Raw genomic sequence first — 124,591 nt, 5'->3', positions numbered from 1 at the left:
AATCTAACAGTTTATATGAATATACAGTAAATTGAATGAGATATGCATGACGTTTCCCATCCACGTCACATTTGGAAACCTAACAGATATCCAGTTAGACTGCATGGGGGGACTACACTTTTTTGTGCTCAAGGGCTACATTGGATTTTGAAAACAGACAGATGGGCCAGGTCATTTGTAGATGTTGTCAAAAGAAATTGTTAAAAATCATTTACTCTAATAATAAAACAATATTGGGCTCTTTAAAAATATTGTTTTATTTTATTTACAATAAATGTTTTAACCGATTATTTTTTAGACATATGATTAAAAACTAAATAAAAAAATGAATAAACATGGGATTTTTTTAAACAATAAAATTATTCATTCCCATTTCAAATATTATTTCTAATTAGTTAATGATTATTCATGAAGCAATTATTGAAATTTTGACATTTCAAATATATAGCTAACATTAACGTAGTAATGTTAAATAATAAAATAATAAATAAAATAATAAAATAAAAATAAATTAAATAATAAAATACTAAAAGTCAAATACTACTACTACTTATTTTATTGACAATAAATGAATAAACCAATGATTTCCTTTTGTAAATGAATGAAAAATGATGAATACAAAAGTAAAAGGTTTTATTTTACAAATAAAATAATTTATTCTCATTTTAAATGTAGTTATTTAGAACTAAGATGAATTAACTTAACCAATTGTTTATTAAAAACTAACAAATACATGTATTAAATTGAATTTATATTCAATCAATCAACCATTTCTAATAGAAAGTATTACAAAATAGATGAAATGAAAAAAATACATTTAATCCCATTTTTAGGAAAATCGACTTAATTAATGCAAAACATATTTGTGACTCTTGATAAATGCTTGTCGGGTCATGATTTCCTGCGGAACTATATTTCTTACACCATAACGGCCGTTTCACTGCGACAATGGCTTTTCTCATCAGCGGACATTTTGTTGCACAAAATTTGCACCAACATCAGCATAAACCCGCTGTCTTGTAGTTTGGGAAGACCAGCATATTATTTTACATGTATTTAGTTGTGCCTCGATATTAATGGGATAGCGGACAAGCCGTGTTTGCTTCTGGTGGGAGGAAGTAGAACGTCAGGTTTGAACAGACCGCTAGCGAGGTTAGATCCTCAATGTCCGTTACCACGGCAATTGAGTCAGAATTCCTCTTCCCCAGCTCTTTGGAACGGAATGATCAGACTTTCCCTCATCTCAAGGTCAACTTCCTCCAGGTTTTCACAGAACCTGCTTGCTGGAATAAACCCCCAGCTCTGCCTTTCACCTCAGTGCCAGATTGTTACTTGCCTTTTCAGTACACTACAGGCCTTTTTAAACTTGAACCTGTATTTAGAGCAACCTGTTCTTTGATACTGCCTGTTCTCCCGAACTCTGCCTCTGCATGCTGCCCGATCTGATTTGTAAGTCCCTCCTGCCTTTTTTTAACCTTGGCAATTGGATTTGGATTTTTGACTATTTGGGGCGGCCTTGTGCAGAGGCTAAAGGCTTCTTTATACTCGCGGAGACGGTGACGGCGCTGACGTCACTGCGGCTGTCCCACGCGTAGTTTGCCTTTATACTCGAGCGCAACCCACGCGCGCTGTTTTGAAAGTGTGCTGCGGTTCTCCTCCAAGTCGGGGGTACGTATGACTGCATATTTGTAGTTGTGCTCATAAGTTTACATACCCTGGCAGAATTTTTTAAATATTGTCGTTTTAACTACGACTGATGACTGAACAACAACCATCATTAATTTCTTTATGCTTATGTTTTGTTTAATGATGCTTTTCTCAAATTCTTGAGAGTTTAATTTGAATCTTAAATATTTAAAATAAAATGTGTTTTGCCTGGCCCTTCTTGTTTTCTTTCAAGAATTGTACACATCTTACAAATTGTGCCTCGGTAATCAAACATATGAGCACAACTGTGTCATTTCTTATTTACTAAATAAAAGTAGGGCTGAGAATTTCAAAATAAGAGCAAGTAAATAAAAATAAACTATTATGTGGTCAAATAAAGTGTTTAACTTCAGAATAATTATTTGGGAAAAAAAACTAAATACTGATAATCATGTTTTGATCATATGGGTAGAAGCAAAATCATGAATTGTAAAAATGCATTATACATAGGTAGAAGGGTTTTCCAGAATTTTGAGGTCAACTTTGGGGGTGTATATTATACATGGGTGCGCATTAGACACCAGAAATTACGGTAACCGACAATATTCACCTGTTTGCCCTGTCTCCTCCAGGCCTCCTGTGTTCCTCAGCCAGTGACCTAGTGCCTCATCACCTCTTGCCATACCTGGTTGGTTTCCAAGGCAGTTTGAGCCAGTGAGTGTCAATCTCTTTGGACATTCATTACCTGTCGTTACATGTTAACTAATCTGTGATGTCCTTTTAGGAGCTACAGCCTCCATTTGGCTCCCTTTGAAGGATTCTCCCCGAATGCCTTCTGTCAACTAAAAGTTATCCAACTTTTCAGGTTTAGCTTAGTCGTACTTGTGGGTCCATACTGGTATTCTGACATTTTGACTCTGTGATTGCCTTCCATCTGGCTCCCAACTTGTCATGCAGAAAACAAGGTGAAAATGTTTCCCTCATGCTGTATGTTTATGAATTGAACTCTTGCATTTTTGTTTGTTTGTTTGTTTGAAATAGTCACATGAGCAGTTGGAAAAGATGGTTGATATTGTGACCAAATTGCAAAATAATTAACACTGGCTGTGCTTTTGTATTTGTATAATAACCCCTCTCTCTTTGCAACCATTTTGTTAGTGGAAGCAGTGCACCTCAGCTAGCAGTGATGGTTAAATATCACATTTAATTAAATTTGATTAGGTTAATTTCTGTAAAACAGGTCATGAATATTTAGGATGAAATGTTTAAAAAAATGGCGGCACGGTGGCCGACAGGGGCGGCACAGTGGACGACTGGTTAGAGCGTCTGCCTCACAGTTCTGAGGACCGGGGTTCAATCCCCAGCCCCGCCTGTGTGGAGTTTGCATGTTCTCCTCGTGCATGTGTGGGTTTTCTCCAGGCACTCCGGTTTCCTCCCACTTCCCCAAAACATGCATGGTAGGTTAATTGAAGACTCTAAATTGCCCGTAGGTGTGAATGTGAGTGCGAGGGGTTGTTTGTTTCTATGTGCTTTGCGATTGGCTGACGACCAGTTCAGGGTGTACTCTGCCTCCTGCCCTACGATAGCTGGGATAGGCTCCAGCACTCCCGCGCCCCTTGTGAGAAGAAGCGGCTCAGAAAATGGATGGATGCATGTTTAAAAAAAAATCTCATGGCATTTAGGGGTCTGCTTTGTGGTTACATTTAATTGATGTTAGGATTATGAGGGCATTCTTGGACACGTCTCCCCTGTAAGCTGTCCTTGGACCAAAAAATTTTTCAGAACCCTTGCTCTCGTGACTGTGATTCAAAAAAGTGACAAGCGACAAATGTGACTTTTTGTGGTGTTATTGGAGACTTCTGTGTTCTCCGAGACTCTCTCCAGAGCAGGGAATGTTCATGCCTCCGTGTCCACACTGCAAATGAATGGCGCTTGCGTGACGCCATCACTGACTTTTACATATTTAAATGCATTTTCCCTATTTAAAGGCACCCAACTATTTCAACAAAAAATAAATACGGCACCTTTAAGTGTAAAAAACAATACCAATTGACGTAACGTATTGCATTGGCATTTGGTAGCTGTTTTAATCAGGCTTCTAATATAAAGTGCAAGGAGATCTGAATGCAAGTGAATGAGGCCTGTACTCTATAACAAAGGGAGCAAATCTTTAGGTGTGGCCAAATCAACGGTTTGGCAGTCTTAAAAAGAAAGCTTAAGAACATCAAAGGCCTGGAAGACCTCTAAAGACAAAACTGCCTCACCAACAGAAGTCAAAAATACTCTCCAAAAGGTCGCCATGTTATTGTCAATGTCTACAATCAAGAGATGCCATCATGAATGCAAATGTCAAGGGTGTACAACCCACTGGTAGTATTAAGAATAGAAAATAAAATTGTAAATACACTTCAATCTCATTTTGATTGTTACATTTCAAATCCATTGTGGTTGTGTCCATCCATCCATCTATTTTCTACCTCTTATCCGAGTTCGGGTCGCACGGGCAGTAGCTTTAGCAGGGACGCCCAGACTTCCCTCTCCCCAGCCACTTCATGCAGCTCTTCCGGGGGGATCCCGAGGCGTTCCCAGGCCATCCGAAGGATGTAGTCTCTCCAGCGTGTCCTGGGTCGTCCCCGGGGTCTCCTCCCGATGGGACGTGCCCCGAACACCTTACCGGGGAGGAGTCCGGGAGGCATCCGAATCAGATGCCCCAGCCACCTCATCTGGCTCCTCTCGATGTGAAGGAGTAATGGCTCTACTCTGAGATCCTCCCAGATGACCGAGCTTCTCACCCTATCTCTAAGGGAGAGCCCGGACACCCTGCGGAGGATACACATTTCGGCCACTTGTATCCGGGATCTTGTTCTTTCGGTCACGACGCACAGCCCGTGACCATAGGTGCAGGTAGGAACGTAGACCTTCGTAGGCTTCGCCTTTCGGCTTAGCTCCTTCTTTACCACAACGGACCGATACAAAGTCCGCATCACTGCAGACGCTTCACCGATCTGCCTGTCGATCTCCCGTTCCATTCTTCCCTCACTCGTGAACAAGACCCCAAGATACTTGAACTCCTCCACTTGGGGCAGGATCTCATCCCCGACCTGAAGAGGGCACGCCACCCTTTTCCAACTGAGGACCATGGTCTCAGATTTGGAGGTGCTGATTCTCATCCCAGCCGCTTCACACACAGCTGCGAACTGCTCCAGTGAGGTCACGGCTTGATGAAGCCAACAGAACCACATCGTCTGCAAAAAGCAGAGATGCAATACTGAGGCCACCAAAACGGACCCACTCTACGCCTCGGCTGCGCCGAGAAATTCTGTCCATAAAAGTTATGAACAGAATCGGTGACAAAGGGCAGCCTTGGCGGAGTCCAACCCTCACCGGAAACGAGTCCGACTTACTGCCGGATATGCGGACCAAACTCTGACTCCAGTCATACAGGGACCGAACAGCCCGTATCAGGGGTTCGGTACCCCATACTCCCGAAGCACCCCACACAAGACCCCCCGAGGGACACGGTCAAACCCCTTCTCCAAGTCAACACAATACATGTAGACTGGTTGGGCGAAGTCCCATGCACCCTCGAGGACCCTCCCAAGGGTGTAGAGCTGTTCCACGGCCAGGACAAAAACCACACTGCTCCTCCTGAATCTGAGATTTGACTTCCCAACGGACCCTCCTCTCCAGCACCCCTGAATAGACCTTACCAGGGAGGCTGAGGAGTGTGAGCCCCCTGTAGTTGGAACACACCCGCCGGTCCCCCTTCTTAAACCTCCCTTCACCAGCTCAGTCTGCCAATCGAGAGGCACTGTCCCCGATGTCCACGCGATGTTGCAGAGGCGTGTTAACTAGGACAGCCCTACAACATCCAGAGCCTTGAGGAACTCCGGGCGAATCTCATCCACCCCCGGGGCCTTTCCACCGAGGAGCTTTTTAACCACCTCGGTGACCTCAACCCCAGAGATAGGAGAGCCCGCCTCAGAAAACCCAGACTCTGCTCCCTCATGGGAAGGCGTGTCGGTGGAATTGAGGAGGTCTTCGAAGTATTCTCCCCACCGGCTCACAACGTCCAGAGTCGAGGTCAGCAGCGCCCCATCCCCACTATACACAGTGTTGATGGTGCACTGCTTCTCCCTCCTGAGACGCCGGATGGTGGACCAGAATTTCCTTGAAGCCGTCCGGAAGTCTTTCTCCATGGCCTCACCGAACTCCTCCCAAGCCCGAGTTTTTGCTTCAGCGACCACCAAAGCTGCATTCCGCTTGGCCAGCCGGTAGCCATCAGCTGCCTCAGGAGTCCCACAGGCTAAAAAGGCCCAATAGGACTCCTTCTTCAGCTTGACGGCATCCCTCACCGTTGGTGTCCACTAACGGGTTCGGGGATTGCCGCCACGACAGGCACCGACCACCTTACGGCCACAGCTCCGGTCGGCCGCCTCAGCAATGGAGGCGCGGAACATGGTCCACTCGGACTCGATGTCCCCCGCTTCCCCGGAACATGAGCAAAGGGAAACCTGAGTCAATTTTTTATCGTCGTCATAAGGGGTCTTTGAGCCGTGCTTTGTCTGGTCCCTCACCTAGGAGCCTGTTTGCCATGGGTGACCCTGCCAGGGGCATAAAGCCCCAGACAATTTAGCTCCTAGGATCATTGGGACACACAAACCCCTCCACCACGATAAGGTGACGGCTCAAGGAGGGGTTGTGGTTGTGTATGAAGGCAAAATTGTAAAATAAATAAATAAAAAATAAAAATAAAAGACAGTGCTTCCGGGTCTAACTTGTCTCTGTACATATATAGTGTAATGGCGGTAAGTCGTATTAAGTATTCAGTCATAAAGCAAATATGAAGTAAGACACATTTTTTAAATAAATTCCCAATGTACATCATTATAAAGTAACAAGGGTGTGATGTTGTAGCCAGTTGTTGGGACAACAACTGGCTACAACATGATCCACTTCAGTGTATGCACTAAACATATTTGCCTTTGCCAAAGACAGGTCATCTTGCCATTTTATGTGTTTGACAACATCAAGCCAAGGAGGGTCTTATCAAACTGACATTGTGGTTGAGATGTAACAGAGGCTATGCCAAGGAGAAGTCTTGGAGAAGAGTTGTTGCAGGCAGATGACTGTCCAAATGACAGTAAGAAAAGCGTGTGGCTTAACCCCAACATGTAAAAACAGAAATACATATTCAGTGGTTTGTTTGTGCTTTCAGACTTAAAGCTACAACATTTTACTTTGCATTAAAATATGAGCAAATATGTGAAGGTTCTCTTGAATATTCCATTGTCAGGACAAATTAGTATTGTCAGACATGTGCATGGGAGATAACAGCAGTAATATTAGAAACAGGTCCTAGTATGTTCTAGAGCAGTTGTGCACCTCTTTGAACGACAATCACAACAATAATCTGCAAGTGGCGTTGAATGGGCCTTTGCAACACCTATTCATGGAAAACCTTCAAAATGATCGTCAAACTTTCACACCATCCCCCGCCCATATTTAGATGATGTCTCCCATGTGTCTTGTATTCAACTGGTTCTGATTCAGGCTCATTTGGCCGAATTCCGTAGTTGGGGTTCAACAGGATGAACTCGGGAATTCTCCCCAAATGGCTGCTTCAAACCAAAATGGCCGACTTCCTCTTCAATTTCAGGCGTGGGTCCTTGACACGTTTTTGTGAATCCTGTTGAACAAATATTGGGCTTTGCGCACCTCTCGCTCTCCCCCTCTCTCTCTCTTCCCAGTAATCAGCACCACCCCGGCCGCGCACCTGTTGCCAATCAGCACGCTAAACTACCTGGATTTAAACCTGCTAGATTCAGGAAATCGGCACCACAGTGTTAACGCTCACCCGTGGTACATTGGCTCTATCTACGCACGTAAGCTACGCTACTTCTGACAATTGTACTCATCACCGTGTTCCTCCTTGACTGCAGCGCTCCTTCCGTGTTCACCACCTCGCTGTTCTCTTCAGCCACCCCGCCGCTTCCCGCACGTTCCTTGTCCCGACTGTCCACATCACGCCTTGGAGATCCCACCCTGAACTCAAATACAAATAAACCATTCTCCATGACTTCTTCCGCCTCCATCTGCTTCTGGGTCCAGTCAACATCAATACTATTATATCGTGACAATATTTATATATAATTTTTTTTACCTCCTAAGTGACCTTTGGAGAAGTCAGGACCCTAAAATACCTCAAGTTTACAAAAATTTAGTTTTGGGGCATGACCTACATTAACAACCTTAATTCAAATATTTGCTCCATGAAGTTACATTCATTTATTCTTAACAGTCCATTCCCTTCATTTTTTAGTGTTTCTCTTGGCTGCACTGCTTGAGGTACAGTTGATGTATTTATTTTTTTTAGCCTCTATGCGGTGCCATTGCAATCTATCATATCAGCTCATCATAGTTTTCAGAATCAGTACTGCAGGCCAATGTAACAAACTATATGAGTAATGGGACTAGTTCTTGAACCAATCAGATTTCAAATTCACTTCAGGCCCACAATAACGTGAGCATTTTTTCGTCCTCTGATTGGTTGTAAGAACAAGCCTCAACTTGCAAAACGCATCTGCAGTGATCACACATTAATACATTTTATAATCAGCATCTGTCGCATGTGATGGATTTTGTATGAACTGTTTATGTTTTTGTCATCCATCCATTTTCTGAGCCGCTTCTCTTCACGAGGGTCAAGGGCGTGCTGGAGCCTATCCCACCTATCATCGGGCAGGAGGCGGGGGGATTGAACCCCGGTCCTCAGAACTGTGTGGCAGACGCTCTAACCAGTCGTCCACCGTGCCGCTGTTTTTGTAAATTTATGAGATAAATATTGATTCTGAACTGCTCCAGATAATGGACTGTACGTGGCATAGTTGCGTACTGTTATATTGCCTTTTTGCATAATCTTTATGGTTTCTATCATTGTGATGTGAGTGGTGGTATTAAGAGGATTAAGTGAGGAAAATCCAGTCTGAAGGCACAGGTACCAAATGCATGGCCAGTCACTGACCTCTCTGACAGCGTGAGAGCATTATTTTTGCTACAGCTCTCATATTGTATTTGTGGCAGTGTACCCAGCGAGTGTATTTTGAATACTTACGTTCAATTAACCTTTTCTGTTGTTAAGTAAACATTAAAAAATAACAAAAAACCTTTAACCTTTTGTTTTTCAATGCCAAATTCCCAAACCTGTATTTGTGGACACGGATTCCATCCAACATCTTTCCTACAGCACATTAACTCCGCACTGAAAGGCCGAAGCCGAGACTTTAACCGGAACTGTCACGATTCGATTTTAACTGGACCCAGAAGCAAGCGGAGGCTGAGAGGTTTGTGGTGAAAGGATTACTGAGGAGGATATGGAAATGGATCCTTGAGGCGCACTGGCGGGTTGTCAAGACAGGGAATGTGCGGCAGGCGATGGCGTGAGCAGGTGGATGGCTTGGCGGTGTGGTGGAAGAAGTCAATACGGTGGGGAACACGGAAGGAGCACTGAGGACAAGGAAGAACATGGAGGTCAGAAGTTTTGCGAAGACTGGCATAGCTTACATGTTGGTCAGAGACCCAGTGTACCATGGGAGAACGTTAATACTCTGACAGTGGAGTCCTGGATCTGGCAGGCTTAAATGCAGGCACAGTGGAGTGCTGATTGGCAACAGGTGCGCGGCCGAAGTGGTGCTGATTACTGGGAAAAGAGAGAGGGTGAGAAAGAGAGGGCAAGAGGGGCGCAAAGCGCCACCCAAGCTCCAACTACGGAACTCAAGGGACAGACCATGACAGGAACCTCAGAATAGTGCGGAAGACATTCTGGCAACGAGGTGCATAATTGACAGTGTTTGAATAAAGATGGTGTAATTACTCCGAGAAGAAGTAATCGATTCGAATACTCATCCTGTTTGTGTTGCAGTCCATGTCATTATTAACAATTTTTATATTGGATGCCTGTTTTATTTGTTCAAATGACTACATATGCAGTTTTGAAACCAATGCAAATTTACTCAGCACGTTTGTTGTCTAAGCTGTGATAAGTGTAAACACTATACCTGGAATCGGAACACACAAATGATAAAAGATGAGGTGCAAGACAAATTGGCAAGACTTCCATCGAAAACAAACGAATGTAATTCCATCCATCCATTTTCTGAGCTGCTTCTCCCGACTTTGGTCGCGGGCGTGCTGGAGCCTATCCCAGCTGTCATCGGGCAGGAGGCGGGGTACACCCTGAACTGGTTGCCAGCCAATCGCAGGGCACATACAAACAAACAACCATTCGCACTCACAGTCACACCTACGGGCAATTTAGAGTCTCCAATTAATGCATGTTTTTGGGATGTGGGAGGAAACCGGAGTGCGCGGAGAAAACCCACGCAGGTACGGGGAGAACATGCAAAATCCACACAGGCGGGGGCCGGGGATTGAACCCGGGTCCTCAGAACTGTGAGGCTGACGCTCTAACCAGTAGGGCACCGTGCCGCCCGAATGTAATTCATTTTACAATAATCATAGACCACAAAATCAAGTATAAAACGACCCCCACTTGGTTTTCAATTTGTTATTGTTGATAGATAAAAGGTTTCCTTTGCAGACTCACATTCAGCAGGAAATGCAACCAGAGGATGGCTGATTTTTCTTCTTGCAGAGGTTCAAATGTTTTCCATATTGTTGGACTCTAAATGGATGCAGGAAATGCTGTCACTCCAGTCTGCTTTCCAAACTTCCAGAATGAGGTTTTGGCTGCGGCAGATGCCAGTGCAGTAAATTCCAGCGCAACACCGACCCAGCTCAGGTTTCTTCCTGTTGGTAGAGAGACTCCACCCTCGCTTGGTTCTTCAGATGAAATGAGTTGATTTGAATCTGTTTGGGTTGTATTGAGAAGACTCTATGCATGTTGCTTAGGTGACCTGCGGACATCATTTGACGGTTGAAATGTTGACCAGACATGCACACGAAGACTGTTGTGAAAATTAGGACAAACGTGAATCTGAATAGTCTCCAGGTTTTATGCAAACAAAAGGGAAAAGAGTGTACATATGCATTGATTTAGTGTAGCAATTACCTATTTGTATTGCCTTCATCTTGACAACAAGCCAAATGTGTGCAATGTTTTTTTTCATCAGTCTGTTTTATGAATTCTCATTTTTGCTGTCTTCAAATAAAACAAACCGTAAATAATCAGAGAAGGACCAGAGATGAAGCTTTTGGACAAACAATCTTGACAGATAATTATTTCCATGGAAAAAAGGCCAGGCCAATTTAAAATATGACAACCCAAACTGCTTGAGTAATTTATATTGCCTCCTTTATCACTTTGTATGTCTTTCTCTCTATTCTTCCACACTGATGTTATTCCACATTTCAAAGTGATGTACTATTTGAAGATTTCAGCCCAGTTTTTTTCCCCCGCTATAACAGGAGAAAGTTATGGTTTGAAAAGGAGATATAAACACTCTCACCAGCCACAATATTAAGTATGCATGTATAAATAAACATATTGTTTAATTGATACTTTAATAGACCATGGTTAGGTATATCAAGGAAGACATTTTGATACAAATCTTATGTTGGCTCTCATTAGATGTGCTAGTGTACCAAAGTGTACCAAATGTTATGTTCCCACATGTTGAAATATCGATCCATCCATTTTCTGAGCTGCTTCTCCTACTAGGGTCACGGGCGTGCTGGAGCCTATCCCAGCTATCATCGGGTAGGAGGCGGTACACCCTGAACTGGTTTACAGCCAATCGCAGGGCACATACAAACAAACAACCATTCGCACTCACAGTTACACCTACGGGCAATTTAGAGTCTCCAATTAATGCATGTTTTTGGGATGTGGGAGGAAACCGGAGTGCCCGGAGAAAACCCACGCAGCCACGGGGAGAACATGCAAACTCCACACAGGCGGGGCCGGGGATTGAACCCCGGTCCTCAGAACTATGAGGCTGACGCTCTAACCAGTCGTCCACTGTGCCACGTGTTGAAATAGACTAATGGAATCTTTTGTATAAATCTGTCAGCCAAGCAGAGGTAAGAAATGTCTACCTGTCAATGCTAGTGTTGCAGGTACTAGCCTGAGCCCTAAAGGCAACACAATATGATTACTGATGATCTGATGCGGTGGCACAGTGGACGACTGGTTAGAGCGTCTGCCTCACAGTTCTAAAGAGCAGGGTTCAATCCCCGGGCCCGCCTGTGTGGAGTTTGCATGTTCTCCCCGTGTTTGTGTGGGTTTTCTCCGGACACTCCGTATTCCTCCCACATCCCAAAAGCATGCATGGTAGGTTAATTGAAGACTCTAAATTGCCCGTAGGTGTGAATGTGAGCGCGTATGGTTGTTTGTTTATATGTGCCCTGCGATTGGCTGGCCACCAGTTCAGGGTGTACCCCGCCTCCTGTCCGATGATAGCTGGGATAGGCTCCAGCGCGCCTGCGACCCTAGTGAGAAGCGGCTCAGAAAATGGATGGATGGATGATCTGATGACTATTTCAGACAATGCACGCTTTGCAATTCTGCAATAATTTATATTCTACTGTATTTGGGTGTGTTCCCCTGACAGTAGGGGCGTGCGGAGAGGTGCTCGAAGTAAAAAGGGGAACCATGGAACATTTTTTTTCATTGTGGAAACTGTAAATATAACGTGGGCACAAATTGCTAGTTTTTTGCCACGCCATACATAGAAGTAGAGGCCGACTAAAGACAATGGGCAGGGATAAAACCTTGCATTGCAGGCTATTGACAAAATCAGATTAAATGAGACTTGCCTTTAAGGACCCCGGGGATTGAGACGCGTCATTTGCTTGCCCAGATATCAAAATTGATCATAAGAATTTAATCCACAAATTTGTATTTTGTGCACACATTATATCTATTTTGGCCATACAAAAAATTTAAATATCAACAAAAAGATTGTTTCTTCAATTTCTTGTTCATTTTAATGCATGGTACCCCTAAAGCTATATTACCTGAAGAATACAATGAACATGACAAAATACAGCTGATTCCATTGTTACTTTATGTTCTATTTGGCATGTGCTTAATTGTATTCCGAGTGATTTTTATTTATTAGCAAGAAAACCATGGAGCATGGCTTGATATCAGCTCTTAACTGAAACTCTTTTGTGCTGTTTTTGTTGCCATCATTTTATATTTGTTATTTACCTTTAGTTGTACCAGACATTAAAAAGAAACTAAAAGAAATGAGTGTGGTTAATATTTTTTCCATTTATATGCAAAGCAGTCCCTGAACACAAATTGTGAGCAAGCACAAATTGAAGAACATTTCTTCTTCATTAAAATAGCTACAGCAAGTCAGGTATGTAGGCTAGGTAATAATATCAACCTGAGCTTAGGACTTATTTTTTTTCTTTTTTCATCAAAATGCTCTAAATTTATGATCTGAAAGGGCTTGGACCACGTCGTCAGACGCGTGTGAACTTTTCACCGTAATGACCGACTCACTCCACAGTCCACTTGGTCCCTTAACCACACACCAGATCACACCAGAGCAATGAATGCTACTAGTTTCTCCATGCAGGTGGCATCTTGAAGCTTTCATTGCAAACAATGTGTGTGTCTGTGTGTGTGTGTGTGCGTGTGTGTGTGTGTATATAATATATATATATATATATATATATATATATATATATATATATATATATATATATATATATATAATTATCGATATCTACTTGTATTGCTGAACAGAAAAAAAGAAAAATGTGGTTGAATGCTTGACTAATGCTTAAGTCTAACGACCCAGCTCAAATTTAGGTAGAAAAGGGTGAAATCAGTTTGAAAGTCCTCATTCTTCTTCAAAATGGTTCAATGTAAAAGTTATTTTGAGGGTTTCAAGATATTGATAAAATAAACAATTTAGTGAAATACATTTGTTCGGCACTGTAAATGGCTAGGAGCCTCAATATATATATATATTTTTTCCGACACATTTTTTCCATCCATCCATCCATTTTCTGCACCGCTTATGCTCACACGGGTCGCGGGCGTGCTGGAGCCAATCCCAGCTATCTTCGGGCGAGCAGCAAGGTACAACCTGAACTGGTCGCCAGCCAATCGCAAGGCACAGATAAACAAACAACCATTCGCACTCACATTCACACGTACGGGCATTTTAGAGTATTTAATTAACCTACCATTCATGTTTTGGGGAAGTGGGAGGAAACCGGAGTGCCTGGAGAAAACCCACGCAGGCACGAACATGCAAACTCCACACAGGCGAGGCCGGATTTGAACCCGGGTCGTCAGAACTGTGAGGCAGATGTGCTAACCAGTCACACACCGAGCCGCCACACATTATTTTTCATTACCATTATATTACAGAGGTACAGCATGAGCATGGAATGGGAACAATATACAGTATTTGACAAATTGTGGGATTCCTTTTCTATTTAAAATTAGTTGCTTCACAGTGCAATTTCACCTTTGCCCAGGTGTCATTGTACTGACGTCTGAGCAGTGACATATAAAATGACTTAAAAGACTTTTCATACTTATGTTGAATGTAATGGGATGCTTTCATTTAAATTATGCCTTTCCATAATTATAATGGCAAATGTAAACTTTCATTGATTAATATGTTTATATGCTATACACATTATTGCAATGACCGATGTATTGACGTAAGTATGTGTAAATAGTTTCCAGAATGTTTGGGAAGCAATTATTGGCAGATGACAGCTCTTTACTTTCTTATGGTGGACTCCTGCTGCCCTCTATTGACAAAAACCAACAGCTAGCTCGTGTTAAGACAGACGTTACACAAATGAATTGAAGGCTTTATGTTTTGCAGAAACATATCCATCCATCCATCCATGTTCCGGACTGCTTATCCTCACTAGGGTCGTATCTCAGCTGACTCTGGGTAAGAGGCGGTGTACTGGTCGCCAGCCAATCGCAGGGCACATAGAAACAAACAACCATTCGCACTCACATTCACACCTACGGGCAATTTAGAGTCTTCAATTCACCTTCCATGTATGTTTTGGGGATGTGGGAGGAAAGCGGAGTACCCGGAGAATACCCACGCAGGCATGGGGAGAACATACAAACTCCACACAGCCAAGGCCGGATTTGAACCTGGGTCGTCAGAACGGTGAGGCAGATGTGCTCATCAGTCGTCCACCGTGCCGCATAACAGTTAAAAATATCAGTGATCATCATTCCGCAGATGCAGCTTGGTAGAACTACAACTTGAAGTAGTTGGTCTCAGGGCAAACATGGGGAACACGTTTTGGAGATGTGGCACGTTATAAAATAGTCATCCCCCAATTAATTTCTGCATATGACAGATGACCGTTTGCCAGTATTCAGCATGGTGGAAAGCACTGTAGATTCAGGTATTTACCTGTTCAGTCTATCGTCACGGGGGTGCCACCGGAGCCAGCGTAGAGGAGTGGTCACAGTACGGTGAATGAGACGAGATGCAATAGTCGTGCTGAGGCATTGTGTTTTTTTTTTTCTGTTAACAGGTACATGTGTGTAACGTGTATGAATACATCTTGAGAAACTACAGAATTGTAACAGGCAATAGTTTGAGATGTCTTCAGAAAGTATAGCATAGGAAGTACAGATAGCTATCGGCGCTGCGTTAGCAGTGTTAGCTGCACTAGCTGCAACTGTTAGCAACAAGACTCGTGGTGGTTATTGAGATGTGCTATGTTCATAGAACGCATCATGACAGTAATAGTAATGCCATGTTTGCCAGTTAATACGGCTATATTGATGTGAAGTCAAAGTTTAAGGAACAATATGTCACTTCCGAATACGGGATACACTCGTGTGACAATAATAATGTTAAGGAAACTGACTTTATTACGGTCAATGGATGTTACGTATGATAGAATGTGGTCCAAAGGGTATAGTTGATACTGTTTCTTAATTGAAGGCATAGACAATGTTAAGGTAGTCAGGTATTGTGTCTACATTAGAAATAGGCACCGGAGCCACCCTAGAACAGTGGCCACAGTACGGTGAATGGGACGAGATTCAACAGTCGTGCTGACGCATTGTGTTTTTGTTTTCTCCTCTGCCTCACAGAGACCTCACAATATAATCTAGTCAATAATATAATCAATACCGTATACGCCAGTAGAATCATACCTATGATGAAAAAAGGCTATCCTTTGAAATTTATTACAAAGCATTTAGAAGAAGGTTACCAGAATTAAAAATTAATATTTTATTTGAATAATGTTCAATTTTAATAATGTTCAGTTTTCATGTTTTGTGACCTTTTAGACTCCAGATGCATTAAGCCATACATGCTAGTGGATAAATATAAATGTAAATATTTCAGAGGTGGGTATACTGAGGGAAAAACAGTATATTGCCCAGAGAAAACCCACGCAGGCACAGGGAGAACATGCAAACTTCACACAGCTGGGGCCGGGGATTGAACCCCGGTCCTCAGAACTGTGAGGCTGACGCTCTAACCAGTCGCCCACCGTGACGCGCGTGTAGTTATAATGATGTTTAATCATGCGTAAAAAGAAGTTGTCATATCTCAAAATTAAAAGTAATGTATTTTGTTTTCCTCCTCTCAAATTGCAAGCTGCAATTGTGATTTAATTGTTTCTTCATTATGCCCCTAAGTCACTGATGGTGTAGTGGTACACTCGCCTGTCTTTGGTGCGGGCAGCGTGGGTTCAGTTCCCACTCAGTGGCGGTGTGAACGTGAGTGTGAATGGTTGTCCGTGTCTATATGTGCCCTGCGGCTGACTGGCGACCAGTTCAGGGTGTAGTCCGCCTTTCGCCCGAAGTCAGCTGGGATAGGCTCCAGCGCCCTGTGACCCTAACCTGGATAAGTGGTATTGAAAATGAATGGATGCATGGATATTAGGCCCCTTTATAGCCAATGGAAGCTTCAGGTGCTGTAAACATGGATTGCAGTATATCTTTTTTCCCACTAGAGGGTAGTGTAGTGGATCCTTTTCACTGAAAGCGAACGGCTTTCTGTAATTTCAGTGTAATAAACTCACTCGGTGCACATGCATGTGACATGCATGATCACGATAACACACAATAAAATTACTTATAGCTAATAGGGGAGGGAATTGCAGAGTAAAAAATTATATTATGGCAGTACTACTCCTAGTACTACTACTAGGTAGTAGTAGTTTTACATTAAAATTAGTTACATTTTTAGTTGAGTAGTAGCCATAGTAGTAGTAATACAGTTCCAATTCTCATGAAGTGTGAGATCAGTAACAATGTCCATATTTGATCCAGATTCCAGCATTGATGATGTATAGCCAGCAATATTGATGCGATACAACATTATAACCACATTTTGTCTCATCCTTATGTTGCTATTACAGTACATTGCATTATAAATAACAGAAGGGAACTAATGCAATACAGTGCCATTCTTATTAATTACTACAGCCAAACTAGTAAACATTTTGTCAAATGAATGCCTCTCTGACAGTATACATCAAAGTTGAGGATTTTTATTTTTGTTAATGCAGGATTATTGTATTTGATCACATTAGATTGTGCATGTGTATCTAATGTTTTGTCTGGTGACTATATTTAGAGTAGTTAAAATGGCCTGGGAAAGCCTGACAATATTAATCTGCAATAAGTTTGTATTTTACTTGATCTGGTCTGCTGTAAAGATGCTGAAGGTATGAAACATGACCTGTGTTTGTTATGAGCTCTGCCACATTGAATTATCAGCCAGACTCGATCACACACATCTGCACATCATTATTGCACAATGCTGTGATGCTCATCAGATTTGGAAATCCCAAGTGAGTCATCGCCCACCCAGTGGACTTGAGTGCTGCAAAGAACCATGTGCATGTGTCAAATGATATGAAATGATGTCTCACATGAGACACAGACCTCCATGCTGCTTCCCTTTACATCTCCAACTGGATGACTTCAACTCAATATCCTGTCTGCTATCACTGAGATTAGGTAGGTATGCTAACAACAGGAAATTTGCTCTCATGGGGCATTACCAACAGTGATTTTTGATGATTCATGAGTTAAGTCATAGTGGTGGTATCCCAAAGATCAATGCAGGATCAGCTGCGATTCTAGATGAAGTCGCAGTTGGGAAAAGAGGCTATCTCAAGGATTGTTGTTTCATGTGAGTCATCACTCAAGTGAGGGTAAGTGAAACGTGGTGACTTACCTGCACTGTGACTCACAGGTTTGTGTACGGTACACCCATATCAGCAAAGTCATACAGACAGAGCCCAAGGGCAACCAATGTATGACGAGGCTGCTCTGTTATGTTACTACACAACAACAGTGTGACCCGAATCCCTCTGTCAGCTTGGTCCGCCAGCACCTCCTAAACAAAAGTAAAATAGATCAACTCCTGTTGCTGAATGGGAGGTCAGCTCTCTTTTACTGGGAATTTATTAGAATCAGTATTCAATAGTTTAAAAACATAATGGATTATCATTAATAATTGTAATAAAAGGCTAGGTGTGGTTGTACTCATAGCATTTCAGATCTTCATGTTACACAAATTAATATCAATTATATACAATCTATATATAGTGGTATATTACAATCATAACTATAATGATCAAACCATTTTGAACATTTACTACAGTGCAAAAAAATTCTTGTCATGTACAATTAATGTTCCGAGATTGAAGGTGTATATTGTAAAATGAATTTTAACAATACAATAAAGCGTTAACCTTCTTGTTGAAAACGATTCCCATTACGGTAAACCATTTCAGTCAGAATTATGAGCATGTGAGTGGGAAAGATGAAACCAAATTATTAGGGATGTCCCTAGCGAAAATCGGGGTCGATGACATGATTTTTAGCTGATCGAGAGCTAGTGAAAAAGAAAAACATTTTCTGACATTTTAAATGTCACAAAGTGACAAAATAATACAAAGGTACAACGATCTTGCCATATGAAACAGTAATAGCTTCGTTTTATATTAAACAATATAACTTTTCGGGGTATTTTTTAGGTTTTACACGATCATGATTTTTGGGGCCGATCACCGATCAGTGAATTTAAAAAAACGATCACCGCTCCGATCACAAGATGGAGGAATGTTTATTTAAATGACCTGTTCATTTACTGTACAGACTTGTGTACTTAATTGCTCAAAAATTATATTGACAATAAATAATGTATCTTTGTTCCTCTATTTCTGCCAGTGAGAACAAATGAATGGTCTTCTATTAGATGGCAGGAAGTAAATAAAGTAATTAATGTAGCCACTTTTTTGTAGCCACGCGGCGACGTGGAGTTAATGTCTTTTGCGGTTGATCGGCTCAGCGAATTATGACATTAAAGCCGATCAGCCGATCAGCATAAAATGCTAAATATCAGCCGATACCGATCAGCCAATAAAATCGTGCGTGACACTCACACACAAACAGTCTGCCTTCCCTGGCCGTGCTTTAATCTATTTAATGACACCCGAGGTGTAGTTTACTGTCAAGCTAAACGTGCAACAAAAATAATTACACACATTGTATAATGAAATACAAAACACACATGATCGTTTCAGAAATCGCCATTGTAATGCTAACAGTCAATGGAAGCCCACATTGGCGGGCTTGCTAGAATTAGCATTAGTTCACGGGTGGAATTTACCTTCAAATAACTCATATTTAAACCCAAACACCGTAGTAAGATATACAGACAGTTAGTTTTAACAATACTGACAGGGATATATTCTTCCTAATCTGTGTTTTAGCGCTACGTTCTTCTTCTACTCGTTTTTACTGCAAACATGTAGCTTTACATTTGCATTAAAGGTTTACCATAATACAGTATGAATAAAATAAAATGAATAGATTTTAAAAAGCGTCTCAGGGATGTTTTAGTGGTATATTCACTCACCTGACTTCTGTGCTGGGAGCTTGGGTTCAGTTCCCTGTTGGTGACAGTGTGAATGGTTGTCTACCTCTGTATGTGCCTTGTGTTTGAGTGCCAGCCAATCCAAGGGGTAGTCCACTTTTTGCCCGAAATCAGCTGGGAGCTGAAGCCTACCTTCAGCTCCCGAATGACCACAGGAAAATGAGTGAAGGACAATTTTTTTTTTTAAATGTAAAAAGGTATTCTCCGGTTGTGTTAACCAAAAGATTCCTATTAGGCCAAATTCCAGAGTTTTGTTGATTATTTTAAAAAGCAGATGAGATATCTGACTGCATTTTATAACAACTGCAGTATAATCATTTTACTAAATTCAAATGGGTCATGAAGTTTAATCGCTTGCGACTGGAAATGCAGTGTTTCACATTCACCGCAGTTCCCAACAGTGTGTTGCTGAAACAGAATGAGCGCGTGTTGTGTGTAGATCACAATAAAATAAAATACTAAATAAAATATGTGGCTCATCTGAAAGCGATCCAGTGTTCATGTCAGGCATGTGTTAAGTAAATTAATGACACCTGACTTAATGTGCATGGTACATTTACGCAAGCTGCTGCTGGGGACTGTGTTGAGTGACAGGCAATTACACTGAGAGGGAACCATATTTCCGTTCATGTTATTCATAGCACAGTTGTTTCACAAGATTTGTCACCGAGGACCCATGAACTCAGAATCATGTGCTTAATGATTGCGTACAGTATAAAGCAAGGTTCACTCAAACATTTCCCATGGTGTTTGTGCTTTTTTGTGCAAAAGTGAAAGAGTAGTAAATTATAACGATGCAGGTTGTGGAGAAAAAAAGAGGAAAAGTGGAGGTGTGTGCGTGTGATGTCTCAGGTACAACGTGTGCTTTTCTGTAAGGGGCCTTTGAATGACAGATTGTTTTCTGAAAGAGACAACAAAGTGTCTTGTCAGAGCAGAGGAATCACATGAAAACTCTTTTATAGACTTTGTGCTCTGAGTTGCCTACTCATAAAAATACCTGACAAACACTCGCTTGTATCCAAGAGATATTGCTCAAGCACAAACAGGTGTGGCATGTGTTCAAACACCAGCGCTGAACTTGAAATAAAATGAGTATGATATTCCATGGTACAGTATATGGAAATGTATAGGAAATAGTGTATAAAACTTGTGTTTTGTTTTGCTGCTTATCTTTTGAGTCTGTGCAGTGTGTATAATAAAATCTCAAAAATATTGAGGCCTTCTGAAGCAAAATGTGCTGCTCAATTTTAGAAAAATTGGTCTCAGTGGTCCTCCTACAGATAAAGACATAGAATGAGCTGAAACATTCAATCCGGAGGTGCACCCTTCAAACCTCAGACAGCTTGCTCCATTTTGGCTTGAGCCAAAATACCTGTTGACAGGCTCATAGTCGCTTTGAGAATTACAGAAATTGTTTAATTGCAGTGCTTCCTTCAAAAAGTTGGGCAACAAAATACAGTGAATTAAGGTTACCATAATTTTTGTCTCGTAGTGTTTTATAAAAAAAAAAGTAAGTTGTTTTTCTGTTGGACCAAAAAAAGAAGGCAAACATTTGTTTAGGCTTATTTTCCATCTCACCACAGTCCTTTTATGTTTGTGGCATTTTGGCTAGGAGGTATAATACTGGACATCTCACAATTCATTTCGACTATTGAAATTCTCTCTTCACCGATCCTAACAAAACTTTATGAGGCCACTTCCCACTAGCACAATGCAGCCGCTGGGCTTTTGTCTAGATCTAATAGCCACATCACTTCTGTTTGCTGGTCCTTGCACTGCATTGGTTGGCTGTGCCGTTGATACCGGGGCCTTCAGTGGGGATTTACCCGACTTTATATAATAACATGAAAGACATCAATAATTTAAATAAAATACATCATTCTCACCAGAGATGCTTATTATTAAATCTATTAATGTTGTGCATATCACTACAGAAGCGTTTTGCTAGTTGAAGTTAGTTAGTTAGCAGGGCACATATAAACAAACGCACTCACATTCACACCTACGGGCAATTTAGAGTCTTCAGTTAACCTACCATGCATGTTTTGGGGATGTGGGAGGAAACCGGAGTACCCGCAGAAAACCCATGCAGGCACGGGGAGAACATGCAAACTCCACACAGGCAAGGCCGGATTTGAACCCAGATCCCCAGAACTGTGAGTCAGTTGCGCTAACCAGTCGTCCATCATGCTGACCATTTCTGTTATAAAAAATTCAAAACTAAGACTTTATTTATTAGTATTAACTATGACATTTGTACTTTTATATTTTAACTGTGTGAAACAAGTTTTTAAAATTCTCTCAGAAAATTATACTTTGAATAAAATTGACTGCACTTATTAACTACCGAATTTTCACGACCATAAGGCGCACCGTATTAAAAGGCGCAGCCTCAGTTACGGGGTCTATCTCTGTATTTAAGACATACATAAGGCGCGCCGTATTATTGGGCGCAGGCATGGTAAAATATATGCTATTTTAAAACATATGGTAGCATGCATGCACGCTGTTTTTAAAAAGGCAGCAGGAGCAAAACTGAGAAATATATACTTCAAATACTTCAATAAATACTTTATTGAAGTATTTAACAATGTACTCACGTTATTTTTTGGTCAATCCTCATCCACAAATCCATCAAAGTCCTCATCTTCTGTATCCGAAATGAACAGCTGGGCAAGTTCTCCAACAAACACGCTGGGTTCCCTCTCATCATTGTCGGAGTCAGTCTCGTTGCTGCGCAGCTCCTCAGAAATGATGCCGGCTTTTACGAAAGCTCGAACAACAGTGCAAGCAGACATGTTACCTCAAGCATCCACAATCCTTTCACAAACTGTGGCGTAACTCGACCGGCGCTGCCTCCTAGTCTTAGTAAACCTGTGTTCGCCATCTGTCATCCATGGCTCCCACGCCGCTCGGAACTTCACTTTGAACGCCCTGTTTACACCGATGTCCAGTGGTTCACCAAGCCTCCCGGAATGATGGCAAGATCCGAGTTATTACACTCAGTCGAATGATGACTGTAGAGGCGCTTCTCCCGGCTGTTCTTTGCTCATTAATCCATTGCTCGAGTTGGTCATCCAACTCGGGCCACCTCGCCTTGTTTCCGTGTTTTGTTTTTCTTTTTTTTCCGCGGAAACTGAGCTTCGTCTTCTTGACTTGGTGAAGCTCGTTTTCCTGCTTCCTCCACTTGCGAACCATGGATTCGTGGATCTTGAATTCTCTCGCGGCTGCTCGATTCTCATGTTCCTCCGCGTAACTAATGGATTGCAGTTTAAACTGTGCTTCGTAAGCGTGTCTCTTCGTAGGTGCCATTTTCAGCGGTCCTTAGCCAAACCGATGCACATACCGGTACTATATACCTACAGGGAGCGTGTCTTTAGCCTCCTCTGTCACACGCACCCTTCCCCCTTTAAGTCCGCATGCTGTCCTCAGTCACGTCCGCCTTTCCTCTATATAAGCAGCGTGTCGGCAGGAAATGCTCCCAGTCAGTCAGCTCTTTAAAGTCACACAACAACATATACAGGTTTTGGAACTCGGTGCATACATAAGGCGAGCCGCATTATAAGGCACCCCGTCCATTTTGGAGAAAATGTAAGACTTTTAAGTGCGCCTTATGGTTGTGAAAATACGGTAACTTAACTTCTGTCAGCAGTCACATCAATAAACATCATTGTGCCCATTCAATTACCAGGATTACAGGGCTGTGCTATTACATTACCTCCACCATGATTGACACGTGATGTGGTTTGCTTTGGATTGTGATTTGTCTCTTCCCTCGCCCTCCTTTGCTCTTCCAATCAAATACACATTGGTTTCATATATCAGAAGAATGTGATTACTGATGCCAATTAATTGTGAGTTTTTCCTCATTCAAATAATATTGATCCCCGCAATATGGAGCCCCTCTGCATAGAATGACTGCAAGTTCTGAATTGCAAAGAATATTTTTGTGAAACATTGTCAAATAAAGCTGAAAATCTTAACTTCAATCACATATTGATGGTACATAGAAAGTTATAGTGGTATATAAAGGAAAGATCATGTAAACTATCATTTTCAGATGAGATTTAAGATTAAGAAGTAATTAGCTAAATGGGGGCCCTTCTCCAAAGCCTGATCAAAACTCAAGGTGAGACCAATGATTTCTGTTCTTTTTTTACACTTCTGTTCCTCTGGGACATGAGCTGACATCACACACACAACCCTCCAGCCCCCCCCCCCCCCCCCCCCCCCCCCCTCCCCGACTCACACATACACACTAACTCCGGACCAGGCCCCCTGAGGTCACATCCAACACAATGTCATTATGATCCATCGGATTGTATGTGGTCACTGCCCATTCGGTCTTGCTGACAAGCCTTTTGTACAAAGTAATTCTTCTCATAGTACCCCCCCTCCCCCTCCCTCCCCATCCGTAATACCCCTTCCACCCTCCATGACCCACTCCCCTCCTGTCTACTGTGACCCATCTGTAATCCCATCCCCCATCCTGCATCCCCATATCCGCCCTGTCTCGAACTATACTACTACAAAACAAAGCAGCTGTCTTGGTCAGCCATGTCCCGCGGGGGCGTAAACAGTTACCATGAGGGCCGGAGGGTCCTCGCCGTGTAACACATGTCAGCACGCTCCTGCAACCTGCCATCCCATCATGATATGTTTTACAGCTGCAAAGGTGACGCTGGACCCACACAAGGTTCGATGCAAGTAGTGATCAGGCAAAGAGTTATAAAACAACCAAACATTATCACATAGAATGATTTAAAAATATACTGCATACCTAAACATTTCCCCAAGTAGTTAACCAAGAAGCCCATATTTTGAATTTGGGTGTACTGTAAAAGGCTAGCCGGCACGGTGGACGACTGGTTAGCACATCTGCCTCACAGTTCTGGGGACCAGGGTTCAAATCCCGGCCCCACGTGTGTGGAGTTTGCATGTTGTCCCCGTGGCTGGGTGGGTTTTCTCCAGGCACTCCGGTTTCCTCCCACATCCCAAAAACATGCCTGGTTGATTGAAGACTCTAAATTGCCCGTAGGTGTGAATGTGAGTGTGAATGCTTGTTTGTTTCTATGTGCCCTGCGATTGGCTGGAGATCAGTCCAGGGTGTACCCCACTTGTCGCCCAGACCCAGCTGGGATAGGCTCCAGAATGCCTGTGGCCCTAGCGAGGATAAGCGGTACTGAAAATGGATGGATGGATGGATAACAGAATTGGCAGCTCTAAGCTCAAATGAAAATGCATTCTGGGGGATTCAATATTGGGGAGATCAATATTCGTTTAGGGGGGACTACGACAATGAAGCTATGCCAGAAACACATACGGTACTACCAAATATTTTGGGGGGGGGGGCTTGACAAGTTTTTAGGGGGCCTGAAAACTAACGACGCCACTGAAGCTAGCACTACAGTGGTGAACCTTCAGTGCCAGCAAGGCCTTCTCTGCTGGCTTAAACACATTCTGAAGCACTGATTTAATTTTTCAATTGTGATTTAATTGTTTCTTTATTAGGCCCCTAAGTCACTGATGGTGTAGTGGTACACTCGCCTGTCTTTGGTGCGGGCAGCGTGGGTTCAGTTCCCACTCAGTGGCGGTGTGAATGTGAGTGCGAATGGTTGTCCGTGTCTATATGTACCCTGCGATTGGCTGGCGACCGGTTCAGGGTGTACCCCGCCTCTCGCCCGAAGATAGCTGGGATAGGCTCCAGCAGCCCGCGACCCTTGTCAGGATAAGCGGTAAAGAAAACGGATGGATGGTTGAATATGGCTAAATGCAGAACAATAAGCCCTTAGCAGACCTAAAAATACACATACCTTAGCTGAGTAACCAAAGTGGACAAAAGCAAAGAGTTTGTCGGCTGAGCTGAGATCCAGCTGTATTTTTAGCACAAACGACACACTGTGCTCATAGAGGGGGGAGGGGGGGGGGGCGGGGGCTCTGGGGGGGGAAGGTCAATGAGGGTGTACACAAATACCAAAACGTTACCCACAGGTCGATGCAACTATTTTTGTATGACTGTGAACAGTCAATGGGGGGCACTGATTAAAGGGTTGCTCTTCACAGATGCACAATACCCTTTTGACTCCAGAGTACATCAGAGAAAGAGGAAGCGGTTGCACGTTCGAGTTGCCAATCACATTTAACATCAGACAATGTTGCCAGAGCACTTTTCAATTAAATTATCCCTTTTTCGAATCATATTGGCTACATATATGGCATCAATTTCTTATTTAGTTGCTCTTTTTGATGTTGTATTCACTGCATCTCCCCGACACAGTTGTACTGCAAATTTGGCAATAAAAAGCCGGCAAGTGCACTATGCACCTCCCTATGTGCATTCAAGGTTACAGCTAGGAGCCTGTTCTTGAATGCAATAAAAGTCTTTTGAAGCACCACAATAAAGGCAGTTTAACACCCCTAAATCCACTATCTTCTGGTGCCTCGACAGGCTGGACACAGCACGTGTGTGTGGAGTTGTGAGTGACTGCACGTTATGAGCCATGCTGCACATCCAACTTCCATCTTGTTGAATGGGTCTGTTCATACCAGTAACAAGCTGAGACAAGCGGATGGCACAGCCCGTGGACGTTTGCAAAATTCCAAGCTCCTCACAAATTACCCAGTCGAATATTTTTATCCTTCAATATAACTAGTGCTGTGTTGATACTAGTTAACAATTAACAATAAAAAAAAAATACAATGGGATAGTGGAAATAAGCCTGTGCAATGTAAGTGGTATGGTATGCCATGTCAATTCATGAAAAAGGATGTTGCTTTTCCACTATTTTATGTAGAGGCAGATTCTAATTATCCCTCATAATAGAATAGTTGCCCAGTGTGGCATATTTCCAGTTTGAGGACGACAACTTAATTTGGCACAACAGTGTAGGTTTTTAGCAGAGCGCACCAGTAGAAAAGGGGAAAGTGCTAGTGCAATTGTCCAGCTGCTAAGAGGGCTTTTGAAGAGTATGCTGTGCAGTCTGAAGTTTCAATAGCCACGCTCAGCTGCAGCTCCTGCATTTGCATTTCATGCAGACTTCACATCACACCGCGGAACAAGCGCCGCGGATGACTTTGAACTTTATATATATTTTTTAATTAAGTATTACGACACACAAATTCGACAAATACATGTTTAGTTGAGGTTGTTTGGGGAGGCGTACTTCGTTTGGGGCGGGATTCATTGGTTTACGTCTAAAACGGCCGTTGTTTGAAAACCTATCGACGGAACTAGGTTTCTTGGCGGAGGGGTACTAATTCCACAGCGCAGCGCAACAGACTGCCATCACACATTTCATGATCGCTCCAGTCGGGCGGGCAGAGTTCACTGCACTATTAAAACCCGGGGGATACCCCCGTGTGACCTGAATAATATACAAATATCAAGAAAATAACAATTTCGACCGCGCCGTCCTTGTCGCCTTGAAAGACAGCTCGCGTGGGGTTTTATATCCCGTGGCAGCCCAACTTGCGGACACGACTGGAAGAAGTCAAAAGCAAGCTCAAAGATGTCAATTCTGCCTTTTACTCCCCCCATCGTCAAGAGACTTTTGGGCTGGAAGAAGGGAGAGCAGAACGGCCAGGAGGAGAAGTGGTGTGAAAAGGCGGTGAAAAGTCTTGTGAAGAAGCTGAAGAAGACGGGACAGCTGGACGAACTTGAGAAAGCCATCACCACGCAGAATAGCAACACAAAGTGCATCACTATACCAAGGTAAGAAGGGGAGCTAATGGTGGCCGTCTATTGGCACCACCGCTTGCGAACACGGGGCAGGATAATTACGACATTGTGCCACCAAATTGCACAGCTCTTATCATAACATCATTGTGCGCTACGGTATAATAACACCTTAATTTCTGCTTCCTTTGTCGCGCCAATATGACAAATTGTGCAAAAATGTGTATAAACAACACGCCAGTGAAGTGGTTGAGATGCACGCCAACGTATGTGCTGTTAGACAGCTAGCAAAGCACTGCTCATATATTTCATACAATGTGAGCTGCCACGCCAGCAAACATACTCTTCAAGCTCCGGCAGCGTTTATATCACGAGCGGTGTAGCAGAGGCACAAAGGACATTTATGTAGCCAGTGCACTGACACATGCAATGCACAGGCTCAAATGGAGTCCAAGTTATGTAACTTGTCCTTAATCTGCTTCGCTTACTGGCACTATGTGCCGGTGCTGTAACTCATCCTCGTGCTGACCTCCTCTCTCCCTTGTCCTCTCCTGAGGGCATTCAACACAGTATGGAGCTGCAAATCAACGATTTAACCAGTGCATGGAGGGTACTGTTCAGGGAGGGCAGGTGTCGTTAGAGACCTGTCTGACGATTAGTATAACAGGCTGGTCAATGTTTCTCGTAATAAGTACAGGTTTTGTAAGCACATGCTGTTGTATTTTCTCACTTGGGGTTTATGAAGTTAACGACAGTGGCTCTGTGATCAATGTAAGGTAGTGTTTCCCAACCTTTATTGAGCAAAGACACATATTTCACATGAGAGCAATCGCACGGGCCATGGCACACCACAACACACAAATGTCGCAAAAAGTATATAGGCTTACAGTAAACCCGCATTTATCACGGGGGATACGTTCCATACCTACCCGCAATAGGTGAAAGTCCGTGGTATAGTGAGACCAAAAAAAAAAACTGTTTAAATAGCCCTCTGACGCTTTCAACACATTAAAACTTATGAGAATATACTTGAACCTGTTCTTACTCGCTTGTACAGTTCTCTAAATAAGGCGTAAAGCATGCTTGCTTCGAACTATTTGTCACTCCTGGTTCAAGTGTACTGCAAAACTGACTAACAATGTAAATTTAAACCCCAAAATGTTCAACCAAACCACATAATTTCATCTAATGAAAGTCCTCTAGCTTAATGCCAACGTATATTGCCAAGACCATAGATGTTATGGTAATTATAAATCTTCAAACAGCTTCTACTTTAGCACACATTGAGAAGCAACACATACAAACAGAGCATACAAGAATACTCTAAGGCCACATCATAGTTATGACTTCCCTCGCAGGGCTGTTATGACTGGGAATCCGTATAAATGAATTATCGCATTATATAATTTCATACGCGCAACAAATTGATGGATAACTAGTTATGAAATCAGAAGCCTATAAAAACATGTTTTTAACTCTTACATTTCTTTTCAAAAGGGGATTAGCAATAAAAAAATGCTTGCAATAAAAAAATGCTTGCAATATCTCAATGTTATAACTCAGGGGTGTCAAACTCATTTTTGTCGCGGGCCACATTGTAGATACGGTTTTCCTCAGAGGGCCATTATGATTGTAAAACCATATCAATGTTTAATTGCCTCATCATATTATTACACATAGACAACAAATTGATGGATACCTAGTTTTGAAATCTGAAGTCAAGGATAATGGTTTGTTCAACTATTGTTCAAGTAACTGTAAAAGGGGGTTGGATGCAAAACATGCTTACAATAGTTCATTACTATTTATTACATATGAATATTATACAAAAATTTGGAACAGAGTTTAGCAATAATCATGGAAGTTGACACACATGATTTGCTTTCGCGGCCCACATAAAATGATGTGGCGGGCCTGATCTGGCCCCCGGGCCTTGAGTTTGACACAAGTGTTATAACTCCTTACAATCGAAAATAAGGAGCAATGTTCATATTTTGCAAGAAACAAAGCAGAATTTTCTTTCGTGGGCCACATAAAATGATGTGGTGGGCCAGATCTGACTCCTCGGCCACCAGTTTGACAGCCTCCTCTTCTGCATCTCTTTCAGTAGACCTTAGTGCTGCCTAGTTTGTTGTGGCACAACGTGGTACTACACTGAAAGTGTGCAACTTTAAATATGGACTTGCCTGTACAGTATTACCCCCCCCCCCCACCCCCCCCATATAAAAGACGACTTAATGCATAAGCATCCACAATATATTGGGGGCGCAAACGTTGAACAGTGATTAAGGTGATTGTAAGGTGATTAAGCAGTCCATTGCATCTTTAATGCAGCCCTTTACACAGGCATTGCAGGGTAATTTAAATATGAGTTACAGATGTAGTGTCGTTAGGGGTTCAGTGTCTTCCTCACGCGCACATCAGCAATGCACAATGAGCAAACTGTCATCTCTCCAACAACCAGCTACTGTTACAAAGTGAGTCCCATTTGTTCCTTCCTACTTGGCTTGCCATGGCCTAATTTGGATTTACTCGCCACATTTTGAGCGGTTGATTTTCCACTGCAAAATAGTAGTGCCAAGTCACTGGTGATGTAGTTGTTAACTTGCCTGACCTCCCTACTGGCAGGGTGGGTTCAGTTCCCACCCAGTGATTGGTGCGATTGTGAGAGCCAGTGGCTGGCTATCTCTGTACCTGTATGTGCAAGGTGATTGACTGGCGACCAGTCTAGGTCATAGTCTCCATTTTACCTGAAGTCAGCTGGGATAGGCTCCTATGACCCTGAATAGGATAAGCAATATAGAAAATGAATGGAAAGTAGCGCCACACTATATTTTGTGAGAGCATTGTCATCGCGATGTATGCGTGGGCAATAGCCATATCACAGGGTCTGCTGTGATGTTGGTGCACTGTAATATACAGCAGTGATTCCCAACCAGTGTGCCGTGAGCACTCTTCCGGTGTGCCGTGAGAAGTTCTAAAATTTTACTTAATTGCTAAAAAAAAATTCTTTACAAGAAATAATGTATCTCTGTTCATTTATTTATGCCAGTGAGGCATAGTGACAGATAGAACAAATGAATGGTCTTCTATTAGATGGCAGGAAGTAAATAAAGTAATTAATGTAGTCACTTTTTGTGACATTTTTGCTTGTTGGTGTGCCGTGAAATTTTTCAATTGTAAAATATGTGCCTTGGCTCCATAAAGGTTGGAAATCACTGATATACAGTGAATCAAGTGTAATATTAAAAGTGACGAGAAGAGGGACCTGTTTGGACATGCTCAAAAGATTAAAAGATTGTACACTTGCCGTATTTCCTATTTTGCTCATCAGAATGAAACTAACCAGACACGCGGCAGCCGTGCGAGTGTGTGAGGTGCGTTCAGGTACACTACGTAAATGGGTGTGAATGTGTTCAGTTTATAATTGTAAAGATGGATTAGTAGGAACATTATTATTTGTTTCAGAATGGATTAGTTAAAACACTGTACGATCACACTGTGATGATATGGAATTTATTTTGTTTTGTAATATAAGAATATATAAATTATTTGGTGTGCCCTGCGACTGACTGGCGACCAGTTCAGGGTGTAGTCCGGGTCCGCCTTTCGCCCGAAGTCAACTGGGATAGGTTCCAGCTCACCGTGACCCTGAACAGGATAAGCGGTGTTGAGAATGGATGGATGAATAAATTATTTAGTTATTATAGTCATCCAGATCTGTGAGTAATGCAAAGTTAACAATGTCCTTTTAGTATCGTATAGTTGCACTTTAAGGACAAAAGTCCTGTTTTTGTTTTAATTCGTCATTTTAAAAAACACCATTCAAGCAGCATTCAAGTTTTTCTTCATGTTTTTCAGATTGTAGGTTGAAAGCTGCAGTTCGCTACCAGTGTGGACTGAGTGGGTGGCAACAATGGGGAAATTAAATGCTCGTATTTGACGGTAATAGCCCGTCAGCAACATATTTAAAAAAAGAAAAAAACGAAATATGAAATAGTTCGTTTTTGGACTGGTTAACTTAGTTCAAAATTTTGAATTATGAACTGAACGACAACCCCAATTCCAATGAAGTTGGGACGTTGTGTTAAACATAAATAAAAACAATACAATGATTTGCAAATCATCTTCGACCTATATTTAATTGAATACACTGCAAAGACAAGATATTTAATGTTCAAACCGATAAACTTTATTGTTTTTAGCAAATAATCATTAACTTAGAATTTTATGGCTTATAGTTTCAAGTTGCACTTACGGATGTACCGCCGAAGTGTATTGACTGAGATTGGTTTTCTGAAGTGTTCCTGAGCCAGCCCATGTGGTGATATCCTTTACACATTGATGTCAGTTTTTGATGCAGTGCCGCCTGAGGGATCAAAGGTCACGGGCATTCAATGTTGGTTTTAGGCCTTACATGCAGTGATTTCTCCAGATTCTCTGAACCTTTTGATGATATTATGATGATGAAATCCCTAAATTCCTTGCAATTGTACGTTGAAGAACATTGTCCTTAAACTGTAAACTGACTATTTTCTCACGCACCTGTTCACAAAGAGATGAACCTCGCCCATCTTTGGTTGTAAATGACTGAGCAATTCAAGGAAGCTCATTTTATACCCAATCATGGCACCCACCTGTTCCCAATTAGCCTGTTCACCTGTGGGATGTTCCAAACAGGTGTTTGATGAGCATTCCACAACTTTTTTGGAACGTTTTGCAGCCATAAAATTCTATGTTAATGATTATTTGCTAAAAACAATCAAGTTGATCAGTTTGAACATTAAACATCTTGTCTTTGTAGTGTATTCAATTAAATATAGGTCGAACATGATTTGCAAATCATTGTATTCTGTTTTTATTTATGTTTAACACAACGTCCCAACTTCATTGGAATTGGGGTTGTAGTTCATTTTTGGAACGGTGAACTGAACTTTGAAGTAGTTCATGTCGAGAATGAATTTTCCCAGCACTGATCCTGTATTATTTCACATTGGAATATATGTCGCAGGTTTAAAAAAAAAAAATCTCAATGTCATTTTTTTTCTAATACCGTGTAGCCCTAATGGAAAGTATCAGTGCTTCAGCAGTAGCGGGAAACTGCTGTGACGTAAGTAGTGCGTAGCTGCATGAAACAGCTCAGTCCCAATGAGAGGCTAATTGGCGACAGAAAGAGTGGAGAATGAGGGCTTTTTCATACTTTGTTTTAAGTCACTTTTGTAAATGTAGACAAGTTACTCACTGCAGCAGACATAAAAAACAGCAACACTGCAGACAACACTATTACCATGAACACTGAATGAAATTAAAAGACCACTCATCGCCACCTGACTCCAATTAGACCATCCGATCTCATGCAACTGTCATGTCCAGGAAATACTATTTTGGGACCTCCGTTAGGATTGTACCCTCGCCGCAGCTCTTCTTTTCCTACATTAACATTTCAGCATAAAGGCCTTTTCATACTTCACTTACTCATTGTGAAAGGTCTGCGCATCAGAGCGCAAGGACAGTGGCACCCTGGTGCGACCAGTGCAGACCATGCCCATATATGGAAGTGCTGACGTAGCAGCCTACAAGGAGATAGGGAGGATTTCCCCGCTGGTAGACGAGTAGGCCTCACCTCGACAATTATGGATTTGTTATTGTTGCAAAAGAAAGCCCTGGCTTCACTAATTTTGAGGATGAGGAGGAGACAAGCAGCAGCAAACAAAAAAGGGAATGGGTGCATCCCATACTAATTACATCAGAATCAGAATCAGAATCATCTTTATTTGCCAAGAATGTCCAAAACACACAAGGAATTTGTCTCTGGTAGTTGGAGCCGCTCTAGTACAACAGAGAGTCAATTTACAGAACACTTTGAAGACATAAAGACATTGACAAAAAACAATTGTGCAAAAAGATGCTGAGTCCTCTAGCACTTAGAGCAGTTCGAATGACTAATATTGCAATAGTCCGGTGCAATGACCGTTGTGCAAAGGGCGCTGAGACTTCAAGGAGTCTATGAGGTTTAAAGTGACGAGTAGTGCGATCATCTGGGACAATGTTGGTTGTGCAAATGTTACAGATACTCCTCAATCAGTGTGCAAATGGAGCAGATGCTACACTGGCATGATTGGCCAGTATATGCAAATAGTGCAGCATGGCGAGACAACTACAGTGAGTGCACGAGTAATACATAATTGGCCCCACAGAAATGTGACAATGAACTCAAGTCAAAAAATTGCCAGCTTATTGTAATGGAATGATAGGTTAGGTGTTTAAGAAGTTGATCGCAAGAGGGAAGAAGCTGTTGGAATGTCTACTAGTTCTAGTTTGCATTGATCGGTAGCGCCTACCTGAGGGAAGGAGCTGGAAGAGCTGGTGACCGGGGTGCGCAGGGTCCGAGAGGATTTTGCACGCCCTTGTCTTAGTTCTGGCAGCGTGCAAGTCCTCAATGGTGGGTAGGGGGGTACCGACAATCCTTTCAGCAGTTTTGATTGTCCGTTGCAGTCGGAGTTTGTCCTTTTTTGTAGCAGCACCAAACCAGACTGTGATGGAAGAACACAGGACTGATTCGATGACCGCTGTGTAGAACTGTCTCAGCAGCTCCGGTGGCAGGCCGTGCTTTCTCAGAAGCCGCAGGAAGTACATCCTCTGCTGGGCCTTTTTGAGGACGGAGTTGATGTTGGTCGCCCACTTCAGGTCCTGAGAGATTGTAATTCCCAGGAACTTGAAGGTCTCGACGGTTGACACAAGGCAGCTGGAAAAACGTGAGAGGCAGCTATGGCGAAGGATGCCTCCTGAAGTCCACGATCATCTCTACAGTCTTGAGCGTGTTCAGCTCCAGGTTGTGTCGGCCGCACCACAGCTCCAGCCGCTCCGCTTCCTGTCGATATGCAGACTCGTCACCGTCCTTGATGATGCCGATGACAGTGGTGTCATCTGCAAACTTCAGGAGCTTGACAGTCGGGTTCGCTGAGGTGCAGTCGTTCGTGTAGAGAGAGAAGAGCAGCGGAGGGAGGACACAACCTTGGGGCGCCCCAGTGCTGATGGTGCGTGTGGATGAGGTGGCCTCCCCCAGCCTGACCTGCTGCGTCCTGCCCGTCAGAAAGCTGTAAATCCACTGGCAGATGGCAGGTGAGACGCTGAGCTGGAGAAGCTTGGTTGAAAGGAGTTCAGGGATGATGGTGTTGAACGCTGAGCTGAAGTCCACGAACAATATCCTCGCGTAGGTCCCTGCACTGTCGAGGTGTTCTAGGATGAAGTGCAGTCCCATGTTGACTGCATCATCCGCAGACCTGTTCGCTTGGTAGGCAAACTGCAGGGGGTCCAGCAGGGGACCTGTGACACTCTTGAGGTGGTCCAGCACGAGACGTTCAAAGGACTTCATGACCACAGATGTCAAAGCGACAGGCCTATAGTCATTCAGACCAGAGATTGCAGGTTTCTTGGGGACTGGAATGATGGTGGAGCGTTTGAAACAGGATGGAACTTCGCACATTTCCAAAGATCTGTTGAAGATCTGAGTGTAGACTGGAGCGAGCTGATCCGCGCAGACTTTGAGGCAGGATGGGGACACATGGTCCGTGCCTGCCGCTTTGTTAATCTAAATCTCTTGTTAAAGATGTGTCTCACATCCTGTTCATTGATGGTTAACGCAGAAGTCAGAGGTGTGGTTGTGGTCGCGGGTGCGGCCGGGTGGGTGTGTGGTGTGAAACTGTCCTTTTCAAATCTGCAGTAGAAGGTATTTAAGTCGTTGGCTAGTGTGCTATTGTTCTCAGCTTGGGGGGATCGTCGTTTGTAATTAGTCAGCGATTGGAATGCATGCCAGACTGATTTAGAGTCGTTTGCGCTAAACTGTTTTTCCAACTTTGCTGCATAGATCCTCTTTGCAATGTTAATTTCTTTAGTAAGCTGGCTTCTAGCTCGATTAGCTAGCTCGATCATGGCAGGATCTCGGAGAGTGTGTAAGCTTGTTCGTGAGCTCGTGAGTTCGTGAGCTCCATAAAGAGTGCTTTGAGGTGTATTTCAGGTTGTGAGCACAGAGCAGTCTTAAAGCATCCTGGATCATATTGGTATATCATTTGGGGGTGGGTCCGGTTTTCACCCATCACCCTCTCCTTGAGGAAATCTTTCGGAGGACAAAAGTGCCCCTTTGAACTGGAAAAGTGCCCCAAAACGGCTGTGTCACATACACCCCTGCATGCTTCCGTCTTTGTGAACCTCTCTGAAGTAAAACCGATTCGCAGTTTTGCTTTTCAGTGTTTTTTGAGGCGCAAAATGCAAATATTGACTTGCAAACTGTGATGCGAGACCGGTTAATTTGAGCCTTGTAATTCATTTACACATTGACTCACTCAACCTCAGGAGCAACTTGGCGTTCATTATCTTGCTCAAGGTTACTGAACAATGCAGGTATGACGATTCAGTGAACTAAAAGACTATACAACCACTTTTTTCTCTTGTCGAGTACCTGTCACATGACAGTTTATTGGCAGCAACAGTGAATTCCAGAATGTGCACTAAGTTGTTAAAAGTAACACATAGAGGCTGTAATTTAGACTTAATTACATACCGCACAGGGCACACCCAGATTCTTTATTGCCACAAGTGTGCACATCACAACTCATACTGGCCAGGGTCAGCAGCATTCACTCTTAAGCCTACCCGGAAATTTGTACAATGTTTGGCACGATATAGGTTTCATATTTCCCACCACTGATGCGGAGGGGAAGAGGCAGAGCGCATTAAGATGACCCAGGATCAGAATTGGCTATCAGCGTGACCTAATATGTCACATTGAGAGCTGCTGGTTCTATTAATTCTCCTGTGTCCTGGCATGCCTAGAGCAGCTGCCTGCATGTTCAGGCCTGTCCATGTTGAGGTCAGCTCCTTTCTCTCCCTGACACTTGAACTCCATGATGAGGCTTAGCTAATGCACTGGTGTGTCAGGCCGTAGCTGAACCTTATGGTGACCTGAATGCAACTGTTTGATTGGCTGATTTTCAATTTGCAGGGAACGTCTACTTTCAAACACAATCTGTTCCGGGATGCTAGTCGACTTTTAATTTCTTAAAACTTTTTTTTTTTTTTCTAGAGGAAATCATGGAGATTAAATCCATGAAGTCTTGCATGAGGTTGTGCACAATGCCTGTCTGAACGCCACGTTTTCTGTCTTTAGAGACATTTTCTCCATAAAAGTTTTGGTTAAAATCTGAATATATGAAATGAATATATGAAATTCCCATTAAGCTTGAATTTTGGGATGATTGACATTTAGTTTTTTATTCACAAATGATCTCTCCAAGAGAGAGTAAGAGGTATTATTCACATCTCATCAGGTTGTGAAAAAGGTGTACTTTTATTCCAATATGTTATGTAATGTCTCATGATACAAATGTACATATTAAGGTAAAATTTCACCACGCACCCAAGAATCAGAATTGTTACCATACTATATCTGTTGCTACTGCACTAGATGGCAGAAGCACTCCCCCGTGAGTTTGTTGTACCTTAGACATAAGGTAGAAAATGTCAACAAAAAGTGCTAGTTACTCAGCCGCTTCTAAAAAGGAAGTAATCGCTGTTGCCAAAGCTGTAGGAAACCGTGAAGAAGCGCATAATTGAATCAAATGTGAGATTGTGGAGGAAATTGAAGAGGAAAATTCTCAAAGAAAAAGCACATGAGCGTCAGGACGCGGGAAAGTAGTGCAGATTCCAGAGATGGGGAAGGAGCTGCTGGAGATTGTATCAGAACAGAGGCTAATGATGTGACAGTCTAAACATACAAAAGCTCAACGTTGCTTAATGTCGCAGAACTGCGATCAATCGTCACCAAAATATATGTGGACATCTGTATTAATGCCCACTTCAACTTCTGAACATATTAGAATGATTGTCCCAATATTTTGTAATTTTATGGACGCTAAGCATTTTCTCGACGTTAAGCTTATTAGTGAGCGCATATGGAGACGAAAACGCTTAACGTCCATAAAATCCAAAATACTGGGGTGATAGTTATAATATGTTCAGAGGTTGAAGTCAAAATAAGGAGAAATGTCCACATACATTTTGGTGATGATTGGTCACAGTTTTGTGACATCATCGACTTTAAACGTTTTCTCTATAGTGGGTGACTATGGAGAGGAAAGCGCTTTTACTGTGATGGACATCTAAGGACGTCAATTAGGATCCACACGTTAACTGCCGTAGACGTCAACTGCATTTTTCAATGGGGATGGGCGTTTTAGGCTCTCCTGCAGTTAAGGTATGATGATCAACTTTCTAAACAACTGCAATGACAAATAGTTACCTCTGGAGCGCAATGTGATGCTTTAAAAATGACTGCTACTGCTCAACCAACAGCTTGAGGTTTGAAGATTCAAGAGGAGAGGAAATGGTAACATTGGCCTACATGCAGCTTACACTCGAAGATAGCTTCTTCCACAATAGTAAGAAAAAAAATAATGATTTCCATGAATGTCAGAAATGACAATGAAGGAAGGAAGGCTGCTACAGAGCCAGTTGCTTTGTTTGCAAACAATAAACAAAAAAAGTTATCATGATCGAGCCGGGTCCGTGTCGTAAACTGACAGTGTCTCATAGCAATGGGTCTACCTCAGCTCATTGGACGAAGATGGGGTTGGTTGAATTCAGCAAACTCATCCGGAATAATCTAATGAGTGGTTGCGTTCATTGATCTCTTGAAAACAGCCACGCTTTGTCACCCCCGGAGGATCAGAGAAGATAAGGGCTAATAATTTATAGGGTTAACTTGCTAAAGCAATTGCTAATTTAGCATCAAAACAATTCCCTCTTTCGTCAGCAAAATAATATTGGCGTCAAAGTTGCTGTTCTGCTAGATGTAACTCTTTTCACAAAAATGCTGTTTTCTTTATTTTTTTCAGAAACGATATGGGTGAAACGAGCCTTTATGTGACTACTGCTTAGTAAAGAATTGAAAAAGGCAGAAACAAACTTTTGTTTCCTATGAAAGAAGAGAGTTTAATCTTTTCTTTTGGTGGTCACTTGCCTCTTCTGCTCTTCCTTTTCTCTTATTTTCCTCATTCATCAACACCTCAAATTATTCTATCTATCCAGTACACTACTGGCACGTGCCAAAATATTTCCATCTCTATCCTTAATCACCCTAACCTGCTGCACATCCTTCCCATCTGTATTCCATGTCTGGCAGACCTGCATAGATCTTTTTCTCCTTCTTTAGTGTCCAACCTGACATACATTTCATCATATGACTATTCTTTGGCCAGAGGTTTTGCACTTTAATTCAATTTATTTATTTTTAAACTTTGATTCTAGAAGGGAAGTAGGGGTTACATTTGAGTTTTTCATAAGCTTGAGTTTTCTCTGTCATTGGTACATAGTGTTTTCTCAGGAAAAAGTAAAATCGGCAGGAAAAAAATAACAAAAAGTTATGAAAAAACAACAAAATCGGAAAAAATCATAAACCGACTTACATTTTTTATTTATTTATTCTTTTTACGGGCATGTCGCCCAGCCCGAGCTGCTGATGTTTCCAAGGTAGTGAGTGACTCACTTGCTATGATAAGGCCTGAATTTCTCCTATACACAGAAAGCCGATGGTGGGGGAGGAGTATTCAGTTGGTAGCAGGCTTCCATTTCACTATTATGTCCATCCATCCATTTTCTGAGCCGCTTCTTCTCACTCGGGTCGAGGGCTTGCTGGAGCCTATCGCAGCTATCATCGTACACCCTGAACTGGTTGCCAGCCAATCGCAGGGCACACACAAACAAACCATTCACACTCACATTCACACCTACGGGCAATTTAGAGTCTCCAATTCATGCATGTTTTTGGGATGTGGGAGGAAACCGGAGTGCCCGGGGAAAACCCACGCAGGCACAGGGAGAACATGCAAACTCCACACAGGCGGGGCTGGGGATTGAACCCGGGTCCTCAGAACTGTGAGGCTGACGCTCTAACCAGTCGGCCACCGTGCCGTCACTATTATGTCCATCCATCCATCCATCCATTTTCTGAGCCGCTTCTCCTCACTAGGGTCGCGGGCGTGCTGGATCCCATCCCAGCTGCCATCGGGCAGGAGGCGGGGTACACCCTGAACTGGTTGCCAGCCAATCACAGGGCACATAGAAACAAACAACCATTTGCACTCACAGTCATGCCTACGGGCAATTTAGAGTCTCCAATTAATGCATGATTTTGGGATGTGGGAGGAAACCGGAGTGCCCGGAGAAAACCCACGCAGGCACGGGGAGAACATGCAAACTCCACACAGGCGGGGCCGGGGATTGAACCCGGGTCCTCAGAACTGTGAGGCTGACGCTCTAACCAGTCGGCTACCATGCCGTCACTATTATGTGTTGGCGTTAAATTGTAAACACTAACCCTATAATTCCCATTCCTAAATTGGAAGTAACAGTGTTTTACTGTCAATATGGTTTGGCCCATCTCCTCCACTTTACTTGCTCTTGAGGTTGATGTGGTTTGACAAGTTTTCTTTTTTTGAAGCACGATAAACACTAAATGCTTGATGGTAACACCCCTGTCCACCTTCAGGCCTGAATCAGTCAACGAGGAGCACTTGTGGGATTGTAGTAATGACTTACCTCCTTCCTCTTTCTCTGCCTGCTTCTTGTCATTCCCGTTTGTCAAGAGCACTCAATTTGGGATTGTCACAAATTCGTCAAACAAACAATTTTAAACATAAAATGAGTCAACTACGTGGGTACACGTGTGTTGTCATTTGTTGCAAACAAAGTCACCAACTAAACAAATATTAGTATTTTTGCACTAATTTATATCCTCAGATTCACAGATGTAGAGTGTGAATACCCAACATTTGGAGTATGACCAAAATATTTAGGAAAATAATGCCTTAAATACGGCACGGTAGATGATTGGTTGGTTTTCTCCGGGTACTCCAGTTTTCTTCCGCATCCCCAAAACATACATGGTAGGTTGATTGAAGACTCTAAATTGCCTATAGGTGTGGATTTGAGTGTTAATATTAGTTTGTTTTTATTGGCTGGCGACCACCAGTTCAAGGTGTACAGCAGGGATGGATAGGCTCCAGCATTCCCACGACCTTAGTGAGGCTCTGTGGTATGGAAAATGGATGAATGCCTTACATTAACTTTGACATATGAGTCAAGTCATTGACTATCACACATTGTGTTCAACTTTTTGGGTTTCACTGTAGTCATGATATGCTTCCAAAAAGCCTCCCAGTTCATATGCGTGACACAAGTATTTGTAGCGGTCTTTGTATTTGTTCACACATTGTCGTGTGTGGGTACCGTTTGCCTGATGAAAACCCATTAGGTCACATTGGTGTGAGGATATTTGAGACTCAATCCATGCTTTTAAGCTCATTAAAAAATGTATTATATACAGTACATGCAAACGCTGAAGGAAAACTGGGACATCTGAGCTTTCAATAAATTGATGTTCTCAATGGATACAACAGTTATGGCACATACATGTGGAAAGTAGCCTACAGATTGCTTGCCTACACAGCAGATGTACTTTTTTATTTGGCTAAGAAGTTAAGTAACAACTTCTATTGTACAGTCATACGATAAAAATATACACTCAAATAACAATAAGAAGTTGAGCCTTGACGGCCATTGAGGAGGAGAAACCTGCATCAGGGCAACAGGATAACCGAAGTAGCAAATGTAGTGGAAGGATTCATGTGTGGCTTCAATGTTTGCTTCTTTTCACTGAGCCTAGATCGACATGGATATTCCTCTTCTGTGCTATCTCCTGCTTCAGCACTTCATAATGTTATCTCTGTACATAAGGAACATTGTAATCTCTTGTTTAAAAAAAATCCAGTGAATACATGACGGTATTTTTCACCCAGACGCATGCAGCATTGTCAACTATGGAAGAGGGAACAGTTTAAATCTTCACATAAATACCCAATTAAACTGCATTTCCCGAGTCGCCACAGCACATTCCACTGGACTTGTGTGTGTTTAAAAGCATGTACTGAAAATGTTGATTTAAATTAGGGCTGCACGATTATGGCCAAAATGCTTATCACAATTATTTTGATCAAAATTGTAATCACGATTATTAACCATGATTATTCCTCATTTTAGGGAAAACAGCTGTATTTTGATTGCATTAATTTTCAACAAATATTGTGTTAACAGTTTGTTTTCAGTGCAAAATGAAACTTAAAAAATGAAATTGATCCAAGAATTAAAAATTTACCGAGGACAAACTAAATAAATATGCTATTACAGAGTGCAATCATCACGTGCAACTCAGTGGAAGGTAATACAGGTTATACATGAACTAAACTAAACCTTACTAACATTCGTCTTCAAGTAGCAACGTTACAGGATTTCCCAAAAATGTCTTATCTTGCCTATTGAAAATCAGGTCAAAAAACCTACAAATTAGGGTAAAATGGTATAACTTCACTATTTCTCAACATATCTCAACAAAACTTCACACATTTACTGTATGCTGGATTAGATTTTGAACTTATTTCTTACGAAGATGGTCATTTAAAGGACCTAATTAGCATACATTATGCCGGCGGACCGCCCTGGGTCCCTTGGTGTGGGATCTGTCCTGTCCGCCGGGGTGCTCTTGGGTGGACCCCTGGGCCTGATCCCGCTCCTTGATTGATCAGGTGGGGTCCTTAGCCGTCGCGATGCGGCCACAGCAATTACAGGACATTTCTGTCAGTCTTTGTGCATGTAAAACGGTATCAATTCACTTGCATGTATCCGCAGACACACACCCCAAGGACTCTTTCATTGGGTGTGGGGTCACGCACTTACTGCGACAAATAACTCATGAATATGCAAATCGCTTGTGTATTCCCTCACTTATACACTCGTCCTGTAGACTTTTATAATTCACATAATTAATGCCACTACACTTCAGTTGTACAGTCGGGTTCACGACCCTTGTCCTGCATGCTTCTTCTCCTGTCCTTGTCCTGTTCTATCTTGACCTGTCCTTCCCTCACAGGGTGTAGCACTACAGCCCCATGCAACACTCATATTTAATGTTTAATTGTTGTAGATAATGTAATGATTTACTTCTCTCATCCTGTTTAGAATTAGTGCTTTGTCTTTTGTCTTTGTTTTTCTCTCCCTTCTAGAAACTTTGTTCTGTTCGACTGATCAAGTCTGATTCTCAATAAACCTCAATTATAATACCACAGCAGAAGTTTAAAAACTCCACTGTGACAGTAAAACTGTTCCGGCATGAAAGGGATACAGATTTTCCATTCTGCTTGACCTAATAGCCGAACAGAACTCCCCCCCCCCAAAAAAAGACTGTGAAACCATATTAATGTATGTATGTATATATATTAATGTAATGTATAACGGCTTTATTATAATATTACATATATACAAAAAAAATAACTAGTTTTGAAAAATTAAGCCAAGGAAAACAGTTAAAATATATTTCAATTCATTTTAAAAAGCAAAAAATGCTTGCTAGCTCTAAACGTTATTAAAAGTGAAGACAGTTTGCAATTTTGGAACTGATTTAAGCAAGAAACAAGAAGTACACATATATGATCTGCTTTCGCAGGCCACATCAAATTATGTGACAAAACGCATCTTGCCCCGGGCCTTGACTTTGACACGTGAGCTGAGCTATTCACAGAGCCACCAACTTATAAAAATTCACGTCCAGAACAATTTGTCTCAATTTCCATATTTTCAAAATGTTGTCAAGAACATTTATGTGCGACAGTCATAATCATAATTGTTAATAAATTATGGCTTCAATATTTGGCATTTTGTTTTTTATCATCAATCTTGTAATGGTGGATGCAGTCGGAGCCTGAATCAAAGTTCCAGTATGTGAGATTTCGACGTGCCATCATAAAAAATATTTCTATGGATTAATTCACCTTTGCCAATTCTGTTCTCAAACCTGGTAACAACAACAACAACAACAAAAAACACGTCTATTGAAGCTAGGCTTTACACGATCAGGAGTTTTGGGGCCGATCAGCTAGTTTAAAAAAAAAAAAAAAAAAAACGATAACCGATCACCGATCCGATCACAAGATGGAGCAATGTGTATTTAAATGACTTGTTCATTTACTGTATATACTTGTGTACTGTATACTGACTATCTTCAAAAATATTCTCATCAGGTCATGTATTCTAATCAGTCAGGTCAAACCAACATTACAGAAATAATGGGTGCTAACTTACTGGAATTAAATTGGAATTAAATTATTTCACACACACCGAAACCTTAGAGCATGATTTTACATGTTTACGCCCAATCGTTAGTGCTAGCACTAGCTTGTTAGGCAACATAACGTTTTGTTGCCTGCTTGCGAGCCGTATCGTATTAAAAGTAGGTGAATATACCTCAAGCAATCCTTGAACGAACGTCTTCTCCCGAGCACCGCTGACCACCACCAAATGTTTTTCCCCATTTTGTTCTTTTTTGACCAACACAATAGACGTGCGATCGATTGTTGTCGTGGCTATGGTAATGAGTGTATCTGGTCGCATTTGATTTGACAAGATAAAGCCCAGTGTTAGTAAAAGACGGGATGTGGTGGTATCTGAAAACAAGATTTTATTCCAGTAGTCTGTCCAATCGTGAAAGATCAAATTTGTCTTGTTGTCTGATCTATGCATTACATGTTGTCAGTCTCAGACGTGTTGTCTGTCCCACACCACCGTTTTTTTTTTTTTAAAGATAACTTTCTTGGTGTCACGGTTAGGGTTTTCGAAGGCAAGGCATAAACGTGGAGAAGCAAGGCAGGAGTGCAGGAGTCTCCAAAAATATTTAATTCCCAAGAAAGTCAAACAAGGAACATGGATAAAGCAAACTAAACAAAGTTCCACAACAGATAACCAAAGTTACAAAGAAACACTTGAATAAGCCTGAAACAAAACATGACTGGTAACTAAGACGTGGCACAGACAGAGACAATGACACCTGACAATGAACCGACAAGAAATTAAAGAAAACAGGGAACTAAATACAAACAGATTGACGAGGCAACGAGGAACACGTGGACAAGACACCAGTGGCTGGAGGGAGCTGATTGGTTGACACAAGGTAGAGGGTTGATGAGAACAGGTAGACCAAATGACTAAATGAGCACACAAGACATGAAAAACATTGAACACAGGAAAACATGAAACAAAACCAAACACAACCCAAACCAAAACATAGACCATGACGGTCAGATATTTACAGTACTAAGTCAAAAGACACTCAACAAGGCTAAAAATAAACCAGCTTTTGGATTCAAATATACTGTACACGATGGCGAAGCGGAGTAAATGTCTTTTGGAGCCGAGCAATGGCGTCATTGATCGGATTGGCGAATCAGATCGGTGTAAAGTCTAATTGAAGCAGATTAATCAGATCTCAAACGTCAAAATTAAAATCACATTCACCCCTACTGGCAATTTAGAGTCTTCAATTAACCTACCATGCATGTTTTTGGGATGCGGGAGGAAACTGGAGAAAACCCACGCAGGCATGGGAAGAACATGCAAACTCCACACAGGTGAGAACAGATTTGAACCCAGGTCCCCAAAAGGCAAATGTGCTAACCAGTCGGCAACCGTGCTGCCATGTAAGAAGATGTAAGATGTAATTACGTCTTCTCTTGCATGCAATTTATATTACATATTTATATTTCCTATATACACAATTGCTGCTGAAATGATGCAGATTTCCTCATTGTGGGACTAATGAATGTTATCTTATATTACAAACATTTATTAATAATAATAATAACATACTTTTAACCTGCCCACGTACTAATTCATTTCCGGTTCAGACTCGGCGTCCTGTGTGGATGTGTATTATTTTATATTTTTATCGCTAAACATGTATTAATTGGCCTGTTATTCTGTTGGTCAAACTAGGTAACTGCGAAAACGCAGTTCTTGCCAGACCTGTGTGACAATTGTGTTGTTTCACAAAATCACTTATTTCGAAGTTTTGCGACTGCTTGTAACGATAACTTAGCAATTAGCATGGCTTTGACATCGTCTTTGCCTATCCACTCTTCGTCCTCCCTTTGTGACTTATTCGCTACCATGGAGGCGATGATCAGTGACTTACAATGCGTTGACACCGGATGCAAAGAGAGCTTTTGCCTCTGTGGTTTGGCAGCCGGGGGGCGAAATAAAATAGCAATAGCACATTTGGCAGCTCTGTATTCATATTTGCACATATTATATAAACGCAGCCCTATGGGGGGCACAAGCCAGTGCAAACTGTAGGCCGGTCCCAGGCCCGGATAAATGCAGAGGGTTGCGTCAGGAAGGGCATCCGGCTTAAAACTTTGCCAAACAAATATGAGCATTCATCCAAAGAATTCCATAACGGATCGGTCATGGCCCGGGTTAACAACGTCCGCCACCGGCGCCGTCAACCTGCAGGGCGCCGTTGGAAATTTCGCTACTGTGGGTCGAAGAAGAAGAAGAGGTGGAAAGCGGGTTCTTTGGCAGAAAAAAAAGGAAAAGGAAAGCACAGAGCCTAGAACTGAATGTGGGGACTTTGAATGTTGGGACTATGACAGGAAAATCTCGGGAGTTGCTTGACATGATGATTAGGAGAAAGGTTGATACATTGTGTGTCCAGGAGACCAGGTCGAAAGGCAGTAAGGCCAGAAGTTTAGGGGCAGGGTTTAAATTATTTTACCATGGTGTAGATGGGAAGAGAAATGTCGGGGATATTTTAAAGGAAGAGTTGGCTAAGAATGTCTTGGAGGTGAAAAGAGTATCAGATCTAGTGATGAGGCTGAAACTTGAAATTGAGGGTGTTATGTATAATGTGATTAGTGGCTATGCCCCACAGGTAGGATGCGACCTCGAGGTGAAAGAGAAATTCTGGAAGGAGCTAGACGAAGTAGTTCTGAGTATCCCAGACAGAGAGAGAGTCGTGATTGGCGCAGATTGTAATGGACATGTTGGTGAAGGAAATACGGGTGATGAAGAAGTGATGGGTAAGTACGCCATCCAGGAAAGGAACTTGGAGGGACAGATGGTGGTAGACTTTGCAAAAAGGATGCAAATGGCTATAGTGAACACTTTTTTCCAGAAGAGGCAGGAACATAGGGTGACCTACAAGAGCGGCGGTAGAAGCACGCAGGTGGATTACATCTTGTGCAGACGATGTAATCTGAAGGAGGTTACCGACTGTAAGGTTGTGGTAGGGGAGAGTGTGGCTAGACAGCATATGATGAGGGTGTGTAAGATTACTCTGGTGGTGTGGAGGAGGATTAGGAAGACAAAGGCAGAGCAGAGAACCATGTGGTGGAAGCTGAGACAGGACGAGTGTTGTGCAACTTTTCGGGAAGAGGTGAGACAGGGTCTCGGTAGATGGGAGGAGCTTCCAGAAGACTGGACCACTGCAGCCAAGGTGATCAGAGAGGCAGGCAGGAGAGTACTTGGTGTATCTTCTGGCAGGAAAAGAGAGAAGGAGACTTTGTGGTCGAACCTCACAGTACAGGAAATTATACTAGGAAAAAGGTTAGCTAAGAAGAAGTGTGACACAGAGGACTGAGGAGAGGCGAAAGGAATACATTGAGATGCGACACAGGGCAAAGGTATAGGTGGCAAAGGCCAAACAAGAGGCATATTATGACATGTATGGCAGGTTGGACACTAAAGAAGGAGAAAATGATCTATTCAGGCTGGCCAGACAGGGATAGAGATGGGAAGGATGTGCAGCAGGTTAGGGTAATTAAGGCTAGAGATGGAAATATGTTGACTGGTGCCAGCAGTGTGCTAGCTCGATGGAAAGAATACTTAGAGGCGTTGATGAATGAGGAAAATGAGAGAGAAGGGAGAGTAGAAGAGGCAAGTGTGGTCGACCAGGAAGTGGCAATGATTAGTAAGTGTTATGAACGGAACAGAGGATAGGACCCAAAAATGCAAGACTCCAAAACAAATGGACAGTTTCCAAAAAGAGAGGTTTAATAGACGGGCATAGGTCGGTACACGGGCAGGCAATCCAAGAAAGGCAACAGTGTCCAAGAACATGAGGCAAAGAGGCAAGGTTGATAATCGGAACAGGGTCAAAGTCTTACTGTGAGTCTGTGACAAGGAATGCTGGAACGTGATGACAAGGTACAACGAACTGGCGACGAGAGGGAATGAGACCCGAGGTTAAATACAATCGGTAATTAGGTATGAACGAGGCACAGGTGGTGAAGATGCTCACAGGAGCAGGTGTGTGAGAAACGAGGAAGAGGAAGACAAAACCTGGAACACACACAGACACACATATGACAGTACCCCCCCCTTAACGGCCGGCCCCAGACGGCCCTGGGGCCCCTGGATGCGCAACGTGGAAGTCCCGAATGATCAAATCATCCATGATAAACGCAGACGGTACCCATGAACGTTCCTCAGGCCCATAGCCCTCCCAGTCCACCAGATATTGAAACCTCCTCCCCCTCCGACGAGACGACAACAGCCGCTTCACAGCGAAGACAGGGCCCCCATCCACAAACCGGGGGGGAGGAGGGGGCCTGGAAGGCGCGACCAGAGGGGAATCCCGGGCTGGTTTGAGTAGGCTGACATGAAAAGCAGGGTGGACCCGCATCGACCTTGGGAGCCTCAGCTTCACGGTGACAGGGTTGATGATCTTTGTGATGGGGAAGGGCCCAACGAACCTGGGAGCGAGCTTCTTGGACTCCACCCGGAGTGGAATATGTTTGGTCGAGAGCCAAACTCGCTGACCCACTTTGTAGTTCGGGGCCGGTGTCCTCCGACGGTCAGCAGCGGCTTTGTAGGACCGTCCCTGGCGCAGCAGCATCTGTCGGGCTCGCTCCCAGGTCCTCCTGCAGCGTCTCACCAAGGTTAATGCCGCTGGAACTGTGGACTCAGGGGCTATGGCAGGAAACAGAGATGGTTGGTAACCATGCACAACGTGAAAAGGCGATAGACCAGTGGATGCAGAGGGGAGGGAATTGTGGGAGAATTCGACCCAAACCAATTTCTGAGACCAGGATCGCGGATCCTGTGAAGCGAGACATCGGAGCCCAGTCTCCAGGTCCTGGTTCAGCCTCTCGGTTTGGCCGTTGGTTTCAGGATGAAACCCAGATGACAGACTGACGGTAGCACCTATGAGATTGCAAAACTCCTTCCAAAATTGCGAAATGAATTGGGGACCCCTATCAGACACCACATTCTTGGGGAAACCATGGAACTTGAAAACCTGATTAATCATCAGCTCGGCAGTGTCTTTAGCTGAGGGGAGTTTTGGAAGTGCAATGAAGTGTGCCATCTTAGAGAACCTGTCAACAACTGTAAGAATGGTGGTATTGCCTTTAGAGGCCGGTAATCCTGTCACAAAGTCGACGGAAATGTCTGACCAAGGACGTTGTGGTATTGGCAGGGGTCGCAACTCCCCCGAAGGACGTTGATGAGAGGGCTTGTTGGCAGCACATACCTGGCAAGCATTGACATAATAGATAACATCCCTCCTAACATTAGGCCACCAAAAGCGCTGTTCGACCACTGATTGAGTCTTGGCAATGCCTGGGTGACATACAGTGCGGTTCGTGTGAGCCCAGTGGATGACTCTTCCCCTTAAGGTCGGAACCACATAAAGCCTGTTTTCAGGGCAATCGTCAGGGCTAGGAGTGTCTTTCAGAGCCCCTTTAACCGCCGTTTCAATGTCCCAAACAAAAGCGGAAATAAAACATGACTTGGGCAAAATAGTCTTTGGGTCTGACAAAGAATTCTCTTCGGAGAAAATGCGTGAACAAGCATCTGGCTTACCATTTTTAGAACCGGGTCGGTAGGATAGCGTGAAATTAAATCTAGTAAAGAACAGAGCCCATCTAGCCTGCCTCGCATTTAATCTTTTAGCAGTCTTAATGTACTCAAGGTTCTTGTGATCTGTCCATACTAAAAACGGAGTCTGTGCCCCCTCTAGCCAGTGCCTCCACTCCATCAAAGCCACCTTGACTGCCAGCAGTTCACGGTCACCAATGTCATAATTTTTCTCAGCTGGGGTCAGTTTTTTGGAGAGAAAAGCACAAGGATGTAATTTATCATCCTTGAGAGATTTCTGGGAGAGCACTGCTCCTATTCCGGCATCAGACGCATCGACTTCTACCACAAACTGCTGTTGGAGATCTGGCAAAGTAAGGATGGGAGCGGAGGTAAAGCTCGACTTAAGTTTTTGAAACGCTGCCTGACAAAGCGGGTTCCATGCAAAAGGTTTGTGTGGCGAGGTAAGATCATGCAAAGGAGAGGCTATAGAACTGAAATTCCTGATGAATTTTCTGTAGAAGTTTGCGAACCCTAAGAACCTTTGTACATCTTTGCGTGACGTGGGAGTAGGCCAATTAATTACTGCATCGACTTTGCAAGGGTCCATTTTGACTTCACCTTGAGCCAGGACAAAACCCAGAAAAGAAACTGACGCCTTGTGGAACTCACATTTCTCAGCCTTAACATATAGTTGATTCTGTAGTAACTGCTGCAAAACAGAGCGGACATGAATAACGTGAGTCTCCTCATCCGGGGAGAAAATCAAAATGTCATCCAAATAAACAAAAACATAAACATTCAGCATGTCACGCAGGACATCATTGACAAGGTTCTGGAAAACAGCTGGAGCGTTAGTAAGCCCAAAAGGCATTACCAAATATTCATAATGTCCTGTTGGTGTGTTAAATGCTGTTTTCCATTCATCCCCCTCCCTCATTCTGACTAGATGATATGCATTTCTTAAGTCCAGTTTGGTGAAAACCTTGGCTCCCTCCAGGAACTCAAAGGCGGTGGAGATGAGAGGAAGAGGGTACCTGTTTTTTACAGTGATCTCGTTGAGACCCCGGTAATCGATACAGGGCCACAGGGTCTTGTCTTTCTTGTCCACAAAGAAAAATCCTGCTCCCGCAGGGGATGAAGATGGGCGAATGATCCCGGCTGCCAGTGATTCCTCCACGTACTTCTTCATGGCCTTGTGTTCCGGCCCTGAAAGAGAGAACAACCTCCCTCGTGGGGGTGTGGTTCCAGGCAGCAAGTCAATAGCACAGTCATAAGGTCTGTGGGGTGGAAGGGATTTGGCCTTGGACTTGGAAAAAACGTCTTTAATATCCTGGTAACAGGTGGGCACTTGAGATAAATCAGGATCCCCAGATGGGGTCTGTGGATTGTCCTTAGAAACATGACCCTGAACATCACATGGCGGCTTGAAACAGTTCCGGGCGCAATTGCTGCCCCATGACATAACCTGCCCAGAGGACCAGTCAATGTGGGGGTTATGTAATCTCAACCATGGGTTCCCTAAGATAAGGTCATGATTCATGGCGTCAAAAACATGAAAACTAATGCGTTCCGAGTGAGAATCAGGAAATGTCAATGTGAGTGTTTGGGTGCGGTGAGTGATCTTGCCCATAAAACTGCCGTCTGCAGCATAGGTGTTGCGGTGGCGTTTTATTTCAAAGGTTCTAAGGTGCATACGTCTAACGAGGATGGAGTTGAGTAAGTTTGCGTCAGAACCAGAGTCAATTAATACAGGTGTATGAATTTCTTGATCAGGAGAGCATAGTGTCACTTTAGGAAGAACCCGTGTAGGGTCTTCCTTCATCAAATTCAGACTCACCTCTCCCGTGCCCTTGCTACCGGCACCGGCAACTTTGACGTGACAGTTGCTCACGGAATGACCCAACTGACCGCAGTAGAAGCACCGCCCTTTCCTCAGCCGGCGTTGACGTTCCTCAGGGGAGAGACGGAACCTGCCCAGTTGCATGGGTTCCTCCGTGGGGACGTTAGCCAGTGGGTTGAGAACGGAACCAGGGGATCTGCCTTGGTTTGGCAGGTCACCGAGGCTTGTCCTCAAAGTGCGCGGTGACGCAGCCTTCCGCTTGTGATCCAAATTTTTACGGCGAGAGCGATGAGAGTGTCCAAGTCGGTCGGCAGGTCTAGTGGGACTAAATGATCCTTGACGGCGGGGGATAGTCCTTGAAAAAAGGCATCGAGTAGCGCCCGATTATTCCAATGACTCTCAGCTGCTAGAATGTGAAACTCAATCGCGTAATCTGACACCCTGCGCATGCCTTGTTGTAAGGTGACAAGGGAGCGAGCTGCCTCACGATCAGGAGTGGAAAATTGAAAAATTTGCTCCATAGTCTTTACGAAAAAAGCCCATGAATTACACGCGGTGGAATTGCGGCTCCATTCAGCAGTAGCCCACGCCTCCGCACGACCAGTCAGGTGGGAAATGACGAAAGCGATCTTTGCCCGCTCGGTGGGGAAGGCAGCTGCCTGGAGCTCAAAGTGGAGTTCGCACTGCGTGATGAACGGCTTAATGTTCCCAGAATTTCCAGAGAACCTCTCCGGTCGAGAGAGCTGTGGGCAGACAGCAGCGGAGGTGGCAGGTGGCTGCATGTTGACTGTTTCACATGGAAATACCGTGGCGGTATTGGGTGTGGTGCCAACTGGTTCCTTTTCTTGGATAATTTTCATAAGAAGTTCAAACTGTGAGGCCACCTGTCTCATCATATTGTCCTGATGCCTTGACAGTCCCTCTAGATGAAGGTGGAGGGCAGCAAGCTGTTCATCCTGCGGCTCAGAAAATCGATGGATGGATGGATGTTTGCTATCATAATTACCCCCCCCCCCAAAAAAAAAATCACAAAAATCAACATCTCATAATGCATGGAACCATGGGTCAGAAATCATGATACGTAGCGGCCTTGGTGTATCGTTACAGCCCGAAAAGGTTTATATGTTGAGCTCAACCACTTGATTATCTGCACATGGGTTAAGAGGGGCGTGTATCTTTTTCTTTTCTATGAGATACGGTATATTTTCTGAATAGCCTTTTATTATATTAACATGACATGAGTAAAAATATATAGAACTCAAGGGGTAGGACTAGATACTTCTTCCTAATCCCTTTTGAAAATGTAATATGTAATAATGACTATCGATGTTCTTTTCTTTTAAAACATTTTCTTTTACTTAGCATTACAATGTCCTCTGTCACGTTTTTAACGTTAAATAAATAAAAAAAAAACAATAAATCACTCAAGTACTGTCACGATAATAACCCGTTAGGTGTTGAGTGGAAATGAAGTCCCCTTCATTTAATTTCATTTGTTAACGACAGTGAGAAGTCCCCCATAATTTAAATAAATCACAATATGGACAGAGCCCAGTTGTGCACTATATTATATAAAGTGCTTGGATTGCAAAGCATGCAAGCTTCTGTTGCTTTGAGATCAATAATAATAATTTTTAAAAAAATTGTCTCACTCCACCACAATGCTATTCTCAGAACAGGCCACACTGTACTCATTTGGTCCTTGGGGGCTACGAGTGGAATACAAAAACTTCGCCATAATGTCAGTACTCATCCGGAAATACTCAATTTTCCGACATGTTCGACGTCCTTGCACTGATGTCCACAGCCACACTCGATCATTCTCTTTCCTCTGCTACAAAGGGAAGCCCTTCTTTGATTAGCTGAAAAGTTTCAGTTTCATAAATGTCAGCCTTATGTGTGCACCGAGTTCCAAAATCTATAAATGTTGTTGTGTGATGAGCGCTCTGCTTGACTGATTGGGAGCATTTCCTGCCGACACGCTGCTTATATAGAGGAAAATCGGACGTGACTGAGTACAGCATGCGGACGTAAAAGGGAAAGGTTGAGCGTGAAGGAGGACGCTAAAGGCATGCCCCCAATAGGTATATAGTATGTGCATTGTGCAAAACAACATCAGTTTGTCTAAGGACCCCCAAAAATGGCACCTCCTAAGAGACACGCTTACAAAGCACAGTTTAAACTGCAAGCTGTCAGTTACGCGTTAATGATCAAAGAACAGCCGGGAGAAGGGTCTCTACAGTCACCATTTGACTGAGGCAATAACGCTTGCAGAAGAAATGAAAATCAATCAAAGAAAATCAATCAAACATTTTCAAGGAGATCCGTCTGGGTGCTTTCGTTTTATGAAACGGCGCCATCTATCCATCCGGGCAAGGACTATCGTGGCGCGGCAGATTACAAGGAAAAGATGGCCATCTTCCGCTCCTTCTGCAGTAAAAAGATTGCCGACAAACACATCCAGCCCAACCACATCGCCAACATGGATGAGGTGCCGCTTCCTTTCGCTCACTTTTGACATCCCGGTGAACCACACTGTTGAGAAGAAGGGGACCACCACGGTAGCGACACGCACAACGGAGCACGAGAAGTCGGCTTTTACTGTTTTACTTTTACTGTTTTACTTTTACTGTTGTGCTTGGTTGCCATAAACATAAACAAACAGACATAAACAAAAAAAATAACATGAGTAAATTGTTAAATACTTAAATAAAGTACAACCGAACTCAGTTTTGCTCCCGCTGCCTTTTTATTTTTATTTGTTATGGAGGATTTTAGAGGCGTTTGAAGTGCTCATGCCATGTTTTTGAGAAAATTCCACCAAGATGGCGGCCACTTGTCATGTCACTATTTCAAGCACCAACTTTTCATTTTCTCAATAATGAGAATTGTCAAGGACGATGTCGCAAACTGCAAAGAACTCGACAGTTGTAATTTTTACTCCCAGCATTTTTCAGTGTAAGTAATATCACTTTAGAGAAATAACTGCGCAAGCGGATCACATATTTCGTGTCCTGTGTTCTGACCATTTTTCTGATGTTTTTTTTCAGATTAGAGAGATAAATTGTCTTATCTTGCGGGGAAGACACAACTCTACTGCACTCTTTACATATGAATTCTTGTTTAATGTCACTTGCCCAGATTGGAAACATGTCCTGAAAACAAATGTTGATCCCTTTAGAGGCACTAGCTCCCTCACCATGTTGATCCTCATCTCCGGTCTTTGTATATTTTCTTCTCTCATCATGACTCACTCTCGTCACCCCATCGAGTGACTGAGGTTCCCGCAGCACGGTGCGCTCGGCGCCGCTCGCTTATTATTTAGGCAGCTTAATGGTGGTTGGGTGACTACTGTTTGAGAAAGTGCTTCATCAGCAGCAGAACCTGCATTTTAATTGAAAAAAATGCCGACAATCAGGTTAATTTCATTGTGGCAGCCAAAATTGTGATCATGATAAAAAGTCTATTAATTGTGCAGCACTAATTTAAATGGAACATGGTAGCAGGGACGACAGTGCAGGTTGCCGAATGTGAAGCAAAAAGTATGCTCTAGTCTGACAGTTTCGGTAGTAAAAAATATAAATTGCTGATATCTCTGTTTTCTTTTCTTTTTTAAATCTTCAACAGTCACCGTACTTCTTATTTGAATCTATTTAACTGTCTGGGCATTACTTAATATTTGTATAAATCTGTCTCATTAAGCAATTTTAGAAATTCAGTGTGAAATTGTGTTGTAGAAAAAGTGTTGTAGACAATTCCCTGTGTTTTGTCTGGTACTGGGGGAAGGTGGCGGGAAGTGTGTGTCGAGGGGTTACAATCGAGCTCAAAGGCCAGTGTGTTATAGGGTGTGAGTGTGACAAATAAAGGATGACAAATAAATGACTGTGAGAATGGTTGCTGTGGTCCACTTGCAAAATACAAAGAGGGTTGTAGTAATTGTTTTCACACCAGAGCACAACAACCTACTCTATAAACATGTAAAAGTCTCAAAACATGTAACGTCTCAAAGCTGAATCTACCATATTTTGCAAATAGGAGTCAGGGATGTTTATTTACACAACTACTGATGGGGATCTGTCAACAGTCTATAGCCCATTTTCCATTACACTAACTGGCACAGTCACGGTTGTACTCGCTTATAAATGCTTTTCCATTGTCAAAAATGTGACAATGTGATACTATGAGGTAGGGATGGAACGGCTTCTTTTTTTTCCCCCCTCATTTACTCACGAGGCGACAGTGTCATGTCACAGCACAGTTGCAAGTTAGCCAAGATGGCAGCATGGACACGTCATCTGCGTCATGTCCTTCCACCGATGCAGCAACCAATCATATTGCACGCAGCGTGTCACCGGAGCTCTTACGTTGCAGAGTTTATGATGGTACTCCCCCCACTTTCCCTCTCCAACGCAAGATGTCTGGTTCCTCGGCTTTGTCGCTCCATTGCGCGACATCCCGTTCTACTCATACCTGTCGTGACGATGGAGGCTGCGCAAGCAATGCATTTACCCAAGAAGTACCACGGAAGTAATATCACTATAATGTTCGTGACGGACTGAGGTGTTTTGTATAGCACAGAAACTTTGCTTCACCCCAGAATACGCGATGCTAGCATATAGTGTGCTAGCATTTAATAAGTGGGAGGCATAAACACGAACTGCTATAATTCCGACACCGTTTACCTGATTTAGATGTAAATAAACTCAAATTAAATCTGAAGTCTGCAGCAAGCATATCTTGTTGGTTTCATTTGAGAGCCAAAACGATGATTCATGTCCCAATATTTCTGGACCTGACTAGAAGCATATATCAATGCTGCTAGTAACATAAATATTAAATTTAAAGAGTGAATTTATGCAGAAGCCGAGGTCATTCACGTTTAATCAGTTGACCTTTGTTGAGCCAAGGCACCTATTTTACATTTGAAAAATCCTGCAGTTAACCACCAAACAAAAATATCAAAATGTCCTGAATACTGAAATCTTGTCTAGTTTAGTCAAAAATGTACTTTACTCAGTGTGAAAGCTGATATATTTGCAGGAAGCCAACTTATTCTGTTGTATGAATAGCAACAGGTGGATACACAGTTTTATTGTACCTTTTGCCATCCAGTGGAAGAGCGTTTTATTGTTCTCCCTAAATGCCGCTGGCATAGATAGACAAACAAATATATTTCTGATTCATAAAAATAATTAAAATAAAAATACAAAATCTACAAGACAATTTTCTCAAGAGTCAATTTATACCGAACCGAAAACTGTCACCACAAAACCGAGATACGAACAGAATTGTTGATTTTGTGAACCGTTCCACCCCTACTAAGTGGAGTGATTTGTGGTAGCTGGTCAGTTATTTTATCCAGTTGGGCTGTAAGTCGCTCGTTGGTTGAGTAATTCGTCATTGCCACATTCGCAAGATTTAAAAGTTTAACATTTAAGGATTCTTTGACGTTATGTACAGATGAAGCTGATCTCTGAAGCTGAGAGTTGTTCACATGGACACCCTGTTCCGTATATTGCACAGGGGAAGATGCAACCATTCCCCCCCCCCCTCCCCCAATAGCACATCTAAATACTACTAATATAGGCTATTACATGTATGATATCCTTCCATCCATTTTCTATACCGCTTATCTTCACTGTTCCTATACTAAATCACAATACATAAAAAAAAAGAAGTTCATCAAAAATGTATCATATATTTTTCTCCTTTTTAGTAAAAAATTCTATCTTGATATTTATGATGATATTTAAAGCACTAGTTATTTTGATGTGTGGGTTTGTTATTCGGTTAGCTCTGTTGCTACACTAACGTAGCATTGAAACATCAGAATCATCTTTATTTGCCAAGTATGTCCCAAAAAAAAAAACACACAAGGAATTCGTCTCCGGTAGTTGGAGCCACTCTAGTATGACAACAGACAGTCAATTGACAGAGAACACTTTTGTGACATAAAGACATTGACAAAAAGAAAAAAACAGTCACTGAGCAATAAAGGGTTGCTAGTTGTCTGGTAATGCCGGTACATATTTTATTTTTTTTTGACAATTGTGCAAAAGATGCAGAGTCCTCTAGCACTTAGAGCAGTTCGAATGACTAATATTGCAATATTTTTACAGCACAACAGCTTTTATTATTGTGTTAATTAGTCATGCCAGCCATGACTAATTGATAGCCACGCATTAATGTAAAAGTTTGGCTGTTTGATTGGTCATGCCTGGAGAGGGATGGAGGCTTGACGTTGTGTCATTTTTTTTTCCAACCACTTTTTGCCAAAACAAGTTGAAACGACTGCTACAGTTTTTATTGCATGATGGAAACAAAGAACTGCGATTGGCTGGTGACCAGTTCAGGGTGTACCCCGCCTCTCGCCCGAAGATAGCTGGGATAGGCTCCAGCACGCCCGCGACCCTCGTGAGGAGAAGCAGTACAGAAAATGGATGGATGGAAACAAAGAAGTATGTCATGCACGAAGCTCTCGTATTTAGCACACCACCACTGACCGCATAGTTGGTGTGTCGAGTGATTAACAATTATGGCGGAGAGAGTGAAACGGTCAAAAGTGTGGTTGCATTTTCAAAGGTTGATGGTGACAATGCACACTGCTACAAGTAGGGTTGGGCGATATGGCTGAAAATTGTACCACGATATAAGTCGATATCGATATATTTTATTACAATTTTTTTTTTACATGTTCAAATTTAGGACCTGGAGAAAAAAGGCTGAATTTAGATACTTTTTTAAAAAAAATTTCATATTTAACCTTTAAAAGGAGGTCAACAAAACTATTATCCCTGATTTATTTATTTAGTTGTTTATTTTTAAAATCCTTTTGGTATCGCGAGACCGGTACTGGACCAGGTCTATTGACATCAAATTGATTGTGTTTAATAATTTTTTTTTAAATCAGGTAAATTGATAGTTGAATATGGATATTTCAGAAGAGACTTTTGAAATGCAACACAAGATCAGCATAGACCATCTTTTGATGGAGGCCGGGGGTAGTGGTGTCACGATTATCAAAATTCTGACTTATATACGATACCTGCAAATAGTACCTCGATACTGGTACTGAAACGATACCATGGCAAAAATAAAAAATCTTGTATTAATTTTATTACAGTAATTCAAAACATTATGATGAACTTGAAAATTATATAGTAATGGAATGTAATAGTGTAATAGTAATGTCCAGTTCGGGTGTACCCCGCCTCTTGCCCAAAGATAGCTGGGATAGGCTCCAGTACAACCCTAGTGAGGATAAGCGGAAGGGAAGATGAATGAATGAATGAATTGATCATTTTGTTTAGGACGCCACAGTGACGCCTGGTTAGAATGGTTCTGCCTCACAGTTCTGAGGACCCGGGTTCAAATCCGGCCTCGCCTGTGTGGAGTTTGCATGTTCTCCCCGTGCCTCCGTGGGTTGTCTACAGGTACTCCGGTTTCCTCCACCATTCCAAAAACATGCATGGTAGGTTAATTGAAGACTCTAAATTTCCCGTAGGTGTGAATGTGAGTGCAAATGGATGTTTGTTTATATGTGCCCTGCGACTGACTGGCTGGCGACCAGTTCAAGGTGTACACTCTCGCCCGAAGGCAGCTGGGATAGGCTCCAGCACGCCCGTGACCCTAGTGAGCATAAGCGGTATGGAAAATTAATCAATTTTGTTTAAAGTGTAGGGAGTTCCCAAGGTCAGCAGCATTTCTTATAAAGCTAACAGCAAATGTAAATAAATAGTTCCCTAAAGTTTTATAAAGTAAATATAACCGAGTTAGAGTTGTCAGGTCCACCATTGGTGTGAGTCCCCATTACACCTGTTGATCACTGGCTCTTTGAGGTACAGATGTGGCTCATCCTGAAAGAGCTACTGGCCAGCATGTCACCAGTGTGAGCTGAATGTCTCATCAACACAGCTGCGGAAGGATTGTGTTCTCTCTATTGCCTATTGTGGGTGTTTCTGTCATTCTCGTGTGTTCATATGCAGCTGCAAACACTTCTTACTTTTATCACTGACTATTTCCCTATCAATATTATTAGCATCCATGTTTCAAGTGGTTAAACCTCTCCCCAGCACCACAAATAGGGTTGACATAGCAAATTAGCAGTTAGTTGGTTATTAGCCTGCGAGTTACCCTCTTCCCCCATTGTTTACTAGCGTGGGTTAGCTCAAGGCAAGGCACTGGCAGCTTTATTTATACAGTGCATTTAAAACACAAGGTAACTGAATGTGCTTTACATGATTGAAAGTACAACATTTACAAACACACGCAATTAACACAAACAGCCACGTCTGCAGGGGCTGCGAGCGAGCCAGTTACAAGTAGTTGTACATTCTAGAGGACTAAGATTTGAGAGTCTGCTGCCCTAACTTACCTTTGAAACATGTATTTGCTCCCTGGACTGTCTCCACTTGGTGAAACTTGCTCCTCTCTGTCCCGTGTGTGTGAGACTGAGCACATTGTGCACGTATTGCATGGCTTTTACGGTGTGCTGATTTGCTGTTATCCGTGCAGTGGCTGTGCAAGGGTAACCAATCTGCTGTGGGCGGGACAATGCTGGAGAGAGAAGTCACAGACAGATGGCACTTTTCCATTACAAGTTCCAGAAGGGCCTGGCCACTCTCTGGCCTTGCTTGGCCTGGCCTGGCCACCGTTGCTTTTCCTTTACAACAGGCACCAGTCAAAAGTGGGTGGGATTGGGGCGGGATCAAGAAGAAGGTGACATGCTCGTTTCTTGTCGACCCTTCCATTTCGCTGTATTTCGTCTTCTGCCAATATAGACAAAAATGCCCGCACCTCTTCATTCCACCATAGAACAAAGGCTGGTTTAAGTCTGCCGCACACTGCGTGACGTGGTTGAACCCAACTGAACTGGACCATCGTGTAGCGTTGCCGACGCACCCCTGCACATAAGCGATTGCACAAGTGGACGCCCGGCGAGCCTGTATTGGCGATTGATGCTGTGTATTCAGTATCTTGTACTTTATCACATTCCTTAAACCATAAATAGATATATTAATAGTTCAGGAAGAAGGAGGTTGCTAAAGAGAGAAGGTATTGGTGAGAATAAAAGCGAGAGTGTGGATATTTGAAAGGAGGCTCGCTGGCTCCATTCATTTGAACATACCCACCGTGTATGTACCTTCGCGTACATTCTGGTCACAAGCTTTGCTTTTTCATCCACAAGTACATTATACATTATGAATATAGTTAAGTATTGATGTAAAACTCAATATTTTATGTCATATACACTTTTGATATGGCTTGATGCGGAGCGGCAGCGCGGCTCGCTCACTTCACCTCTGAGGGAAAGCTTATCTGCGGCGACGTTAACACGGCGATTCAAATATTTCTTTAGATGCCATGATTGCTAAAGCGACAAGTCACCGCGCTTAAAGAAACGGCCAAACCAATCAGACGACAGTTACATCACGGCCCCCTTCGGCCTGTGTTTTAGAGCCAGGTTGGGGGTTCTGAAAAGTGGTGGCATTCTCATCGCTGAGCCTGGAAAAAGTGTAATGGAGAAGCGACCACACGCGGCGGAGCAACGCTGGTTGGGGGTAGAAACGTTACAATGGAAAAGGGGCGAGAGGCTCGCTGTGGTTGCATCAGAGCAAAAATATCCCAGTATTAAATTATCAGTCGTCCGATAAAAAAAAGGCAGATGCCGATATGCGCCAAAATGCCAAATATCGGCCTCGATAATGGGCCCGGCCAATAAACGGTCTATCACTACATACAGTCATGAAAAAATAAAAATAAAAAAATTACACCACCCTTGTTTCTTTAATTTCTTGTTCATTTTAATATCTGGTAACACTAAAGGCATTTTACGTGAAGAATAATTGTATTATTAAATATAATTTTTATTATTATCAAGAAAACCATGGAAAATGGCTAGAGCTATATATCATGTCTTACAACCCTAATTCCAATGAAGTTGGAATTCACAACTCCACATAGTTAGAAACTATACATAGTTAGTATTTAATGTTCAAGCTGATCAACTTTATTGTTTTTAGCTGGCTTCTCTGGGCCCGGGCTCATCTAAGATGGACTGATGCAAAGTGGAAAAGTGTTCTATGGTCCGACGAGTCCACATTTCAAATTGTTTTTGGAAATTGTGGACATCGTGCTCTCTGGGCCAAAGAGGAAAAGAACCATCCGGACTGTTATAGGCGCAAAGTTCAAAAGCCAGCATCTATGATGGCAACAACAATCAACACAATCAAGTTTATCAGTTTGAACATTAAATATCTTGTCTTTGTAGTGTATTCAATTAAATATAGGTTGAAAATTATTTGCAAATCATTGTATTCTGTTTTTATTTATGTTTAACACAATGTCCTAACTTCATTGGAATTGGGGTTGTAGATTAAACTCTTACAAATTGTCATCATTATATTTGTCCAAACATATTGACTGTACCTTTAGTTAGACCTGGCATTAAAAATTAACAAAAAAATGAAGAAACAAGGGGTCTAATATTTTTTCCAGGACTATATTAATTATGTATTTATATATACTTAACTCATACTTAATACTGTGTATTTCAACCTTTCAAACTTTTTATTCAAGCTTTTGGTTTGGAGTATTCTTGTATTTGACTGCATTTGATTTCTCCCATTGTAAACGATACATTGTCCCCCACCTCAGTTCAGTCGTGCTCTTTTTCATTACGCACGGAGCCACAACACTCAAAAAATGGACCTTCTTGCTCCACTTGGATAATAAGTGGTTTTCCTTTTGCATTCAGGTGGATATTTATTCTTCTCGAATTCCTCGATATCTGAATTGGTCTCCGACGAAGAGTGTAGCCTGTATCTGGGTCGGAGCGCTCCAAGGTGGGCTTCCGTGCGGCACGCACCCGTGCTAAGTTAGTTACAGTTACAGTAAAAGTGTTAAATTGATTCATTTGGTATTTGATAATGTGCAAGAAGGATCTGAAGGACTTTATAGCCTATATAATTTTCTCAAATTCTGACTTTATAATCAAAGACAAACATTAATATTATGAATCTTTGGTGGTAAATATTAGTAGGCTAACTGTAGCTGTCAGATAATTGAAACAGATTTCAAAAGAAGGACAAAGTGGTCTAAATTACATCAGCAGCTGGGAAAGCCCGCGAGCCTGACTCCTTATCGCCAGCAGTGTCTGTACGGTGGATTGAAGCATTTTACGAAGCAGGGAAAAAAACGAAACCATTAACACCGTTCACACACAGCAAAATGAGGGCGCTCACTTTAACTTTTATCAGGAAGGGCTTTTGACGCAGGTGATTTTGATTCGCCAGTGTGGCTCAACGTGGGCAATACTCGCTTCGCCACATCCTGTTTCAATTAGCCATTGGCGAGGTGACAAACAGGCAGTGCGAACTCTGCATTCATATTGCATTACACAAAACACATCAGAGAATTTGTATTTGAAGTCATGGCTAAATAATAATGAATTGTGAACAAAATGCCTTCCTGATCAACATTTGTCATACATGATGAAACTTGTCTGGAATGCTAAGCCAAAACTTCATGCCATTTGCAAAATATATTTTATTTTAACATTTGTGTATGAACTGAAGTTTTAACAACAACAACACAGTTACATAAAAATAATTATGTTAACTGTACATGAAAATCACATTTTAAATAACAAGTAGTATTATTAGGATTTCACTGTCGTGCATACAGCATAAAAATGTTTTTACATTTGAAAGAAATGCTAATTGTTTTTTTTTTTTTTTTTTTTTTTAGCCACTGGCCGCATGCTCTAAACAATTAGGTGTTGGCTCAAAGTTTGTAAAGAAAAGATGTAACTATTTCTATGGATATTTTGAAGGTATTTCAATTCAGCTAGTGTTGAGTACATGGCACAAGACTCGTTGGCCATTCATAATAATGAGACATCACTCCATCTTCTGAAAGGAGAGGGTGCAGATGGAGGATATTGACTAAAGCAGTGAGAAAGACAGCGACTTTCAACCACCATGTCTTATATAGTGAGATTGTGTAAAGAGAGCATTAAAACATCCACTCGTAAAAGTGCAACCACATGAAATTCTTACTCGAACAAAATGAAACAAGGGTCGCATATGCACACATACCTTGCCTGGTTGCAAATAATCTGCGGCATTTTTTTCAACCATCCTTAACGTTTGTTTCTTCGATTGTAAATTTTACTCAATCTAGAAGTGGTAGTATGTGGAGTTGTGAACAAGCATTTAATTCATTAAAATAACACAAAATAGGTTCAGATGGCTTGATTTCCATCAACTGAACATATGTGGATTCAGGTCTCTTGATAACAGGATCAACATTTAACTAGAGATTAATTAATGTTAAGTGAATTGAAAATACTTATTTGCCTCTACTTTTAAACCCATTGACAGGAAGACAAGGAAAATATATTTTTATGGAAAAAAAATAAAAATAACCACTGTATTGTCTTATTTCATATCATATTGGCTTGTGTGATTTTATCAACCTTTGAAACATGCATCATTGTGGTCAAAACTCTAGACACCAATTCACGCTTTCTTTTCCATCACTTACATTGGTTTACGTCAAGTTGCACACCTGAGTCATGCGAGACAGTATTGTGTGAAGGGGTCTGAGTGTAGAATTCAATGGGAATTAGTAGGCGGTTGCACGGACAACTCTCATGCTGGTATTAAATTTATGAGAATTTCTACACATAATTGTTTGATATAATTGATCTTTCTAATCCGTCTGTCATTGTGAGTGTGTTAGTATAGGGCAATGCTTTTTGAGGCTGCTTGGTTCAAGAGAAAGCTCGGCCTTGACTTTGCCCTGGCCGTCTATCTGCGGGGGTGTGCGCGTGCATGTGCTTGCATGTGCTTGCACATGCACAAGCTGCATACACACAGACACGCTCACCAGACAACAAACCTGCCTTTGTGCTCACTGGGTACTGGTTAAAACTGGCCACGTGCAGGAAAACAACCTGACATAAAGGAGCATGGTTTAAGAAGAGAATATGACTGCTTGAGCAAGACACTGATACGCCGAAATGCTCCCCAGGCGCTTCAGTTGCCCCCTGCTTCTGTGGTGGTGTGTTTCAGAGAAGTGTGAGGAAGAGTTGGAAGGAAAAAAATTTATATTTATGTAAATACATGGTTTATCATAGAGTGATTATTGTATCTTCACGGTGTAGGCTTTTTGTGTATTAATAGAGGGTAGGTTTTTTTTTTTTTCCGTAAGGTTTTGTCCGTGGCGAGAATGGCGCCGCCTGAGACGCCACCGTCTCTGAGGCACGGCGTGCGGATTGTGCCACAGCCTAGCTTCACGGTGGAGCAAGTGCTGCTGGCTGTTGGCGAACAGGTGGGATATATGCATATCTCACATGCATCCCGCATGAATAAAGCGGTGGTGTTTTTTAAGCAACAAAAATATGTAGCGGAACTTATAGAGAATGGATTAATTCTAAATGACGAGTTTATCCCAGTTTCCCCGCTGGCCGTACCGTCAACACGGATCACTGTTTCGGGCGTCCCTCCGTTTATTTCGAACGAGGCGCTGGAACGGGAGCTGAAGCGTTTTGGTAACTTTGCTAGCGGATTTCGTAATGTTGGGTTAGGATGCAAGAATGAAAAACAGAAGCATGTTCAGTCTTTTAGACGACAGGTTTTCATGTTTTTAGACTCTCAGACGCAGACGTTGGATGTTTCTTTCCGTGTTCGTCATGAGGAAGGAACGTATATGGTGTATGCAAGCTCGGGAAGCATCAAATGTTTTGAGTGTGGAGATGTTGGTCATAAACGGGTGGCGTGTCCGCATAACAATGCTACAGTGAGACCTGGTGCTGTTGATAGCCCCGAGGATCACGCCCAGGCAGGTCCGGTTGTGGACGGGGTCGTTGACATTGAGGAGCGGACGGCTGAGCCTGACTCCGTTGGAGTGGGCCCTATGAGTGTGAATGCTGTCTCGACGGAGGAGGTACCCCTTGCTGAAAGCCGTGGATCGGTGGCGGCGAAGGTAGAGGGACAACGTGCTATTATTGAGAATGATGAAAGTAAGAATGACATGCAAATTATAGAACATAATAGTATTGTTGATCGGATGAAAATGGCATAGGCTAGTGATGTGAGACAGCAGCTGAAGGCTGATATAGTAGACCAGGTTCAGCATGGTGATGGTAGCCAGGCTATGAGGCTGGAGACTGATGGTGACTCTGATGGTGCTTCAATTGCTGACAGTGTTTCCCAGAGTAAGGATTTATACCCTTTGAAAGAATTAGATGAGTTTTTGGAGGATACATTCGGTAAAACGGTTGATGTACAAGAATATTTTCCAGATGTTAGAAAGTTTGTGAAGACTGTGAGTACCCTACAGAAGGTGGTAGGAACAGACTTGCTTGATGACAAGAAGAGATATCGCCTGAGGAAGCATGTGACTGCTGCTAGGAACATTTTAAGTGGTAAAAGACAGAAGAAATTTTAAGTTGATTATTAAATTAGAAATGGAACTACAACACTGGGTGTTTTCTCTGCTGTTGTCTTTTGGCTGGTTGTTTTTCTCTCTCTTTTATTAATATGAATTCTTTATGGGTTGCATCCTTAAATATTAACGGGGGTAGAAATGCACAGAAGAGGGCGCTGGTGTTAGAAATCCTAAAACAAAAAAGAATAGATATCGCTATGTTGCAAGAAACACACAGTGATAATTTAAATGAAACGGACTGGGGGCTATTTTGGGGCGGTCAGTACGTTCTCAGTCATGGCTCTAATCTTAGTGCGGGGGTCGGTATATTATTTAGTCCCACTCTTAGTGTTAATGTTTTAGCGATCACAGAAATAGTTGCAGGGAAGATTGTAATGGTTAAAGCAGAAATCCAAAACATTATGTTTAAATTTGTGAATGTATATGCACCAAATTGTGGGCGGGCCCGTTTGAGTTTATTCAAAGTACTAAAGGAAAATTTGGACAACTGTGATAAAGTAGAATGTGTTTTAGTTGGGGGGGGACTGGAACTGTTGCGCCGATCCCGCTTTAGATAGAATAGAACAGGAGCCCCATACCCAGTCATCCTGTTTCTTGTCAAAGATGACTAAGGCGTTGGATTTAGATGATGTGTGGAGGACAAAGCATCCGACCGACAGACAATATACCCGAATGAAAGTTTTTGATGGCGTGGTTACTGCAGCCAGATTAGACAGATTTTTATATGTCTGTGGCTTTTAACACCAGGGCAATTAATTGTCAAATTTCCCCAGTTGGGTTTACAGATCATCATTTGGTATTATTGGAACTAATTTTGTCCCACATGGACAAGCCGAAATCATTCTGGCATTTTAATGTCAAATTCTTACATGATTTTGTTTTTTGTGAAAATTTTAAATTGTTTTGGAGTAATTGGAGAGCCAAGAAAGAGTTTTTTCCCTCCTTAATTCAGTGGTGGGAGGTAGGAAAAGGTCAAGTGTGTTTTGCCAACAGTACGCATCCTTCTCTAGTATTAATACTAGGAAGGCTATAGAGAAACTAGAAGAGGACATTGAGGTTTTGGAGAGTGTGGCTGGTGAAAATACCGAGCAGTTAAATAAAAAAAGACAGCAGTTGACTTGTTTTCTTCAAGAGAAGGCTAAAGGAGCTCTGGTCCGGTCACGTTTTACCACACTGAGGGACATCTATGCACCCACCTCCTTCTTTTTTAACCTGGCGAGATCTTTTGGACAGAGGAAACAAATGGTGTGCCTACAGCGGCCTGATGGGACGCTGACTTCAGATTCTGCAGAAATGAGAAGGCTAGCGGTGTCTTTCTACTCCAACCTGTTTGAGGCAGAAAGGTGCGATGGAAAGGCTACAGAGACACTACTTCAGGGTGTCCCTCAGCTGGGATCTGATGTACAAGATGTCCTTGGTTCTGACATTATTCTGAAGGAATTGACGACTGCGTTGACCCAGTTGACCTCTGGTAAGGCCCCAGGTTTGGATGGAATACCAGCAGATTTCTATAAAAACTTTTGAAATATAATTGGGATTGACTTGTTGGAGGTTTTCAAGGACACCTTTGAGAGAGGGACTCTTCCAGCTTCCTGTCGGTGTGCGGTGATTTATCGTCTGCCAAAAAAGGGGGATTTAACTTTGCTCAAGAATTGGAGACCTGTTGCCTTACTATGTATGGACTATAAAATTGTATCCAAAGTTTTGCCAAATAGACTAAAAGTTTATATGGACATTGTAATTTGTGAAGACCAGTCATACTGCATCCCTGGCAGATCTTTGTTGGACAATTTATTTTTAATGAGAGATATTTTTGATGTGTGCAAGGCATACGGTGTTGATGTAGGCATTATTTCTATTGATCAGGAAAAAGCATTTGATCGGGTGGATCTTTCTTTCTTATTTTCCACATTGTGCGCATTTGGAGTTGGGGAGCATTTTGTATCATCATCAATTAAGGTTGGGGGAGGACTGAGCAGACCAGTCGTGGTCGGGAGAGGGATTAGACAAGGCTGTCCTATTTCGGGACTATTGTATAGTTTTGCTATCGAGCCTCTCCTATTGAGACTTAGGAAAACCTTGAAAGGTCTATGTCTGCCAGAGATGACTTATAGCCTTCCCATAGTCGTGTCAGCCTATGCTGATGACATTACTGTAATGGTCCAGGGACATGGGGACATAGAGGCACTGAGAGAAAGTCTAACGCTGTATGAAAAGGCTTCCTCAGATAAGGTAAATTGGGAAAAGAGTGAGGCATGCTGGGTTGATAATCCAACACAGGCGACTGCGTATGGTGGCCTTATGGTGGCCCTGGTGGCCTTACATGGCGAAATAGTGGGTTGAGAATTCTGGGGATTTATTTGGGTGACGACAAGATGGTTGCTAAAAATTGGGAGGGAGTGCTGGGATAAGTGCAAGCTAAATTGTCTAGATGGACATGGTTGCTACCTCAGCTGTCCAACAGGGGAAGAACTCTGATTGTAAGCAATCTCGTCGCCTCTCTTTTGTGGCACAGACTTCAGGTGTTAGCACCCCCACCAGGACTGATTAAACAGGTACAGAAGATGCTGGTGGACTTTTTCTGGTCTGGTCATCACTGGATGAGAGCGTCAATCCTGTATCTCCCTGTGACGGAAGGGGGGCAGGGCCTTATAGACATTGCCTCCAGGATGGGTGGTTTTCGTTTACAGACGGCACAGACGCTGTTGTACAAAGACTCAATCTGCTGGTCAGCCGTCGCTCGTCTGCTGCTCCGGAAGGCCGGACGACTAGGTTATGACAAACATCTGTTTCTGCTGTCCTCTAGCTCCACCTTTTTACAGCTCTGTCCTTGATGCTTGGCAGACTTTGGACTTTACTCGAGCCTCTGCAGAGCCTGGATTGTGGTTGTTTGAAGAGCCACTATTCAATGACAGTTTTCTACCTTTGAGTGCCTTTTTGTCTGACACAATGAGAAGCGCTTTCAGGGAGGCAGGGATTGTGAAGATGGGACACCTAATGAGGACATCCCCAGAGACACTGGCTGAGAAGACTGGTGTCCACTCCAACCGTGTTCTACAGGGTCTGGTGAAGGAGGTGTGGCAGTCGCTGTCAGAAAAACACCAGGACTTTATACGGAACAGTGATTTAGCTCACCAGTGGAGTGAGGGGGCTGAGTACGTTTTTCCTCCTCTTGGCGTGATTCCTGCTGGTGGGGAATGGAGGGAGCAATGTGGAATCGTACTGTCCCTAAAAACTCCAAAACTTGGGAACTTCAGCTCTTGCAGTGGAAAGCGGCTGTATGAGAGCTGTGTAAAGGTGCTGAACAATGGATCGCTCACTGGAGTCAGAGAGTCGAGGTGGACAGAGGTGTTTGGTTCGGAATTTTCCCCAAAAGGAAGCTGGTGGGTCCTGTATAAACCTCCTGTTGAAAAACGGATGGGTGACATCCAATGGAGGATTATACATGGAATAATAGCTACGAACAGATACAGAGCTCACTTTGACCCTAGCACTGGGGAAGGTTGTCCATTTTGTTTACACCCAGAGACATTGGACCACTTAGTGCTTCTATGTCCCCGGTTGGCTGTTTTCTTTAAAATGTTAAAGGAGTGGGTAGAGGGGTTGGGAGAGGTTTTCTCTTTCCATCTTTTTATTTTTGGACCAACTTATTCCAGAAAAAGAAAGAAAACTGTGGTGTTAATGAATTTTATGTTTGCAAGTGCTAAATTGGCTATATGGAAAAGTAGGAAAAACAAGATTGTTGGAGCTAGTTGGACTGATCCGCTTTACTGTTTGAGAGGGTTGGTGGCAGCCCGTTTAAGGGTGGAGCACACCTTTTATACGGTTACCAATAATCTGGAGGATTTTGTGGATCGGTGGGCTATTGGGAATGTTTTGTGTTCAGTAGATGAATATGGATCACTGGTGTTGAATTTTTAATTTTAATTTTATTTATTTTGTGTAAATTTTCATTTGTTTTGTTTAAATTATGTTTCTGGTGATATCCTTTTCATGTTTTTAAAGTAAATACATATTGGGATCTTTTTTTTGTCAAAAGGTGTGCTAAATAAAGTTTCTTGAAAAAGTCAGAAAGTCTTCTTCTTCAAAGATAGGACTACATAAGTACTAGTTAACCAGTGTTAAGATAACCAGCATCCCACATTCTTTGACAATGAGTCATGTACATTGTATGGTTGATAATTGGAGGTCACTTTACATTGCCATCTGAAATCCAATGGGAGCTTGACTTTTGCCTTGTAAAAAAATAAATATAAAACACATTCATGTGTTGATGTGTCCCTTGAAAGGACAATGCCTAGTAATTGATGTCAGAAACCTGGAGTCGATCGGGTTCGCTGTTATTTCAGTTTGAGCATGTCCTCCATGCTCCTTGTCCGTTTTTTCATTCTGCATTTGTGTGTTTGACTGTTGGTCTCGTTCAATAAACGTCTGAAAGTGCAGACAACTTGCTCTCCCTTTAATTGTTTTCCTTTATCGGAGACTAGAAACTCAAAGATAATCAGTTTGCTTTCATGGAGAGCTACAGAAATCTGAAAAATATTTTCTTTGAGATTCGACCAATTTTACCTTAAACAATGCCTCTAAACGATTAATCGATTATCACAATAGTCGATTAATTTATAATTCATTAGTTGTCGATTAATCGATTAATTGTTCCAGCTAGTTAAGCACTTCATTTGAACACATCATACTTTCTTTTTATTTACTTGCTCTTATTTTGAAATTCACAGCCCTACTTTTATTTATCCATCCATCCATTTTCTGAGCCGCTTATCCTCACAAGGGTCACGGGAGTGCTGGAGCCCATCCCAGCTATCATCGGGCAGGAGGCAATTTCACATTCACACCTAGGGGCAATTTAGAGTCTTCAATTAACCTACCATGCATGTTTTTGGGATGTGGGAGGAAACTGAAGTGCCCGGAGAAAACCCACGCAGGCACGGGGAGAACATGCAATCTCCACACAGGCGGTGCCGGGTTATTGAACCCCGGTCCTCAGAACTGTGAGGCAGACGCTCTAACCAGTCGCCCACCGTACCGCCTACTTTTATATAGTAAATGAGAAAACACAGTTCTCATATGATTGATTACCCAGGCAGAATTTGTAAGATGTGTACAATTCTTTTAAGAAAACATGAAGGATCAGGCGAAAGACATTTAATTTTATTTTAATGGGATTCAAATTACACTGTCAAGCATTTTAGAAAAGCATTATCATTAAACAAAACATGACCATAAATAAATTAATGATGGTTGTTGTTCAGTCATCAGTCGTGTTTAAAAAAACAAAAGAATATTTCACAAATTCTGCCTGGGTATGTAAATTTATGAGCACAATTGTGACAACTGTCATATTGGAATGAAAGTGTAGTCTACACCTTTTTCATAACCTCAAGGTGGCATACTAGAATGAAAGTGTACAACTTTTTCATAACCTCTAGGGGGTGGTGGCATAGTGGAATGAAAGTGTACAGCTTTTTCATAACCTCTAGATGGCGGCATACATTTATAAAATGGGGGATTTGGGGGGTAGAAAATGCGCATTATACACGAGAAATTACAGTATATGACTGTTTCAAAGATAGGACTACATAAGGACTAGTTAACCGGTGTTAAGATAAGGCATTAAATACAAATTGTACTCTGCTTTAAATTATCAAAGCAATGGACACAACAAGTGTATTTCCAGAGTAACTCTAGAGGAATGGGCACTTTTGGAGCACCCGAAGTACAAGTGGGGGTTCAGTGCCTTGCTCAAAGGCACCCATGTTATCATGAATGTAAATTCATGCACTAGTTCACACGCCCACCCATTTGAATTCTTAGACACTCAGGTTTACTCGCCTCATCAGTTATCAAGCCAAGTATGTTTTTTTTTAAATATACTCTATATCTCAGTAGATATAAGATGCTGCAACATTTGCAGCAGGAGCATTTGAAATATTTGTCTTAGAAGTTAAATTATGATTAGTGGTGCTCTGATCGATCGGCCACCTATCATAATTGGAGGATTTCCGTGGAAAATGTGATCGGTGCTCGTCTATCAATGACTTTCATTGCCGATCACAAAAACCGATCACCCACGGCTTCTACTTTGCAGCCTGCAGAGAATGTTTGCAGTGTAACGCAAGGCTGGACAAGGAATCCAAATTTGAGCGTGCTTCAATTTTATTGACACCCAGTTGGAGTATAAATAATTAATATAATTAAGATATAGATATATAAATTAATATACAAATAATTACCCTCATTTTAGATTAGAATACAAGACACATCGTTTTAGAAATTGCCAGCTTATGCTAACAGTCAATGAAAACCCCTAGCTAATGTTAGCATTTATCTTCAAATATTAAATATTCACACACAAATAACAATACTCATTGGCGAATATTCTTCCTACGCTGTGGAAAAACTTTATTTTCTGGTTGTTCTTTTTAAATTATATTTGCAACTTAGTTTTCATAGTTAAATAACTACAAAGTTTCAAAATAAATGAATAATCATCTTTATTAATTGTGAGTTCAATGTCAATCAAATTAATCGGGATTCTTATTTTTTCCCATAATCACCCAGTCCGAGTGTAGCGTCCCCCTTCACACTGCGCAGACGCGCAGCACCTCCAAAGCAAACCCAAACATGTTGGCTCATATAGCCAATACCATACATTTTCCATGCCGCTAATCCTCGCAAGGCAGGGCACATATAAACAAACAACCATTCGCACTCACATTCACACCTATGGGCAATTTAGACTCTTTCGTTAAACTACCATGCATGTTTGTGGGATGTGGGAGGAAACCGGAGTACCCGGAGAAAACCCATGTAGCCATGGGGAGAACATGCAAACTCCACACAGGGGAGGCCAGATTTGAACCCAGGTCCTCAGAACTGTGAGGCGGATGTGCTAACCAGTTGTTCACCGTGCCGCCATAGCCAATACCACTCACCATAAATAAATAATTTTTTTTACAGCTGATCCTAATGAACAGTATTGGCAGCGATCGGCTGATCTCACTCGTCGATGATCGGTCTCACAATCAGCAGCATAAAACCTTGATCAGAGCACCCCTAATTATGACACTTAAGAAAGAATCATTCTGTTTGCTTTATATGATTTTTTTTCAGCCAGCTCCAAATCTCTGAAATCATTGACTCTACTACCAAAAAAGTTGAGGAACTCCCATTGGTGTTTACATTTACAACTCAAGTTACTGGTCCTAATGAAGTCAAATTGATTATTGTTACTTAATCCCACTCTGAAAATGTTATCATACATTCTTATTAGCTACAGAGTAAACTCCAGTTGTCTCAGATTTCCTGGTCTCGAATGGAAATGTCACTCAAGTGGATGACATACATATGTTGGATGATATATTCCTTTATAAATTGCTTGCTGTTTAAGAACATTAATTAAATTTCATTTGCCTTGGCCTGCAGACCTTGCTTGCTAATATTTCTCCCATTTGATCTACTATAATGCTTGGCATTTAAGCTAAATTATTGATCGCCTCTGGAACATTTTAATCATCATTCATTTTTATTTCAAAAGTCACAGGCTGCTGTGGTCATCAACTAGCATCAACAAAGGCAAGGAGTACAGCCTGCATGCTCTCTATCTTGGAGGATTTAACAGCTAACTCATTTATAGCCTGATTTGTGGACCTTGTTTTTGTGAATGAAAAACAAATGTTGGTGTTTTAACAAAGACATGTCTACTGAGTGTCTTATTCTTACCCTCGATGTACTGTATGACCATATGGTAAAGGCAGGATACAAATTATCTAAGGTTATTTATTAAATTTTTTAAATTTCATTACTTAATACATAATTTATAGTAATGTTTTGTTAACATGTTGTTTTTGGATTTAAATTTTATTTATTTTAAAATGCCAGGGGTATCATTTTCTTGAATTCCAGGAGGAAAAAAAATACCTTCCAGTTTACACATCTTGGCTTTCAAGTACATTCCTCCAGTGGTGCAAGTAAACCATAGGAACTTTTTCCACACACACCTCCCACCCTTTCTGGAAAACCTATTAGATGTTTCTTTTCCTTACAAAAGAAGGGGGTGCTCAGGGAAAGGAACCAATAATTGGGTGGGAGAGAAAAGCGAAAGCCAGCTTGCCTGTGTCCCACAGGTGATATCATTGGGTTGGACAATGCTGGGACCAAGGAAGGATGGCCAAATGTGACATCTGAAACCAGTAGACATACTGTACACAATCAGGGCAGCCTGGGGAAAATTGAGTGAATGAGTACAATTCCTTATGACAATGAAGTATTTTCCACCACATGATAAAATTCACTTTTGAATGACACTTGCAGACACAAAACATGGAACTGGCAATTGCAGTTGTTTTAAATAGCAGTGATCTCAATGATCTTAAGAAATCGAAACTTTGCAGTGTTTTTCATCAGGGAAAAATGGAATGCATTCAATGCACGCTATCATATGAACGCAATAATAATTTGTATGGGCTGTTGTGTAAAAATGTTGCAGTGACATTTCTTTATAGGTATTTAATCCGTTTTATACCTGGAGACTAATTCCTTGTGTGTTTTTGACATATTTGGCAAATAAAGATGATTCTGATATATCCCTCCATCCATTCTCAACACTGCTTACCCTGTTCAGGCTCACGGGGCGCTGGAGCTTATCCCAGTAGACTTCGGGCGAAAGGCGGACTACACCCGGAATTGGTCACAAGTCAGTCGCAGGCCACATATAGACACGGACAGCCATTCGCACTCACATTCACACCATCACTGAGTGGGAACTGAACCCACACTGCCCGCACCAAAGTCAGGCGAATGTGCCACTACACCATCATCTCTTTCTCTCTCTCTCTCGCTCTCTCTCTCTCACTCTCTCTCTCTCTCTCTCTCTCTCTCTCTCTCTCTCTCTCTCTCTCTCTCTCTCTCTCTCTCTCTCTCTCTCTCTCTCTAAACACACGCACACCCACCCACCCACACACACAGACACACACACACACACAGTGGAACCTTGATAAAACTGACCGTGATATAACAGATATAGAATAAAACAGACCGTCGAGACTGAACAATGTATCCAAAAATAGTTTCCGTTTGTCACGTAAAATGCTGTTGACGAAGTCTGTTAGTTCCAGAATTGGCTGCTGTTCTTTACTGGTGCTGTGGCGCAATGAATGGGACTGCCGTATTTCTGGGTCACAGATAAACAACATGACGAGATCCAAAAAAACGGTCGAAATTCACCAATCATTTCTCCTTCAACGAATCAAACAAGAAACCATCTAATTCTACACAAATTCGCTTTTCATCATTGCTAGTAACTTGACCGTTTGAGATCGAAGCTCGTAACATTTTGACATCATTCTCTTGAAAACACTTACCAGGTTCTACCGGCCCCTCCATATTCCCATCAAGCTCAAATGCTGGTCGTATGTAAGCCAAAAATGGTTCTGCGTGATCGATGTCGCAAAATAGTCAACAGTTTTTGTTATTTTGTCCAAGTCGCTCGTCGTTGAGTGGCTGCTTGCTCGTAACGTGTTTTGACTAACAAAGTTACGAGCACGATGCCTACTTCTAATAAGTGCCTCGAAGAAATCTCGCCGTGGAATGTCATTAACTTCTGTTGAGTGGTAGGCGCACCCTTTTAGCAAATATTGGCGAAGTGGTTGCATGATTTTGCCAATATTTTTCACACTGTGCCTATTTGCGTTGATGACCGCTAAAATGTCACACTTCGGCGCTGGTCAAAAACCACAAAAATGCTTTTCCATCCATCCATCCATCCATTTTCTGAGCCGCTTATCCTCACTAGGGTCGCGGGCGTGCTGGATCCTATCCCAGCTGTCATCGGGCAGGAGGCGGGGTACACCCTGAACTGGTTGCCAGCCAATCGCAGGGCACACACAAACAGACAACCATTCACACTCACAGTCACACCTACGGGCAATTTAGAGTCCAAAAATGCTTTTGACATGGTTTATTGCAAAATAATTGGAGGTGGAAAATTCTTGATACAATATTATTTTATATCTACACGTTGATACCTGATTACTGACGATACTGTTGTGTGTTAATATTTGATGCCTTTTAATGTATTTTACCGTTAATAATTACTCATAACATTTCACCACATCTGTGAAATGACCCATATGCCTTTCCCCTAAATTGATCAGATAATTTCCTTAAAATGACACTTTCTTTTTTCTTTTCTTCTTCTTCATTCACAATTTTTGTATGTTGTTTTGTTTAACTCCTCAACTAGGGCTTTCAAGAAATGCATTGGCAGCAGGCATCAGAACCCCTGTAACTGATATTTCCAAAGACTGGAGAAGTACAATGGCCATTTCAGCTCGATGACCCCCTTCCCTTCCTGTCCCCAACACAACCTCCGCTCAATGCAAGTATGGAGGTAGCATGAGACAGACGGAGGAGAGGCCAAAACGTGGTGGGGGTCAGGGGGCCCAGACGCTGAGCTGCCCTGAGCTGTCGAGACAGCCTGCCAGGCCCTTTGTCCAGCAGCACCCTCCTTTCTTTAGCCATCGTGCCTTGGACCCCCCCCCCCCCTTCATGTTTTATACATTCAGTTATCGCAAGGACATACAGTATGCTATTTCATTTTGGGGGTAATTGTATGTTCATATTTTTACTTAAAAGTAAATGCTATAACATCCATCACTTCAATAAACAAGCAGCAACTTCTGTCACTCTTTAGTGCGTATAGGTTCTGAGTTAGATCTGCTTGACATTTTAACAAGGTCCTCATCAAAACTTTGAGGGGTAGGTGTGCATGTGTGTGTGTGTGTGTGTGTGGAGAGAGAGAGAGCGTATTAAGCGTTGTTTGGGGACACCTAAACCTGTACACGTTTGTGTCGCTCGAAGTAAGTAAGCTTTCCTCACCATGTTTGTTTTGCCCCCATTGTTTGGGGACACCTAAACCTGTACACGCCCGTGTCTCTTGGAGTAAATAATCTTTACTCACCGCATTTGATTTGCCTACTCCATCTAAAGTCTGTCAGGTTCAATCTGCTCTGTCTGAGCTCTATGGCTTTGAGACGTCACACTGGGTTGCACACACAAGCATTCACTGACAAACTAACCTTCTCATATTTATTAGCTGAGATGATCTATGAATGCCCTAATAACATTAATTCCCTTTATATTATTTTTGCTCATCGACTGCGGCACGGTGGCCAACTGGTTAAAGCGTCAGCCTCACAGTTCTGAGGACCAGGGTTCAATCCCCGGCCCCGCCTGTGTGGAGTTTGCATGTTCTCCCCGCGGCTGCGTGGGTTTTCTCCGGGCACTCCGGTTTCCTCCCACCTCCCAAAAACATGCATTGGAGACTCTAAATTGCCCGTAGGCATGACTGTGAGTGTGAATGGTTGTTTGTTTCTATGTGCCCTGCGATTGGCTGGCAACCAGTTCAGGGTGTACCCCGCCTCCTGCCCGATGACAGCTGGGATAGGCTCCAGCACGCCCGCGACCCTAGTGAGGAGAAGCAGCTCAGAAAATGGATGGATGGATGCTCTGCGACTGTCATATATTTGTCTGTGAAGGTACAGATCACAATCTCAACTATTCACACAAAAGGCACATGCTGATTGAGATAAAATCAGTAAGTCAATTTCAGCTTCAGGTCACAAATCATTGTCTTGTTGTCTGAAAAAGAAAACACTGCATGCTTCCCTGTTAGCAAACTACACCCATCTCAAATCTCCCCTTCATAGCCAAGATTGTTACAAAAGTGGTTTTGAATCAACTCAGCAATTTATTTAACTTAAATGGACATTTTGACAAATTTCAGTCAGGTTTCCGACCTCATCACAGTACAGAACCAGCTCTTATTATTATTATTTACACTGAGTCTGGAAAGGTGTCTGTTTTTCGTCTTCTTGGATCTCAGTGCGGTGTTTGATACCGTAGATCAGAGCATACTGTTGAACAGGTTGGAAACCTGGGTTGGACTAAATTGAACGCTCCTACCTAGAGGAAAAGAGTTATTTTGTAACTTTTAGTTTTCAATCTCATCTAATTGCAATGATATCTGGGAGGTGTTGTGTCACTGTGTAAAAAAATCAATAACTGGATGAATTAAAACTTCCTTCACTTAACCCACAACAAAACCGAGCTAATTGTTTTTGGCAGTAAAGAGGATTGCTGTTAGGTTATACATGGAGTCCCTCTCTTTAGTAACCAAAGACCAAGTCCGAAACCTTGGTGTGCTGATAGATTCCGATCATATCAAATCAATCACTCCAACAGTGAGTTGCTGAAAGAACGTATCCAGACTGAAGGGTTGCATGTTCCAAGCAGACCAGGAGAAGCTCATGCATGCTTCTATCTCAAGTAGCAGGTTTTCCCACATATACATTTATTTGTGGCGGGCCATCACAAATACATTTTGACCGCCGCAAATAGATTTTGGCTTTTGCTGCATGGAAATCGTGGCGCGATGTGCTCCTTTTGTAACTGTTCTGACTGCAACTATTTTGTCATAACGGGAGACTTTAACCTCCATGTTGACAATAACATGGAAAAAATATCTAAAGAACTATCTGCTATACTGGACACATTTGACCTCTCGCAACATGTTAAGAGTCCAACCCACACTCAAGGTCACATCTTCAACCTGGTCATCTCTAAGGATGTTGAAATTCTATCAGTTGACATTAAGGATACGGCTATTTCTAACCATTTTTGTGTGTTCTTTGAATTACAGATTCTCCCAAAAGTTCAAACAACCTCTATGTCTATTAAGAAAAAGTACATAAATGAGAGTCCCGCCACTAAGTTTATGGAGACCATAACTGTGCCACAAACTGTGAATGCTGAGACAGTTGTTGAACGTTTGGATACTTTCACCTAGAAAATCTCAAATGTCATGAATGCTGTTGCTCCTATTAAAAATAAGACAATCTTGAGGTAACCAAGAACACCGTGGAGAAGCACAATGATGGTTAAATATCTTGAAATCAAAGTGTAGGAAAGCATAACGTCAGTGGAGAAAACCTAAACTCCAAATTGACTGTGACCTATGCAGACATCCATCCATCCATTTTCTGAACCGCTTCTCCTCACTAGGGTCGCGGGCGTGCTGGAGCCTATCCCAGCTATCATCGGGCAGGAGGCGGGGTACACCCTTAACTGGTTGCCAGCCAATCGCAGGGCACATACAAACAAACAACCATTCGCACTCACAGTCACACCTACGGGCAATTTAGAGTATCCAATTAATGCATGTTTTTGGGATGTGGGAGGAAACCGGAGTGCCCGGAGAAAACCCACCCATTGAACCCAGGTCCTCAGAACTGTGAGGCTGACGCTCTAACCAGTCGGGATGACTGGTTGCAATTGAAGGAAAGATGAATGCAGCCTAGTACAGGGATATCCTGGATGAAAACCTTTTCCAGAGTGCTCAGAACCTCAGACTGGGCCGAAGGTTCACCTTCAAAGAAGGCAATAACCCAAAGCACACAGCTAAAATACCGAAGGAGTGGCTTCAGAACAACTCCGTGACTGTTCTTGAATGGCGCAGCCAGAGCCCTGACTTAAACCCAATTGAGCATCTCTGGAAAGACCTGAAAATGGCTGCCCACCAACGTTAACCATCCAACCTGACACGATTGGAGGAATGGCAGACGATCCCCAAATCCAGGTGTGAAAAACTTGCTGCATCATTCCCAAAAAGTGTGCTTCTACTAAATACTGAGCAAAGGGTCTGAGTACTTATGGCTGTGATATTTCAGTTTTTATTTTTTAATAAATTTGCACAGATTTCAACAATTCTGTTTTTTTCCCTGTCAATATGGAGTGCTGTGTGTACATTAATGTAAAAAAATGAACTTAAATTATTGTAGCAAATGGCTGCAATATAAAAAAGAGTGAAAAATTTAAGGGGGTCTGAATACTTTTCGTAACCACTGTAGTTCTCTGCTCTGCCTTTGTCTTCTTAATCTTCCTCCCCATTAGCAGAGTGATTTTACATACCACCATCCTATGCTGTCTAGCCACACTCTCCCCTACCACAACCTTGCAGTCCGTAACCTCCTTCAGATGACATACTCTGCACAAGATGTAATCCACCTGCGTGCTTCTACCGCCGCTCTTGTAGGTCACCCTATGTTCCTGCTTCTTTTGGGAAAAAAGTGTTCACTTCAGCCATTTCCATCCTTTTGGCAAAGTCCACCACCATCTGTCCCTCCAAGTTTCTTTCCTGTATGCCGTACATACCCATCACTTCTTCGTCACCCCTAGTTCCTTCACCAACATGTCCATTACAATCTGCACCAATCACGACACTCTCTCTGTCAGGGATGCTCAGAACTACTTCCTCTAGCTGCATCCAGAATTTCTCTTTCACCTCTAGGTCATATACTACCTGTGGGGCATAGCCGCTAATCACATTATACATAACACCCTCAATTCAAGTTTCAGCCTCATCACTCGGTCTGATAGTCTTTTCACCTCCAAGACATTCTTAGCTAACTCTTCCTTTAAAATGACCCCCACTCCATTTCTCTTCCCATTGCACCATGATAAAATTATTTAAACCCTGCCACTAAACTTCGAGCCTTACTGTCGTTCCACCTGGTCTCCTGGACACATAATATATCAACCTTTCTCCTAATCATCATGTCAACCAACGCCCGAGATTTTCCTGTCATAGTCCCAACATTCAAAGTCCCCACATTAAATTCTAGGCTCTGTGCTTTCCTCTTCTATTTCTGCCGAAGAACCCGCTTTCTACCTCTTCTTCGTCTTCAACCCACAGTAGCTCAATTTCCACCACCGCCCTGCAGGTTAACGGTGCCAGGGTTTATAGTTGTTCACCAATCTGTACCCTTTTAAAGCAGTTCAAACCAAATAATTTGTCTCAGTTTTGTTAAGGTTGGAGGTGGCAGATTTACTATTGCTTTTGCAAAGACCCTTATGAGCTGTTTTAAGTACAATTTTCTAGCCTTAAATTGTCAGTGTTGCTTAATGAAGTATTGTAACTCTTATACAATACCTTTGGTGACCACGTCCTTCATGGTAATGAGGTAAAGGGGGCATTCACAAAGAAAATAAGTCAAACTAGGACAGCACAGCAGCCACTAATGCCACAGCACTTTGTGCATGTCTGTGTGAGCCCACGCAGAGTCCAGTCCCAGCAGACACCCACGCAGCAGCAGGGACATAAGACACATACCAAAGAGATGACATCATTTCACACATCTACACTCAACCAAGCAGGTCTTATTTTTCACGTCCAAAAAGACTAAGGGAACACCCTACAGCAGAACCTGAACAATATCTCTCCTTGAATGCCATTTTTGCAGTAGTTATACTTTCAGAGGTATTTTCATAACCACAAGTTGAATTTTTATTATTGCAAAGATGAATGGTCTTAAGTAAATGTTTTTCTTCCATTCACTTTTCCTCTTTGCTAATGTATTTTACATGTTTCCCTCATGTCAATAGGGTGTTTGGACAGTTTATCAAGAGAATCTTTAGCTGCTTTTGCGTCACTAAAACTTTCACAATCAATAACTTTTTTATGTCAAAAGGTTGTCTTATAGCTCCTAACATGCTTTTTTTCAGTGTATTACATCCATCCATCCATCCATTTTCAAGACCGCTTACCCTGGTTAGGGTCGCAGGGCGCTGGAGCCTATCCCAGCTGATTTCGGGCGAAAGGCAGACTACACCCTAAACTGGTCGCCAGTCAGTCGCAGGGAAAGTGTATTACACTCAGAACCTGGTTGATCCTCTTGCCTTTGTCACTATTTGATCTTTAGTTGCATAATGTAGCTCCAGGCCTAAATGGTATACTGCCACATACTTAATGTAACATTTACGATGTGGTAAGGTATTAGGACTATTGCCATGATGCCATCATACATAGACACACTGTAGTGGAAATGCAAGCCTCATACAGTTTTATCGATTATTTGTTTGGATAGGTCACATGCCTACATGTTAAGTGCATGTCAGTCCAACTCTTTCCTAAACATATTGTAAGAACATCCTACCACGTAGAACATGGGGCTTCTCTTTCACAGACTGTTTTTTTGTCAATGTCTTTATGTCTCCAAAGTGTTCTCTGTCAATTGACTCTCTGTTGTCGTACTAGAGCGGCTCCAACTTCCGGAGACAAATTCCTTGTGTGTTTTTGGACATACATGGCAAATAAAAATTATTCTGATTCTGACTAGCTACATTTATCACTGTATCGCTTTTTATTGTCCTACTGTGGTGTCTGGACAGGCACCAAGCATTTGATCTTAATTTCAGCACATAAGCTTGTAAAAGGAAATGGCAGGAAATCCTGTCACATGTGGTTTCATCATTGATGACAATTGATATCACACATATACTTTGGTGATGTGTTTTTTTTCACTTCCTTCACTACTTTCCATAACTTGAACAGTTCAAGTTATACAGTTAAGAACGTTATGCTGTATGTTCCCCATGCACACATACGTACATACAGTACTGTGTAAAGGTTTTATTACACCGCTAGGTTTGATCTTTGAATTACCTGTTTCAGATTTCCAGGAAACTGTCAAGGTGTAGTTTGTCAGACTAGCAAGAAGCCATTAAAGCGTTGTTGGATGTCTCTACATTATAGATATGTGTACTCATAGCTTTGGTGGCCTCAGACATTTACACTGTAATGCACATATTGAGCTTATATGCATCATCTTGAAGATGAGCCAACTCCCATCATGCCCATTCACTAATGGAAAGTGAATGAGATGGTCACTAAAAGCTTTTACTATCGAAATCTCTAAGCTTTGCTTAGTTAGTAGACAATGGTTGACCCAGATGACAATTTGCTGAGCTTTTAGCTGTTGAATATAATATTTATCGACATATGAAGCTTCTGACTTAATATTTGTATGACAGCGAATAAGCAACAGATAGATGTACTCATACATTTTTTTAATAAGATGATGTGTGGATCATTGTGGTCACAGATTAGCAGATCCAACCCCATTATGTCAGTCTCCGGCACAAAAGTACCACTCGTTGCAGCCTCGATCAGAGTACACGTGTTACACAACATAATAAAAGTCCTATTTCACACGTATTATTATTGTTGCTGAATCATTCAGCACTCTTATGAGGAAATGTTCTCTCTTCCCTCCCTTCTGCAGGTCTCTTGATGGCCGCTTGCAGGTATCTCACAGAAAAGGTCTGCCCCATGTCATCTACTGTCGTTTGTGGCGTTGGCCCGACCTGCAGTCCCACCATGAACTGCGGGCAGTGGAGTTGTGCGAATATGCATTTCACACAAAGAAGGATGAGGTGTGTGTCAACCCCTACCACTACCAGAGAGTAGAGACTCCAGGTAAGGTGTTCATCCCTATGTCGGACACTTTTATTTTGTGTTTCTTATTTCTCATGCGTCTGTGTGTATATATATTTATGTGTCCTTCATGCAGTCCTCCCTCCTGTGCTGGTGCCCAGACACACAGAGATTCCGAGTGAATTTCCACCTCTGGATGACTACAGCCATTCAATCCCTGAAAACACCAACTTCCCTGCTGGCATTGAGCCCCAGAGCAACTATATACCAGGTAGTGGCAACATACTAAAGTTTTGACCTCTCCTTCCATCTCCACCTACAAAAGCACATACTGTAACCCAATGGGAGTGTTTTATACTTTATTGTTAAGACTAATCATTCATCTCCCTGTGATAGTAGTAGTGATTCCTGCATTCAGGAAAAATAAATCTCCTTTGCGCATGGGACGGTTTCCCATTTGAAGCAAAACAAACAAAGATACTGTATGTAAAGAAAATCAAAAAGACAGCCTTCTTAAGGGGTTGTTAATCACAACCCAAATGTGCTGCTCGTTCTTGGCTGATGAGATATGACATTTCTCAGCACAAACACTAATCGCTCAAAAATATCCTCGGTCTTTATCTGCAAAAAATTCAAGGCAAGAAAATTATGCACTGTGCATAATGTCATGTTGTGTTAAATGTTCAAATGAGATTGCTCTCGTCTTCCCCTAAAACCATGACTTTCAGTAAGCATCCCTCATTTTAGAAAGCAAACAAATATTCTAGTCTGTGATGAAATACTCGTCACCATTGTATCTGGGAATTACTATAAGATGCTGTGATGATTAACCAGTTTTTATAGTCCTTACTTCCCTTCTGTATCTGCCATTTACCCCTGTAACAGTATTTTATTGCTGTATAAATATTTCAAGATGTAGATTCATTGTCTAAGTCAGTGTTTCCTAACCTTCATTGAGCTGAGGTAGATATTTTACATTCATAACCAAAAAAAATCACATCACACCACCAAACAAAAATGTCACAAAAAGTATATATACTGAACAAACAATAATCTTGTTTCAGTGTACTCACAAATGGACTTACCGTAATTTCTCGTGTATAATGCAATGCGCATTATACATGATACCCCCCCCCCCCACAAATAAATTGTCAAAAGTCAATAGTGCGCATTATATATAGGTATCGGGGCAAATGGAAAAAACCTTCACATTTTATAAATGTATGCCGCCATCTAGTGGTTATAAAAAAAGCTGTACACTTCCATTTCAAAATGCCACCGCCCCCTAGAGGTTATGAGAAAGGTGTACACTTTCATTCTAGTAGGCCACCGCCACCTAGTGGTTATAAAAGAGGTGTAGCCTACACTTTCATTCCAGTATGACAGGGGTACATATGAGTGCATATATTTATAGTTGTGCTTATAAGTTTACATACCCTGGCAGAATTTGTGAAATTTTAAATTTTTTAAATTTTAATATGACTGATGACTGAACAACAACCATCATTAATTTATTTATGGTTATGTTTTGTTTAATGATAATGCTTTTCTGAAATGCTTGACCATTTAATTTGAATCCCATTAAAATAAAATTAAATGTGTTTCGCCTGGTCCTTCATGTTTTCTTAAATTATTGTACCCATCTTACAAATTCTGCCTGCGTAAGCAAATATATGAGCACAACTGTATGTTTTCTAATTTACTAAATAAATGTAGGGATGTGAATTTCAAAATAAGAGTAAGTAAATTTAAAAAAGCATTACAAATAAAGTGCTTAACTTCAGAATAATTATTTGAAAAAATAAATAAATACAGCTCATACTTCATGTTTTGATCATATTGGTAGAAGCAAAATCATACATTGTAAAAATGCATTATACATAGGTAGAAGGGTCTTCCAGAATTTTGAGGTCAACTTTGGGGGTGCGTATTATACATGGGTGCGCATCGTACACGAGAAATTATGGTACTCAGTGGGAAATCTGAGTCTATTTAAAGCTATTATTCTGTTGTATGGACGGAAGCAGGTAAATACACGTTAATTGTGCCTTCTTTCATCTAGTGGAAGAGCATTCAATTCTTCTGTCTGTCACATTAAGTCGCTGGCATAGATACATGAACATGAGATTCGTTGTTTGCATGTTCAGAAACCCCACCGCCAGGCTATCTCAGTGAGGATGGCGAGACGAGTGATCACCAGATGACCCACAGCATGGACACAGGCTCACCAAACCTGTCGCCCAATCCTGTCTCCCCCACACACAATAACTTGGGTAAGGACTGTGTGTGTGTTTATTTTATGTTTGTTTTCTTTTCAGTCTGTCCGCCTTCACAGACAAATGTTGTGATAGAACGTCTCCCCAGTGGACAAGCTGTGTTTGAGTTGATTCCTTTTTGTAACAGGAAACCAGGTGATGAAAGAGGCTTTTGTTATCCTTGCACCCTGTGAGCTGTGAAACAGCCAAGATAACATTCAGGCCGCACAGACATCAGTGACAATATCCCATGTTTACCGTATCAGGATGGAAAACACTAGGGGTCTTGGCAGCAAACCTTTGGTGAAATGGCATCAGACCCAAAGCAGCTTGTTTCCATACATGAAAGCCGAGGACAAAATGTTGTCAATGACCAGAACCACAGGAATCTTTTTGAAAAGTGTCATGTAAATTGAACATTCCTGGGTCCAGTGTCCCACCGGTGAAACTTGAATTTGCAATATTTTTCTGGTAAAAGCTTCTGGGACACAGCAGATGATATTGAAATTGGGTGACGCAAGCTCAGTATAATATTTTCCACACTTACGTTTTGTCCCTTCATGTTCATGTGGTTCTCATTATTATTGTGCTTTGTTGTGGCTGCTCAGTCGCTGTCTGGAACTGATTTATTCTGCAACATTGTGACCTTAAGCCTATTCTACAGTGTACGATTTTGGGCGTCTCACACGAAAGCTTCACAGTCATGGAAACAATCGTGTCACATGTTGATTCAGACGAGACCCAAGAGCAGGCGGAGGCAGAGAGGTTGTGATGAAAAGTTTATTGAAAAGGGGGAATGGAGATGGTCCTTGAGATATGCTGGTGGGTTGTTGAGGCAGGGAACTCTGGCAAGAGTTTCCGGGATCTGGCAGGCTTTTATGCAGGTGAAGATGAGGGCTGATTGATGACAGGTGCGCGGTCGAGGTGGAGCTGATAAGAGAGAGAGAGAGGGCGAGGGGAATGCAACGCGCCACCCAAGCTCCAAAAACAGACTGCAAGGCACAGCTCATGACAGTAGCCCCATCTCAACGGACGCCCCCTGGCATCCTACCAGGTTTCCCCGGGTTAGCTGCATAAAAGTCTCTCTCCAATATAAGATTAAGGGAAATCCATGAGCGTTCCTCCGGACCATACCCCTCCCAGTCCACCAGAAACTGGTAACCGTTCGCCCTAGGCCTCACGTCGAGGATGCGCGAAACCGTGAAGGCCGGGCGGTTGTCGATAACGAGGGGTGGGGGCGGAGGGGGCATGGCCGGACGGCTAAGAGTGCAGGTGGAGACAGGCTTGAGTAGTGACACATGGAATGTAGGATTAATTTTTAGAGACTGCGCAAGTTTCAGTTGGACAAACGTGGGATTGATCATTTCTGTTATAGGGAAAGGACCAATGAAGTGCGGAGTGAGTTTGCGGCATTCCGTCTGGAGTGGAAGGTCATGGGAAGGAAGCCAAACGGACTGACCCACCTTGTACTCAGGCGTAGGAGAGTGATGAAGGTCCGCGAGCCGTTTGTCTATCTCTGCGGACCGGGTCAAGGCCGCCTGGACGTCTTTCCACATGGCCTGGACCCTTTTGAGGTGATCCTTGACCGCGGGAACCGCCACCGCCTGCTCCTGTTCCCTAAATAAAGGAGGTTGGAAACTGTAGCAAGCCATGAACGGGGACATATAAGTAGCGGAGCTGGTGAGGGAGTTGTGGGCGTATTCAATCCACGAGAGGAATGAGCTCCAGGAGGAGGGGTTGCATGCGGCAACACAGCGGAGGGCCGATTCCAGGGACTGAAATCCGAGACAGGGCGTCAGGTTTGCTGTTGCGGGATCCAGGACGGAAGGAGAGACTGAAATTAAATCTGCTCAAGAAGAGGGCCCAGCAGAACGGAGGTAAGTCCATATAATAAACGGCAATTCAGTCCACTCCAGCCAGTGCCTCCACTCTTCCAACGCCCATATGATGGCCAACAGCTCTCGGTTGTCAACATCATAGTTGCGTTCGGCGGGAGATAGACAACGCGAAAAGAAAGCACAGGGATGAAGTTTTTGGGAAGAAGGATCCCGCTGAGAGAGAACGGCTCCTGCCCCAGTGTCCGAGGCGTCAACCTCCACCACGAACTGGAGGCAGGGGTCGGGGTGTCGGAGGATGGGAGTAGTGGTTAAAAGGGTTTTGAGTTGGTCGAAGGATTGGGATGCTGCCGGGGTCCATTGAAATGGAGAGTTGTTGGATGTGAGGCTAATGAGAGGGATTGCGAATTTACTGTAATTGCGGATGAAGCGACAGTAGAAGTTGGCGAATCCAAGGAAACGTCGTTCCTTGCGGTTGGTGGGAGTGGGCCAGTTAACAACTGCTTGGATCTTGGCAGGGTTGTGTTGTGTTGTCCTTTGGAGATGATGTAGACTAGGAAGTGTACGGAAGAGAGGTGGAATTCGCATTTCTCAGGTTTGACATACAGACGGTTTTCAAGGCGGCGCTGGAGGACTTGGCGTACATGACTGCGATGTTCTTCAGGGGAGCGGGAGAAAATTAGAATGCCGTCCAAGTAAACGAAAACAAACCGGTTCAACATATCGCAGAGGACGTCTTTGATGAAGGATTGGAAGACAGCAGGGGCGTGGCGTTGGTTAATCCGAACGGCATGACCTGGTATTTGAAGTGTCCGAGAGGCTTTTCGTAGGTCCAATTTGGTGAATACAAGGGAAGAGAGTGGTGTCTTTCTTCTCAACAAAAAAGAAACCGGCCCTACTAGAGACATGGAAGGACGAATGTGTCCGGAAGCCAGAGAGTCATGGATATCATCCTCCATTGCCTTTTTCTCAGGTCGGGAAAGGTTGACGAGAGGGCTGGAGGGAAGTGTGGCCCCTGGCAGCAGAGTAATTGCGCAGTCATATGGGGAGGGGGGGTTAGAGAAATGGCCAGGTCTTTACTGAAAACAGGGGAGAGATCATGATATTCTTCGGGCACTCAGAAGTTGACAGGTGGTTGAGGTTTGCTGGAGGGTGGCATGGCGGAAAGCAGACAGTGTGAATGGCAGTGAGGACTCCACCCGGACTTTAACCCCTCTGTCACATGCTCTTTCCCGTAACCAGTTGTCAAGGCGGATGGATAATGAGATGAGATGTTCGAGCGAGGAAGGCTCGTCCCGGGCATGGAGCTCATCCTGCAGCCCCTCGGGAAAATCCCCCTAAGGGTGGCGTCATCCCACCCATTCACCTGCAAGGATTCTAAATTCTACAGAATATGCAGCAACTGAACTAGCGCCCTGAGTGAGTGTAAGGAGGCGGCGGGTGGCTTCTCTGACCTGAACGGGGTGATCAAAAATGTTCCTTAATTCGGCGGAAAAATAATGAAATAATGCGAGTACCGGGGAAGAGTTGTGCCAAAGAGCGGTATCCCATTTAGCTGCTTTACCGCAGAGAAGATTGGTGACAAAAGCAGTTTTGGATTGTTCGGTGGGATAGCTTAGTGGTTGTAGATTGAAGACCAGAGATGATAAATTGGCCACATGCACCTAAGTCCGCAGAGTAGGGCAGACAAATCTACTCACAGGGCTCTATTTTCATAGACGGCGCAGCTGCGCTTTAGCATAAAAACTAGCACATCTTGATTTTTGTGCACGCATAAGACTGCACATGTTTGCCAATTTGGCAGAACCGCCAGTGCCAAGTTGGGTGTGTCGGCGCAGCAAGGATGTGCAAGCATTTTATTTGTTGAACGATAAGTCGATATCGTAACTATGGTGACAGGCCTAAATGCCAACTGTGTATGTAAACTGACTGGCTCACCTCAGCTCTGTTTGTTAGACCGACATCCCAACTTGGCCCCTTTTCCCAGCCATGGTCTTGGCCACTTTCCTCTTCCTCCTTTTCTTTATTTTGTTTTCAATGCGCATAAACAGAACTAGGCCTGCACGGTGGAGAGTTGTTCCAAGGCTGCCATTTGGGGTTCGAATCTGGGCTCCGGCCAACCTGCGTGGCACTGGCATGTTCTCCCCTGTGCTTGTGTGTGTTTTCTCCGAGATAATCCGGCTTCCTCCCACTTTCTAAAAACATGCTTTTCGGACAATTGAAGGCTGTAAATTGTCCAAAGGTTTGAATGTGAAATGTTGTTTGTCTTTAAGTGCCCTGCGATTCACAACGACCAGTCCAGAGAGTAACTTGCATCTTTCCCAAAGTCAGCAGGGTTAGGCTCCAGGTTGCCCACAACCCTCATGAAAACAAGCGCTATAGAACAGTGGTCCCCAACCACCGGGATGCAGAACGGTATTGGGTCGTAGGCCATTTGCAATCTGGCCGCCCAGATAGTCAGGGGGAAAATGACTCTATCTGCTGTTCGTGCCTTGGCATCATAGGGGCACTGTGGTGCGATGCATGCATGGAGCTACATGTTTTCAGTAAAAAAAAAAAAGAATAGAAGAACGTCGTGATCAGAATCAGAATCAGAATCAGAATCAGAATCAGTTGATCGGTAGCGCCTACCTGAGGGAAGGAGCTGGAAGAGCTGGTGACCGGGGTGCAGACGGTCCGAGAGGATTTTGCACGCCCTTGTCTTAGTTCTGGCAGCGTGCAAGTCCTCAATGGTGGGTAGGGGGTTACCGACAATCCTTTCAGCAGTTTTGATTGTCCGTTGCAGTCGGAGTTTGTCCTTTTTTGTAGCAGCACCAAACCAGACTGTGATGGAAGAACACAGGACCGATTCGATGACCGCTGTGTAGAACTGTCTCAGCAGCTCCGGTGGCAGGCCGTGCTTTCTCAGAAGCCGCAGGAAGTACATCCTCTGCTGGGCCTTTTTGAGGACGGAGTTGATGTTGTTCGCCCACTTCAGGTCCTGAGAGATTGTAATTCCCAGGAACTTGAAGGTCTCGACGGTTGACACAAGGCAGCTGGACAACGTGAGGGGCAGCTGTGGCGAAGGATGCCTCCTGAAGTCCACGATCATCTCTACCGTCTTGAGCGTGTTCAGCTCCAGGTTGTGTCGCCCGCACCACAGCTCCAGCCGCTCCGCTTCCTGTCGATATGCAGACTCGTCACCGTCCTTGATGAGGCCGATGACAGTGGTGTCATCTGCAAACTTCAGGAGCTTGACAGTCGGGTTCGCTGAGGTGCAGTCGTTCGTGTAGAGAGAGAAGAGCAGCGGAGAGAGGACACAACCTTGGGGCGCCCCAGTGCTGATGCTGCGTGTGGATGAGGTTGCCTCCCCCAGCCTGACCTGCTGTGTCCTGCCCGTCAGAAAGCTGTAAATCCACTGGCAGATGGCAGGTGAGACGCTGAGCTGGAGAAGCTTGGTTGAAAGGAGTTCAGGGATGATGGTGTTGAACGCTGAGCTGAAGTCCACGAACAGGATCCTCGCGTAGGTCCCTGCACTGTCGAGGTGTTCTAGGATGAAGTGCAGTCCCATGTTGACTGCATCATCCGCAGACCTGTTCGCTTGGTAGGCAAACTGCAGGGGGTCCAGCAGGGGACCTGTGACACTCTTGAGGTGGTCCAGCACGAGACGTTCAAAGGACTTCATGACCACAGATGTCAAAGCGACAGGCCTGTAGTCATTCAGACTAGAGATTGCAGGTTTCTTGGGGACTGGAATGATGGTGGAGCGTTTGAAGCAGGATGGAACTTCGCACATTTCCAAAGATCTGTTAAAGATCTGAGTGAAGACTGGAGCGAGCTGGTCCGCGCAGACTTTGAGGCAGGATGGGGACACATTGTCCGGTCCTGTTGCTTTGTTAATCTTCTGTTGTTTGAAGATGCGTCTCACATCCTGTTCATGGATGGTTAACGCAGAAGTCAGAGGTGTGGTTGTGGTCGCGGGTGCGGCCGGGTGGGTGTGTGGAGTGAAACTGTCCTTTTCAAATCTGCAATAGAAGGTATTAAAGTCGTTGGCTAGTGTGCTATTGTTCTCAGCTTGGGGGGATCGTCGCTTGTAATTAGTCAGCGATTGGAATGCACGCCAGACTGATTTCGAGTCGTTCGCGCTAAACTGTTTTTCCAACTTTGCTGCATAGATCCTCTTTGCAATGTTAATTTCTTTAGTAAGCTGGTTTCTAGCTCGATTATACAGGGCCCTGTCCCCGCTCTGATATGCATCTTCCTTAGCTTGGCGAAGCTGCTTAAGTTTAGCAGTGAACCACGGCTTGTTGTTGTTGAATGTCCGAAATGATTTTGTTGGTACACAAACCTCTTCACAGAAACTGATATAGGATGTGACAGTGTCCGTATATTCATCCAGGCTGCCAGCTGAATTTTCAAAGACACTCCAGTCTGTGCAGTCTAAACAGCTTTGAAGTTCCATCTTTGCTTCATTGGTCCACTTTTTGACTGTTTTCACTGTAGGCTTCGCACATCTAAGTTCTTGCTTGTACGTCGGTATTAAGTGAATTAAGCAGTGATCAGACGAGCCCAGGGCTGCACGAGGTATAGCACGGTATGCGTTTTTTACCGTAGTGTAGCAGTGGTCCAAAGTATTATTTTCCCTGGTAGGACAGTCGATGTGCTGCTTGTATTTAGGGAGTTCGTGGTTGAGTTTAGTCCCCGAGAATAATGAGGGGTGAGTCAGGGTGTTTTTTTTCAATTTCGTTGACTTGTTCGGCGAGCGTTAGCAATGCGGCGCTCGTGTTAGCTTGCGGTGTGATATAGACTCCAGCCAGTATAAACGATGCAAACTCACGTGGCGCGTAAAATGGTTTACAGTTCAGAAACAGCGACTCCAAATGCGGGCTGCAGTGTGTGCTGAGCACCGTGACGTCCGTACACCATTTTTCGTTTATATGGAGGCATATCCCGCCGCCCTTCGTTTTTCCCGATGATTCCATGTCGCGGTCCGCTCGATGAATGTTGAAGCCGGGAAGCGTGACGGCGCCATCGGGTACGGCGTCGCAAAGCCAGGTCTCCGTGAAGCACATGGCCGCGGAACGTCCGAAGTCTTTACTGGTCTTTAACAGAAGATGAAGCTCGTCCATTTTGTTGGGTAGGGAGCGTACATTCGCGAGGTGGATCGACGGGAACGCCAATCTGTGTCCTCTCTTGCGGAGTTTCACCTGAATTCCGGCTCGTTTTCCTCTGTGGCGCCGCTTCCGCATCCATGCGCCGAAAACCGCGGACGCCGCTCCGGTGAGTAACTCGGGGAAAAAACTGAGCGGATTTTCGAAAGTTGGTGACAGAAAGTCCGGAGTAGCCTCCTTGATGGTTAGCAGGTCTCCCCTTGTGTAAGTGAGTCGTGTAAGGTCTCCAAAGACGAACGAAAAACACAAAAACAAAGACAATACTAGAGAGCGCGTTACCGAGGCGGCCACACTGGTAGGCGCCATCTTGATAAAACATTAATTTGACTTGTTTTTCACAGATTAGAAAAAATATATGCCTGTGAGTATTGTTATATTAGACGTCTGTATGTGTTACTATGGAGTTTGTATATTCGTTATTTGAAGGTAATTCCCACCTGTGATTTAATGCTAATTCTAGCTACCCTGTTAATGGGGGTTTCCATTGACTGTTGGCATTAAGATGGAAATTTCTAAAATGATCATGTGTGTTTTGTACTTAACTATACAGTGTGTGTAATTATTTTTGTTGCATGTTTAGTTTAACAGTAAACTACTCCTGGGGTGTCATAAAACAGTTGAAAGCATGCTCGGGGAAGGCAGAGACTGTTTGTGTGTGAGTGACACGTAGCTACACACAAACACACACAGTCTGCGTGTCACTTTCAATCACTTTATATTATACCGGTACTAAAAATACCCCGAAAAGTTACATTGTTTAGTATAAAACTAAGCTGTTACTGTTCCGTTTGTCAAGATCTTTGTACCTTTGGGTTATTTCCTCACATTTAAAATGTCGGAAAATGAATCAACCCTATCTTTTTGACCTGATCTCAATCAGGTGATTTTCAGCTGATCGACCCAGGTTTATGATTACGTGATTGGATCAGGCCATCGCTAATTTTTAGACTTCATCTTCGACTTCTGCATAGGGCGTCGTTGCGCGAATCCAACAAAACTGCTTGTGTCATTTGTTTACAATTCACCAATCAGATGGGACAAGGCAGTCACATGACCACATACAAAGCCTTCACAGGCCAATAAAAGTGACTCATTTTGGGAGGAAAAAAAACAGCTGCGCGAGTGTTTACAAATTCTGTAAAACAACAGCTTTATGATGCAGTGTATGTAGTCTTGTGTCTGCCCAAACGGGGATATTGCACCCTACTTCTAACTCGAGAGAATACTTTGCGTTAAGTTGCAGACGTTAGTATTGTTGTTTTGGCAGTGCCTATGGCAACATTAGCCCTATTTTATGGTTATGCAGCACTGTAAAACATGCTTCTTGGGGACACGTGCCATGCTTTAATTTCTCTCTCACGCTGTCTCTCTGTCTCTCGCTCACTCTCTCTCCCTCTCTCTCTCCCTCTCTCTCTCTCTCTCTCAGCCTCTCTGTCTCTCTCACACGCGTGCAATCACATACACACAATCAAAAAGTCTGTTCAGCAAACAGCTTTCATTCAGTCATTTAAGTGAATAAAACAAAATGTTTCTATCGGGCCCAATGCATGTGTTGTTGGTTTTTGGGCACTTAAAAACTGAAATGGTGGCAGGTGTCTGTGGGCTCCTGTATATTATTAATTTTTGAGTACTTTCTTACTCTTTCACAAGTAAATATTTAGAGGGCTACTTTTTACTTGAGCTATATTTTTCTAAAGTAACAGTAGTCTTGTGTGCAATATTTGAGTACTCTACCCACCTCAGTATCATCATCGCATGTGGTTTGACCGACCTCAATAAACGACTGAAATTTGAAACATTCTAAAAATTTGACAGACTGAAAAATGTATTTGCTGCCCTTTAGGATTTTTATTTGAGTACCCCTGATCTAAAGTCTCCCTCCATCAGATCTCCAGCCTGTGACATATTGCGAGCCAGCCTTCTGGTGCTCCATTTCTTACTACGAGCTGAACCAACGGGTAGGAGAGACCTTCCACGCTTCGCAGCCCTCGCTGACAGTAGACGGTTTTACAGACCCTTCCAACTCCGAGCGTTTCTGCCTCGGCCTCTTGTCCAACGTCAACCGCAACGCTGCAGTGGAGCTAACACGCAGACACATTGGTAGGCATCCCCGCTGGATTACACTGCTTTTGCCACAAACATGTTAACAGGCCTTTCACATTTGACAGTCTCTCACTACATTGGCTGCTCATATCTGCTTGGTGCTATTTGCCTGAGGACTTAGCTGCTCTTTGCTTCCTTCAAGGTCGTGGAGTGCGACTCTATTATATTGGAGGAGAAGTGTTTGCCGAGTGTCTCAGTGACAGCGCCATCTTTGTGCAGAGCCCCAACTGTAACCAACGCTACGGCTGGCACCCCGCCACTGTCTGCAAGATTCCGCCAGGTGACACCATGACTTTCAATGGAGAGGGGCATTAGACCTTTTTAAAAAATAATGAAAGAAGAAATAAGAGGGGATAGCGGTAGCATAGTAGTTAGTAGGGTTGGGAACGATAAACCGAAGCTACCGGATATCCGTTCGTAAAGGCGAAAGCTATGACTGTATTGGACTATCGATACATAACCCGCCAGGGACCGGTTGTAGGGCTCCGGACCGGATATCACGAGCCTAGGAATCGGTTGCCTGAGGCTTTATGGTGTTCATGTAAAAGAAGCGTGAGGTCTCACGCTGAGCTCTGCAGGTAATGATATGCTCACAACCAAACACAGCAGTGCTGAATACTTGCAACACTACTAGTTTAACTACATTTCTCCCTAGCGTCACTATTTCAACATCAAATAGCTTAGGTTCTTTATAATTAGCATATGTGCAAATGTTAACTATCACATTTTTTCTGCACCGAATCGAATCGAGAATCGTATGCTCCCATACTGAATCGAATCGTATCCGAATTGTTCAGCACATAAAGATACCGTTTTTTTAATCGAATTGCTACCTCTGTATCTAGATATGTATCGAATTGGCCTCGTACCAGAGATTACCAACCCTAGTAGTTAGCAAGTCCTGTGTTTGAATCTGAGCTCAGGCCCAAGGTGTGAATGTGAATGGTCGTTTGTTAAAACATCCCTTGTGATTGACTGGCGATCAGTCCAGGATGTACCGCCTCTCCCCCAAACGTCAGGTGTGATAGGCTCCAGCTCACTAGTAACTTGAACGAGGCCAGATAGATGGAAAATGGATGGATGGAAAAACGGGGAGTAGGGGCTAAGTGAGGTAGAATGTGTAATTTGTGGAAAGCCACTTTAAATGGTTGCTGGTTTAATGAAAGTCTAAACTGTATGTAAGGATACTAGACATAGTTAATCCCAAATATCGTTATCCCCTTCCTTTTTAGTTCTTGAATTGTTACTTACTGTGTAACTTTTAAAACAGTTGTAATGATCCATAGTTGCCATTGCATGATGAACACTTGTGGGTTTACCTCGATAAACCCCCGAAAAAAATAGCTCCAAGCGATACCTTCATGATAAAATAGCATGCGCAAGTATTTTTTTCTGTTTTAAAAATACAATGAAAAACACATGCATTGATGTTCTATTGGTGGAATATTGACTCATAACATGATTGGCTTTTACAAAACAAAGAGGTAGCTGGAATTATATGATGCCTGAGGAGTTTAATTATTCTAATGTTGTCTCTCCTCCCGCTCTTCTGTCAGGCTGCAATCTGAAGATTTTTAACAACCAGGAGTTTGCTGCACTGCTGGCCCAGTCCGTCAACCAGGGTTTTGAGGCTGTGTACCAACTCACCAGGATGTGCACCATTCGCATGAGCTTTGTTAAGGGCTGGGGGGCTGAGTACAGGTAAATTGCAGCTCATTTGGTGCATATGACTGGATTTATATATGTATACATTTATACACAATTATTGGATGTCCTCAGATCCCCATCAGGCCACTGCCAAATTTGTATAAAAATCGCTTAAGTATCAGATATGTGCCAGATTCAGTGAAACCTCGATAAAACATACCGCGATATAACGACATCGGATAAAACGGACCCGTCGGGAGTGAGCAATGTGTCCAAAAATAGTTTCCATTTGTCATGTAAAATGCCGTTGACAAACTGTTACTTCCAAAATTGGCCGCTGTTCTTTTCTGGCGCTGTGGAACAATGCAGGCAGAGAATGGGATTGACATATTTCCAGGTCACAGATTCACACATAAAAAATCAATCCAATTAAATTCAAGACGTGCCTCCCTTGCCTACGTGGTGGCCATGTTAAATATTGGGCATTGACATGGCGGCCATGTTGAATGTGGGGCATTGACGTGGCGGCCATGTGATGATAAAAACAAGCATGGTAGTTTAATTGAAGGGTCTAAATTGCACGTAGGTGTGAATGTGAGTGCGAATGGTTGTTTGTTTGTATGTGCCCTGCGATTGGCTGGCGACCAATTCAGGGTGTGCCCTACGTCTCGCCTGAAGCTAGCTGGGATAGGCTCCAGCACGGCCGCGACCCTAGTCATAGTTTAGTTTTGTCATCGCGGCTGTTGTTGTCATACTAGAGTGGCTCCAACTACCGGAGACAAATTGCTCATGTGTCTTGTAACATACTTGGCCCATAAATCTGATTCTGATTCCGAAGAGCCAACGAAACTGTAAAGTTTAATGTGATTTTTCTTTTTTTAATTATTATTATTAGATTTTAATATGGATTTTTACATAGTGGACTATGGTGTTGACAAAAAAAGTCCACAAAAAACATCCCTGTATAATAATTAGGAAGTAGGTAATGAGTGAATGATTTCGAACCATGTTTGTGCCAGTTCCTCAGAGTTCAGTTGAGGTGAGTTTGTAGCAGTGTATATGTATGATTGATATGATAATTTATTTTTGTTTGCACTGTGCTTTCACTGTTGATGTTTGTGGTGTCATTTATGTGCAAATTTCACTTGAAATGTTCATGTAAATAAAAAGAGACAAAAATCAGATACAGGCACTAAATGGGAATTGGGCACTTGGACCTGCAGCGTAAATCCAGCCTAATTGGTGTTTAGCACTTGACAAATGCCACAACAAGCCTTGTTGTGCACGGATCGGGCCGTTCACAGGCAGACGAACGAACCCCATCCCAGAAGCCATCTTCCCGAGCTCGCAGGCGTCTGCTGGCTTTCCTGAACAGAGGCCAGCCTCAGCTGGCACGGCAGTTTATTTTTAAACAAACACACATGGACTGTGTCAAAAAGAGATGTCAGACTTTCCCTCCTGTGCTCCCTCCCACCTTTCCGCACAGTCTGACTCACTGATAGTAAGAATGATTAACGCCCACGGGGGACATGCCATTGTGCTGGGAGTGGCGGCGTTCCAGCCCCGTCTGCGCCGAATGCCGCCATGTGGAGACACTTAAAAAAAGGATTCAGATTACCGGGCCGGCCAAGACCTCCCACTTCGCCACCTCAACCCACACCTCACTATCACTTTCTTCAGATGAATGATTTAAATCTTCTGGTCTCACTACTCTCTAAATTCATTGAGAAAAAAGATCACGATGAGCACATTTACGAGTTGTTAATATATTGTTTTGTTATTCTTCTCTGCCAGAGTAGTAAAAGTTTGCTGAAGTTCATTCATCCAAATGCCGCTGGATGTGTTTGCAGGCGACAGACGGTGACCAGCACCCCCTGCTGGATCGAGCTGCACCTGAACGGCCCCCTGCAGTGGCTGGACAAGGTTCTCACACAAATGGGCTCCCCCAGCATCCGCTGCTCCAGCGTCTCTTAGGGAACCTCTGCTCCCGTGTATGTCAGTGACTGAAAACAACAACCAGTACGCAAAGATGATCCTTCAGTGACCCTGCTCTTCTTCCCCACCCGATGTCAGTAGCACTTTTTCTATCCAGTACAGTACATGTTGTTTGTTTTGTGTGGCGAAAGGGGAGAAGTGCATTAAAGCAGGACCATGTTAGTATGATCTCTGCTTGTTGATTGTTCTTGTCAAATCCTCACTAAGTGAATGGCTTAATGAGGGCGCTTTTCACTTAAGAGATTCATATATTTGTTTTTGAATTGTTTTTATGGTGTACATACAGTATGTCACATTGCATTGTTGGAGAAAGAGTTAGTGTCTTTAAGATCTTTTTTAACCTCCTGTTAATTTAGCTATCTGATGATATGAAAGTAATCCCAATACTGTACCTTTTTTTTCTCCCCCAATTCAAAACAGTTCCTATGTCTGACATGCTTTTGTTAAAATACCCCAAGGTTTAAGAGATTGAATTATAATACACCGTACACACTTTCTCACTGATATTGGAACGTTTTCTGGGGCCGTCCGTCTCATGTAAGTGAGCAAATGTATACTCCACTCTATATACTGCTGGGCCAATGGCGAGCCCTGCTTTCATGATTAGCATGACAAGCAGGGGTGCAGCCTGAGCGGAGCAGACCCAATGTGGATAAAAAAGTGAGTGCCAGTAAACGCAATATAAGCATTTTTGACTCGTGAAGACAACACTGAGACGCATGGACACCTAGGCAGTCCATCATTGCATGCAGCACTTTTCCTTATGGATCAGTGCAAAAACTAGGCCAACTCCAATTTCCAAGATGGCCGTGTCCATTGAACCAAACTTTACCTCCTGCAAGAACATCCCAGAAGATGAGGCTTAGAAGTTGATCGTATTGTAGCTCAGTAAGTAAATGTTATTTATCATCTTATATGAAATCTAGATAGATCTAATGGATGTTTGGAATAATCTAAAATTTGAAGAAAACCCAAGGTTCTAGCTGTAAGAAATAATCATTGCCATGTAAATGCCCCTGATTTTATTGTGGGCATAAAACTTCAAATCAGTCTCGGCAATGGCGAAAATGGGGTTCGCCCACTCTAGTTCTCAGTGACTCAGTTGGCAATGGAAAATCAAAACATGAAAATGTGACTGCTTTTTCTTTTCACAAAATATGAAAATGTGACATGATTTTTGTAAAATTTCGTCTTAGGCAAAATTGAAATACTATACCCCCTTCTCCTAAATTGCCACTGCATTGACAACATGGTCCGATTCTGCATGATCGTGTTTCAGACAATCACTTGAAAGTGGTTCTGGATGTCAGTGGTCATGTAATGGGCGGAGAAACTTGGTCTTTTCCGTGACAGGGGTGACGTGCAGAGCATCTGACTCACAGCCACATTATTTTCTTTGTTTTTTTTTCTTTTTAAAGCTGTGTAACAAAAGAATTATGCGGTTGTTTAACTTCACACTTGAAAAATGGCAAGCACTCCATCGATGCAAGTATTTTGTATACTGTGCAACGAATTGAAAAAGTCAATTAGACATACTCGACGTATGTCCCCTTTGAACGTCCCTGTTAACGCAACCTTTGTTACTCTCACTCCAAGCTCAGGTGGAGAAATTCCTTTTTGTCATTGTTCTTATAGTTCATGAGTGTCTTGTCTCGCATTGCTGACATGTAGTAGGCATCCACGATGAGGATATCCAAGACATCTCACGTGCTCAATGTTTGTATTTGCATGTAAATGAACCTGAGGAGACAGTGCAGTTGTTTTCCTGCTCTATATTCACATTTAAACACTCAGGACTGTAAAAGGAAAAAGAAATGCCTAATTGTACACAGAAACCGGGAGAAACATCTATTTTAACTTCTATTGTTTCTAGGACAGAAACATTTTCTCCATGCAGCTTTTGATAAATGGAAATACTTCAATGGAAGCATGTAAATAATAGTAGATCCGCAAAATCTTTATTTTTACTCTAGTGTATATTATTTGTTAGCATTCACCTTTATAATGTTGATGATTTTTGTCAAATTGTGATGAAAGACAGATGAAAGAATATTCAGTCTTAGCTTTGGTTCTGGCAGGGGGTACATCTAGTTCCAAAATAAAGGCTCCCGTTCCTGAACATGGACAATATATATTATTACGTTATGCTTGTTTTCATAAATTCAGCTTTGACGTTAAGGCCTGCCCAGTGGTGCTAATATTTAACATTATTGGGACGTAAAGCAAGTGTGTTGACACTCACAGACGGGTGAGGACTTTTAATCCCTTTAAATGTTCCATTTGTTTCAGAAAAGTAGCATCTACCAATCTGAGACCGCGACTCCTTTTTATGGTGTCACTCAACACCACAGTACAAGTCCTTAAGGGCTCTTATTTCACCCCATAGTCTGGGAAGTGTTCCCGTATACACTCTTTAGTAACTGTGTTTGTGCTCTTCCAAATTGCTCACATTATCAGTTCATCTGTAGTAGTTGTGATCTCACTTCACTTTTGGATGTCATACAATTATGTCCTTTATTTTCTCCTGTCTATAAATGATTTTGATGCTTTGTTTGTTTGGTCTATTGAATAAAATATATCGATATCTATCAACCTCACTCTCCCCGTCTCTCTCTCTCTCTCTCTCTCTCTCTCTCTCTCTCTCTCTCTCTCTCTCTCTCTCTATATATATATATATATATATATACACACACACACACACAAACACACTGGGTACGGAAAGTATTCAGACCCCCTTAAATGTTTTGCTCTTTGTTATATTCCAGCCATTTGCTGAAATCATTTGAGTTCATTTTTTTCCCTCATTAATGTACACACAACACCCCATATTGACAGAAAAAAAACAGAATTGTTGACATTTTTGTAGCTTTATCAAAAAAGTAAAACTGAAATATCACACAGCCACAAGTATTCAGTATTCCTTTGCTGTGACACTCATATTTAACTCGGGTGCTGTCTATTTCTTCCGATCATCCTTGAGATGGTTCTACACCTTCATTGGAGTCCAGCTGTGTTGTTGGGAAAAAGTTCTAGAACCATCACTGCAGCCTTCCACCAGCCTCTCCTCATTGCAAGACACATGAAACCGTCAATATAGTAGAAAAACACAATATAACAGCATGCAACTGTGCCTCATACATTATCAGGGGCAGTTCAGATCCAATATTTGTCGAAGAACATAACTTAAACATAACATTTCAATTAAATACATCACACTAACTCTTATTTCACCCCATAGTCTGGGAAGTGTTCCCGTATACACTCTTTAGTAACTGTGTTTGTGCTCTTCCAAATTGCTCACGTTATCAGTTCATCTGTAGTAGTTGTGATTTCACTTCACACTAACCTGAGATGCTGATTATTCAATGTATTATTATTAATGTGTGCACATTGCTACAGGTGTGTTTTGTGTGTCAAATGTGGCTTGCACTGACCAACCAACAAGAGGACAGACTAAAGCTGATGTCATCAAAAGCCAGCTCTGAAGCCCTGTGAGGTTGAATTTAAAATCCGATCCCTATGCAGCCTCTCACAGGTCATTCTCGTTACTACAACTGATATTGCGTGGCGTAAACCAGCACACTTACTGATTTTGTGGCTTCCCGCATATTTTAAAATGTGTGTAGCCACTTAGTTACAGGGCATCAATTATACTGACCCTATAGATGTTCTTTGTTTGGAGACCTTTCAGGTTTTTGTGGTCTGTCTGCTTGACTATATAGTCCTGGGATTTCCTTGACCCTGGAGGCTGATTTGGCAGCGTCCTCAGAACAGAAGCAATAATTACAGGCCCTGAGCAGGCAGAGTCTTGTTTCTTTCGTTGCTGCTGTGTTACAGACTAATGAAAAGCGTACTTAACCATTCCTCCTGTCACGGACACACCACAGGGGGTTGACATATGAATGCAGACTTTGTTCTGATGCCCTTGAGATAAAAGGGGCTCCACCCCTTTCCAAACCACTTCAACGTGGGCACAAATACGTGGACTGCTTAAGAAAAAACTTGCAGAGCTCCCTTAGCGTTCCAGAAAAGATGAATTCTATAGAACTTCAGGGGTGACAAGCAAAATATTAAGATACAGTGCATTTCAGATAATTCACTTGTTTTAATCTGAAAGAGAGAAACTTAAATCTAAATGACAAGTGAGGTCCATTCTGTCTTTTGGAGTGGACATGCACAATTGTGTGAATGCTTTTCTCAGCCCAAACATTTAATTACTTCTAAAATATTGGGCCAATCCTGCATGATCTTGTACATAAAATCAATCGATTTGATTTGACCAATTTATATAATTTCTGTTGTATTGCAATTCGCGTGTTAATGTGTTTTATTTTGTAAATTGACCGGATCTTCTCCGCCGCACCAGCTGCGCGTCTCATTTGACACGTCGAGACTCGAACGCTTCTGTTTCCGGTCCGAGCGGGCTGGCTAACGGCGGGAGAGTTCAAAGAACGAAATCATTTCATAAACTAATTCCGTTCATTACGTTTACTGAAAAGATTTGTTCTTTTGAACGAAACACCACTTTATAATGTGTCCTACTTAAAATAACGGGTTTATCGCAGCAGTTAACTCTCACGCACCTTGTTTGTTTCAGGATCAATTTGAAGGTTATTTTACTGGTTTTGAAGTGTCTTAATGGTCTTGGGGCGGCACGGTGGGGCGACTGGTGAGCACATCTGCCTCACAGTTCTGAGGACCCAGGTTTAAGTCCGGCCTCGCCTGTGTGGCGTTTGTACAGTATGTTCTCCCTGTGCGGGTTTTCTCCGGGTACTCCGGTTTCCTCCCACATCCCAAAAAGATGCATGGTAGGTTAATTGACAACTCCAAATCGCCCATAGGTGTGCATGTGAGTGTGAATGATTGTTTGTCTAACTAGCAACCAGTTCAGGGTCTGCCACGCCTCTTGCCCAGTTAAACTGGGATAGGCGCCAGCATGCCTGTGATCCTAGAAGCTGTACATAAAATGGATGGATGGCTGGTCTTGGGCCTTCTTGTAGAGTTGCTTTTACCCTACGAACCGTCACGGGTGGCGACGTCCTCCCACTCCGGCCTTTTCGTTATTCGCAAAGTAAGGACTAAGAAGAACTATGTAAAGCACTATGAGTTGCATTTCCTTGCATGAAACGTGTTTTTTTTGTTGTTTTTTTTTTCATAAAATTTGATTTGATGAGAATATAGGTCTTCTGTTGTTGTATTGGATCTCAGTAGAGTCTGCAGTCTAAAAATAAATTGCCAAATAGCAGACAATGTTCTCCCTCCTGCAAGGATGAGCAACAGAGAACATTTAGAATAATAGAATGCTTAGAAATACTTGTGTGCGTGGTCATATTTGTGTATGTATTGCACCCCTTGAAAAGGGAAAACATCACAAAATAGAGCCAAACATCGAGTTAAGTATAAAGGCCTGTAGTCCCCACTGCGTGACTTGAAAACCTTACTTTTCGCAACCCTTGTGAAGTTTGTCCCAACTAAAACTACACGAGAGGCGTTTTAAGCGCGACTCTGACATCTGCTGGCTGTAAAAAAAAATCCGCGTGTACCGCTCACCTATAGTATTAAAATTATTTATTTGGATTTTTGTATGAGACAATTGCCGTGGGATTGACTGGTGATTTATCCAGATTATATACCCCCCTCACCCAAAATATGTTATTTATTTACTCATGTATTTATTTATCTATCCTTGCAGTCCTTACAGAATGAGCAACTATGAGGAATTTGTATTACATTTATTCCAAAAGATTTATTACGCTGTCACGTCTCCATTTGGACATGTAGAAGCTTGTCACTACAGCATGCAATTCAATTTTCTTGAATTTCTTGAAATTCAAGTCACAGTCACACACATATTAAATATGCATACACACTGAAGAAATATGGAATGAAATAGAGCTCACTTCCCCATCATTTATCACTACAACGTTGAAGAATGACCACGGGCCTTGTTGGTTGCCTGTGTGTGTCCATGTGATTACAGCTACCGGACTTAAAGAGCTTTGTGCATCATGTTTCGTGTCGTCTGTTGAATCAATAAAAATAAAGTGGGCACAAAGATGAACACCAGCAGCACGGAGTCAATGTGAAGGTCACTTGTAATGACAGTGACAACCACTGTATTATCTCATTGTGTCATCTCTTTCTTTTTCATGTCCTCTGCTTACTTCTCCAGCATCCACTGATTGTCATAAGGACATACATCAGCATTTGTCGTCGTTATACAAGTGAAGCCTTCATACAATGTGCTCATTTGAATCCTCAACCCTGACAGTTATTGAAATACAGTTTTACTTTTGAGTTGTTGTTGTTGTTGTTGTTTTGAGTCACTGACGGTGGCTCACTCGCTCACTTGAAACCCATCAGTGATGCTGTAAATGGAAGTGTGATTGGGTGTCTGTCTCTACAATGTAAGTGGCCACAAATTTACTGGTGACCACTCCAGGGTGTAGTCTGCCCTTCATCCAATTTCAGCTGGGATGGGCCCCAGCAACCGACCACCCTGAACAGGATAAGCAGTATAGGAAATAGATTGACAATAAATGAAGCATAAGTGTTCTCAGGGCATTGAATTGATCACAACTGCACGGTTCTGGTTGTCTTAGAAGACGATTTGCCACTTATCCGAGCAGGCGTCATCGGTTCTTGCAACAAGCAGAGGTGGGTAGCAACGCGTTACATTTACGCCGTTACATTTACTCAAGTAACATTTTCGATAAACTGTACTCGTCAGAGTATGTTAAATGCACCATACGTTTTACTTTTACTTGAGTTTTTATGTGAAGAACGATCAATACATTTACTCCGTTACAATGACCGACCATTCACTACTTTTACATTCTTGCGTGTGCACGTGCGTCTTTTTTTAGACTCCATCTTCGACTTCCGTGTGTTTGTTGAATCAAAAATATTCACAGGCACCATAAATGTTGGGAAAAAAGACATCAAAAGTAAAAGAAAAAATGTTTCTTTTTATTTTTACAATAATTAAAAATCTAAATTCCGTGACCTTATTGAGGCCAAGAACTATAAAAAAATACATTGATGGATGGAAAACAAAATACAATAGGCCTGTACAAACAACCAGGAGCATGTAACTAGCCTCGTTAGCTTAGCTTTCTAAGCTTGCTAGTGCCACAGATTGTAACTAGGCCTTACATTACTGTCATAGCATAACATCACCCTTTTACAAAACAGCAAATCTGTCACGAATTGGATGGAGACTGGAACCAAGAGCAGGTTGGCGGGTTGTTGAGGCAGAGAATACGTGGCAGGCAGTGACGAGGACAGGCGGCTGGCTTGACGGCGAGGTGGCAGAGATCCAAGTGGTAACGAGGGCTGATTGGTGACAGGTTTGCGGCCGAGGAAGGTGCTGGAAAGAGAGAGGGGAGGGGAGAGAGCGAGCGAGAGGGCACAAATCGCCACCCAGGCTCTAACCATAGTACAGCTCATGACAATATAATTATTTTACAGATAATGCTAGTGCATCGCTAACCATGGAGCAAACAAAAGTGTTCAAATTTGAGGAATTCAACAGACTATGTACCTGATCGCATCGCTTTATTCAGGACTTGCACTTGGTTATCTGCGTATACGGTTTTGGAAAAGGAATTTAAAATCCAAAAGACATTTCCTTTCAACTTTTTGTCAAAGGTGTGTCGCATTGTTTACTCATAATTACCTTTCAAAAAATCAAACCCAAATCATCAAATCGTTGATTTCAGCAGGCACAGCCTGGTCTCTTTCACACTGATTGGCCTGTCTGCATTTTGGGGTGTGGCTTAACTAAAGGTGTGTTGGAGGTTCCACTGAATACTTCTTGATTTCCCTTCTCTAATTCAGATGTTATATCGTGTATCTTCTTTATTCTCGGATCAAATAATAATATGTTCATCATTTTATGTATTTCATGTGTCATCGTAGCAGTATGGTGAAAGAGTGGTCAAGAGGTACAGGGTTTAGTTTGCATGTGATGGGACACAAAATCAATCTGTATGCTGATGATATTCTTCTTTATCTACAGGGGCCGAAGTCCTCTCTCCAGGCAGTCTTCAATCTCATTAAAACATTTTCACAAATATCAGATTACTCTATTCACTGGACAAAGTCAACAATAGTCCCAATAACAGCAAACTCGTGGAATCCTGCAGATCAAATCCCAGATTACCCCAGTCCTATAAGAAACATTAAGTATTTAGGTATTAATATTTCGCCAAAACTCACAGAGCTAACCAACCTAAATTACACACTACTTCTGGAAAAAATCTCAGCTGACTTCATACGCTTGCCTAATAACTTGCCTATATCGTTAATAGCCACAATAAAACTGAAAACCTTACCTCAACTAAATTATTTATTCTCAATGATTCCATTTAAACCCACATTTAGATGGTTCCGAACATTATATTCTGCCGTAATAAATGTTTATTCAAAAAAAAAAAAAAGAAGAAAAATAGAATTAGTTTATCCACTCTTCAAAACAGTAAACAGGAGGGAGGCCTAAGTGCTCCCAACTTTAAACATTATTATTTAGCTAACCAATTACAATACCTCATCAAATGGTTGCACCACATTGAGGAGCCTCATTTTTGGCTAGAATTGGAACAGATAGACTGCAACAACATCAAACTCCCAAGAAAACCAATAATCCCATCCACCTTAATGGCTTGGTGGAAAGGTTTAGAAGATACAGGATCTCCATTAGCTCCCAGTATGCTCTCCCCAATCTGGCAAAATCCAGATATCGAAATCAACAACATATCCCTTTATTTTAGCACATTTGAATTGACCACCTACAGCAACTATTTAATGATAATATTTTTAGGACACGTGATGAACTGTTCCAAGAATTCCACCTCCCGCACTCGGGCGCGGGTAGTGGGTGCTGGCTTGAATGTGGGGGAATTCCCGGGGTCAATGCTGCGGGGGCTGGGTGGGGCGGCCCCACGTCCTGCCGGACGGGCCTGACGTGCAGGAGCCATGCGATCACTCACGCTGCACACTCTTACACCACTCACTGTAAATAGTTTTTCTTTTCTTTTTTCCCCACTAGTCACATCTGGGCACATACACATATTCAGGGTTTCTTGAGGGCAAGTGTAGGGTCGGGGGGTGCAGGTGTCGGACTGAGTTTCAGTACGTCAGTGCTGTTTCCCGGTCCAGGCGCCCTGCACCTCCACCCTGCCTGCCCCTCAGGATTTTAATGCATTACACACACTCATCCCCATGTGTCTTTTAATGCACCACATACACCCATTTCTGGGGGGCAGTGGGTCTTGGGTGTGTGTGTGTGTGTGGGGGGGGGGGTTTGGCTGTTAGGCAGTATTGCCTGGCAGCCCTGACCCCCTCGGCTCACTGGCATCTCCACATTTTAATGCACCACTAGCCTCTCCAGATTATATTGCACCACACCAGTCCGGTGGGCACTGACACACGGGGTCGGGCCAATGACTGCCAGTCGGGGACCTGGCAGTCATAGTAACAGGGGGGAGGTGGGTTTTCACTAGCCTCACGGCGGTGCTCCTGAGACCGGTGCTCCCGGTCTGGATGGCTGCTTGGCGTTGGGGCTCCCCTCTCATGCCCCGTGACTGCTGCTCCTGGGGGTGGGGGTGGGGCGCGTGGAGCGGTGGGTTTGGCTGGGGGGGGTGGCATTGGGTCCCTGCGGCCTCTTCCGAGTGGCCGGTTGTCGTGGCACCTCAGTGGGGCCGGTGGACCGCCCTGGGTCCCTCAGTATGGGACGTGTCCCGTTAGCCGGGCTCCTGGGCCTCGATTGATTGGGTGGGGTCCTCACCCTCCGCGGTGCAGGCACAGCAATTACAGGACACTTCTGTGTCCTGTAATTCTTCTGTTTTGCATGCAAAACAGTGTCAATTCACTTGCATGTGTCCGCAGGCACACACCCCTGGGACTTTTTCGCTGGGTGTGGGGCCACTCACTCATTGCGACAAATAACTCATGACTATGCGAATTGCTTGGGTATCCCCTCACTCACACTGGCCCGATAAGACGTTTATAATTTACGTAGCTACTCCCACCACACTTTGTGGCAGTTGTACAGTCAGGTTCACGGCCTCTGTCCTGCATGCTTCCCGTCCTGCCCTTGTCCTGTCCTATCTCGTGCTGTCCTTCCCTCACAGGGAAGGACAGCACCCATACAACACTCATATCTAATGTGTCATTGTTCTAGATATATTAAAAAAAAAAAACTCCACTGTGACAACAAAAAAACTGTTCCGGCATAAAAGGGATACAGATCCTCCTTTCTGCTTGACCTAACTGCCATACAAGACCCCCCCCCCCCCAGAGAAAATAAAAGTTTGCATGTTCCTCCTCTGATTGGGTGGGTTTTCTCTGGGTATTCCCATACTTCCTCTCACATTGTAAAAACATTCATTAGACTGACACAAAGTCAGCTGGGATAGACTCCAGCTCTCCTGCGACCATAATGACAACAAGAGCAATAGAATATGGATGGATGTTTCATCACACTGTATAAAATGGCACTGCCACTGATGCATGTGGCCTTCTCCAATCTAACTTGGCAAACAACAATGCAGATTCAAGAAAGAAATCAGCATTGAATTGTGATGAGAAGCACGCACAGAATGTGCAATCATGAGAGCAAGACAATGAGTGCGAAAGCAGAAGAATGAATGTGGTAGCGAAGGAAACATACTTACTGACATCCATGGGCTGTCAGCACTCTGATTAATGGTGGTCGGAATTCGCGCTTGGTGGAAAGGTGTTATATTGAGGTGTAGAGAGAGCCACGTGCTGAACCAGAACTAATAGCATTCAACTTGAACAAGCTGTCTAGCCTGCTGCCGTCACAACACCAGGGTGGAAGAAAAGAGCAAATAAAGTTGAGAACAACAACAACAACAACAAAAAAAGCACACAGAGAAAAGCTTTAAACTTGGAAAACATTGGCCAGAATGCACAGATGTCTGTCTACTCTGTTTCTTCAATACACCAAACTTAGCATTGTTATACCAGTATGGTATATTGAGCACTGGACCATAACCAACATGCCTATGACGAAAGCATGACTATAACCCAAAGACTATTGCATACAGCATCATGAAGTGATTCGATGTAAACTCTTTCAACAAAGTAAAATCAAGTCTGACAATTATTTTCTCATACTGTTGTGGGTGAGCACTAAAAGTGAGAAGTGCAAAGTAAATGCATAATCACCTCAGGTGCAAATTCACAATACTATACATTATTTCTCATGTTGACAGCCAGAGCGGTCATCAAATGAACGCACATAACACATTTAGTAACCCATGTTTCCCTGCTAAACTCCGCTAAACACAAACAGAAATGTCTGTTTTTATGGACGCTATGTCGTATTAGCCAACAACATCATTCTGTCATCTTTGCTTTTGCTGAGGGCGACAGCGAGTCCAACAGCTGGGACATAATGAAGCTTTCAGGCACTTGTTCTCCCCTCGTGTAAATGCCAGCCTCTGCCGGCTTCCACCACATGTTCCATCATTTCACTCCAAAGCCCCTGCTGCCAGAGGAAAAAAAAAAAAGAGGATGGCTGCCAGCAAACGTGGTATCTGCTCGCGCCACACTGGAGTCATGCCTCTTGGGGGGATAGTTGGGTTAATTGCTTGTTTCGTATTTACTGGCAGGGTTCCGTTATCTCCTCTTTCATAGGGAAAATCAGGTTTGCTCAAACCTTTGAACTGGTTTGGATGGTAAGAATATGCTTGGAAAAAAAGGTAATGAAATATTCCCAGACCACAAAGGAATGGATAACTCATGTTTTAATCTCGGGATGCATAAAATCATTAGTCTTAATAGATGAACAAATTATTCCCAGAGAATCAGTTGGAAGAATGAAAGGGTTTCAGGAAAATGAAGTTTTGATTACTGAGAGAGGCTTGCACTCCAAAAGCCTCTTGTACACAGATATCCTGCAAAATAGATACAGTATCTGTGTAGCAATTGGAAGTGCCACAGGGACTCCCAACCACTTGATAACCCCATTCCTCCACACTGACCTGCTGTGGGACGGCCACAAGGAGAATGCCTGGTGTTCGTCAAGTGGACCTTAACCTAATTAGCAGCTTCCCATCAAATCGTCATTCCTGGCTTCAAAAGACTCCTTCCCCGACCAAAAGGTTGAGGGACCCTCCCTCCAAGAAGACTATTTGGTTAATATTCAAACATGCACGTAAGGCACCACCCACTGGCGTTGAGAGGAACTGCAAGCTCGAACCCATGGACTCGCCTTTGATGTTTGTTAACTGAAGATAAAATGTCTGTTTTGATAGCTTCCGAATTCTGTAGAAACATTCCAAATGTATGCTTTGGTGTCTGTGTCACTATTGTCTCAGTTTTACAGGTCCTCTGCAAGATTTTGTGAACTGTGCCTCGTGATTTGAAATCAAACGGTACGAAATGTTTGTATTGAACAATAAGCAACCGATCTGCCACGACCAGAGTTTAAAAACAATGACTCTAGGCGTGAGAGTACAAAGTTGAGAGTGTTTTAGATTAATATGATTTGTAAACCCATTGTATGGTTCAAAAGTCAAGACTAGAGTGGTCTCCCTCCAGTTTCTTCGTCCTCCTTGGAGACGCCCTCTGGATATTTAAACTCTGGCTCTCTTTTTCTTGCACTCTTGGCTCTCTCTCTTCTTGGTCTTCAGCTTCTTGGTTCCTGCTGGGGAGGTGGCCTTCGGCCAACCCCCTCCGCTTCTTTTGTTTCCATTGTCCTCGGACGCCTCCGGTCCCACCACGTGTGTGAACGCCCGCCGCAACCAAGCCGGCGGCGTTTTCGATCGAAGAAGCCAGCCGTGCGACTTCGATCGCTTTTCCTAGCCACGATCAGTCGGCGGAGCCTCAGCGAGCAACTACCGGCATCCGTACCGGTCCTGCACGCATCTGAGAGCCAGTTCAACCAGTAGCAAAGTTACAAGCGCATCCCGACGCGACAACAACTTTCCTTTTCAATTTCTTTTGGTTTTTATTTTTGTGCGTCTTTTTTTCCTTCTTCCAAACCTGCTTTGTTTCCGCCTGAGGTCCGGAGGAAGACCACTCCCCAAAGACCAGTTGATCTGCATTCGTGAGTTGACACAGCAATCCTTACTATGATGTACAACATTGGTGCCTAATAATTTCGGGGGAAATTATTAGCTTCACATGAAATCCCAACTTTGCTTTCTCTCGCTCTGACTCAACGCAGTAAACGCTCACGTTTCCAAATTGAGCCCAACACAACATGTTCTATTCCCCTTTTCGTATGCCGATTTTCCTTCTTTTTACCATTACTATATTTATTTGCTTTCTTTAGTTTGACCCCTTTTGTGTGTTTCCCTCTAGATCCCTTGTAGATGTCATTAAATATACTATAAAATTCCACTTGTGGTTGTATTTTGTGTGTGTTCTGAGTTTAAGTAAACCTCTGTCATCGAGAACGGTGGATCTGTATGCCTTTTGTGCCGGAACAGTTTTGCTGTGCAGTAGGGGAGTTTGAAATACTCCCTCTGCTTATTTTTAATGTTCTAATTAGTCTGATGTTTATTGAAAATGCTGCCGGACAGAAAAGGGCTTTAGGGGACAGACAGCGGGACAGAACAGACAAGGGGAATAGGGGTGCGAACCGCAGCAAAACAATAGACAGTCTAGATATTTGACCACAAGTAATATTACAACAGTCAAATTGTGCTCTTATGTGTGGATTGGTGGTCTTTCAAACCATCTGTCTTCCCTGTCCAGAATATACACATTTTTGTAAGCATTTCTGAGGTTCTGCGTTTGAATCTTGGTTATTCATCCGGCGTTTGAAATTTCTCCGAAGCCTTGTGTGGGGTTTCTCTAGGTACTCCAGCTTCTTATGTACATTCTAAAAACATGAATGTTGGTTTAACTGTAGACTTTAAATCAGGGGTGTCAAACCTATTTTAGTTCAGGGGCCATATTTACCCCAATGTGATCTCAAGTGGGCCAGACCAGTATATGCATGGCTCACTATGTTAAAATAATGACTCTGCTAAATTTTTCTCATTGTTTTGCTGCAGGCGGCACGGTGGACGACTGGTTAGAGCGTCATGTTCTCCCCGTGCCTGCGTGGGTTTTCATGCATGGTAGGTTAATGGATGACTCTAAATTGCTTGTAGATGTGAATGTGAGTGCGAATGGTTATTTGTTTGTATGTGCCCTGCGATTGGCTGTCAACCAGTTCAGGGTGTACCCCGCCTCCTGCCCGATGATAGCTGGGATAGGCTCCAGCACGCCCGCGACCCTAGTGAGGAGAAGCGGCTCAGAAAATGGATGGATGGATATTTTGGTGCATCCATCCATCCATTTTCAACACCGCTTATCCTGGTTACGGTCGCGGGATGCTGGAGCCTATCCCAGCTGACTTTGGGCGAAAGGCAGACTACACCCTGAACTGGTCGCCAGTCAGTCGCAGGGCACATATAGCCACGGACGACCATTTGCACTCACATTCACACCGTCACTGAGTGGGAACTGAATCCACGCTGCCCGCACCAAAGTCAGGCGAGTGTACCGCTACATCATCAGTGACTTATTTTGGTGCAAATAATTTCAAATAAATTTTGAAAACATTCACATTTTTTGATTAATAACAACAATAATAACTAATCATGTCGCAAATCATATGAGCAATTTGAAATTTCTGGACCAAAATTAGTATAATTTACACAATATTATGAATCAGTTTTTCATTTGCACGGGCCAATTCCAGATCACAGGGAATCTATATATACAGTCGGTAGGGAAAGTATTCAGCCCCCCTTTAATTTTTCACTCTTACAATACAATTGTCTAAATTTTTGCAGAATTATTAAAAAACAAAAGCTGAAATATCACACAGCCATAAGTATGCTTCCGTCGGGCCACTCTGCCACAAAGCCCCGACTGGTGGAGGGCTGCAGTGATGGTTGACTTTCTAGAACTTTCTCCCGTCTCCCGACTGCATCTCCGGAGCTCAGCCACAGTGATCTTTGGGTTCTTCTTTACCTCTTCTCCCCCGATTGCTCAGTTTGTCCCGATGCCCAGCTCTAGTAAGGGTTCTGGTCGTCCCAAACGTTTTCCATTTAAGGATTATGGAGGCCACTGTGCTCTTAGGAACCTTAAGTGCAGCAAAAACATTTTTGTAACCTTGGCCAGATCTGTACCTTGGCACAATTCTGTCGCTGAGCTCTTCAGGTCTTATATAGACAGGTGTGTGGCTTTCCTAATCAAGACCAATCAGTATAATCAAACACAGCTGGACTCCAATGAAAGTGTGGAACCATCACAAAGATGATCAGAAGAAATGGACAGCACCCGAGTTAAATATGAATGTCACAGCAAAGGGTCTGAATACTTGTGGCTGTGTGATAGTTTAGTTTTTCTTTTTTAATAAATCTGCAAAAATTTCAACAATTCCGTTTTTTTCCCCTGTCAATATGAAGTGCTGTTGTGTACATTAATGAGGGGGGAAAAAGAAAAATGATTTTAGCAAATGGCTGCAAGATAAAAAAAGAGTGAAAATTTTAAGGGGGTCTGAATACTTTCCGTACCCACTGTAAATGTGTCTTTAAAAAAAAAAAAAAAAATATATATATATATATATATATATATATATATATATATATATATATATTGCGTCTGCCTCACAGTTCTGAGGACTCTGGTTCAAATCCGGCCTCGCCTGTGTGAAGTTTGCATGTTCTCGTCGTGCCTGCGTGGGTTTTCTCCAGGTGCTCCGATTTCCTCCAACATGCATGGTAGGTTAATTGAAGACTAAATTGCCCGTAGGTGTGAATGGTTGTTTGTTTATATTTTTCCCTGTGATCGGCTGGCGACCAGTTCAGTGTGTACCCCGCCTCTCGCCCCAAGTCACCTGGGATAGGCTCCAGCTCACCTGTGAAAACACAACAGTAGAAAATGGCATTATTGAATTCAAAAAAAATCCAGATGCTTAAATACATGTTTGTTCAATGCCTTCTGCTTTTCTGATGTCTATTTTAAAATAACTGTCAGGCTAATTGGAATCATTTACTGCCCATTTTCAAATGCTCATCGTACTCAGGGTCACGGGTGAGCTGGAGCCTATCCTGGGTGACTTTGGGTGAGAGGCAGGGCACACCCGGGACTGGTCACCTGTCAGTCACAGGGCACATATAGACAAACAACAATTCAAGCTCACATTCACATCTATGGGAAATTTCAAATTTTTAGTTAACCTAACACGCATGTTTGTTTCCATGTGTGGGAGAAAGATGTAAACGTCACACAGAAAGGTCAGAGTTGACATTCGAACTTCTGACTGCGTCGGCGTACAACCTGCAATTATGGATCCTAATTTCAAATCTTTTTTGTTGTCGTAGGTATTTTTGAACAATTGAATACATGGAAATGAACGTGAAATACAAACCTTTGAAAAATAAATGGCCTCTGTATTTTGTTTCTAATTCAAGTTAAAACAATTTTTTGGGGGGAAAAAAAAAGCACCAAAGAGTTGCCTTTGGGAAATGATAAACTTGTTTGTTGGAGAAATAGTTGATCACTTAATTAGGATTCACTGTGTGTTGCCGCTCATTAATTAAATTGTTGCATTTATGCTTCATTCGTACCCCATTTAGATGTGGAACATTGTCAAAAATGGCTTTATTTTTAAGTAAATGAAAACATCTCTGAAGCCCACCTCATCGCTGATCCATGCACACTTAGATGTTAAACATCTGGAAATTGGTTTCTACGGCAACATTGCTTTGCCATCATCCTCCCATCATTAGCTTTCTCTCCTGCCCCAGGGTTCATAATGTCGTTGTCTTACGTCGAAGCGCACTATAGTCATGTTACATGATGTCTCTCTACTACTTTATTGAAGCAGCCTGCCATGCAGCGTGGCTGTCCTATTCCATGGACACCACAGGGAAAATAGGCCTAATAGAGCACAGCCTTGATGACAGGCGTTTTTTTTTACATTTCTTGTGTCAAACATCATTGAATTTGGGGATTAAACAAATAAAAAGCCTCGCCGCAGCAAGCAAGAGAAGCTCTGTAGCAGTGCCATGCGTCTAGAATGGGCTGTTTGGGAGCTGGTATAAAGCCAGTTTGCCCGCATGAGCTTTAGTATTTTTTTTATTTTATTTTTTTTTTTTTTACTGTCTGTTTTAGGTACAGACTCTGTTCGTTGTATTTCCTGCTCACATTTATCTCTACAGAATTTAAAACATGCACCATCGCAGCACTAGTTTTAATCGAATGTGCAGTCAAAATGATTAGCCGCAACGTCTTAAATAATGTAGTTGTAATTACAAACAGATGGGAGGCTTTATTTGCACTTAAGGCGGCTATGTGCATGGGAAATGCAGTGTGAAGAAGAATAATTAAGAAGTTCGAGTCTTGTTTTTTCTAAGTTGCCGTTAAATAATTAACACAGTGATATAAATTTGTTTAAAATTAACTATACAGCTATATTAATAATTTGCTTGCAGCCTTTAGGCCTTCAGGGTGGCAAGAAATAGTTCATTATTGAGAGTTGAGTTGGAGGGGTTTTGGGGGGGGAAACAGTGTGTAACTACTATGGTGTATCATGCCTCGGTGCTTTGTTACCTAAGGGCTCATTGGGGGGACGGTAAATTGAGGAACAGCCGTTACACCCTGCACCCCCAACTGCAGCGTTTGAGGGGGGGGTTACGAGCTCCTACTTTAAATGAAGGAGGGGCCAAGCGATGCTCTTACGCAATCAGCCTTCAAAGTCAACACGACAAGTGTAACATTCTTCCACTGTAGGGGCTTCCTTCCAGTCGACTCCAAATGCTGGTGCCTGACCCCATACTCGTGTTGCGCTAATTTTTATTCCCCCCCAAAATGTTCCCGTTCAATACCCTTGTCGACAAGTTCTCTGCTGCAGCGCCATTATTGTACAGCAGAGGTCGCTACACGCTGGACTTGCACCAAAGCCGGTTTAAATCTTAGCTCAACCATATGACTGTGCGATACTGACATATTTCAATTTATTTGAATCTCCTTTATAATATTATTCTGAGCCATGTAGTTAAATCTATATTTTTTTTAACTGACAAATAAATAAGAGTCACACTGGGTGGGGTTAGAAATTAAATGAACTGATTTTACTTTTCCCATACACACAGTGCTGTTTTGTTCGTAAAATACAACAGCAATGTTAACTTACAATATTTGTGTTTAACAAGCTAAAACTGCTTGAATGCACTCTCAAATACATGAAAACGCTGTATAATGTAACATTAGATCAGCCCAATGTTGTTTAATCACTTATGAAATAAATAAAAAATAAAAACAACATAAAAATATGGGAAAAAAGAAATGAAAAGAAGCAGTGACCTACAGTGTATATAAAAAGTCCACAAACCCCTGTTCAAATTCCTGGTTCCAAAAAAAAAAAAAAGAAGAAAAGAAAAAAAAAGACACCTAGATAAATCATGTCAAAACTTTTTTTCCCACCGTTAATGTGACCTATAACCTGTACAACTCAATTGGGGGAAAAAATATTTTCGAGAAGGGATGTAAAAACTAACAATTTAGATAACGTGGGTGCACAAGTGTACCCGCCCTCTTGTAACTGGGGAACTGGCTGTGTTCAGAATTCACAAATCGCACGAAAAACTCATGTTCAAGGGGGGTCAGTACATCCCTACCATCATTTAAAATACCTCAAAATAAACCCTCAATTCAGTTCTGATGTTCTAGCAAGCATTTCCTGACATTTATGTCGTAACATCTTACAACGGAAGCCATAGTCCGCTGTGAGTTTCCACAGCATCACAGTTCAAAGTTATCAGTCAGAGAAGGGTAGATAAGAATTTCCAAGGCATTAAAAATACCATGGATGACAGTCATACAGTATATGGCACAACAGTAACATTACCAAGAATTGGATGTTCCTCCAAAACTGATGTAAAGACGATTCAGGGACAATATGTAACATCATCTTCATCATGTTATTTTATGTTAATTTAGAAAAAAAACAAACAAAACAAAACAAAAACAAAAAAACACACTCTTGAAATCCCCAAACACATGTGGGACGACAATGTGTTACGGTGCGATGAAACCGAAGTTGAACTTTGGAAGTGACACCAGATGGGCCGGAGCAACATTGTGCACTTTGTCATTTGTCATGCAACATCATGAAAACAGCACACAGCAATGTAGGTGGATTTACCTACCACAGCAGCACACGGTTGCTGTCGAGCTGCTCATTCGGTAAGGATGCACCAACAATCCAAGCTAAACATGCTTTGATCATCATTCCATCTGAAACTGCACTTAGCTCCTAACAACAATAGGAGTGTGCGTTTAGCACCGAATTGTGTCATTACAATAAATTACTTTAAAAGCCATATCCTTGTGAAATTGGAACCCGATATTTCTGCTCTTGCAATTATAGCCTCCTTCAGGAGGGGACGTATTTATGCACAGCAGTTAGCGATGCATTGATTTAATATGTTTCTAATCAGGACATACAGCTAGAGGGCCCAAAATGTTAATTTTACATGCTGCTTACAAAGTAGCCTTTGATTTTCTGTCAGCACAGTAATTACAGCGTTTTGCCACTAGATAGAGAGAGCGCTTTGTCTCCTCTAATTATGAGATTTGCTGCAGTGCCAACATGTTGTGGTCACCTTTATACTTAATATTATTTGCATTTTTATTTTTGCCCTAGTAGCTATTGCCTTTGCTTTCCATTCACAGCGACATTGTTAACACCGTGCGCGTGAGTGTGTTTCTTCGTGTTTGTTTGGAGCGCAGTAGCCTTGTGGCTGCAATTGTCGGTGTATGAGTGTTGTTAATTACTGGAGTAAATGGTTGAATTGCAGCCATGCCCCGCTGTGATTGTGGAGTGGAGGGTAGAGGCAGAAAGAGGCAGAGGGCTGGAGAATTGTTTTTACCATCTGGGGATGGAGGGATAGAGAAGGGGAAGCAAAAAAGGAAAACGGGGAGACGGTGGCACACACAGGGGCTCACAATAGGTGGCCACAGCCTTAGGGGGCGTGGGCCCATATGGATGGCAACGCTTTGCCTTGCGCTTTATTGCACACCTTGCTGTTTTAATCATTGGCAAGCCTGTTCACAGAGCCGAGAGCAGCGGTGGTTGTTGGTCTGACTTCCACTTTCCCTGCTCCGCCACACTTCTTATCAAAGCACTGCGAGCCACACTACGCACTCTCGCAGCGCTTAGGAAGAAGCGCTTGTGCCTTGACAACATTTGCATATGTATGAGCTAAATGGTCTTGGACGTGATATCATTTTGGCCTCTAATTGCCTCTGTGTAATTACGCAGCAAAGCATTGTGTTTTCGTTCACAATTTGGAGTGTTCAAGGGAAATGAATTTGATTAACCAACAAATTATACGATGCGAACCCTCAGCAATGTTCCTTTTATTGCTCAGAAACTGTCTATATACTCAAAGGTCACAACATCGACCATGAGATCCAACACTAGAGCTGGTTCCAAAAAAATTCGGCTTGTACAAAGATAGTCGTGCTTGACTTTGATTGCCAGTCTTACAGCGGTACAAATTGAACAGTGTGTTTATTATTGTAGTTGCAGTTTGCACGGATGTACATTTGGACTCATTACACTGAAAGGTAATGTATTTTGGTTACACAATTCAGCTAAATGAGCGGGGGGAAATATTATATAGTGGATATCTCGTAGTATTTCTTAGTATGCTATTTGTTTTAAAAGCCGCATTTTTCTTACTGCATCACGTGCACGGACATTTTTGGAGGCGGGTGCTCGAGCTAAAAAATGTAAAAATAAACAAATTATTCGTACAATCGAGAAAGAAACTGTATTATGTAGATTATGCATTCTTTATTTATTTCTGTTAACACAATCAACACGGTCAATAATACAACTATTAACAAAGGAGGTGAAGGGAAACTACAGTGGATATAAAAAGTCTACACACCCCTGTTCAAATGGCACATTTTTGTGATACCAAAAAAGAGATCTCCTTTAAAAAAATGTTTCCACTATTAGTTAACCTATACCCTGTACAACTCAATTGAAAACATGGTTGCACAAGTGCACACACCCTCTTATAAATGCGGATGTGGCTGTGTTCAGAATTAAGCAATCACATTCACAAATGTTCAATGAGAGTGAGCACAAAAGTGACACCATTTAAAGTGACTCTGATTAACCCCGGATCAATCTCAGCTGTTCTAGTAGGCTCTTCATTGTATTTTTGTCATCACATCTTACAACACAAGCCATGGTCTGCAGAGAGCTTTTGCAGCATCAGAGGGGTCTCATTGTTCAAAGGTATTAGTCAGAAGAAGGGTACAAAACATTTCAAAACGTCAATATCATATATCATATCATATGTACAATTCTCCCAAGGACTCGAATAAATGCCCATCAGATATCAAAACACTTTGGGTGGAATTGATCACAGGGTATTTTCTTTTGTTGTCGTTGTTTTTTTTTTTTTTTTTTTTTTTTTTTTTTTTTTTGTGGCTATTGATGAATGAAGAAAAAAATGGGCTGCAGCAAAAAGGGCACTTTTTTCATCCAGGGCAAAGGGGCAGGTGCTTCAGCACCACTAGGGGTCTATGTGTGCACGTGCCTGCATCTAGCACTATACATTTTGAGGTTTCTGATGAGTGTATAGTATATTTTCAATTGTTGGTCAGCACCTCACAGTAAAATGAGATTTTATTCTTAGTTTTTTTTCTATTCCTATTTATTTTTGGACAAATACAGTTCTTTTTAATATCCATCTATATATATATATATATATATATATATATATATATATACCGTCTGGAGTATCCCAGCTCACAGAACAGAAGGCGTATTGGCGCATTGGTCCACAGTCCACAATGTTGAGTTGATCCATAAAATGTGAACCGCACTGCACAACCAATCATACAAAAGACACAAATGCAGTTTGCAGAGCAATTAGACAAAAGTATCTCCAACCAAACTGAGGCAAGGCTGTTGTGTGTGCACACTTCGGCCTTTGCCATCACCGCAAATGGGCAACTGTGATCACTTTCTTTGTGATTAAGTTTAGCAGAGTGCTGCTGATGGCCAAATTGTTCAGCCACTCCCCATTACTGTCTTGGGAGGGTACCTCAGAATGCTTAACACAGCAATTAACAACTTCATTAAGTGCCGCAGCCATTGTGGCACTTCTGGAGCCATGGAACAAGGACCATATTGATGGCAGGGAATTGCCAGTTGGCCCTCAATTGATTGCTCAATTGATTGGCTCGGATAGGCATTCGTCAATGACCCAGGGAGAGACGGGCGTGTTGTGTTTCATGTCTCAGAGGAAGAAGTCGTCGTGCGGCTGCCATGTGACACAGTGATAATGACCTGCCAAACTGGTTGCGCGGGCGCTCCGAAACCCCCTGGGTGTGACACAAGCACACGCCTGGTATCAATCATTCAGTCTCACCTTGTGCTGACACACACACACACACACTAACACAAACACAAAATGCTTCATGTCTTGTAACATCTGGAGTCTGTGTTCATTCTAAGAACACCTGAAAGGTAAACAACGCACCAAAGATCACTGATACAGAGATGTGACCTAACAATATGAACGTAATCAGTTCAACGTATGAACACAGTCAAGTGAGAAAAGGTTTGAAACGTTAACAGATGAAATCAGGGGACACACGTATTTGCTATGTAGATCACAGATAAAATTGTAGCGTTCACACACACACACACACACACACACACGCACACACACACACACAGTGCTCTCAGGAGAGCAGTTAAGGATGTAGGGCAGGCCTGGATATACTGAAGGAAGGGAGTGAAGTGGTGGCACGACGTCAAACAAACTGTCATCTCTTATTGTGTCAGTGAAGTAATTCCCTTTTAAAGGCTTGACCCTCGACCCCGCAGGAGCTCAGACAATTGCACAGCGCGTCGAGAAAACCACGAGGTAATAACAAATGACTCGACTGAAGTGGGGGCAGCATATGCCACAATCTTTTGGAACCAATGACGCCACATTTACAAGGTGGAGGTTGTCTCTAAATAAAACATAAACCTTGAAAAATATCGGTCATGCAACTACAAATTAGCTGATACTTGATATGCATCGCGAAATGTTCTTTTAAGATGAGCTTTATCATTATTTCTTCATTTTGTAGTTCTGTATGTCACCACTAAGAGGTAGTATCACATGGACTTGATGAAATACTGTTCTTTGGTCAAGGCCAGGTCAAATGAAAACGTTGTAGATCCACATCAACCAAAATTCAGCGTGTTGGGTGTGTTTGTCACAGTGTTTGACAGTTGCTGTTTTGTGCGGGACGGCTGTGGTTCCGAGGTGGTCAACTTTTGACCTGTAATTACATTGCGGCAACTTTACTCTCATGCCTCAGCAGAGCAGGTTGGTCTCATACACTTCAATTACCTCACCTCAGTACCTCTGCGGCTCTCACATTCCTAACAAAATAATAACGGCAGTCCGGGGGAATGCACTAATTCGGATTTTTATCCTATGTGTACTAACCGTGAAACACGGAACAATTTCAATGTCTTCTTCGTGTATTTTTCTTTTACAATTATTCAACAGATTTTTCATGTCCAACACACACTTTTTCAAAAGGGTCTGCATCCATTTGCATTCAAACATAAGATCCAGAAGACCGATAGCTCTGTCCTAGCAAATTTGAAGGTTGGGTCCAGGTCGAAACGCTTGCCCTTGTGTGGTTTTGTCGCATTGTGTAACGGAGCCTCAGCTGCACGATGGTAGATTTTAATGAAAAAGCGGGGGCTGCTACGTCCAGGTATAGCCCTGGAGGTTGTATTTGCCATGCTTTGTTACAGCCCACAATGAGCCAGACACTCACGCACACACACACACACACACACACACACACACGCGCACACACACGTAGGCAAATATTGCAGTTATTATTTCTCAAACACTCACGGATCATGATTGTGTACTGTATATTCCAATATTACATACAGCACGCTTCGGCCACAATCTTAAGAGTTTGGCGCAAAGGTTATAGTTGTTCAGGTGTATCTAAAAATGACATTTACGTTATGTCCACTTTACTTCCATCATGCAGCTTTTGACCAAAACAAATAACAAAAAATAAAAATAAAAATGGAACTTTTGGAGTAAAAATAACAATACAATTATCTGGTAAAAAGGGTGTGATATTGAATATTGCATTGACAAATGACATACAGTATAAACACCGTACATTCATACATTAAACACATAGACTCACACGACATTATTATAGGCATTACAGCAATAGTAATTATGAGGCACACAATACATGACAGTATCAATCCACAGTGCATTATTATCTTTGGAAAGGTACAATTTTTCATACGATTCTCACGTTGATCTCATTTGATTGTTATTTCTTATTTGATGAATTATAATTTAAGTTAAACAATGAGTCTTCTGAACCAGAACGTGCAATTTGCTGCCTGATAACATGTTGTTGTGACCCAGCTGTCGAAGCTGGAATCATTTCAGCTGACAGGAAAGATCAGCATAACTAAACAGAAACACTAACAAGCAAAAGCTTTAATACTGAATAGAAATGTTAAAAATCGGAAATGACATTTTAATTGAAAAATATCAAATATTATTGATTCTGACCATGCAGCATTTTCCGACGAAGCCATTATAACAACTTGAATAACTTATTAACTATATGTCAGATCATACCTGTTATCAAAAAGCTATTAGTCATGTTCAGGTTAATTACATATTTTACCACAAAATAAAACAATTCATCGTGAATAATTGATTACGTTGGCTTATGTTGGCAAGCATTTCAACATGCTAATAGAAAACAGATGGAGGAAGGTTTATAATCATGTGTGTGTGTATATATATATATATATATATATATATATATATATACTAATATATAATATATTGTGACTAAAGTGTTACCACGAATGCACCAACCTTTCAGATATTTCGTCATTTCATAATATAAATGAAACGTTATTCACAAGCAGAGTGTAAAAGGCACTACCACTCCTTAAGCACTAAAGGTCAAAAGCATCACTTACTGCTGGAGAAGGACACGCAAACCTCCACCACCGTATGTCCTCTTCCTTATTCCCTATCAATTATTGACGTCTAGTTGTCCGCTGTGAAGGCAGCCAGACTTTCCGTTGATGTGTTCAATGAATATTTCAGCTAACAAACAGGCCACCTGACACCGTGCACTGAAAAAGAAGCTGCAGCCATAATGTGCATTTACTGCGCACTCACTGTAAACTCACACTGTTGGAGCTCAATTATCCATAAACTCAAGCAACAATTTTTTTGTCATGACTTTCACTTTTAAATGTTACCGTTTTTTTTATTTACACAACTAGCAGCGGAAAGAATGTAATGGTTATTAATTACTTAAGTCATTTGTAACCAATTTTTATTGTTAATGTAATCGTTATATATTTTACGGAGCCCCCCTGGTGCCAAGGTATGAGAAAAATACAATTCATTGATAATCTGTTCCCTCAGTTTCGTAATCCGTTCCCTCAGTTTAGCAAATGTCTGGGGCTCCGTATATCTACGTATATCTGTCAAGTGAAGTAAATTCTATTTGTATGTTATATTCTTACTCGTGTGAATTCTGTGTATAAATTGTCATGTCGTGATATATCCTACATCCCATTTTTTCAACTGAAAGGCAATATTGCTGTCGTTCGAGGGGGTTGATCATTATATAGCAGTACTAGCAGGACTGGCTACAATTAGCCTGCGTGTTTCCTAAACACAGTACTAAATTGAGGGTACGGATTACTAAACTGAGGGTACAGTTTAGCAAATAATCCAATGCAAAAATTTAAAAAAGGAGGTAAGGATAAAGATATGATTTTAGGGGTTCTTTCCTGTGCTCTACAATGTATTTCTATACTGAATGTTACTCCACTAAATTTCAGGAATGGGATGGGTTTTTGCGGAAAAATATGAATCCAAGACTGAATCACAACATGATCCATTTCATTGATTCAACCGATTTGTTCCAGTCATTGTATCATGTGGAAAAACAACACTTTCAGCATTCACTAAAGTCACTTTAGTGGAAAAAAAATAGAGCCAGTGGAGCTGCGGTGTTGTTATTTATGTTAGACACATTTGGAAAGCAGCCTCTACGGAGAGGACACAGCCCATAAATCTTGCTATGGCCCCTATGAGCAGGTCAGGAAGGCACCAATATTTCCTCTTTATTAGAAACAACAGAGAGAACACGCAGCCATAAAGGGGGCTGAAGAGGTGAATCTCAAACACGAGTAAGAGCATTCTGCTCCCAGCTGAAAGGTACTCACACAATCCATTCCTACATCTTGCACCTTTATTGGGGCTTTTCCGCCTTCCACTGATACGCTCCCACCTCCACTGTTTTTGACCTGAAAAAATCTTTGTTTTTGTTGTTTTGTGAAAATGTATGATGCCATTTTTCCTTCATCATATTCCATTGACTAATTTGTTCCTTATTTCTCGTTTGGGTGAATGTGTTTTGTGACTTTGATTACACTAAGTGCATTGGAGAAGGACCTGAAAATGGTTTGGGATGGTGCCTTCAAATCATTAAAGCCACCCCTGTTCATCACGTGTCAACTTTGAGGTGAACTTTACAGGAAGGTGTAACAAATGATGGCAGCCGATGTGGCGATTCATGACTGACGGTGTGCCATAACCCTCTGCATACCCTGACCTCAATTTGGAGTGTTCGTGTTGAAGGCCCATCTGAGGGAGATGGTATCGATCTGAGTTGCTGCTCAAACAACGTCAATAAACAACAGGCTTCAGGCTTCAGGCTTCAAGGCTGAGGAGACTCGTCTCCATTTTAGCAGGAGGGTTCACATCTGGACCACAGAGTTTGGACAAGAGAGTTAGTTTTGTTGAACTCACTGCAGCTCCTTTCCTCACTATTGCTGCTCTTGCGGTAAGTAACCGCAAGCACGGATGTACTTGTCGAATGAATAATTAATATTTTAGTTGAGGGACACAGCCGATTGATGTAGCTGTCAATAACTGGAATCAGCAATCAGCGCTTAAAAGCAGAAAATGAGTAATGTTTCAAGATCTCCTAGATCA

The 124,591-nt window shown here is 42.5% G+C and overlaps 1 protein-coding gene across 1 annotated transcript; it reads left to right on the top strand.

Moving 5' to 3' along the window:
* Positions 1-26,818: 26,818 nt before the first annotated feature.
* On the top strand, positions 26,819-100,094 carry smad3a (SMAD family member 3a). Its single transcript, XM_061670450.1, has 8 exons — positions 26,819-27,237; positions 82,372-82,565; positions 82,660-82,794; positions 84,671-84,796; positions 93,651-93,863; positions 94,009-94,146; positions 95,423-95,567; positions 97,364-100,094. The coding sequence occupies exons 1-8, from the start codon at positions 27,035-27,037 to the stop codon at positions 97,485-97,487; spliced, it is 1,278 nt and encodes a 425-aa protein (XP_061526434.1). The 5' UTR covers positions 26,819-27,034; the 3' UTR covers positions 97,488-100,094.
* The last annotated feature ends 24,497 nt before the right edge of the window (positions 100,095-124,591 follow it).

The sequence above is a fragment of the Phycodurus eques genome, chromosome 2, assembly GCF_024500275.1.
Source record: "Phycodurus eques isolate BA_2022a chromosome 2, UOR_Pequ_1.1, whole genome shotgun sequence".
NCBI lineage: Eukaryota > Metazoa > Chordata > Actinopteri > Syngnathiformes > Syngnathidae > Phycodurus > Phycodurus eques.
This window is presented reverse-complemented; position numbering and strand designations above follow the sequence as displayed.

Excerpts from the sequence above, each read along its gene's own strand:
- smad3a (XM_061670450.1), top strand. The coding sequence starts at position 27,035 with ATGTCAATTCTGCCTTTTACTCCCCCCATCGTCAAGAGACTTTTGGGC. Across the intron at positions 27,238-82,371 it reads AAGTGCATCACTATACCAAG|GTCTCTTGATGGCCGCTTGC; the intron begins GTAAGAAGGGGA and ends TCCCTTCTGCAG. Across the intron at positions 93,864-94,008 it reads GCTAACACGCAGACACATTG|GTCGTGGAGTGCGACTCTAT; the intron begins GTAGGCATCCCC and ends GCTTCCTTCAAG.